This window comes from Carassius carassius, chromosome 11 (assembly GCF_963082965.1).
Source record: "Carassius carassius chromosome 11, fCarCar2.1, whole genome shotgun sequence".
Taxonomy (NCBI): domain Eukaryota; kingdom Metazoa; phylum Chordata; class Actinopteri; order Cypriniformes; family Cyprinidae; genus Carassius; species Carassius carassius.
In genome coordinates this window covers 21,190,478-21,334,656 of record NC_081765.1, presented here as the reverse complement: position 1 = coordinate 21,334,656, position 144,179 = coordinate 21,190,478, and the positions used below count along the sequence as shown (strand labels likewise).

Below are 144,179 nucleotides of genomic sequence, written 5' to 3'. Positions count from 1 at the left end.
CAAAAGCTTAAGAAAAGTTAAACAATATTTTTCAGTTTGACAAGGTGTATGAAAAGCCCAACTAGTAAAATACGCATTGGTTTATGTAAAAATAACGTTAACTAATGTAGGAGGAATAAATGACATAAATTATCTTCTCTGCTGAATAAAGCTGTGTCAGATCGCGCTGTTCTTCTGAGGTACTCATAGCTCTTAGCAGGACTTGAAAAATGATGAAAATTAGACAAATCTTGTCTAAATTATTACTGTGTTATTTTATTTTCTAATTTTTAGATGGTGTGTTTGTGCACAGGTGACTGATGAGCCCAGATACGGGAAAGACTGTACCTCTCTTACAGTTTACATAATCAGAGAATATTTTTGTTTTCGATTTAAATTCATTCAAACTGTCGGTTCTACTTTTTGAGCATAGGCGTGAAAATGACATTTCCAACTTAATCTGTTATAAATATTGAATGCTTTGGTCCACAGACTTAAGGTTGGTCTCTTTTTAAAACAGACACTTTGCAGATTTTTTTACAAGAGAGTTCTAAAAGTTAAAAGGATAATATAACAAAAAAAGTTTACTACAAAATGCTAGAAAATCGTCTCTAGGTTACGAATGTAACCCTAGTTCCTCGAAGGAATTAGACGCTGCATCAAGCGCTTTGGGGAAACGCCTTTGGCAAGATAAACTCTGAATATTGTGTGCAATCTGTTCAATGGAAGGGTGTGACGTAACGGGCGGGGTGACGTAGCGACCAGGAAGCTATAAAGGCACCTGCCATGCAGCTGACTTCAGCTTCGAGTAGGGAAGCAAGCGCCGGCAAGGGTGCCAGGAGTATGGCTCTGCGATGCAGCGTCTTGTTCCTTCGAGGAACTAGGGTTACATTCGTAACCTAGAGACGTTCCTCTTCAGGAACTCGAGCTGCGTCAAGCGATTTGAGGAACGATCTGCCAACGCTGCCAGATTACCAATCCCCTGCCTAGTGTGTATCCGAAGAGCACAGCTAAGGCAAGAGGACAGAAGAGCCAGGAGCGGCTCGCATATCGAGATTGTAAAATCTGGCAAATGTAGAGGGCGTGGACCATCCCGCAGCGTTGCAGATGTCCAAGAGGGACAGACCTGCTAGAAAGGCTTTAGAGGCAGCCATACCCCAAGTAGAGTGAGCCTTGGCTCCCAATGGAAGGGGAAGACCAGAGGACTCATAGGAGACGTTGATAGCCTCAACTATCCAATGACTAAGGGTCTGCTTAGAGGCAGGGGAACCCTTTTTAGGAGGACCGTAGCAAACAAGCAATTTGGTCAGATTTTCTCCACAGGGCAGCTCTGTGGACGTATGCGTCTAGTGCTCGCACTGGACACATACAATTTAGCTTCTCCTGGTCTGGCTCCCGAAAGGGAGGAGGGCAGAAGGCCTGCAGTACTATAGGCTGTGGCGTAACAGAAGGAACTTTAGGAATATAACCCGCTCAAGGGTATAAGAATGCTTTGGCCATACCAGGGGCAAAGTCTAAGTAGTTAGGGGCCACCTAGGGGGACATTGTGATGGGGAATGTCCCATAGGGGAAACATAGGGGACATTGTGATGTCTCTTGAGTTGCAAAGAGGTCCAAAAACTCTCCATATCTACTTCACCACCTCGGGGTGAAGCCCCCCGGGCCTCGGCCCCTGTCTCAACAGTATGTCTGCTCCTACAGTCAATCTCCCAAGAATATACACAGCTCTGAATGAGAGGAGTTTGTCCTGGGACCACAGAAGGATCTGGTGTGCCAGCTTGTACAAAGGTCGCGAATGCAGATCTCTCTGGTGACTGATAAAAGAGATCGCCAATGTGTTGTCGGTGCGCACCAACACATGGTGACCTCTCAGGTCTGGGAGGAAATATTTCAATGCTCGATGCACAGCTAGCATCTCTTGACAACTGGTATGTCATGTCAGATGCCGACCGCTCCACAGACCGCGGGCAGGGTGGCCACTCATGACCGCACCCCAACCGTTGAGGGACGCGTCTGTCGCTAGCGTTACACGGCGACCAAGAGCTCCCAGCACCAGGCCCCGATTCAAGAACCAAGGTTTCTTCCACATGTCTAAGGCACGAAGGCATCGCCGAGTGACCTTGATAGTTCGTAATGGATTCCCCCTCTGGGAAAATCCCTTGGTCTTGAGCCACCACTGTAGGGGTCTCATGTGCAGGAGGCCAAAAGGTATCACGTTGGACACAGCTACCATAAACCCTAACAGTCTCTGAAACTGCTTGACAGTGAGTGAATGGCCTTCTCTGACTCTCTTGACTGAGGTAAGGATTGACTTGATCTGAGCAGGAGACATACGTGCCTGCATCGTGGTCGAATCCCACACTACGCCTAGATAGGTGGTTCTCTGAATTGGAGAAAGTACACTCTTCTTAGCGTTCAGTCTCAAACCCAGCTCCCCCATATGTGCGAGAATGACATCTCAATGTCGAACCGCCATCTGCTCTGATTGAGCTAAAATCAACCAATCGTCGATATAGTTCAGAATGCGGATGCCCTGAGTATGCAGGGGAACCAGAGCCGCATCTACACATTTCATGAACGTGCGGGGTGAGAGTACAAGGCCGAAGGGAAGTACTCGATATTGGTGGGCTTTGCCCCCGAAAGCGAACCTCAGAAACTTCCTGTGTTGTGGAAGGATGGATATATGGAAGTATGCGTCTCTGTTTGTACGCGGAGGGGGCTGCTCCCGCCCAGCAGTCCCTCCAGTATATCTAACTTCACGAGTTAAATAACTGTCATTATATTGCTCAGAATTTAATGCAATCCAACAATCAGACAAGTAAACACGGTCTAGATTGTGATAAAGTACACAGTGAAGTGATATATTGACTTCTCAAAGTCATTATATTCCTCAGAATTTAAAGCAATCAAACAATCAGACAAGTAAACACGGTCTGGATTGTGAACAATACACATTGAAGTGATATATTAACTTCTCAAAGTCATTAAATTTCTCAGAATTTAATGTAGTCAAACAATCAGACAAGTAAACACGGTCTAGATTGTGATAAAGTACACATTGAAGTGCTAGAACTAACTCCTCCTTATTAATAATAGCTTAGTCACACAAACAATATTAATCCCCTTGGAGATTAAATAGCTGCTCATTAACGTTGCCCGTAGAATGTTAGGCATAATACTGTTTGTTGTATACTGGTGCTTATGCAACTTTATGTTTGTGCAACTACAAGCTCGCCGACGCCCTCCATGTCAATCTCCTCGGAGAAAGAAAGGCAGAGCGTCAAGCCAGATGCTCGGGGGGAAGAACCGAAGCTCAGGCTTCCGAACCCAGGAATCGGGCAGATCTGATGGGTAAGGTAGGAGATAAGGACGTGCCCGTCTCCATTCCCTTTATCAGATCGATCTGCGAACCCAACGAATGTCGGCGCCGCTCCGCCTTGGCGAAAGCGGGACTGGTATCGCGGTTTTACTACTCTAACCGATACTGCTTAACAGTCCGGTATTTTAACTGTATTTTTATCGGTACTTTGTGTTGTGTTACTTTGTATTGTGTTAGGCAGTCGAAAACTTTGCATTTCTCTGTCTGCACATAATGCACTTTTGAAAGATGCTTTGACAGATTGCTTGTGTTTCGGCATCTTGGCTGAGCTTTCAACGTTGTTACGGAAAAGGTGAGGAAGTTACATGACCCGCGGTGCGCTTGTGGCATTCTGAAAAGTTGAGATGTTTTTAACTCGATGCGCTGCGGACGCAACCGCGTCGCTTCCATTATGAGCGCGCATACCGCGTGCCTACATTTGAAATAACGAACTTGAGCGCGCAAAAGACGCGATATGTGAACGGCCCCTTATGCGTTTGTGCGTGCCGCGCTCGTTCTTGTTGTGTGTGTGTGTGTGTGTGTGTGTGACTGACAGACAGCCTCCGCGGCACGCATGAGAGATCTCGCAGATATCACAGACAAACGTCTTAATGATATCGGTAATTAGAAATGTTTGGTAAGATAAAATGTGGACGATAACATTATTAAGCAAATCTCTTCGCCATCATCACTCTTTATTATTAAGCGGGAGTTTTCGTACTGTGTGCGTGCCCCGCACTCGTTGTGGTGTGTGTGTGTGACTGACAGACAGCCTCCGCGGCGCACATGAGAGATCTCGCAGATCTCTAATATGATCACACATTAGAAATGTTTGGTGAGATAAAATGTGCACGATAACATTATTAAGCAAAAATACATAGTACATTATTTTTTTTTCCTGCAGTACCGAAAGCAGAACCGATACTGTCAGATCTTAATGATACTACGGTCTTTCAGAATTTAGCCCCGGGGCCAGTTTAACACTGGGTTTCGGTACCCATCCCTAATCCCCACCCGTGTCTTTGCTTTGCTCTTTGGCATTATGTTGTTTATTGGGACAGACAACAATAAATAAGACTCACAAGACAGACTTTCGACATGCACACACAGAGCGCTTGCTGAAAGACGCGAAGCTGAAGTCAGCTGCGTGGCAGGTGCCTTTATAGCTTCCTGGTCGCTACGTCACCCCGCCCGTGATGTCACGCCCTTCCATTGAACAGATTGCACACAATATTCAGAGTTGATCTTGCCAAAGGCATTTCCCCAAAGCGTTTGACGCAGCTCGAGTTCCTGAAGAGGAACAAATTATGTTCCGAATTTGAGGTTGTTATCTCAAAAGAATTAGCTTTCAGTGAGATTTTGTTTGGGCGTAGTACCAAGCTTTTCCACCAGATGACCATCAATCCCCATTAGTAACCATTTATGGGCGACTTCATTACCATAAATGGTTTGAGTGACCTGAAACATGTTTTTCCAGTATTAAGGGTCAGTTTGGCAGTATTTGATTTCAATTCAACCTCAAAAAAACACATAAAAGAAATGCTATGAGAACCCTGGACGTTATAGTTCACAATGCATCAAAAAAGATAATCTATTGTTTTTTTTTCGATATATTCAAAACACTTTTAGACCTTTTTAGACCACAATGGCTGTTATCTTTTGAACACTCTCCATGAAAATAAAAGATTTTTACAGATTTTCTACTATTTCAAAGTAAAGGTCTGAACGCACTCTCTGACTCTGATGAGTACTCTTCTTGCATATTAATAAATTACAGTTACTCTTTAAAATATTTCAAAAATCGGTGACCAAATATCAAAACTACAGTCTTTATGCTTTCCAATGATATATAGTTTGTCAACATGACATTTAACAGGTTAAAAGTGGACGCTTCAAGCTTTTAGATGCAGGAAAGACTGTAGGCTACCTCGCTGTAGTTTCATACGGATAACATAATCAGATAATCGTTTTCGATTTTAATTCATTCATTTAAAATTAGACACTTTAAGCTTTCAGATGCGGCAAAGACTGTGCCTCACTTTAGTTTCATATGGATTACATAATCAGAGAATATTTGTTTTCGATTTGAATTCGTTCATTTAAAAGTAGACACAAGCTTTCTATAGACATATTCCTCATGTCTCTGTGTCAAATATTCGCTTTGTGTTTGTGACGTGTAGAAAGTTGATGAGGGAGACCTAGATGGCAGAAAGTGCACCCTTTGATTTGTTTATTTTGCAGAAGCACAATGTTTTGTTGTTATTGTCAGTGTTCACTAATAAAAGTAGTCCCCTTTTAGATTCGATTGATTTTAGTCATATTTAAGGTTTCTCTGTGAATCAGGAAAAACTGAAAGTGAACGCGAGGGTTAAAGATGCTGCATTCAGTTTCCTTTTTAGATAGTAAATTTAGATTTCAAATTCAATACTGATTTTAGAACTGTTGAAATTATTTACTGTATGTAATGCAAATACTTAAGTAACTGTAATTAAATTACCTTAAAATGAGCAGTAATCCCATACTTTACTTTTTCAGTGGATAAAAATCCAAATTTTATTATAGTAACATGCCCAACACTGATTTTATTTTATGTCATCTACACTGAGGCAGTGTTTAATAATGACTATATGTATATGACCTGTTTACTAATATTTATCTCCTAATATTACAGGAACGTACAAACCCATGAAAATAATTTCCATACTTCCATACAAGTCTATAAAAAAATGAGATTAAATCATTATTTTGGTGTTCCTTCTCTAGAACTATGATATTCACTTCTCTTAGAATCTATAATAGGCCTACTATGTATGGCATTCATTAATGATTTGGAGGAAAAGTGAGGCATGTTGGGAGTCTAATTTGCATTGCCAAGACAATATAGATTAATTTGTTTTGCCCAAGCTCTAAGTGATACAAGTAAACTAATAATGGAACTTAATAAAAAATAAGAGAATATTTGCAATATAAATCATTTGCATATTATTTAAATTATGGTTGTTTATAGGACCACCCTACCTTCCCCTTTTTCTAATATGGAGGAACTGAAAAAAAAAGACTACGTGCACTCAGAGACCAAGCAGATGTTCCTCATTTTACAGTTCATTTCTCTATACTTTTACAAGAATCTCACCAAAAACAAAAAATCCCCAGGTTTCTACCACAGATCTGTAAGAGAATGATGTTTGTGTGTCAGTTATCCACATATGGGTAAATTAAAATTATAGTGACTTCCTGATGTGGGCGACTGTTGAAGAGAGGAAATGTCAGACAATGTTTAAGAGGGTGAATGAATCAGTCGATGTACAGTGTAGGTGTCGTGTCACACTGGCATGACTATTAGAGCTAATAGTTCACAATGGAACACAATAATGGAGAATATGAATGTACTACATATATTACAGAGTTTTAGTGTTGATGTTTTTAAAGTACCTTCTTTCTTCCGGCTGAACTGTGGCTGCTGGAACACTCCACTCGTGTGGGTTTTGTTACCACAGTAAGTCACAGAACAACAACAGCATTAATTAAAGGGACAGTTCACCCCAAAATCATCATTTACTCACATTCCAAAGATATCATGACAAAATATGATAGTTTGTGTTCCTCAGAGGACAGAAAGTAATACAGGTTTGGATTGGAATGACATAAATGTAAGCAAATGGTGACAGAATTTATATGTACATACATAAAGCTATGAGCACATGGAGAGAGAGAGAGAGAGAGAGATACAGAGACAGAGAGAGATAGAGAGAGAGATGTGGCATAGACAACAATCACAGGTAATCTTACTTTTCAGATAGTAAGTTGACCACAGATTGTTGTGTCTAAACGTGGTTGATCAGGCTTTTTCTTTTTGCACTGTTCATTACAAAGATCTCATTTCCTGTTTACACACCACAAACCTCAGCATCCTGTGTTTAATTAAAACTCTTCAACACCAGATGCCTTCTGTTGCCACCTGCTATGAGCTGTTCCCAAGAGAGCTAATGCTATGTGACAAACTCTATTTTCCCAATCAATAACCAGCACCCAAACCTGTCACATTTTTACTTTTCCACTGCTCTCAGACTGCATATGACATAGAGTTTGCTATTGAGATATATTCTCCACTAGTACATGCATTACAGGAAGTGAAGGGGCTTCACAGAAACCAAAAGAAAATTTCTAATCTAAATAAAGACAAAAGCATAACTTCCTCTGTTAGATCGAAGCTCGGCAGCAAGGGCACATTATAGTCATCAACCGTACAGCCCTCAGAACAAATACGATGCCAACAACATGGATCTCTGAGGTTTGTACCTTTCAATTTTTTACTTTGTAATCTTGAACAAAATTTGGCCATTGAAAACCCATAGGTGTTACCAACAGCCAACATTATCACAATGTTGTAGATCAAACATGGTTTCTATAGTAAGTAGACAATTCATTAACATTATATATTCAAAAACTTACGTAGAGTGATTTTTTTAAGGTGCAGGGTGACTGTTGATGAATATAAATTAATTCTGCACAGATTTTTGACAATGACAAGTCAAAACAATAAATAACAAAGAACTTCTTTTTATGATGTACTTGTATACTGACTGATATTCAACATTTTGGTAGTTTTTTGTTTTTTTTGTACCTTAACACTCATATCTGAGAATGGTTGTCTTTCAGTTTTTTGAAAACCTTTTTGGTTTCTTAAAATTTTTTACTAAAATGTAAAAAGTGGCATGTCATAAAAAGATGGTTCACCCAAAATTACAATTCTGTTCCGTACTTACCTCATGTAGTTTTAAGACTCTTTTTTGTTCTACAGACAAAAGAAAGACATATTTATGTTCTGTTACTATTCTATTTAGTGTAAGTAAAAAAACAACAACAACCTTGCATCACACATGCAAGAAACTACAAAAAGTACAAGAGTTATTAAAAATAAAGTTGCAGCTGTAAGATGTGTACATTTTCAATAGACATTACTCAGAGTAGGGGTCATATTGAATTTTCTTCAGTCTTTACAGTGGCACACAATGTATAAAGTTCCTAGACCTTTTAAATTTCAAAACTACTATTTTGTCTACTTTGAAAGGATGAACAATCGGCACAATCAAGTGAACAAGCTGTATTTCTATTACATCCTCATTTTAATTCCCATCAAAAATGAAATATAATGCTACTCTGACTAAGGTCTATAACCATTTCAATACTCTGCAACAGGCTTCCATAGTTTTAATTAATTAACTACTGTCTTAAATTAGTTTCTCTTTCTTTTGTGGTCAAATCAGGCAAACCATCATGGACTATAACACATCGCCTGTCATCAACGAGGGCCACGTCCCCCAAGTGTACCGGATTGCTAGCATAGTGTTTTACAGCATTATCTTCGTCATAGGCACAGTGGTCAACCTGACCGCCCTCTGGGTCTTTGCCTTGACCACTAAAAGAAGGAACTCCATCACTATTTACATGATCAATGTCGCTTTAGTGGACTTGGTATTTATCTTACTGCTGCCTTTCCGAATGGTCTACTACAGTCAAGACTACTGGCCCTTTGGAGATGTGTTCTGCAGGATTAATGCGGCACTGACGGTGCTCTATCCCTGCCTGGCCTTGTGGCTCTTCGCACTCATTAGCACAGATCGTTATGTGGCCATAGTGCAGCCACGACACACCCGAGAACTAAAAAGCGTCCATAAAGCCTTGCTGTCCTGTGCGGGAGTCTGGATCATGACCCTGGGCAGCACAGCTCCGCTTGTTCTCCTGGAAGAAGACCCTGACCTCAACACAAACTATACCACTTGCATCAAGATGCACGACATCATCTACTTGCGCCGTGACAATCCTGTCCACTTCGCACGTATTGTCTTCTTCTTCTTGGTGCCGGTGTGCATTATGGTGGGCTGTTATATGGTCATCGTAGACAACCTTATCCATGGACGCACGTCCAAACTGAAGCCCAAAGTCAAGCAGAAGTCCATCCGGATCATCATCACACTGATCGTTCAGCTTCTGGTGTGTTTTGTGCCTTACCACATCTGTTTTGTTTCCATGCTGTTGGCCAGCAGTGAGAGGGGTTACAACACCTGGGGGGCCTTCACCACCTTCCTGATGAATGCGAGCACAGTGCTGGACATCATACTCTTCTACATTGTGTCAAAGCAGTTTCAGGACCGTGTGATCAGCGTGATCTTGTATAGAAACTATCTGAGGAGCGTTCGGAGGAAGAGCCTTCACACCAACAGCGTTCGATCGCTCAGCAACCTGACCAGTGCCATGATCTGAGGAATAATACAGCTGACAGAAGCAATGTAAACTGAATGCAAACGTACATTTTTGCAATTAAATTACAGAATCAGATTTAAATTGCAGAAAATAAAAATGATGATCATACTAATTAGTGAAACTGTTCGCAGTAAGTATGCAGTGAACTTACGAGATGGATCACATGTGCTCCAGTGTCTTCATTGGAAGTTGCTGCATTGCATCACTGCTCATTTGCATAAGGTTCAACTTTAATCAGTTTTGCCACACACTGCATTTAGGGGGAAGTCGTGGCCTAATGGTTAGAGAGTCGAACTCCCAATCGAAAGGTTGTGAGTTCGAGTCCCGGGCCGGCAGGAATTGTGGGTGGGGGGAGTGCATGTGCAGTTCTCTCTCCACCTTCAATACCACGACTTAGGTGCCCTTGAGCAAGGCATCGAACCCCCAACTGCTCCCCGGGCGCCGCAGCATAAAAATGGCTGCCCACTGCTCCGGGTGTGTGCTCACAGTGTGTGTGTGTGTGTGTGTGTGTTCACTGCTCTGTGTGTGTGCATTTTGGATGGGTTAAATGCAGAGCACAAATTCTGAGTATGGGTCACCATACTTGGCTGAATGTCACTTCACTTCACTTTCACTTTCATAATTACATATGCTGTAAATAACTTTATGTGTGAATACACCCTAAGAGAAACTGTTTGTTTTTCAGTTGTTTTGTTTCATGCTGCAAGTATGTGTGTTGTTTTAAAAATTTAGAGTTTTAAAGATTGAGAAAGATTCAAATTCTAAATTGGGAGGCTATGTTAGAGCCACATATAATGTAGTATTAATAAAAGGTTTAGTTTTCTCGTATACATATAAAAAATAGGCCAGTGTGGGGCTGCACTGTAAACCCTTCTCTAAATAATGAATTGGTTTGAGTAGCGCAAACTTAAATTAAACAAATTTCTTTAAACAAATTTACTTTTATGAGTATTTCCAACTTTCTTTTTCTTTTGAGTTCATGAAACGGACATCTTTTAAGTAATCTGAATTGTTTAATTGTTTTTAGTTTAATGAACTTGTTGATCTTTTTATTCAGACAAACTAAATTTGAGCTAAAACTGAGTTGAGATTTCTATTTCCCAGCATGCTTTGCCATGGCACTTGGAATGAAGAGTAAATGCTAAAATTGTGTAATGGGAGATTTAGTGGCAATGAGCTTGGTTTATGTTGAATGATCTTTATTGCTTTACTCATTCAGCAATATACCAATCAAAGCTAAATTATTTTTATTTTATTTTTTATTTTTTACAGGGTTTAAAGTGTGTTGTTACATTATCACTGCAAGATGTTTGAAATCCATTACATTGAACTGCAACACTTTCTTCAGTCTCTGCAGAACATGCTAGATTTTTCAAAGAATGCTTATAGCGAGTGTGATTTCATCAAATACAACATGTTCCTGGATCAACATCCTTGTTGATCCTGGAACAACATTCCAATCAACCAATCAGAATTCAGATATACATTTTCAGGAAATATCTGTTTTAGGCTTCAAATCAGGGTTAAGTGCTTCTGTAGCTACTCTTGTTAATCAGCTAAAATTTCCCACGGATTTTAGGAATAAATTATGGGTAAGGTTAGGTTTAGGTGTAGGGTTTGGGTTAAATATCTATTTTTAACTATAATGTTGATCCAGGAAAATGTGGTACTTGGCAAAATCACGGCGACTGTGTGCTTATATATATATATATATATATATATATATATATATATATATATATATATATATATATAAGCACACAGTGCTAATATATTTTAACTAATTAAATTATTTTCCCCATTTTGTTTAATACAAGCTGATCAGCTGATCACAATTAAAACTCAATGTAAACTGAGATTTTAAGAAGCCTGCAGATGGCGCTACTGACCAGGGCTCATTTATTCTACTCGTAAAGTGCTTTGTCCCAATATCACCATCAGGTGGTGTCATGTAATGTTAACAAATTACTTGAAAGAGGCATTATATCTGTTCATGGTTTTAAATTGTTTTCATTGAAAAATTTATCTTGGTTTTCTTTAACTTTCCATAAAATATGTGACTGATGGACTGATTTCTTCTTTGGGAAGCTGACACATCCTATGGCTATATCTAAGTGTTTCTTTACTCATTCTGTTACTCTTCAAGGTTTGCAGCTATTGTGAACTAATGATTACTGGGAGACTGTATGTAAAATTAGCAATTTTTTAATTTATGCCACACTGCAGGACCATTTATATGAAAACCTGAAGGAACAAAAAATTGACACATTGTGAAATTTTGAATAGTGGTGACTGGTTATATAAGACCTTATACATCAATATCAACTTTAAACTTAAACAATTACGATGTACAAAAAAAAAAAAAAAAAGCCCTTCCATGAATCTGTTATACATCAAACACCCAATGTATACCCTGCACTTTACTTGATTAAGCTTAATTAAAATTGATATATTTCTTCAAAACTGTCTCCAGTCCAAGTTTACTGTCCTCAAGCAAGCAGTTACTGTTCCTAAAGAGTGTAAACACTGTGGTGCTTTTAAAACATTGCTTCTTGAGCAGTGTAGCAAGGCAACTTGATGGTAAGGAAGTGTTTAAAAATCTAGCCCCACTCTCTATTTTTTCCCTTTCATTATTCCATTTCACTTGGTAATATTTCACAATACTGAAGTAAATTCAGTAGCACCTTTTGTTTCAGTCTTTAATATGAATACACCAGATGGGAACTAAAAATGACCTTGAGACCTTTTAAAAAACAGAAAAACTGAAGTTAATTCTGAGGAAACTAACATAAATTCTTGGACTTAAATGTCCAAACACATTTTGGCGCCACTGTATACATACACTCAGCAAAATTATGCTTCAGTTTGAAAATTTGCCCAAACAGTATTAAGCTATTGTAAGTTGTGCATTGCAAATGTTAACGCACACACACTTCAGCCACCCCACCTGATACACATCACAGCAAATTAATGGAGACAGACACTCTCTGAGCAACCGCAGTCTTCTGTCCGACGCATATGATGAATTATCTGGAAGCTTTTTCACTAATTTAGAATCTTCATAACAAGTGCTTTTGCCACAGGAAAAATTAATGGAAACAAGATTGTCTTTCATTCGAGTTGATTTAGCCGCCTCGGCAGCCAGATGTCTCTCTCTGGGAATAAAACAGTCGGTGCTTAAACAAAGCCAAGCAAATACTACCTTTTTTTTCAGCCGCTCATGTTACAAACAAATCAGTCATCGCACAATGGCCATCTGTTTGTTATTTGATATGTGTGAATACATGTTGTAATGACTTTGTTTGTGAATCAGTCAGTGCACTGGAACACATGAGAGCTCTCCAAGTGGCGGAGTGTTCGGAGCTAATCATATAATTGGACACAATAGTCAATGACAAATGGAGTTGCACGGAGCCAGCCAGCTGGGAAGTGAATATGTAATCATTGTAAAATCATATCATTTTGCATATTTGAAGACAGCTTAATAGAGTTTGCCTGTCAGCACACTATCAAGTGATGATCAGAGTGGGCCTGCGGTATCTGTTTGGTTCAATATTGCTCTGCACCGTCTCAGGTGACTTCAGTGGAGTTGGTATGGTGTTGTTTTTATGCCTCAGCTGTTGCAGTTTTATATTGTGATATGGGAATTATAATGGGATTCTAGTGTTCGTGAGCACTTATACCAGAGCCAAATTCACAAATCATATAAAAAACATGACTGGAACTGCTAGTGTCTGACTGGCTACCTCAGACCATTTAAGGGGAATGTTATTCATGTTAACAGCTTTACAGTTAGCATGTCTTACTTAGGACATGCGTTTGAACTCTAGATGTGTACTACAGATTCCACAAAAAAAATATTACCACAGAGCTCTTAAAGTTTTAAACATAGACACCATTTCATCAGACGTCTTAGGGTTGTTTGCACAGAAGTTCATAATAATAGAAGAACTAATGTGCGGCTTATAGACTGGAATATAATTAATGTGACTAAAAGACATAAATTCGAAATACTTGAAAGTCTGCGATATAATGGAAGTAGCAACAGATCTTTCCTGCCATATTGTGATTTACATCCGAATGAAACACATTATCAACACATTATTAAGCTTGCAGCTGACTGTAAGAAAGGGGCGGGGTTTACAGGAACACAGCGATTGGACATCAAATGTCACCAATGAGAAGTTATTTCACTGGGAGATCCAGTTATGACATTTTGATTAAACAAATAAATAATTTAAATAAACACATATTTTAAAACATATGGATGTATGGTAATGTTTTAATTTTAATATCATATTATATTTTTCTTTTACCATTTTCCTAAATTCTGTCAATCAGTACTCAATAATAATACGGTAATAATCTACATAATAATACATGATCATAAACCCATTGTTAGTCCGATTGTACCCCTAATATTCAAAACAAACATACTTTCTTTCACACATAGTCGACAAAGATAAAGATTTGCCATTGCAGATTAGTCTCATAAGAACTTCTGTTGGGTCATCTCCAGTTGCACCATGTGGTAAAGCATGCAAGAATCTGGTCTGGAAATTCCAGGCATCCCCAAGCGGAGAAGTATCTTATACAAAACCATGCCTAAAGTGGCATATTGGCCTAATAAACTGAGGTGGATAATGGTGTTTGAAAACGATTGGATAGTGCCCTTCATTATCTCTATAGCCACAGAAATCACTCTGTTCCCGGCGGTGCCTGTATTAACCCTCGCTGACTTATGCATTAGGATCTTATCTGGTCAGAGGTGAGGAGAAAGACCTTGCCATCTTTAATCTATATCATAAGGTGTGATCTCCCTGAAAGGATGCTCTCAATGCAAAGACAAGTCCATTGACCTGTCAGTTAGAGGAAGAGAGGCGAGGAAAACATATGGCTTTGATTACAGCGGCGGCTATTTTAGCGGACGAGCCCATTGCTGATTCACACACAGAGAATAGCAGCACCATTAGGGGGCATAAATAATGTACAGTCCTTTTTCTTCACTACTCAGCTAAGTGCCTTGAAACCTTGGGCTCCACTTGTCAGGTTTTCAATAGATTAGGACAAGATTTATTTTAAGTCTGTAAAGTAGCATGTTCCTGACAGCGTTCAGCGGGGATCGAGTGTTGCACATGCAAGCATGGCACCCTGGTTTAATTGTAGCACTGTGGAGCAGACAGGCCTTGTGTCGGATCGGTTAAATATTTAATTCAGTCTCTCTTAAACTTCCCCATGATCCATCGTATCACACCAGCGGAAAATGCAAGGTGGAATTACAACAGGGATAAGAGACATGAAAGTTGTAATTCCAAACATGGTCCTAGTTACAGCTTACAAAGAGAGATTTGTGTTAAGAAACAGATCAGAGACTTTTTCTGTCTGTCTCCCTCGCTTGTTGAATTCATCTTTCTCCCACCCACTTCTCGCAATCCATTCCCTCTTTCTTCCTCTTTCAATCCATCCCCCTCTGTCTCTGTTATCCGACTGAAGTTACAACCGAGAAAACAATTAAATCCTATTTAAAATTCGACTACATGTCTGTGTCATGCCTCATTATGGGAAGGTTTTTGGTATTCAAAATAATTGAAACCTGACACGTTAAGTGCGCAGGCGGACTCCCACTGCAGGGCCCAGGGAGCCGCAGACAGAAGAATGATTGTGAGAGAGAGAAAAGGAGACCACTTCAGTGTGACAGCGCAGGGCATCCGCGTGTAGGGATCTGACAGCGGGAAGGGGTTCTTGTGTGTGCGTGTCACGTAGCAGCCTCCGAGAGCTCAATTACAAGATTGATACTCAGAGAGGAAACTTCATTTTGCTTTACAGATGTCGACACCGCCAGAGAAAAGTGAGGTTGTTGTTTAACATAAGACGGGTTTGTGCGATGAGAATAAGCCCATGTGAAACAAAGAGGTCTTTCATTTTCCTCAAATATCAGAATTAAGTCTTTAAGGTCAATTTAGTCTCACAAAGCCAGACTTTCGACTGATAACATAAAGTCTGGACTTCACTGCAGCTTAATCTGGCCAAGAAGAGACTGTCTACCTGATATTCAAAGTGACCTAACCACAGCTCATTCTGTTTTTATGTGGCACCAAGGGCAGCATTACCTGAAATAAATAATACAACAATAACAGACTGGCATGGAAAAATGTTAAATAATAAACACAACAGAAAAGAATGTAAAATGTGTTAAAACCTGAGAATTTCTAATAGATTTCAGGCAAATAATATTTGAAAAAAGTCATTATGATGACATATGCTCAGACCATTAAATCATTATCATATATATTAACTTGACATTGACCATATGTTGTCATGTACAAATATATACTATAGCAAATATATACTATAGAAATAACTAAGCCAAAATTTTCCACAGGCATTTGCTGCAGAGCTGCTTTTCACAATCTTTCATGGAAAAATGTCATAATGTGAGTATCATAAACAATTATGATTCCTCACTGGTATTAAGTTCCTCACTGGAAAATATGACAACACTTGGTTGTTAAGGTCCACATAGCTCATAATTACGATATTTCTGACTCTACTTGAAGGCTACACAAGGTCTACTGAAGTAGATTATGACGTTCAGAAGAAAGCAGTGCCAGTCCGCATTTGCGTTTGAGCATGGGCCAACACTTGATGAAGTTCTGAGAACATCTCTGTTTCATTTCAAAAGACCAAAGGGCCATCTCTATATTTTCATCTTAATTTGATTACGCGCCATCCTGTCTCCGTGAATGATCTGTTTTGCCTCAAGGGGATCTTTTAATCACTTTTTCTCTCATAGCGTTGTTCCAAACGTGCTGCAACTGTCTTGGACCATTCCCAACTACGCTTGATTGAAAGGTAAAAAGACATTTGGGAGAAACTCTGTGTGTGTATGTGTTCGTGTCTGCGGCTGGCTTGTGCATCGTCAAAAGAACTGACAATTAGTTTATACTGGCGCTACAGAAATGCTCACCGCCTGCCTGGTGGCGGAGATGCTTTTGTCTCCTGTCCCACATTAAGAGAGCCATAAAGGTAGAGAGAACAGATGGCTGCTGGCCTGCTCTGTCCTGAATCTCCCCGCAACTGCCACCAATCCTTTGCGTCCATTAATCTTCTCCTCTGTATTCCTGCGACACAACTATATTAAAGAACTCAGGAAAGAGAAAAAGAAAAAAGAAATAGGGGAGAGAGCCAAATAAGCCAACATAGTTGTCAGGAAGCCAAGAGTGAACCATCAGTCCACAAAACCCTCTCTAAACACTTCTGTAAAGCAGTGCGAAGAAAATAATTCTGCCTTGAACCTGACCCTTTAAAAGTGGTATCCATGGCCAGCGAAACAATAAATGCTCATTAAAAGGCAGCTGCCAGAGCTGTTGAGGACTTCATAGGTCTGACTGGAAAACACAAGCACATCTGATTCCAATTGTAATTGAAGAAGACAACTGTTTCCACCTAGGCTGAAGCTGGGGAAATTTACAGTGTTGATGGCAGGGCTTGTTAGAGGCTGGACTACACAGTAGCTAAAGCCTGTTAAACACACAAGTTTGGCCAGTGTGTGTCTGTGATTCTTTATTTCTCTTTTAGTTAGATTAAGTTCAGATTTATTTGTTTTTACTGCAAGGAGATTTAAGAACTCAAGTACAAATATACAAATGCTATCTATTCTCTCTCACTTTTACATTTGTGCATTTGGTTTTTTCAAAAGAACATGTGCCAGAAACAGATTCTACATAAGTACATGAAACAGCTAGATCCTGGGAAAATACCACTATGCTCCAGTAAAATATGATTGATAAACCTCTATACATCAATGGAGATATACCGCATACCAACTTCAGAATATTTGTTTCTGAATATATTTCACATGTTTAGAATTAGAACTAGTGATGCCAGATTTGCTAAATAATGACTCTTTTTATTGGTCAAATGGGTTTGTAAAAAGGTTTGAAATAGTTCTTGATTCAGTTTGATTTATCAGGACAGATCATTCCTAATGTATTAACGATCGCTCTGGATCATTTGCAGTGGTTTCTCACACCAGTAACGGGATATTTTATAAAACAGAAAACAAAAAAAGTGCTTTTGCATATGGTGGATATTTGCCAACAATCCATTGAAGGAAACAAAACTAGCAAATGTCTTCTTTTGTCAACAACAATGTAGATTTTTATTGCATGTGCAACTTGTGAACAACCCTCTACTGCAGATAAAGACAATTTCTATCCATTAGTTTTTTTTTTTCTTTGCTGGTGGGTTCCCCTAACATGAATGCTACACTTAAGCAATTTCAGGGTCTATGGCATTGTTCAAATATTGTATGCATCGTCTTCTACAGCCAGATTCTCAGAGTCTTATGTTCTCCCAGTTGTTTTTATTTTATCTTACTGAATTAAAGCAAATTAATTCTGAGATCAAGTTCATCACCCAAGACACAAATGTGAACAATTTAACATAAGGATACTTTAAATAAAATGTATAAAATAATTTTTGATGCTTTTCTCTTACTGTGATGAAATCTGTAGTAGGGCTCATCACCTGAAGTGACAAAATGTGAAATATTTAACATAGGAATATGATTAGAATAACGTGTATGAAATCATTATACAGGAGTTGATTTATTTATTTATTTTGTTTATTCAGTAGTTTTAAAAGATTTGTCAAAAAGCAGGGGTTTGTCATTTTCCTTGAGATATAAGTCCTAAAGTGTTCATTTTAAGTAGCAGGCACTGCAAAACAAAACTATTACAATTTTGGGGCGTAAACTAAAAATGGAGAAAACATCTTTCTATTGAGAATTAAAACATTTGTGACAATTGTACCTTTAATGTGAGCCAAAATACATATATGATTCCCACACGTGAACAGACAGTGGGGGACTGGCCTCAAGGTTTCAACACCTCTGATCAACATATTACACTCATGATCACTACTTATCAATTGAGTCAGACTATTTACATGTGCACAATGTAACAGCTGCCTTTGCCTTACAAGAAAAATAAACCCAATCAGACTATACCAGGAAAAAAAACCAGTTCAGTGCTCTGCAGCGTGAGGTAGGTGGCCAGTCTTGATGGGCTTTCTCTCCATCAGCATGCTGAGCTAAAAATCTATTGTCTGCTGCAGTGGTGTGCAAAACACATTAATGCGTTCGAGGCCACCGTCACTTTATGAGGGACAAATATTTCAGAACGCAGCTCTATTTGGCCCCCTCTGCTGCATGTCCAGAGCAGTCAGTGGCTAAATTGAAAAATCAATTCCAATTTAAATGATTGGAATAAAGAACTCCTGGAGTCAGAGATAAAAAGGCTGTCTTCTCCTAGATCCCCTTTAATTGGAAAGTCATTTCTTCAGGGTATTCTAATGGTTCTGAGGGAAGATTGCAAAAGCAAAGTTGATGAGCTGGAGGAGGGTTAATAGCTTCTGAATGTGTTTCTGTGTGTCTGCATGTTCGGAGGGTTTGCGTTTTGTCCTCATGCACCCGAGCCTTCCTTTTGACAAACGGACAAAATGAGGAAAAATCCCTGGATCAAGACACTTGATTCTGGCTTTGCTCTTGTTGTAGAGGTGTTGTTCACAGAGATCTCATTGGAACAACATTTTCATTCGTTTCCAGTAGATCAGATCAGATCAGAATAAATATGCCTATTGAAATCTTTTTAATATGAATAACATGGCATTTGTTATCTAACCTGCCTATGCATATAGATAAAGGCTCTTCAATGTCATTTATAACTGTATAGCAATTTTCTTAGCATACTATTGTGTCCTCTTTGGCCAATAGTATATCTTTAAAATATTGATAAATGAAATTTACATTCATTTACATTTATGAACTTATTTACTATTAAATGTAATTAATAAAACATGAGGCTACACTATAAGCAATTATGTTGCAAGTTTAGAAATGGTAAAAACTGTAATGAAAAATAAATAATCTCAAACATTTCTTTAAGTAAGCTTACGTTGTTCTGTTATTTTCTGTATATGCTGAATAAACATATACATATTGCTTATATATTGCTTACAAAAGCAAAACAATAAATAAAAAACCTTAAAATGACTCTTACAATGGCTCTTACAATATCCCAAAATAAATGAATAAATAAAGAGTGATACGGCTTTGACTGGACTGGAGTAATATGAAAGGAGTGGTTTGCCCAAAAGAATTGCTGTCATGTACTCAAGCTTTTTATTGATCCAAACTAGGAATTATTTTTTTTTCTAAATAAAACTTTCGCACAAGTTTGTTTACCTGCAGGAAATAGGGCGAAGAAAAATAAAGCACACAAAAATCTCATTGGTGCTCACATCTGTCATTAATGCAGTATATTTGAATTCAGATCCTTCTCGAAAAACTTGCACTGAGAATCTGTATCAGGTTACTTGAGTTTACTACTATGTATGGTTCTTTTGTGATTAAAAATGTCTTTAGAAGTTATACAGATAACTTTTGAAAAAATAGTTTTCTAAAAAACAGAATAAAAATTAAACCTTTTTGTTCAACTGTCACTTTGCTAAACCACACCTTAACAACATTACTGACTAATCCTACTTTAGCAACTGGTGGTGTTTTTCCCAATGAAACTTATGCTCTTTTATAATATATATGTTGTGGTCTGCAAACACTGCTTACCCCTGGTGGAGTTTATGATTATTAAGTGCCGGATGTTCTATTTGCTGAGGGAATATTCAGCCATACTGCTCGTTGCTGTTTACATTTCTCCCAGCTACAACAACAACAACAACAGGAACAATGCACTAAATGAACTGTACCAGCACATCAGTGAGCAGCAGACAGCCCACCCTGATGCTTTGCTCATCATAGTTGGGGATTTCAACCATGAAGACTTAAAGAGTGTGTTCCCAAAAATACACCAACACATTAAATTTCCAACACGAGGTAAAAACATTTTGGATTTTGTTTACACCACCTAGAAAGGAGCTTACAAATCCCTTCCCCTCACCCACCTCGGTGCCTCAGACCACATCACTGTCATGCTAATGCCTGCATACAGACTGCTCATTAAAGTCACCAAACAGATACAAGTGTGGCCAGAAGGGTCGTCAGAGGCTCTTGTTTTTACACCACTGACTGGAATATGTTTAAGGAGGCTGCCATCAGAGCTGGAGATGAGGTGGGCCTGAGGACAGCCAGGGCCAATCTATCCCGCGGCATCAGAGAGGCTAAGAGACAGTACTCCAGGAGGATAGCCCATCAATTCAGCGACAGCAGAGACACCTGGAGCCTGTGGCAGGGGATATAGACCATTACGGACTACATGCACCCACCGTGGACCTGTGACAGCACCATCTCCTTGCTGAATGAGCTGAACACCTTCTATGCTGGCTTTGAAGCACAAAACAGCACCGCTGCACAGAAGAGTCCATCTCCTCCCGGCGACCAGGTGATGACACTATCCCCGGAGGATATCCCTCAGCAGGAATAATGCACGCAAAGCTCCGGGTCCTGACAACATCCCTGGGCATGTACTGAAAGACTGTGCAGCAGAACTCACTTATGTCAATAAGTGAATATCCAAATGAATACTTCTCAATACTTCGCTGTGCAACTGGCTGTTAGACTTTCTGACTGGAAGACTTCAGGCAGTATGGGTCAGCAGCAACACATCCAGCATCATCACACTGAACACTGGGACCACCCAAGGATGTGTGCTGAGCCCCCTCCTCTTTACTCTGCTGACCCACAACTGCACACCGTCACACAACTCCAACCTCTTTATTAAGTTTGCGATGAGATCGCTCACCTTTGGTTTAAAAATGTAGATTTTGATGGCTTTAGCACACTTCAAAGAAGTTGGCACAGACGCAAAATAAAAGTGAAAAGGTTATAGAATATCCAAATGAAACTGTTTAAGTAGGCTAAACAGGTTTTTGCGCTGCGATTAAGGCGAGATGAGGCAGATCCAATTTATTATTTATATATTCATTTACAAAACAAGAAAACAAACATGGGTATATGACAAAGGAACACTGAGAAGGAGCAGGAATGAATCCAGATAAACAAAACCAGGCATCAATGGGGGAACAACGACTGACAAAGACTAATTGAAACCCTATTTATACACTGAGACACTAACAGGATAACAAGGTAACAAGGCACAGCTCGAAAAGCAATCAAGACGAAACAATAGGACTACAAGTTGACTACAAATGGCACTCTAGACAGGAATTAACATTAAAGTCCAAACACTAGACAGGGGACTATGGGCAAGATCATGACACAGGTATATTGGTAGGTGAGGGTATCATGTCTGAGTATAAAGGGAGCATCTCAGTCTTTGCAAGCAGATGTTGATCATGGCTCACCACTTCATGCCAAATTTCATGAGAGAAGTGTCAAACAAATCAAAAATCTAATTTCTCAATGCAAAATCGCAAAGAATTTAGATATTTCATCATATCCCATAAATAATGTTGTGAAAAGATTAATGGAATCCAGAGAAATCTCAATCTGTGTAGGGCAAGGCAGGAAATCTCAGTTGCATGTGCATGAGTCATGACCTTTGGACCCTCAGATGGCACTGCCTAAGAAACCGTCATGCTGGAGTGTTAAATATAGCCACATGGCCTCAGGAGTACTTCAGTAAATTGCTGTCACTAAACACACTCTGGTGCTGCAAAAATAAATGCACCTTGAATCTCTGTTACGTTATAAGAAAGCTATACTTCAGTTCTATGCAGTGATGCAGTGGGTTCTAGGCCCAAGCTCATCTCAGAAAGACAGTGGAAATGTGTGCTGTGGTCAGATGAGTCCACATTTCAACTGGTTTCTGGAAAAAGTGGACGTAGAGATCTCCTTCCTAAAGACCAAAGGGACCATTCAGACATTCATCAGTGACAGATGAAAAAGCAGACGTCTGTCATGGTGGATGCAGCAGAGCAAACAGCATAGGTGACTGGCATATGTGCGAATGTACCATTGACATGGATGCATATATTGAAATTGTACAGAGACATATAATGCCATCAAGATCACGACTTCGTGGGAAGTCCATGTTTCTTAGATCAAGTTAATGCCAGGTCTCGTTCTGCGTGTGCTACAACAGTGTGTTTTTTTATTATGATGCAGAGAGCATGTGCTAGACTGGCCTGCCTGCAGTCCAGATCTGTCTCCTATTGAAAATGTCATGAAAAGAAGAATCAGACAATGACGATCACAGACTGCTGATCAAGCGAGATTGGACATATATTTTGCTTGCAAAACTTTAATTCCCAATCAATTAAACATTGTAATTAAAAGGAAAGTTTTTTTGGAGTGTGTTACAGCCATCAAAATTTGTTCATATTTGTAAAATAAAATTAAGTTGGCCAATGAAAACATTGGACTTTTTTATTTGTACTTTTGTCAATTAAATTAAGGTTAAAGAGAATGAAAAAAAAAAAACTAACAAAAAAAAAAAACCTTTTACTTGATTTTATGGCATTTCACACTTTTCTGGAAAAGTGTTATAATTACTTTCAGAAATTCAAAAAATTTTACTTTTAAAGCACAGCCTTTACAAAATCAGAATTGCTTTGAGATCAGGTTAAATACAGGTTTAAAATAATATCAAGAAATAGTTTAATAACTATGATACTGTTTTTGAAATGAAATCTTTGCATAGTTATGACAGGAAACACTGGAATTTAACAATGCTTTGGAAAAAAAAAAACAGTTAATCTTAAAAAATTAATCATCCCAAACCCCAAAAGTAAATAAAACAGTTATTGAATAAGCATGTGTCCTATTCTCTGTCCTGAACTCCTGAAATATTGGTGTCGCATATTTTAGATCAGTCACTACAATTTATGAAAGAAATCAATTAAATCTGTGCGTGTGAAAAAAAAACTTGTTTAATTAGACATTTTTTCTAAGTAAATATAACTGATTACAATTACATTTATTTTGTAATTAAATTACGTAATTCTGTTACATGTAACTAGTTACCCCCCAACACTTGTGTCATCAGTTGGTAAAGCACAAAGTGCTAAAAGGCAGTTGTTATTAAAGAAGAAATAATAGTAATTGAAGCAGGGCTCTATAAAGTAGATTACAGCGGTAGACAGGATATTTACAGATACTGCAGAGGTCAAGAGCTTGTCTGTCTGTGCTGGAGAGATGTGTGTTGGTTGGCTGTGCAGGGGGAGGTGGTTCACAGAGGAAAAACACACAAGAACTCTGGTTGGTTTCATTTCCTGGGAAGAAAGGAAAAGTTAAAAGGTGGCCCTTGAACAAATGAAACTCAATTTCACGGCACATTATCCTTCCCTGGCTTTCATTTTCATTAAGACCACAGACAAGCATAAATTAATAATTACTGCCCGAATGTCTAAATGCAGGCCGCTCTCCTGTAGCCTTTCATTTTCAACTGTGGCCTTGCATGTTCATGCTTGCAAAATGTTAATTTAGATAATGTGGCCTGCCCCTTGTCAGATAATTCTGTTTGGTGGTTCCACTAATACATAATGGTCTTTCTGATTAGATGACATTAAGTCTATCTTGTGTTCAATCAAGCCTGTGTGATTTCCTTCCTCGCAGACTAAAAGATGAGCAGATGAAGAACAGAGTCACATGGCCGGTGAGTCTTTGATACCTTTTTACTCTATGAACTATGCTGAATGTCAACTGAGGGTGAGTAATTATGTCTGACCAACAAAATGAATATTGCATTTTAGTATGCCTCTGGAATAGGCATTATGCTGTATTACAGACATGCATAGAAAAAGAACGTCAACAATAAAATAAAAATAAAAAAATCAACAAACTCAGAACTTATAACTGATTTTACAGACTGACTGATGTTATCATCTTGGTTATGGTGATATTAGCAATGAAAAGATTGTGTGAAATAATAACCTGAATGATGTCTTAAATATGCACACTTGACAAAAGAAAAGCACATACTCCAAAGTGATGACATTGACACGCTCCATGTTTGGAATGAGCAACGCTTGTAATAAATGTGCTCGACACGGGACACGATTACAGCACCGTGGATATTTTGGTCTTTGTGCCTCAAAGTCATGTTCTAACTAAAATGAATTTATTACAATATGTGCTGTGATATGAAACATCTAGCTGGAGGGGTGAATCTTGCTTAAATAGCTGGGGCAGAACAAGACATCAAACAGCTCATAACTACTGTATATTTCTGTCTGAGGGAGAGGAAATACATTATATTCTCAGCCAAAAACAGTCTTGATCCACCGATGGGGCTTCAATATTGATTTATGTCTACTAAAATACACTAAAGAAAGCAGGCAGAAAAGAAGAAAAAAAAATCAACAATTTGATAGACAGCACATTTGTGGCTTCTTAGCTGCCAACTTTCAGTTCAACTTTCACCAGTGAGTGACGGAAACATTTTATTTTCACGAAAGGGCCAAACTTGAATTATAGTCACCATTGATTGCCACTTTATATGTAGTTTTTTCAAGGTTGATACAAACTTTAACGTCATTTTCAATAAAGAAGAAAAACATGAAACGTTCCAGAACTTGAATTTTTACAATGCGGTGATGAATTATGTAGCGATCAGTCAATTATTCATCTCGAAACCTCCTTGTTACAGCCATGCTTTCAAAAGCATGCAAAATGGACCTGTGCACGGCCGTGCAGTGTCAACACATTTCCATCAGAATTGCTTATGACAGGAAATTGTCATTCAGTGTCAATTCTGCCTAAGCTTTTATAAATTTGAAATAACAGTAATATCAATTAGTTGCATTGCTTCGAAGAGAGTTTCCTGAACCAAACAGTTAGGTGCTCCCATGGGTCATTTCTGTTATGCATTACCTTTTCAGCTCTGCAACTTGTAGACTTATTGTGTGTCCCATAAAAAAGTCTTTCAATAAAAATGTGTATTCAACTTTTTTTAGACACTTCTTAATTATGACTTGATTAGTTTAAATAATGACAAAAAAATAAACAGGACAATTAACAATGGAAATAAGGAGCCATTGCTCTTTAGGGGATTGAGAGAGAGCTTATGTAAGGTTGTCAGCTTGAAGGTCAAATCAAATCACCTTTATTTCTTTAGCGATTTATGGTTTCAAAGCAGCTTCACAGTAATAGACAGGAAAAGAGCAGAACCAATCATGGAAATTCATTTATGGAGACAATTTAGATTTTGCTCCAAAGCAACTCTAGAAAAACAATAGTTTCATTATTTAGCTCAAGTCAGTTCAATGTTAGTTCACTTTAGCTCAAAAACAGTGTTAAGTGCATCAATTTTACAACAAGCAATAAGCAGCTCTACAGAAGGTAATCTTTTTTTTTTTTTACTTATATATTGATAATATATTGGCATTCTGGTCATGATTGAATGTTTTAAAGCGAGACAAACATACAATTAGGACAGGATTTATCAAATCCATCAATTCTTCCTAAAGGATGAAGAGCGCTTTTTCTTTTTTTAAACCACAAAGAGGGCAAACCATTTATACAATGATTACTAATTAAAACAATATAACCAAGAACATATTTTCATCAGATAAAGTACAAATTAATGAACCCTTTTATTTATTTTTTAATTAAGAGGATTTTATCTAAATCACAACCATAAAATAAATAAATGCATAATTAAATGAATAAAAGAAAAACCCACACCCATGTATGAACTGTGATTTTATTTATCCAGTATATATGATGGAAGCATGAAAATGAACTGCATAACATGAAGGACTCTGATTTGGTTGGCTCAATCCTAACATATTATCAATAAGTAATTAACTGAAATGGAGAAAAGTTTCTTCTTGTTTCCGTCTTTCTTCAGACACATTTTGAATATGTGGCTTTTCCGTGGAATATTGTGCTCATTCAGCTGGAATGAATGAAACATATTATTTCTCAGTCATGTGTTGTGTAGAGCCGTGTGCTCACTGTACTAAGCATGAGTGGTTTTATTCTGCTAGATATTGTCATTGCTCAGTAACACATGTTTTACAACTCAACCATGAACAATTTTGATTGCCCTTCAGATCAAAATATAAGCAAGCTGCTTATGTAATATCATACGTGATGTTTGTTTTGCGGCTGAAAGTTTGCAGTCTCTTTATTATGATACACTCGCTGGATTCGTTTTGGATGAACCATGGTAAAATTACACAGTTTCAAGAGTTCAGCTGCATTAAACACTGATATGTGATGATAGAGTCAACACCCATAAACTCTCTCAAGTTGTTTATAATGACAGTGATTCATTCGCAAAAGAGCTTAGTCTGATAATCTGTGATTCACAAATATTTTATTACCATAAATGACACCATAGAATAGAAAACAGACACACTCAGCAACTCCAGATATACTTCTGTGCATGTGTGCATAAACACACTCACTCACACACACACACACACACACACACACACACACACACACACACACACATGCACGCACGCACGCACACACACTCACACACACACACTCAATCTTACATAATGTGTCATTAAAGGAGAAAGGATCCGAAAAGAAGGAAAAACACTTTAAAACAAGACATTCTTTCAATATTTAGACGTTTTCTTTACTGCCATAGAAAGAAATAAGGAACAATATGTCCATAAATCTTGCTACAGTGTTTACATCACATAAAAAGAAACTTAAAAGCAAGTCCTCGTTGACGAGGTAAAAGATACTTTAACATGTAGTTTAACACAATAGACAATTGAATTGTTACAGACTGAGGACAAATGTGTGACAAAATAATGTCTATGATTATAGTATAAATAGCTGCCCCGTAACATCAGATACATCCATCTAATAAAGGATCCTTTCAACACATATTTTTCTTGATTATCCAATAAGTGCCTCATCACCATCATCATCATCTACTTGGTACAATAAAAGCCTGTAATCTATTATTTAATATATTCAATATAACCATTAATTAGCACTGTGTAATTTAACTCATCCGGCTAAATTGTTTCACTCTTTATTTAAATGTGAGAGTTTGGTATTGCCATGATTACTGGATTTTAGCTTTTATAAAGAAAAAAAATGTTGTGTATGTGAAGGACTGGAGTAGATGCTTGCAATCTTCGCTGGCAATTATTAAAAGTTCTGTCAAATAACTGAAGAATCTTCTTAATTTTTTTTTTAATAATCAAAAGAAGAAGAAGAATTAGAAAAAGAAGAATTCATGTATTTGTTGCCAACAATGTGTTGCCAACAATCCATTTAAAAAATGCATTCTTTATTTTTATTTTGGTAATTTGGTGAAAAATTACAAATGAAAAAGATAAATTAAATACACTTTTTTAATCAAATATCATCCACATGGGGAAATTATGAAAAATTATTTTAAAGTTATCTTTTATTTTTATTTCAGATTAAAAAATGGTCTAACACTATTTTGTCTGCAACTTTCCAACAGGAACCTGTTGCATGTATTGACCAGAATAATGAATAATTATAATATGATACATTAAATACTTATTATTTAAAAGGGCCTGAAAGTAATACACTGAATTGAGTGTAATGATGGTAGATAAGATTTGGGGATCTGTACAACTTTTCCATAAATTTGAGAATCAATCCAAACAAGAATTAGATTCATGTCACTGCAAATTGAAAATATACCTGTCAAAAAGATAGTGTTTATCAACTTTAAATGGGTGTGAGTGAAGAAACCCTAAGTACATTTGCTCAGCACAGTTAAGTATTTATTGAATAACATGAATTCAGGACAACACATTTACATGCCTGCATGCTTCCTCACCATAGTGGCAGCGGACTGAAAGAACGATGGCTCAGAAACAAACCAAATCTATAAATTCAATATAAACATTGGTATTGTTCTCCTAATAGATCTACTGTATACACAATACCAACTTTTAACATTATATACAAATACCAAAGTGAGTGAGTTAACCTATCTTCTGTTCTTTTATATACAATAATGATAGAAATGAAACTTGATTGTTTTTTCTTCTAGTTTAGAAAACATTAAAAGCAAATATTAGTCTTTTATGTTGATCAACATATATTCAAATTCACATTTTCAGAGGCTCTTCTCCAAGTTTGAATCTTTAACATCTTGGCAAATAGTAATGACATTAAGGATTTATGTTTTTTTCCCCTTTTTTTTAATACAAAACCAAACTTCTGAATCAGATTTAATTTTCAAAGCTTTCTCGCTGGTTTAAATACAGTATAAAAAATCTTCAGTGCTGTGAATTTGTTGTAAATATTATCACCAGGTGTACCGAATGGTACATTTTACTGTGCTCAAATTGTTGCCTTAGCCAGCTTATCATATCCAATTCCACATCTGGCATAAAGTAACGTTTATATCAGTGAGAAAAAGAGTCCTAATACTACATTCGGACACAATCCATCTTCCACATCAGTCCAAGCATAAACCCTTGATGCACCTCTATGAGTGATTGACCTGTTTCTGTAACTAAATTACCCTGCAAAGGGACTCTGGAGAATCTTCATAAGATACACGCCGCCAATCTTCAACGCCATGGTGTTAGTACATCACTGTGGTTTTCAGAAAAAGTCTTCCATCTGCTGACAATAAAATAAAAAGGGAGAGAAAAATAATAAGAATACTGAACAAAATGGAGCTATAAAGTAAGGATAAGTAACAGTGATGCAATGCAAATGCACAAGCTACATATTGTAAACCCTGTATCAATGCATCTCACATTCTAAGAACATAACATTGCACTTATGATGCGAAGCACATCACAAATGACACTTTCAATGGCTAAATGGCATTAAGTGCAAAAAAAGCAGCCGTTACTGTGCAATGCCTTCTCCGACATGTGCGATCTAATGATCTTTGTCTATTTCCAGAGAATCTTCATTGGCAAGTGCATGCTTGAATGAGCGGCAGCTCTCTGTGCTCTGTGTAAAAGCATCTGTTAGGCATGGCTCAGGAGCTTGTTTGACGTTTATTACCAAAACATTTCCTCTGTGTCCGGAAATGCTGCATCACTGCATTTAAGCGGTGTTTCCTCTCTGTGGCAGGGCAACTAAATAAATTTAATTCTGATGAGCTCTGTGTTAAAATTGGCTTAAACAAGATCTTGAGTCTGACTTTTTTTTTATTGCTTAGCAAAACCACATATATGAAATCATTTTGACTGTGTGATCCATTGATTTTGAGTAAAAAGTCTTTTTTCTTCTATTGTTAGTTATACATTGCTAAATATGTGCATTGTAATTTTATTTCACTCTGAAATATATACATACTGATTCATATGAAACTAGTAATTTAACAGACATTGATTAATTGTGGCATGTGCATAGAGCTGCAATACACCTTCTTGTTTTCTCTAATGTTACTTATCACTCACTGGCCTCTTATATAAACATAAATATTTGAAATATGACCAAATATATGGCTCTAAGCTCACAGGGCATGTAAAAAAAAATCTATCCACAGCATCAACCCCATTACATAAATGGTATGTACATATTTATTCAGATCACGATAAATGCATTTGATATTGAGTGCCTTCATTTGTCAGAATGCAGCCTATTTAGTGCTGGAGATGTTTAGTATGGTTGATACAGTATTTTGATATCAAACAACAATTAAGCAAATCAAACTCAAACTCTAAATTTGTTATACTAAACAATGGTGAAAATATACAATTAAACTATAAAAATACACAGTTAAATATAAACAACCTGAGAACAACGATAACAAAAACAAGCAGAGAGCTAATCTTAAATGTAAAAATTAGCATATTAATTCTGGGTCAAATGGAGTGTAGCTAAACTAGCTCGTGCAAACAGTGCCAGTAATGTTTCTTCAGTGGGAAAAATCGAATGACTGCCATGTTGTTTTATGAAAGAACCCCCCTCATTAAAATATGTTAAAACTTTGGCATTTTTATATTCAAATCAAGATGAAAAGTTCATTAAAGAGGATCAATATTTCATTAGATGATAAATAAAACAAAGGAATTTTTGGCTTCTCTCAGCATAAAATTCCTTTGAAAGATTAATTAATACATGTAAATTATGCAAATTGTGCCCATGCAAATACTTTATGAAGACAATTAAGGGAACCATTAATTACAGCCTTTTTTGCTTCAGTGACATTTGTTCATTTAATTTTAATTTCACTTTAACTGTTTTGATGTTTAATCTTGCAACAAAGAACTTTATCTCCCCTCACAGGGTCATGTAAACTTGCAGAAAACACCGAGAGGTGAGCACTGAGCATCGGGAAGAGATACTGGGGAGAAATTATATTCGGTATTGCAAGGAATTAGTGGTGAGATGTACTCCCAGAAGCACGGAGCAAGGAAAAACAGTCAAGCTTATTCTTGGAATGGATTCAAAACACTGGAAAAGCAATTAATAAACACAGACTGTGTTAATATAGCAGAATTACAGAGTGTGACAAAAGACAAATAGAAATAATTAGTTCTCTGAAATTATGCTCTCATAATTTTTTTTCCCCCAACAGCCAAGTGCTGAAATTATAGCACGTCTCTTTGTTTTTTTATTTTTTTATTTTTTTTTTGTGTACGGATTGGAATATAATTTTTCCTCCTCATGCAGTGTAATTTATCGGCATCTTTTTTTATGTTTTTGCAATTTGAGAGTAATTATGCCACACTGGTTGTAGGCCACAACAACCATGACATGAACACACACACACACACACACAAAATGTTGTTAAAACTTAACACGCACAAAATATTTTTATACACACTTCCTGTGGCCTTTTTTTTTTTTTTGGTAAATCTTTTAAGGCCACTGACTGAAAAACCTATGAAAGGATTCGTTGTCAGTGACAACATACTTAAAAGGAAAAAAATTATAAAAAAAATTTTACAGTTCAAATTACCTCAGTGCCTCTTATTCTACTATATCTGCTCAAAAAAGTACTGACAAAAGCAATTTGAATAATGAACTATCTTCTCTTTGTGCTTATGCTAACTTTCTGGATCTAGCAATTAACACTGAAAAATTATTAATCTTTAGACATAAGAACCATCATACCATCATAATGCTAATGACATCATATGCTCCGGAAAAAAAAATAATTTCCTACTCATCAAGTCAATGTCATTTGATTTATTCGGGTAAAACCTTGTACTCCTTGTACTGGATCTCCATTTATTTTTACTAAAAACTTCCTTCACACACAGACACACACACACACACACACACACACACACACACACACACACACACACACACAAAAATTAACTAGGCTAATCAAACTGGGTTACAGGGCTTTTACTTGCGATGGGGTATTAATGCCATTAAAATGCCATTTACCACTTTTCATAGCAATTTCCACACACTATTTTCAAAGGGAAATTGAGACCACTCAAGACAGGTTTTTTTTTTTTTTTTTTGCATCATGTGCTGCTGGGTACAATTAAAATAGACATCAGAGCGGCGAGCGACTTAACACTTAAGGTGTAGTTAAAAGAGTGTGACTGAAACATCTGCAAATGGGCAAGTGGTTTTCTGTGAAACAATACCAGACTAAACCAGTTCCATAAATACCCATACACCCATAAAGTTCATGTGTATTTATTTGAGTGGGCGTGTTGTGCTACTCCACTGTGTAACTCCACTGTGGGTCATCTTCAGATAATGAAACTTCTTATTATGCTCATTAAATTACATTGGTCTCTGAGGTACACAACATAGCCAGGGTCTTACTGTCAAGGGGATTTATCTTTAACATGGTTCTCTGTCTTATGTCCAAAGAATCCTATCTTTGAACTTCACCTATTAAGCTGAACACCATCTTTACTGTGGTACATACAGAATATATACTTCAGGTTTACACTTAGCATTAGCATTAATATTTATACAGACACACACACACACACACACACACACACACATATATAGGTTAATTATCTGAATGTGATCCTCCTGAACTTTGCAAATAAAACACCATATAAAATAAGAATATTTCAAATGTTTTTGTCCATACAGTCAAAGTTAATGGGCTCAAAAAAAAAAAAAACATTTAGCAAAATATCTATTTTTGTGTTCTGCAGGAGAAATGAAGTCAATAGGTTGGAATGACATGAGGGTGAACAAATTATGACAGAACATTTATTTTTGGGTGAACTTTCCCATTTACCAGTAATAATATTTTAATATAGCCCTGCTGGTAAAAACTACAAAACAAAAGAACAGTTTTCATTGACTCGGTGGGCTTGTTTAATGTTTAATCTTCTTCTTGCTCCTCATTTAATATCCCATCAAATCCCCTCACACACTCACAAGGAATCAACTCTCCAACTTAGCAGACCGTGCCATTGTCATAACGCACATTTGTGTGATTTTCCCTGTCTGGAAATGTTCTCCTGACAGATCCCACCGACATTGACCTTCCTCTTGAACTGTAGGACCTGCAGCCAAGATGGCAGGCTGCATGCATGAACAGCAGGCTGAGTTAAAGTGAGGCTCATATACTGGAGCTGAGCTGAGATTTATAGTCTCCTCAAAAACACGTACCTTGTATTGTCCTCTCAGCATCTGTTCTGCCACTGCTGCGGTCAGTCTCTATCTCCTGGGTCAATGAGTCTGGCAAAATGAAAAGATAATGACAATTAAACATCCATGACATCTGTGCTTAATTAGGAAAGTTTTCCTAGCCTCATCTTTGGTGATGGGCGGAGGGTGGATGTGCTCGGGTCGGGGCGAAACTTTGACCAATCAATGAGCGGTTTTACGATAACTAAACAGAGCATTTCTCCACATGTTAGCCTGATATTATGGATCTTGCTAAGCTCAGTTAACCTTATTTTTGTTATTTCTATTTCTATTAAGATTTATTTTTTCTTAGTTTTAGAAATTATAGTACTTCAATTTAATTCAGTTGCCAGGGCAACATCTCTAATATTCTAAACTTATTCATCATATTTTTCAGCATTATGTAAATATATTTCTAATAGATTTCATTGACAATAACATCAATGGTCCATTGTATCCAGTACACACATGAAAAACCTGTGGGCCTTTTCCGAATGAAAGAAAATGTTTGTTTTTATGCAGACTACATTATATTGTGATCGCCCTTCATTATTATGCACGGATTCTCTCATATTATTTGAGCTTATTATAAATCTCTACAAAATACTTGATTCTGATTGGTAAATAGTGACATTATTCCTGGCATTTTTTTTTCTCTAACACATTTTAATTTGTATCATTTCATGTATCATTTTCTTTACAATCTCATGGCCATTTATATAAATATTTAGTCATTCAATGTATATTAAATGGTGCAGTTACCTTGTAATTGTAACAAATAAAAAAAAAACGTTTTTATGATGAAGACATGAAGATTCTTTCTTTTTGTGTTAAGGACCTGCTAACTGTATTCTCTCAAACATACTGAAGCATATGTCATCACATTATTCTCAGAAAGTAACTACACACACACACACACACACACACACACAAAAGATATTTAACATGGATCGTACTTCATCAATACTGCAAATTCCTTATCCTCGACACATCTCATAAGACCTTAAAATGGAATAGAAAAATATATAATTTCTATATCCTTTTAATAAAGTATGTCAGTGTTCTGGTAAGGTGTCGTACCATTGAGTGATCTGAGACTTTCTGTGGGTGATGTCTGTTTCAGGGATTGCTCCGCCTGCTCTCGCCGTTTTGACTCATACTCCAGCGCCTCCTGCAATTTCCTCTTCGCTTTCTTCTCCTTCTTCAATCGCTTCTGAATGATCGCTGTATTAAAAGAAAACAGAAAGGCAGCAGTCAAGGACCCCGGTCATATGCAGCGGTATCTAGGATATTAAGGACTACAAGAAGGGGATGTGAGTTTTCAAACTCTTGTCATTGAGGAAATATTCATAGAAAAGTTGCAAGTGAAAAAAAAGTGTCATTAGCGAAATAATTGAGCCAGCGATAACCTGGATTAACCTAAAGTAGGTTAAAATGCCAATGAGACGAGGTTAAAGGAAACTTTCTGTAAAGAAAGAGAGAGGCATGCTGAATACTAAACAGAAGACAGCTGGAGGGCTGTAGGCACATTTATAAGGATCCTTCTGTAAAACTGGTTAAATAAGCTCAATTTGATTCATTATGTAAGATAAATACAAAGTGAGACTATTAAGTCGCATTTAGCAATACTTTTGTGCAGAAAAATCTAAATCATTTAAATTGTAGATTTATAATTATATTTTCATGCAATAATAGAGTACAATAGAGTATGTCACTAGAGGACATCTGTAATGCACATATCACTTTTAATCTCAAAGAGAGTTGAAAATGATTAACTAAACTAACATCAATCTGTAGTCCAATCATGGCCTTCCCTCGAGAAATGTTGTGGCTAATTTAGAAACATTTACCATCTAAATTACTTATTCATATTTTTTATGAGTTTAACCATATTCACTTGAATGAGGAGTTTTTATTTCTTTCTAATGCACCCTGTGCATTTAGACTTTTTCTATGTATGTAGTTACAGTAATATACTGTTTTCCCACAAGCACTTCTGCACACATAATCAATATGTGCTCATGTATTGATCGTAATGTGAATATGCCTCATTTTGCTCAATTTATGACCTTGTCTCTATCACTTTGGCAGTATGTTTTACGTGTGCTTGTAATTAACAACTGAGCTTGTAACATGGCTTTTCAGGTCATTTTATTGCAATTTTACACTAAATGCTATACAGTATGTTTTGATAATGATGCATTAAAGGTCATTTGTTGGTGAGATTGTTGCATTTTCTGAAGAAAATGTGAGTGGTACTTGCCTATGCAAAACTCACCAAAAAGATGCTATGATTATTGTGGTTGTTTAATTATAGGTCCAATATCTTTATGATATTTTTATGAAAATTTGTCCCTAGAATTTTCAGCAGCCATTACTTTAGTATCACACGATCCTTCAGAAATAATTGTAATGTGCTGATTTGTTGCTCAAGTAGCATTTCTTAATATGATCACAGCCGAAAACAGTTAACCATGATACATTTTGTTTTTCATGATGATGATCATGAATAGGAAGTCCAAAAGAACAGCATTTACTTAAAATAGATTTTTTTTGTAACAATGTAAAAGTGTCACTTTTTATCAATTTAATGTATCCATTCTAAATAATTAAAAGTAAAAAAAACTTCACTCCAACCTAAACTTTTGAATGCAAGATTTTTTTTTGTCATTGTCCTTATTATTGTTTGCTAGTCATCAATCAAAAGTAAAAATTGTGATTTGAGTTACCATGTTCATGTTCGTAGCACAAACAAGCTATGCACAAATTTAAAAACAAGAGGACCACAAACATACATAATAATTGATTCTGAATTGATTGGCATTTACCTTATTATTATCTGATATATTTCTATTGAAATGTTGTATTCTAGGCCTAATTATGGTGCTTGCTTTAACATCGTTTCTCATGAATATTATTCTACAAAAACTTACCCAGGATACCTTTAATAACCGCCTAGCAATGCCGTTGTGATCACCGACAACATCTTAGAATCTGTCTACCAACACTACACAACCACACAAAATGACTTGTAAGCAACACTCTCATTTTACTCAGAAAAAGTCTAGTTAATACATTTTATCAGACAAAACAATAATGGTTAAATTTTATAGTTAATAAATACTCAACCTAATTAGTCACACTGAGAATATATGTTAATGAGCTGATTAAATATAAGTAATTGACATGACACGTAGTATATTTTTTTATATGGCGAGAAAACAAATATGTCCTCATAAATACGATTCACAGGGGAAAATATAGCCCCTTAATGGAAACGTTAATTTCTGAAATTGGTGTGTACAGTGAAATGCATTGCCTTTATTCATGAAATGCCTCTAGAAATAGACAATAGAAGATTTAATAAATCATGTGTACTGTAGAGTATGAGTGTTTGAGTAATACACACCTCTGTTCTTCTGCTCAACAGCCAGTTGTTTCTCCAGTGTTTCTCTGAGCTCACGCTCTCTAAACAGCTCCATCTTCAGCTCCGTCTTCTCCAGCTGCACTTGTTTCTCCTGAGCACGGGCGTTATCAATTGCCACCTTCAGCAAACCCTGCAGCAGAAGACAAACTCACCTTATACAAAGTCCACACACACGTCCTCAAGAATCAATGAACTGTATGAAGAATTTACTTTATGCTAGAGCAGTAGCACTTAAACTTAGGAAAGTATTTTAAAGTAAACAAACACTCAATAGTAACTCTTGTTGTACAGAGCCCCAAGCATCATATAATATAATAGAAAATCTGATTTGGAAGGATAAGAGTGTGAGTAAACGAAGACAAAACTTTACATTTTGGATAAACTGTCCTTTCAAGTTTGAGAACTACATAAATTCTTTAAATGAATTTATGAAAGCAACACAGACATAATAAAATCCTCAGTGAACCTATACAATATCTTCCGTTTGTCAGTTTGTGAAGCAGCAGGTTGTATAAGAATGATCAAATCTTGAGCTAAACAGCTGCTTTTCTCAAAACAACACTTCAACTGATATTTGCCATGCAACACCGTGGTGACCATATTAAAACAACTGTTCCCTGTACGCATGCAATTAAGCCAAATGCAATGGGCTATATCATACTAATTGTTTCTTCTTATGACCTCAATTTAGACTAAGTTGCTTTATCGCAATTTTCTGCTTGGGTTCGTTTTGTTGATTTCTGTGTGAATGTTCAATCAAAACATTACCCTGAAATCATGATTAAATATGACTGACTGAACTAAGTCCTGCTAATTAACAATGGGGCCGAAAGCAGTGCGATAGATCCGATGGCCAATCACAAGAGCAACGAGCAAACCTTTCACTCCCCATACTGTACCCACATCATTAGTCTCAGAGGCGGTGTTAATCAACTACATTAATCTTTCTGACTGGGTCTTACTTGCATGACAACTGCAGTGATGATCAAGGAAGTCATGGTGAATATACAGTACACCACTACGCATTTGTTTTGATGGGAAAAACTTCACAGCTGGAGGAGGACCCAGAAAAGTACTATATTAACTTTTGCCACACCTGACACAGGCAACTGGACCCTTAATATAAAGATACTTCTTATTACAATTAAAAATAAGTGTTTTATATTATATATATATATATAATATAATTATTATTTAAAATGACTGATCCATTAAAATATATTTCTAGATGTTATTTGTTCCTGTGATGGGAAAGCTGATTTTTTTAGCAGCCATTAAACTAGTTATCAGTGTCACATGATCCTTCAGAAGTCATTCTAATATCTAATTCCTAAGAGATCATTTTTTCTTCTTTTGCAAGTTGCTTTAGATAAAAGTGTCTACTAATGATTAGATGTAAAAACATAAATATTTCTTATTGTGTGAACGTTTGACTTAAATTCAAGCATGATGTTTATATCACTGCATATCCACTGTTTATTGTGTTATGACACATGATGTGATAAGATCATGACACGTGTCAGCTGGCCAGTCCATAGTGGGTTAAAATAAAACGTTACTATGGCAACCTGCTAAAATTCCAGAGGCAACTTCTCTGATGATGATCTTTTTATTGGAAACACCATATAATTGAATTATGACTGATTTTCCACATATAATTTATAGCTAAAACTAGATAGTCCAAAATTGATTTATCAATTTGGTTCATTTGAATGATTGTTTAGAAATGTGGTTTATTAAGACATAATTTTTGGATGTTGTTTGATAGTTTCTTTGTAGGTTTCACATTAAACAGTTAAAAAGTAAAAAAAAATTACACCAGGGTTTTTTTATGCTCTCAGCTGGATTAAGATGAACTCCCAACAGATCTCTCGTAACATATATTCAACATAAATTTACTCTAAAACAAACTTCTCACTTGCCTTCCAGAACTGTTGTTATACACACTGAATATGTATGGCTGAATTTACCAATTCACTAATTAGTAGTTAGTAGACCATCTGAATCAACCATAGAGAACTGTATCAAGTAAAACTATTCATAGTGTGTTTCACTTTCTGCTAAAGATCTTCTGACAAAGAGGTCTCTTACCTGGATGTTAGTCAGAAGGGTCTCTATAGATGACAGGCCTTCAGGGAATAGGAAGGGTGAGGGGAATCCTGGAGGTAAAGTCTGACCCGCCATCGAGAGCCTCTCATAACAGTCTCTTGCTGTTGGCGTGCACATGGGGGTTTCTTCTGGTGGCAAACAGAGAGACATACACACTCAGCACAACAGATGACATGTAGTACTGTGCTGTAAAATAAATCATTATTTTCCCGAATTGGTGTTTATACACCCAGATTGTTTCTGAGATGTAAAATTAACATCTATACAAGCATGCCCAATCAAGCACATATGATTGATAGCCCATTCTGTCAGTGTCACACAGCACTCTATTATTGATGCTTCTGTGTTTATAGCTGCTATAAATGCTTGAGAGATTTTACATACAGATAGAATGAGAGATTTAAAAAAAAAATGGGAATTAGCATTTTTGGAAAGTATGGATATGTTGGGGGACAAAGCCCACCCTTTCCATATGGCATGAAAGCTCTCTGATAAGAAATGACTACACTCAAGCAGATGCATATGGCAAGTAGAGATTATCAAGTGCCCTGGCTTTAACAAAGGCCATATGGCACAAGGTGGTGAACCCTCACTGACCATGTTTCAACACTACTGCCCCCTCAGTGGAGGGGCAATGCCATTTTGGGCAAACAAATTAAATTCCTCAAAGGAATCGGTGCATTAAAAAAAAATCAATATGATTGGATGAGATTAGAGAGGCACTGGTAGAACAAAACAGAGGAGTAAAATAAATATCATTTATTCTCTCTCAGTCGATGGATGACACTGTGCAGGTGTAAAAAGTCACAGGTGGGGCTGCAGTTAAAACCCTCTGGAAATAAAAGAAAAAGGATTTTATGTCTTCCAGACAAATAAAAACAGGGGCTGACACATTAAAGTGTATATATTTTATCACCTAGTCCACTGGGACTTCCTGCTGAATGTCATAAGGAGAGAAAACGTTGGGATGAGCACTCTAAAGTAAGAAGCATGTCTTTACAAAGAGCTTTCCGAGATTAATTACTATGTCAACTTGTTAAACATTATGCATTATATAAACATTATAATTTTCTTTATAGTGTAGCAAATGGTTGTGTTACAATAAACATGCACTGCATTTACACTTTAATCCAAAAAAATTTCAATACATGCTAAATATTTTAAACGGTATGCATTTTCTACGAATTGAAACTTGGTTTTGCTTATCCTGTGCTCAACAATAAGCTACAGGAACATGTGTACTGCAATAAAAATAATTCAAAATTCATTATTTAATAATTCCATGAATTCAATTTCATAACCTATAGTCTGCTCAAAATCATTCAGTCTGAATTCAGTGTCTAATGCTATTATGACAATGTTTTAACTTTAAATATTTGTCTATATGCAAATTTTTATTGAATCTTTTACATTAACACGATTTCAGTTAATTTGCCCTTATATTACATTGGATGATGTATCATCAGCTGTGACCTAATGGTTAAAGTCTTGGACTAGTTACCCGAAGGTCGCCGGTTTGAGTCTCGGTGCTGGCAGGAGTGAATGAACAGCACTCTCTTCCACCCTCAATACCCATGGCTGAAGTGCCCTTGAGCAAGGCACTGAACTCCCAGTTGCTCCCTGGGCACTGGATATATAGCTGCCCACTGCTCTGGGTTTGTGGCTACTTGTCACTGCTGTGTGTGTGTGTGTGTGTGTGTGTGTGTGTGTGTGTGTGTGTGTGTGCACTTGGATGGGTTAAATGCAGAGCACCAATTCTGAGTTTGGGTTACCATACTTGGCAAATGTCATGACTTTCATTCTAAATGTTTGCCAGTATCTTGTAAATAATTGTGATACTAGTTGATGTTTGACCCTACATTTTTTTCAGTTACAGGCCAGATCTTTAACAACTACTACCTACCTAAATAAAAAAAAGAGTATGTGAGCATCATCTGAAAGAGAATAACGTGAGCGTGGACACTGAGCAGATGTCTGGTGAGGCTGAAATGTAAAGCAGATTCCTGCTCACTTCCTGTAAGCAGCCACCAGTGCCTGTCAGTGCCCTGATGACATCATCTGCCATTCATCAGTTCCGTTAGGGCAGACCTCTGCCATCTGCTGCACTGGCCATCATAACTCTACATCTATCTCCACACATGCACCCACTTACACACAGGCCATCAAAACTCCACATTTATTTTAACAGCCACAGCCTTATAGAGGCTATCATAGGTGTGCATCCATCACTACACACACAAACGTACATGTCTCATAACTCCCTGAATCCATCTCCACATGCACAAACATGTACTGTACACACAGACTATCATAACTCACTTTAAACAGTGAGCCTTGCGCTGACACTATCTTCACGCTGTCATAGCATGCTGCCAATCACAGCAGAAGTCTCAGACAACATTCTGCCTGCTACAAAACAAGACATCACCCAGGCCATGTCACCAACTACCAGAACACAACCAAATGATTCAAACTGTGTAAAAGCCAAGCTACTCATCTCTGTTGTGTATGAGGCTGATGATGGTAGTGTCATCTGCAAATTTCAGGAGTTTGACAGAGGAGTCTTTTTCAGTGCATTTGTTCGTATACAGGGAGAAGAGCAGTGAAGAGACTACACATCCCTGAGGGGTGCCAGTGCTGATGGGGAGAGTCTTGGATGTGAGTTTATCCAGCCTCACTAGCTCCTGCCAGTCTTTCAGGAAGCTGGTGGTCCTCTGATGGATTGGGGAGGGCACAGAGAGCTGGGTCAGTTCCACTGTGAGAAGAACAGGCATGATGGTATTGATGGTCAAACTGAAGTCCACAGACAAGATCCTAAGTCCCAGGTCTATTGAAATGTTGTAGAATACTCTGCAGTCCCATGTTGACTGCATCATCCACAGACCTGTTTGCTTTGTAGGCAAGTGATGATCTGTACCATGTTGTTCATGCTCATTTCCTCCATTTTTACATTTAGATATTTTTTTCTGTCATCTTTTTTTCACACTCACTTAAAGTTAATCTTTAAAATACTCACTAATAATTTAACAATGTAAAATTTCATTTCATACTTTATATTATAATGTTGTGGTGCCTAAATATACTTGTATTTGAAATTATTGATTTTCGAGTTTTATTTGCAATTAAGACAAAATATTCCAAAAAGTATACATTTTAGTATTAGTAATTTATCTAATTTATTATAGAATTATAAATAATGTTTTATGCAAATAATATAGATATTTAATTATATGTTTAATTACACTTTTTAAATTAAATATTGTGGCGAGTGGGGCGGGGCCGAGGGACGTGGGAACAAGGAGGGAGGCCGGCAATGATTGGGAAATCAGTGGCACCTGCGACCCACTGCCGGTCTCGAGTCCCACGTAGGAGATGGAAGGATATAAAACTGGAGCGACGACAGTGAAGGACGAGAGAGGACCAGTCCTGGGCTTTTAGTTGTATTTTGGTTTTATTTTGTGCGCATCAGTCGTCCGTGAGGGGCTGGTGCGCTGTTTTGTGTTTGTTTTGTAATTAAAGTTTCATTTTGATTGTCCGCCGGTTCCCGCCTCCTTCTTCCCGACGATTACAAAGGTTTTATCATTACAGTGGTGCCGAAGCCCGAGAGAAGGAGGGACACGCTGCTGAAGATCCCTCGCCGCTGTGGTGAATCCGCGGTGCCACAGAGCTGGTGAGGAGGATGCCGCCATGGACGCTCGAGACGGTGGACTGGAGCGAGTTGCCGGGGACGGGCGTGAAGGTATCCGGAGGAGCAGGGAACGGGGGACTCCTGCCGGCTGCCCAAAACCGGAGGAGCCGTCGCCGTCCACTGGGCGGCGGAGGGGTGTCATGCCGTCCGCCGAGGGCCGTCCAGTGCCACCGCCAGGCACCGCGGAGGAGATCGCCCAGCCGGTGGAGGGCCGAGCAGCAGTGCGTCTGGGAACCGGATTTTTTTTTTTCTCTCTCCCCTCTCTCGTCTCTGTCGCTCCTCCTTCCATCTCCTTTTCTCTCGCCTCGTCTGTCCTACCCCCAGGTTCCCGCAGGTCCCCGTGAGCGGTCCCCCCCCGGAGGGAGGGGGGGGGGGGGGGGGAGTAGAGCGCAGTCTCGAGGGTACCCCCCGGCCTACGAGGGGCGATGGGGGTATGTGGCGAGTGGGGCGGGGCCGAGGGACGTGTGAACAAGGAGGGAGGCCGGCAATGATTGGGAAATCAGTGGCACCTGCGACCCACTGCCGGTTTCGAGTCCCACGTAGGAGATGGAAGGATATAAAACTGGAGCGACGACAGTGAAGGACGAGAGAGGACCAGGCCTGGGCTTTTAGTTGTATTTTTGTTTTATTTTGTGCGCATCAGTCGTCCGTGAGGGGCTGGTGCGCTGTTTTGTGTTTGTTTTGTAATTAAAGTTTCATTTTGATTGTCCGCCGGTTCCCGCCTCCTTCTTCCCGACGATTACAAAGGTTATATCATTACAAATATATTTAATTTAACATATAATTTGTATTTATTTATTTATTCCTCTATAGCAATAATGGTGTGGAATAAACTACACATTATGGTTTATTAATTTAGGTTAGGTGTTTGATCAATATTTTATTATGTATTCTATTCTATTCTATTCTATTTTCACAATAACACAACCTATCATGAAGTGTATTATAACGCATAAAAAATGCCTTTTTAATTCATAATATACAACAGTAAATTATAAGCCCACAGTTGTATTTTTCAGGCATTTTAGTTTAAGTACCAAACCCCAGAATCAGGCTCTCGTACAGAATTAATATGTGTTTATATGACTCCCTAAATCATGCACAAAAATGGAACGATTTGAGAAGCCCCCCTTCTGCCATCAGTATTCACCAAAGCCAGCCAAGGCTTGGTAACAGCTGGTCCTACATTAATTAGTTTAAAGTATTTATTTCAACCATCTCAGCAGCAGATTGCAGCAAAACATAAGAGATTATTCCGAGCATCTGCAAATGCCCTGGAAACATCCAGCCAACCAACAGTTGAATATCAGCCACCACTATTAAGACTTTACGATTCAAAATTTTTGGATGGAGGAAAGGCAAAGAGGAGTGATGGGAATCCGTGGAGGGTTTCCTACAATCATTCCCCAATTTAACTAACATTTTACTACAGTTCATTACTGACAATGGGTGACCTGACTAATGAACTAATGGATGTGTGTTTGCTTGCAATCAAATGAAACGGGGGGGGAAAAAAAACATAAGAAAATCTCTTTTTAATGCTGTTGGATGACATCGCTTTGTGCCGTAATAAACCGATCATGTAAACAGAGTGAATTATGTGAATTTTATGCAATTACTACATCTTTGTCAAATTCATGGCTCTGGTTCTTTAGATGCCAAACATGTATTGAATCAGAAAATGAGAAACAATAGAGGAGAACTGGATGTCAGAAGCCTGAATTTGGTTTACAGCCACCGTAGTCCTGGATTTAGCGTTGGCATTAATAATACATCATTGCTTAAACCAACTTCTGCTTTAGACTCAGCAGGACCTCGCCACAAACATAATACTGGATCACAGGGTGGTTCATATTGCTGTGTTACTAGGAAACAATCTGTCATGCATTAGAAAACAAACAGCACATTTCATCTCAAATGACCAATTCAGCTCTCAAATAACCAAAATATGCCATTATTTGGTCTGTCTCCATTAACATTAACCACACTTGAGTGCGATTGTGTCTGTGAGCATTCTCTTGTTTTTAAGCACTCCATTTTGGCCTAGCTTTAGCTGTTTATTTTCTGCCACTGGTCCAGAATCATTGACTTGGACTTAATTACAGTGCCAGACGCCAGCATGATGAAGAGAGCGAAGGAGAGAGCTGTGCTTTCCAGGTGATATTTCTCCACGGGGCTGCCAGCAGCAGCTGCGACAGGTCCGTTTGCAGCTTTCTGCCTCAAAATAATCTTTATGAAATCCTTTTAGGTCAGTCGTGTCACAAATAACATTTCATGTGCAACTGTTTTGCTGGATAATAGGAGCCGCAAATAAAAATGGGACGCTGTAAATATGAGGCAGTTGGAATGAAATGCCATAATTTAAAACAACGCACATACTCACAATCACACGTAAACATGCGCGCACACTCACGCACCGTCCATTCCTCCCGTGGCAGCAGTGGGAGTCCTTGACAGTGTGGTAGCAATGATAAATCACCTTTCCTGTTAATTCTCTCAGTCCTTAAGTGTTGTTCTGCTAAAACAGGGGTTCAGAAATCGACTTGACAAACTATGAATGTAAAAAAAAATATCACTTGGAGGGATCTGGACTTATCTCCAATTTACATGTTATTAGATTTGTATTGTGAGCTGTGTTTGGACAAGGCTGCTCTGAGGAAAAGGACAGAGAGAAAAAATTATGTTTGCGATAAGAGAAGATAAAGTGTCTCGATGTCTTTGATATCTTCGATGGAAAGTCACGACAAGGATGCCGTAAACCACTCAACAGATTTTTAATATGATAGACAAGGCACTCTGAGATGAATTGAGTGGAAACCTTGGGAAATTTAGCAACATTCTCTCAATAAATAGCTTTAATTGACCTTGGGAGCCCAAAATGTGCCATATGTTGCAAGTTGCAGTGTTTGAATTGAGGTCCCAGTGGACCTTTCAGCTGATTTCTCCAATGAAGGCACTGAGTCGGAGGAGGGAGAAAGGGAGAGAGATAGAGAGAGAGAGGGGGAGAGAGAGGAAAAAGCATTGCGGCATTTGGCTAGCCAGTCATTGTGATATATTGACAGGTGAAGCCTGTGTCCTTGCAAACCTGTGTTCCTAGCAGCAGGAGAATTGAATGTTTAAAACGTGGAGGATGTCAGTTCCCCTCTCCGCAAAGGCTGCCGCTGCCTACAGCAGACAATTACATTTTATTTGACCTGTCAATGGGGCTGAAGAAGTTGCCTCCTTCCAAGGGAGTGGTTATGACCTTTCAGTCTCATAAATGGAGAAAACAGCGCATTACACAGAGGCTAATCTTTAAAACTGCTTCATCTTCTTTCTCTTCTGCATTCCTTTAAATAGTTCAACAGCAAACTGTTTTTATTGACCTAAACCAAAGCTTATATAGGCTATGTTTAAAGTGTCTGTGTCAGACTGCCACCAATTTCCGTAACTGATCCGTTTAAAGAAGCTCTTTTAAAAAATGCAAAAGCATCACTTGAATGAGTACTGAACATAAGAGCACCAATCATATTTTTAGGTAAAAGTTAAGTAAGCTAGGTTGGAGTATGTAATTACTTACGACCCTGTTCGCCTCTCTTTCTCCTAATGCTTTCTGTCTACTCTTGCACTATCCTGAAAATGAAAGGCAAACAAATAGGCAAACCAAACATTTTAAGAATGTAAAAAAAACTAACAATGAATAAATAAATAAAATAATAAATAAATGTATGAATGAATAAATAATATTAAAAATGTTAGAGAAATGGATACTAGATGGATAAAGAAGGTTAAGAAAGAAAAAGACCAATCACTTCTTAGTATGCAAATATTATAAGGAACTTAAACTGAATTTGAATTGAGGTGTCAAACGGAATGTAGAATTGCAATTCAAATTTGAATGCAAGAAAAAAGAATTCAAATAATTTGAAATTCAATGAAAATGTATGTAACTAATTTTAAATAGAAAAATCTGATTTTTAAAAATGTTTTAAAAGCCTTAAATATAGGCTTTATAGGCAGAATGTCAGAGAGATAGTTTGATGGAATGACAGAACAATCAAAATAATAATAGAATGATTGATCCTTAGTGGGCAAATTCCTTTAGAATGACTTAAAAGTGCATATGTTGTGCACATGGGCATGGTTAACACAGACACTACGGCATATGTGTTACGGAAACACAGCTATCTACCACAGAACCGCTAACCCTGCTAACACCCACTTGGCTTTGCTCTTTTCTGCTCTTTAATTCCAAGATGAAAATTAGCCATAACCAAATTCCTGCTGAGAGTCAAAGTCAAGTGCTGGAGTTGGTCGGCCCTGGATTAACAGGTAACATTTGGCTTGGAAAGCCTTATCTCTGAGAAATGCACAATGGTGCTTCTCTCTCTCCACTAATGTTCCCTACACTTAGAGATTAAATCGCTTGCTGCACAAACCCATTTGAGAGCACAAGGAAGGTGAGGGGGATAATCAGCACAGGCACTGGGCCGTGTTTCCTCAATGCGCTCCCAAACATTACTGTGCACGGGCATAAAATTAGCGTCGGGACCTTAAAACGCTGACATTTCGCATGACTTTTGGGAAAGTGACACCATCATATTTTCTTGTAGGATATCATTAAATTTCAACTGCCCTGTGGCAGAGACTTTCCATTAATTTCCAATTCTGTGTGTCACTTCGCACCCCTCTTCTGAAATAATGAGTCCTTTGGTTTGGCTTAATAAATTGAAACATATTCTCAAGGCCACGCTGAAGACAGCCGCACAGATGGGCAGACAAAGGGGAGGAAATCTTCATAAATCCTTAACTGTCACACATGGTCAGGGATAAAAACAAAAGCATGCTTTATGGTGAGCAGGTAAAAAAAGGCCTTGTGTGGTTGCAGCTAACTGTAGCAACCATTTTTAAGACACATTCACAGTGCACAAAATGAATCTTAGATCAAATAAATAATGAAAAAGAGATCTCTCTAAAGATCTAACAACTTATCTGAGATCAACTTATCAGCTTTTCTATCATTATACTTTTCTATCATTATACTATCATTATACATATATACTCCAATAATCATAACAAGAGAGCCAGATTAATGTTTTTTTTTTTTGTTTTTTTTTTTTATGAAAAGTTTAAATAGACCTGTGGTTTTGTGTTTCAAAACCATTTGCATTGTTCTCAATATGACATGCTACTGCTACATCATTAGACTGCATTTTTATGCATTATTTACACAGTTGCTGATATTGTCAAAATCTACATTTTGTAGCTTATCGATTAAATTTTTACTTTTTGACAAAACAATATTGGATCCTATTGACTTTCATTGTATATATAAATAAAAATAAAAATAAAAAAAATAAAAAAAACATTTGAAAAAAACATTGAACACGTGATTCCATGTTCAGTATTGTCACAAACATCTTGTTTTCAGGTGGTGGGCCATACAGCAGCGACAATGCAAAGTTTCTGATGCAAACCTCAGCAGAAGAAGATATCTTGTCTTTTTATATGGCCCTTGTCATATTTATTGCAAAAGGTCAGAGTGTTCATTTGTTCAAAGTCAGCGTTTTTCCATGCTCTTCCAAGTAATAAATGCAGAGGGGATGTCATTATTGGACCACTGAGGATTAAAGGCTTGACTGCCTGTGATGACTGTATTAAAAAGCACCCTACACTTCTTTTGGTCCTTTAAGTGAGCATCCTACAGGAAGACTGAACTCTCCATACAATGACAACCATTGTCACAAACAGATACCCCTCAAAGGTTGATGAGTATTGGTGAGAGAGGATTGCATAACCCAATTAATAAAGGTAAAGAAGTTTGAGTAACTAATACTCTCAAATGCCTTTGAATTAAATGCATTTGGAAAGCAAATATATTCAAGGACACATATGTAGTGGATTGTATTGTTTACAGTCTATTTTGGGGGTGACAATCATTATTAGCATGCATTACAGGAGGAATCAGGCCAGATTTACTGATCATTGAATGCTTACTGGTGCACAGCTGAAAGCTAGGTTACTACAATCACACTCAAGCCTCCTGTACAATTTAGTGCTAATCATCTCTAGGGATGAGTATGTGGGGATGGCTTTATTTATTTTTGTTAACTGGAATTGTCCTCAGCTCACATCTGGTTGAATTTGCTACATCTTTCAAGAATGCAATCATCGGGGTTCTTACATGGAAACAAATGTGTTTTGGTGCCAATATGTAAATGCCTTCCACATTTTACACACAATGACATTAGAAATTCAAACAAGGAGTAAAAAAACAGACATAATCAAAACGCTTTGATAGAACAAGCACTCGAACACTGAGAAATGGAAGATAGTCTGCAGTCTGATCACAGTGGAGTGGGTTCCATCGAATACAGGCGGACATATTAATGTGATTCGCAGCAATCCTACAGGGAATGAGGATGTTTGGGGCGACAATTGACTCTGGCACTAATCCAAGCTCTATGTTCTGAGCCGCTTTAGGAGAACGAAGATGAAAGACAAAAAGAAATGTAAATGGAAACTTTTTAAAAAGCAGAGCTTAGGAGCCCCCCGTCTGACGCCCTCTCTCTCTGTCTCTCATGCCCTCATGAGCAGAAGAAAATGGATGCAAATCCATATGCATCTGGTTCACAGCTATATAAAAATACTTAGGATTTTTAAAAGCGGGTGATGTGTTAAACGTGTGGAAATCTGTTTTGATAACATTATTCATAACACTGGCTTTGCGCAGCTTGAATTAATAACACTCCATTTACAGATGGAAGAAAGCTGGCATGGTATTTCCAGTTAAAGAGATTAATTTTTAAACACCTAATTGACAGGCCGGGGTTAGGCGGGAAAAGCAACAGCAACTCCGGGTCTGTGGCTGCCAAGTCAAGGTGACTGGAACACTTAAGTGAGCTTTCAAATGTGAGAGAGAAGAGAATTAGTCTTCCCACCGTTTTTCACTGCCAATTCTCTTTTATTAGGAGCGATTTTGTCCACAGTCAAAGGATATAACAGCCCTAAGTATCCGTTGATAATTACGGAACAGTGAAATTTTAACATTTGTCACACTTTGCCCTAAACTCAGCAGCTTAATAAGAGAGCAACTCTACGGTGTGAGAACTCCAATGTGACATTAAAGTTCACCTAAAAATGAATTTATAACACTCTTGTGTCATTCCAAATCTGCATGAGAAGAAGTTTTGAAAGTGAGTGGGCTCCAAACAACAAAACTGAATTTTCATTTTGGGATGAATTATCCAATTCAAAGGGGTTTTGATTAAACTACAAAGTGGAATCTGTGTTTTTAAGTCAGCAAAACATCCGTTTTAATTGTTACGTCTGGTATATCAGCCTCAAAACATGCTGTTTACAAAACAAAACTGTGCACAGAAAACAATGATCTCTGAGGTATTTAATTGTTATGTCTAGGATGTCTGGGTCATAAGAAGTCAGTTTTTCCTTAACACAACATTTGTTCTTAAGCTTTTCGCATTTTGAATCACAAATTAGCAGAAACGACATTGCTAATTGTTAAATTTAATTTGTCCAAGGGCAAACAAATTATACATTTGTTCACAGCAGTGTGCATATCGTTAAGGGCAGATGCTCTGATATGTACTTAGAATTCACAAAGAGACTGTATGTGCTGCATATGGAACCACGTTCATTGTAATTGCCCTTCTAGAGCAAAACAAAAAGAAAGTCCCTTGCAAACTGAGAGAATGGAAAACAGTGGAACTAGTCAAAAAACAAAGCCCTTACCCTCTTGGCCAAGAGCTGCATCTTTTTATTTTTCTCAGAGCAGGTGCAGCACATTTCTCCCTTTGAAATGAAGGGTAACATAAAACGGCCCTGGCATGTTGTGATGGACAAGGAGATTTCACCTTCTCTAGTGAATAATAATACATTATTAAATTTGCCTCTCTGTTCGTGAGATACTCTTAGCTGACCACAGCATATTTATGTCTCTATCTGAGCCTTACATCCTGGCAGGAGAAAGCATTCTGTCACTTTTAAGGTATTTCAAAGATTAGAAAGAACCTCTTGCTTTTCAACATTCCTAAAAGCACTGTCTTTCTTGTGGAATGTGATTAGCAGTCCATGGTATCACGTAATGGAACATTCATGAGGGAGAACAAATATCCAAATGAAGCGCCGTGTCCTGGAGGGACGGCCCACATTTGCATCATCAGCACTATTTGTTTCGCTGTTCGCAAACTTGATTGATCCTCTATTGAATTTTTTCTTTCTTTCTTTTTCCACCCCTTCATTTCGACGGAACACACTGACAAGTTGTTTGATCATACACCATGAGTGTCTGCCAAATCACATTTCAGATCCCCATGGCTAATGATCCAGCCTTTTGTCTTAAGAAAAGTCGGTCAAGTCAGCACAAGCCTCAGTCCGTTTCACTTTTGAAGCCAGAACCACAAAGACACTTAAAAAGGTGATAGAAAACATGCTTGGAAAACAAGTATGTCTGATGAAAGGAAAGTTTGCAAGTTTACTGTGATCTGACATGAGGTTAGAGAACCAGAGGTGTGTTATAAGTAACACGTTTGCTAAGCAAAAAAACAATGTCTCAATAACGATGCAAGATGGTGGTGATAAAACTGCCAGAATGGCAACCGTATTCCTCGCTCAATAGTTTTGACTTCTGGTTTCTGCTTTCTGGTTTCAGACACCTGCATGTATTAACAAAAATCAGTGTAATACATTACAAATAATGATTGTTATGCAGTCAATCAAAAGTGAATTAGGAAGTAATTTGTAATACTACCTTTTAAATTCCTACCTTTTAAATAACCTTTTAAAGTTAATGTTCCTGCCACAGAACATAATAAAAAAAATCAATAAAAAGAACACTTTGAATTTATTTCTTGTAACTATGACTTTACATCTCCCTCCTGTATCAAATCTAACAATTCAACTTTATTCCTTACTTTAAAATTTCTGTATTTACAGTCAAATATAGTGGGGAACATCTCCCTTTTCCATAATCATGCCTTTTAACATGTTATTTGATACAGTATTAATCAAGCATCATGTTTACTTTGCTTAAAAGGTCCACAGGATTTGTAAAATTTCCTGCAGTACGCTAAGTGAAATTAGCCAGATTATTTCTCAAGTGTTACGCTCTCGGTGAAATAAAGCCTCTTTCCTTGGGGTTTGTGAAGAAGACAATTACATCAGCAAAGCAATCTAATGAATTTCCATTCTTGCACTGCAAGAACAATATCTAGTTCTGCCAGAAAAAAAAAAAAAAAAAACGCACAATTTGCCACTCTCTTCACATCTATTAAATTTAATGTCAGGAAACTTGAAAAATCTTATAATGTTAGTACATCTGCAAGTTACAATACACAAATGCAATGTTACATGCAATTAGACTAACTATAAAAGAATGAAAACATGGTTTTTATACACCACAATGTTGTTTAATTATTCCCTTTTTCTCTTTGATATGAGTTTTTAAAAGCAAAGAACTTTTATTTTCATGTCTTTTGATGTTTTTGGGGATGAGGTAGATTATGATGAAGTCATATAATGGCTAACACATGCTTTGCCATTCACTGACCAGCTGGCAAATTATTGGAGTGATACTGCGGCTGCCATGCTCCATTATTCATTTGACTGCATCCCTGCACTTGTCTGTTTGGCCAAATCAGATCTGTTTATTCCACGAACATTGAATGCTGAATTCAGAGGAGGGGGTGTATGCATCAATCACTCGCATAACCAAAGTCATGATGTACTGTCAATAGGGAGACTCGGTTATGGTAGGGTGTTATTTCAAAGTTTCACAATATGCCTGTGATGAGGACGCGGTCATTTAGGAATTTGAATAACATGGTAACTACAAAAAGGGGAAAGGGTAATCATATATACACTCATCAAGATTATTTGTAGCAATACTCAACAAGAAGTGATGCTTTATGTCGACTTCATAGAAACAAAAAGAAAAGAAAAAAATATTTTGTGATCAGCCAAAGTAGATTTTTCCTTTTTTGTAAGCACAATTTGAATCATTATTACAAAATGTGTTACAATAAAGTACACAAATCAAATTTTGCATAACTAAATACATGCCATGGTGCATCAACATCACATCGCCAATCATCAGTGTCATCAAATGTGACTCATCTGTGATGATCAATAATACAAGAATAATTTATGTGAGCAGCTCTCATTTGGTAAAAATAAGTCTACCATTCCTTTGGGCAACAGAAACTGTTTGCAGTTATTATCCCATAAATTACTTTTCTAGTGTTGTTATTGTGCGAAGCTAAGCTACAGCTCCCCCCCATATGTGGATATATTCACGAGCGGCTCCCCCAAGGAGAGGAACCATGTTAAATGTTTGATGTCCAAAATGAGTTTAGTGCCAAAGGCTTTAGAGCCTTTCAAATTTCCTTGTTTGTCAACTACCTGCTGTTTCACAAGAGCGAGGCCTGTCAAAAACAATTCTGACAGATTCCTTTTGTGTTGTAATTCAATTAGTCCAGACTTTATAATAAATGTGAGCGAACCGTTCGCCTTTTTGCTTCACTTCAAGGTGAGGTGCCACTTAAATCTGTCTACTTCTACTGACAGAGAAATGCTGGCAAAAAAGAACAGAAATAAAGAACACCATATTGTTACAAACGTGCTGGTATGTAGATAATCGCACGAGGAAGAATAAAGAGTTATTTTAATGATCCACAGAAGAACAGGGGCACAACCAAACACAGATCATCTTCAAACATTAAACGATCAAACATAACGTAGAATAATAGCAGACAAACTGGATTAAACACAAGGAAAGTAATGAGAGGAATGGAAACAGGTGGGGAGTAATCAATTAACTAAATAAGGAACGGAAACTGACCAAATAAGGAATACTAAAATGAACGGAAGTCCATGACTGTACAGCAATGATGTATTATTTTATAGAATTTTTTTTTTATTAACCCAGAGTGATAGCATCGTGGTATTATAACATTGAAAAATGTCTTTCTTAATAAGTCAAATCATTCAACTTAACCGCTACTTTGAAAAACACTGATTAATTCAGTCTAAGAGTGCGTTATTGAATCATTCACTAAATTGATTTGTTCAAACACACAGACATATATTAACAAAACAAATGAGCAAGTCAATCATTTACTCAGTATTGCTTCATCCATAGCAACAAACAAAACAATTGTGTGAGTCATTGAATCATTTACTCAATATTGCACAGAGTACAACTATATTGTGTCTAAAAATAAAGCTACTTTATATTGATTTTTGTTAACTGTTGTTGTCATTTATTCATGTACTGAAACAGATTTATTCATTTCTGATTGATTTAGAAACATAACATCAGTACTGTGCATTGCCTAAATACAAGCATCAATTCAGTTTTGATTTTGTTTGGAACTATTTTCCATTGGCAAAACAAAAATACATAAGTAAAAGTCAATATTGTGTCTAAAATGTAAGCTACTTAACATGAATGTCTTGTATACTGAACTTTTGCATTAAAGAAATATCACAACAGTACTCTTTCAAAAAGTGAAATGATTATCTAAATGGACAAGACACAAAGACTGTCCCGAACTCATCTACTACCATTAGCCTGCTTGGATACAGGTGACGTCGACACCTCAAACGTAATATTTTGCACTGAAGTGAAAGTGCACGCCGTGGCATTAATTTAACACTCTGCCACGACCGTAAAGACCAAACAAGTGGAGAAATATCATTAAACCATTGGAATGTAATCTCATTTGTCTTAACAAACTGATCCAATGAACAACCCTAATTAAAAAGGGTGCCATAAACAAAAGCAGGCCAAGCCAGACGAGCCCCTCCTCTTTAACCATTGAGCACATTTATTTTATTAATCTAATGCATCATGTATCATATCATTACAGTTCAATATATCTATCATTAATTTTATTCCCTTCACTTAAAGCTTTTATTGGGATTACTTTGGTTATTAGTTGGTCTAATGTATTGGTTACCTCCAGATCCGGCACCACGATCTCTCTCATCTCGCGGCATAAACCTGTGCATGTTATTCAAATTGCCTCATTTATTATGATAGCTTCCTCATGTAAATTGTGCTGACTGCTCGCCCTTGCACAGTCCTCATTAGACTAATGAAAACCTTCAAACGAAAAAACTAAACAACCTGCCAAATAAAGGTCTGAGGTTATTATGAAAATTACAACTCTGGGAGCCAGGAGAAGCTCTGTTCATTAATTCATGCTCAGCAAATTGGTAACTAATTTAGTTGCACTCCTCTGCATTAATGGATTATTTTATAAAAATGTTTTCCACAGCCCGAGACCTTTGCTGCACACATTAGAGAGCTTTGGATTCTAATCAAGAGGAGTGACATATTAAGCATGCCAATCGTCTGAATGATAATGCAGCGGCGATGTAGATAGACAATGTGGATTTTCACTCAGTCTGAGGAAGTCAGGACCAATCTAGCTCAATTGATATCTAAAGGGTATGGTGAAACCATGGCGTGCTGGGGGATTAGACAGATTCATCCCCACATCACTATTGGGGAACAACAAGAAAAAAATGTTCTGCAGAAACACAAGTGTTTTGATAATGTTATCACGAACAGACCAAGATATCAGTGGCGTCAATCCAGACATACTGTACAGCACACAATCAGTCACTAAAAACATTAGATTGAGACTGAACAAAACATGTTGACATCACACATCAATCCCCCAAAGACCCACACGAACACCTCATCTCCACCCCCCCGCCCATCACACCTAAGGTCTGACCTGTAAATTCATATAATCATGCTAATTACTTTGATTCACAGGCTTGCTTGGTCTATGAGATAGACCTACACAGCGCCTCCTCTCCGGGCAGATCCAGCAGGAGATGTGCAGCCCAGTAATTTCCACCGTGGTTTTAATGTCATTATCACCTTCTCTTACACTTCCCCAGACCTGCCTTCTGCCTGGAGAGAATTCTCATATCTATTATTTGCTTCAATTTGTGTTTAATGGAAAGGGTATGAAAGGACAGATTTTTTATTTTTTTTTGCCAGACCAAAGTAAATAGTTAAAAGTATATACTACATTTGTCAAATGCTAAGCTTTCTTCAACTTTCTATTCAAAAGCTGGATAGATTTGTTTGGATGAATTTTAGTAAAAAGGCATCTGATAATTATAATCAATGTTTAAATTGTACATATTTTTAAAAGGACGCTCCACACATTTATTCATTTATTTCTGTTCATACCTTTGTGAGATTGTTCAGTAATATTGTGAAATATTATTAATTGTAGCATTAATTGTTCAGTAATATTGTGAAATAGTATTACATAAAAAAAAAGTATTTGAATATATTTTAAAAATAATTTATTCCTGCGATGGCAAAGCTGAACATCAGTGTTAAAAACAATTGTGCAGCTTAATATTTTTGTGGAAATGGGAATAATGTTTTTTCAGGATTCATTGATGAAAAGAAAGTTCAAAAGAACAATTTGTTTTAAATAGCGAAGACATTTACAATGTTACAAAAGATTTATGTTACTTTTGGATATTTCTATGCATCCTTGCCTGTATTAATTAAAGTATTCATTTATTTCCTTAAAAAAAAAAAAAACATCACGTTACCATATGGCGGTACCAGGGAGAGATTGTTTTGAGTATCACAGAAACATGATTTCATGCACAGCAGTGTCACACTCAAAAGTATTTCTCAAACATTTTTTTGTAATGTACTGAACTCTGACCTTTCTCCAGGTGCATTCTCTTGGCCTCGTGGCTGATGTCATGAGTAGCCAGATCGCCCTCTTTAGGCCCAGGTAAGATGCTGGGAGACAGGCCCAGTAACGCCTGGTTCATTGACAGTCCATTCTGATGCACAGCTTTGAGAGAACACAGAGACACATTATTCCCATCTCCACACACTCTCAATCGTCAACACAAAACACCTTGAGTGATAAATAATGATTTCAGTTGAAAAGAGCCCTCGTCATCCAGTGGCTAGAGAAGGTGAATACGTCCTTGGCTCTCAACTGTTTGTGACTTGTGGTGTACCTCATCTCCAAATCAATGCACCAGGCAATCAAAATCACATTTGCCACTCTGTCTGGCGCGTGCAAATTCTCAGTGCAATTCTCTATAACATCTGAGATGAGAAAAAAAAAACTGTGTTTATAAATAAATGCCACTTTACAAAAAAATGTGATCGTCTGAACCCCCTACTAAAAGTATTTTTTAATAAAATGTCTTCACTACAAATTATATTATTAGCATTATTCAAAACAAAAAAGCAAAAAAGTAAAGAGTTCTCTTACTAATTAAACAATGGGGTTTGCTTCAATGACAGTAGTACTGGAAACGCATAAACTTTAATTTAATTTAAATTTGACTTGTGGCTTAGAAATTGAGCATAGTCTTATTAATATGCATAAAAGTTTTATTTATTTTGCATCATAAATATTAAATTTCTTTAATTCTAATTTCTAGGTACAAATCCCATATTTTCAATGCAGTTTTTAGACCTCAAATGAGTTTTGAATTAAAACAAAGAGTTACTTGTTAAGATACTGCTCCCAGAATAACATCATACAAAATAGTAGCATATTTCAGAGATGACGAGAAACATACATGCAGGCTCTCTCAAGTGATTAAATACATTGTTTTTATTTTATGACATTGCAAATGATGAAGACATTTGAGGTCTGTCTTTGCACATCATGAACCAGATCGAAACTTAAGATTAAAAAAGACAACTAATATCTTTTTTTGCCATCTGTTGAAAACAACAGAAAGCGGGGAGGGACGCACATTAACAAGAGGCATTTTTAGTGTGGTATTTAGTAGCTCTTGAACACGCTTGCGCCAGTGTGTGGAGACACTGGAAGAGATGAGGGAGAGAAATTGAGAGACAAAGAGAGTGGGAGAGAGATTTATGAGGTGAACATACGCATTCTGTCGGAGGAGCTCTCCGTGTGTGCGGGAGAGCTGGAGACGCTGCTGCTGCGCTGGGATGAGGGACGGCTCCCCGGCCTCCTGCCGTCTTCCAGAGAGGGAACAGGGGAGGGACTGTCGGGGACCCGTTCCTGCACAGCCAACAGGAAAAACAGACACAGCCAGGGTGGCCATTACATTACACACTCTTTTCAGCAACACACTTCCACGTACACACAAGCGGCAGTGATTTTTTGTTTTGTTTTTTTGAGACACTGCCTCCCCCACCCCTTCTGCATCCTTTCCTTGCTTTCTTTCCCAGGCTATTGTCTGACTGACTGCTCCCTGCAATGCCGTATGAAAGCACGGATCACGCACCACCCAGCCCCCTCCACCTCCCCTCAATGGCTGATGAGAGATGTGCACGACACAATGAGAGAACGGCGCCGTGTGTTACCTTAATCACTGATGTCACCATTCGGGATGGGGCACTCTGTCCCTGTGCTGCGGCGGCCATATTGGCGATGGTGCTGAGGTGGTTCATCTGACTCATTGCCATGGTGACGGATGCGGGAGGCAGGCTGACAGGGATCAGGGGGTGGGGCATCATCATAAACGGCAGTTCCAAGCCTGTAGATGAGAGAGGAGAGCAGCTGATTAATTAATCATTTCTGGCATTAAGTTGTGTGCAAAAGAAGACGTGTGTGTGACAGAAAAGAAAGCATACTGCTGAAGAAGGGAGGAGGATTTAAAAGAGAAACGCTATGAATTATTCACATGTGACTTATTGTGCAAGCACTGTGTCTTGCAGAGTAAATATTCATTAAATAATAATCATTACATTAGATACTGTAATATATTAAAGCTAGCATTTTCAAGCCATTATGGTCATTAGAAACATAAATATTCACTTTCGTTGTTAATAATACATATCGGTGTTAATAATATATAGCATTACACTCATAATAGACTAATAATTGTGAAATTTAAACTAATCTTTATTATGTTGGGAAAGGGAAAAATTATGGAAATATTTTACCATTAATAGTAAATGCATTCAAAATATCTGCGGAAAAATAAGGCAAACATGAAAGGCATTAGTAAAAATGAGCAAAAACGAGCCAATTACAACTAAGTGTGTATCATGATGCTTGCAAGGTAATTACAAGTACTTGTGCCAGAAACTTCATTACTTGTATAAGAGTGCATTTATAGTGTCATTTATTTTCAAGTCCTTGATAGCTACATGGGATTTAAATAATTAAGACATATAAAGTATTTTGATGAGAAAACCCAGATCCTGCAGGAGAAAATGTGAACGTACTGCTAAACTCATATATATATATATATATATATATATATATAAATAACTATAAGGGCGAACTGTGCTACATTCTTAGACAGTGATTAAATGAGTAGAAAGGAAGCTGTCCTGCATTTTCAAAGGACATATGCACACAAATAAGGTCACAGACTGGTGTGTGTCCCTGAACTAAAGACCCACTCACTCCCACTCCTGACTTTGAACTAAAGGATCAAAAGTAACTAAGAGAAATTTTGGTCTCAGGCGGTCAAAGGCATGACTCGAGTGCTTGAAAGACAACTTGAGTGTTCGAAGTGGATCCGATTGAGCGAGTGGGCGGCCCCTGCTCTGTCCCACACTTCCCCTTTATTGCCTGGCTCAAGGTAACAGGAGACACAAAGGGATAATCCAGCGAGCTGTTTTTGTGCAACATATCAGTGGCCAAGGGCTGTGAGACAGTCTACTTTAGAAAAATATAACGAAAAAGAAAAAAAAGGGGGATGATGGGGAAGGGGGCTTCAGTGTGACACCGTTCCTCAGAGAAGCATTGTACATTTCCATAAGAAAGATGACCAGCAGATGCACAGGGAAAACACATTCCCCAACATTAAAAAGGAGGCGGAGATTAAAGAACGATAGGCCAAGCAGCACCTTGTAAAGGCGTCTCTCCTCAAGTGCCGAGTCTGAATCAATTACCGCTCGCAGGACCGGACTCAATTAAAACCTGCCACGGTGTCAGCGTGTGATTGCAGGATACTTACTGCGCCACATCGCAACAAATTGAGAGAGGCATTCATGCACGTATCTACCTTTCAGATCTTTCGAAAGCCGGTTGAGTGCCGGCATGCCTTTGTGATTCGCTCAAGAAGATCTGACTGGATTTCAGGAAATCAACATTTACAAGAGAGAGGAGAAACGTATTAAAGTCTGAAATGACTTTGCTTTTGTCATTTAAATGGGCATCCTTTATCAACCCAGTGGTGAATGTCTGTTGTGTTGACCGACTTCCACAAAGCAGAACTCTGCATGTGTGAATGACTGCAGGCTTACAGTAGCAGACTGCTCTCAGGGGCCTAATCTCTCTCTCCCTCTCTCCCCCCGTCCCACCTCCTTTCATGTTCCGCCATACTTAAGTGATGTTTCAGCCATAATGGCCTATTGAAAAGCATAAGAAAACATGATACAAACAAAAAGAGGTCCACTAAGGCTTTTCAGACAGACTGGAAGGCGATGAACTGTGGATGTCTAGAATCCAGATGTATGATGAAACAGTTGCATTGCTCATCAACTGATTTTTTCCCTCTTTTGTTGGAGGGAAAGAAAAACTCAAGACATTATCAAGGCCATTTTACTATATTAATTAATTTAACTTCTTAATAAAGCTTTTTATTTTATAAAGACACCTTTATTTTGTTGTTTTGCATATTATTGATTTAATTTCAAAAGGACAAAATCAATGAAATTCTAAGACACCTGAGCAACTAATTTATCCTTATTTCAAGACGTAAAGATTCAGATGATTTGTGTTAGTTCAAGCTTACAGTAGAGTCCTGAGAATACATTAGAAATTAGAGAAATATAAATGTCATACTCTCTGAAGGGTGAAGGCAAATAATTATTTTAATAGAGGTGTAACCATCAACCAAAAATTACTGTTACTATGAATACCAGACAGACAAACAGACAGATGGACAGATGGACAGACGGACTGACGGACAGATAGATAGATAGATAGATAGATAGATAGATAGATAGATAGATAGATAGATAGATAGATAGATAGATAGATAGATAGATAGATAGATAGATAGATAGATAGATAGATAGATAGATAGATAATTCCATTGATCGTTAAAAAGAGACAGTATGAAGTAGCCATTGTCTTGTGAAAGCTGGCTTTCTAAGCACTAGCAGCCTGCACTATCCTGTGAGGGAGGAAGCTTTCCCTTGACAAAAATTAAACCAGCTCCTACTTGGCACTTTATTATCTCTTCAACTGAGTGATTTATTGTTTGTGGAATGAAAGCAAAAGAGGAGGAAAATTACATTTTCAGCAGAGCCTGGGCCCATTCTGCCTCTATTCCTCTGTCCTGGAAGAGCTCACAACAAACAATAATGTCAGCTGTAATTGATCTGAGGTCGCTGGTTAGCCCTCCAGTAAAAGCCCACTATTTAAGTGACAATCCGCCCTGCCTGCTCCACAGATGCTGTCTAATGAAGCTGTCCATCTTTGCTATTTACCTTCTCTTAAATGGAAGAAGATAGATGTACTGTATGAAGCCGAGCCAGGGAAGATTTGCTTTCTTCCTGTGAAATAGGACCTGCAGATGCCGTTGGAATGTGTAATAGGCTGCTGGAGTTGGAGACGGGGGTTCCAGCGCTAATTAAATGACTTGTTTCTGGCCTATCCATCTTTGTTTGCAAGCACAATCCTAGACAGCAAGCAGTTTTGGCCCAGATCTGGCTCACATTTGGCCCGCATTGATTTCACGCGGACCAGATGTGGGCCAGTTCTGAGCCGAAACTGCTTGCTGTCTGGGACAGAGAAGTATGTTGTAAATGCTCTTATCTAAACAGACATTCTTTTGCTCGTCCCTTTGATTTGAGAGCCAAAATCTTCCACCTTTTGAGGCAGCTGTTGAATGGGAATAACAATTTAACAGTTTTTCATGTGCCATTTCAGAATGGCAGATTGTTATTTTTTACTATGCCCATTGTTATAAAAAGGTCTCACCGGTTGCCAAAAACAATAATCAATTTTTAAACAACTGGCAAGGCTTTTCGACAAAGATTTCTTATTCAAAAAACAAATCATACTACATTTTAATTGCAAACATGATACAGGCCACTCATAAATGCATTCTGGCTATAACAAAGGACCTTCAACCATAAAAAGGAAGCGCTCCACCTGTGTAGAGAAAGTGTTATTGACATAAAAGCATAGGTCCCTCATAAACAGACACGAGACTGCTTCACTAGTACAGGTATAGATTGTTTTCTTTTTCCCAGATGGCATAGCGAGTCAAGGCTCTTAAACGCTGTGATTCATTAAGGCCCGTTAAAGAAAGGTATTTCCCTTTGAAGTAGCCACCCACGGTCTTTCTGTGTCATTGAGAAAAACTTTAAAGTCTTTTCTTCCTGTTTATAATCTTAATGCTAATCATAAAAATAACATCTTGAATTTGTTAATATCCATCGAAAATTAAAATAAAAAAGAAACAGACCTGTACACTATCACCAACAATCATGCAGCACTAAAAAAAAAAACACCCCCAGACGCTTGAGTATTTGTTACAGGCGATATTTGAAGCCACAAGAACATAGAAACTGCATCCTTGTGTGAAATAGGCATTTGCTATGCTCACTCTGAAGTGAGAGTGCTTAATAAGAAACAGAGGCTAAAGAAAAACATCTATTACACAGTTATGAGTGTAAAAAATAATGGCAAAAATATCTCTGGTTTGATGAGGAAGCATAATAAAGCAGACCTGCATCACCCCCAAGGCCCCCCCCCCCCCCCCACCAACAACCATCAAAGCAAACATGTGGTAGGGATTATGGAGGAGACAGACAGCATTGTTTTATTATTTATTTATTATTCTTCCTCTAGGAGGATAAAGGCCCAGCAGCAGTTCTTGGCATATGGGGGAGTGCTTTTGGTCCAGCATTTTTTTTTTTTTTTGGTGAGCGCCACATTTTGGTCTCAGATACTGTAACTTGAGCTGGTTAACACAATTACCTTCATGGTTCGAGATGCCCAGACACAGGCTTCAGCGCATTACTAAAGCAAACTCAATTTCAAATTGAATTGTTTTCAGCTTAAATGTGTCCCTTATCATTCTCCATAAACTACTGCTGGTTTAAGGAAAGTAGAAGAGAGCGGACATTACCAGCAGATGTTTCCACTGAGGGTATAATATATTCAAGTCTAATCAATAACCCCCTGGGACTGTGAAACCCAGGCAGAGCAGAGGGAGGGGGGATTCATCTCCATCAGATACTGAGTAAAGGGTCCCGTTTAAGAAGATTGCTTTTGTTCAATGGCAGGCAGTTGTCATTTTGACTAGGACTCTAAAATGAAAAGTATCGAACGGCGTTATCAATCACAACGTGTATGAGTCCATGGGAATGATTTCCAGTGGATAAGACAGACTCTTGCATCATCTGTTCTAATTACAAAATTAGCATCACGTTGCAGAGGCTGCTTCTTTGTGTGATTCTGAAATTCCTTGTGAAGGGAGCTTTGTTATGTTTGTCATACCACTTTGGTCTTATTGAATGTGCTTAAAGGGGTAGTTCACCTAAAAAAGGAAATTATGTCATTATTTACTCACCCTCATGTTTTTCAAACCTGTATGGCTTCTTTTTTTCTTCTATGAAAAGTGTGTGTGTGTGTGTGTGTGTGTGTGTGTGTGTGTGTGTGTGTGTGTGTGTGTGTGTGTGTGTGTGTGTGTGTGTGTGTGCGTGTGTGTGTGTGTGTGTGTGTGTAAAAATCAGTAGGGCCCAGTTTTGTTTTGGAACCAACTGATTATATGGACAAAACAGATTAAAAAATCTTATAATCTTTTGTGCTTGACAGAAGTCAGTCAAACAGGTTTAGATCAGGGTTATTATACACTGAGCCACAGGTACACTACATACTATATACATATACATATGAGAGAATTGAATTTAAAAGAAAAAATCAGTAAAATATTTTTTTTCAGGTCCCCATATAGAAAATAAAAATCATGGTTAAGATCTATTTAAATGATCTTATTTGATATCCACATTACTTTTTCTAGCTCTTTATTGTCTCAGTAATGTCTTTTCCATTTCTTCTAAAGACACTCAGTAGAAACATCTGAAACAAACTAAACATAACAGAACTATTAAGCTTTAAAACAGCGACTTTTGAACACTGGGTTACTAAGAAGATTCAGTTGCACAGATTCCTTTTTTACATACATATACTAACATACATATATACATATACTATGGGCTAAATGCAGGCTACTTTCTGTACTTTCTGGAGGTGATGGGATGATTTGTTCTGGCATAAAGCCTGACCCAGAGCAGGATTGCTTGTCTGGTTTGGGTTAATAGGGCTCCAGGCGTGAATGATACCCATGAATGATAATGGCCGTGCCTTATTTTTTCATGTTCTAATTGCAGCACTGTTATTATCATTGCAATAATCATGGCAATATTCCGATTGCACCACATCCTCTCTGTCATCAAAAGGCACAACGGTTGCGCGTCAAGCACTGGTTTGTTTCTCTCCTGTAATTGAGTGCAGTGAGGTGACCTATCAGAGGAATATTCTAAGCAGTCAAAGTGCATGCATCTTTCACATTATGAACCGAAGAGGCTTATCATGTGTGAAAGGTTGAATATCATTTATTACATGCATTGCATTTACACCATGTGACATTGTATTTTCAAATTGCGCAGATCTCTTCATTCCTATCTTTGCCTCAAAAGGTCATTCAATTCCACTTATAAATGCAACCTGACAGATTAGTAAAGAGGGACAGGCAACGCACCACGTCTCACAGCTGATTCAAATGACTCCAAATTAATACATCCAATTAATGAAGAACGAGTTTTAATGTTGATGAGGCTCAACAAGTAAACCGGTTACTTATTTATTTCATTTACTCTGCAGCCACACAAATATCTGCATGAACATGTATCATGTTGGTGCCGGCTATGCTCACTGCAGAAACGTGGAGCTGTGCTGCTTTTCAGAGATGATAGAGCATGATACGGATCATTACAGAAATAATGTTTAATCAATTCCCATTTTGTAATTTGTTTCTGCAGTTGTAGGCATTTGTGTACACCAGCGCTTTGCACATTTTTACACCCAACTCTCCCTCTTCCAAAATCATGCATATTAAATTTTATGCTGATGCTTAACTGTTGATGCAACCGGAATTAAAACAAGCAATTCAACTTCATTAAAAAGTAAGTGATTATCGAGTTATCTTTTTGAAATTCTATTAAAATGTGTGGCGCTCTCCACTTATCTGTTGCTTGCTTCCCAGGAGCACAACACACTAATAGAGGCATTCAGAAAAACGAATGCCCAGGAGAGGCCACGTGTCTCTCTAAACTCAGCCCTGGTTCTCATCGTGGTCTCAGAGCTATTACTAATGCTTCCTGTCTTCCTGTGAAGAGCCCTGCTGATGTTTGAGGTGAGACAAAACAGCATTCAACAATGTAAACTGATACAGGTAAGGGTGGTTTTGAAGAAACTGGCTATCTGTGATGCTAAATACCTACAGCGGGACTCAGTCAGCGAGTAATAGGGAATGAATCATTGCCCTGATTTCTGCTGGTGCGACTCAGATGTGGCTAGGAAGTGAACAATGTTTTTACCGTTTAGCTGCAGGCTGGTTTTTCACTCAGCAGACTTCTGGGCAATATATCACATTTTCATACTATATTTGTGGTGATTTAGTTTAAGTTTATAATGAACATGATGATGATTTTATTGCACTTTAATTTTCCCAGGAAAGTTTCCAGAAGAGAATGTCTATGAAGTGGATCTACGTTAACTAAGTAACTGTTCAATTCGATTCATTTATTAAAAACTCAAAACATGTAAGTAGTTTAAATTAATCGCCATTCATATTCATATTATTAAAACAGCTACATGTTTTCTTTACATTTAGTTCTATTAAAGCATTTGAATATATGACAAATTCCACATGGCCTTCGTTTGAGTGATGATTGTTGAGATTCATGTGCATCATCGCTCAGATGTCAAAAGTCCATGTAGCATTACTTCATATATATTATTTTTTAGATACTTTACTAAAAAAACTAACTTGTATGTTGTTCAATTGCTTTACTAAAAATAAATATATAATTTATTGTATACATGGAAATATTGATTTTTATTATGTAAAATGAAAATTGAATATAAATTAAATATATTATGTGTTCATTCATTGTAAAACAGTGTGGCACTATATTTTAGTTGTTGGATTAAACACTTTCAAAACAACTGTTCTTTTGGGAAACTCAATCAATCATAGGAAACCTTTAAAACAAATCTAAATCACAGGAAACATTATTAATTTAGGCTGAATTAAGAATTATTTGACCAAATTTCATCCATAAAAGAGATTAGCTATAGCTATATCAACCTGACTTGATGAAGGCATGCGAAAAGAGGAAGAAAAAGTGAAAGTCAGACACACACGATTAAACCGAAAACTTTCTTCTGTTAGCTGTTGCTGTGCCATGTTTAGCAGTGCGAGGCCGCCAGATTGAAAAACAAAGCACAACCCTTGTTGGATTTGTCCTTCCACAGTGTGGGATTTATTAATAGAAAGGACATAAACAGACTAATTAAATCACAGCAGTCGAGGCTGAGATGACAGCTGGTGCTGTGTGTGACCAAACAGATCCCTATCAAAGAGCAGGAGGCAAGGCTCACTCAATCCGTCCTCTATGGGGAGCTATTTTAAGAGGCCCGGCATTGAGCATGAACACTTTCTGCTAAATGAGGGCTCGATGTACAATCTGGCTGATTATAAAGACGCGACGCAGCCCCGATGCATGATGGATGTGCTTGCTATAAAGACAATGGGCTCAGGGTCTCTGTTTTCTGATAGGTGTTGAGGAAATGTGACAGCACTCATCAGACAGATATCGCACCGCTCCCGACTTCCTCAGTGTCAGTTAAAAGCATTGTCGAGCGTTTGACGCAGTGATGCATTGAATTTGTGACAAGATCGCTCTTGACAGTGTAACAAGTACAATAAGAGGCATGAGTCTTACAGTTATTAATGTGTTTGCAAGAATACCCAAATGGTTAAGTATATAATAAGAGAGCTTTTGACTGCTTCAAAGACTGTAAGTTCCCCTGATTCTTCAACTCATGCGTCAAAAAAGGGTAACTCTGCCACAAATGAATATATTTTGAGTAATTATAACAAGATTTGAAACACCACTGGTTGATTGGCTGCACATTTGAAACCACCGATGAGAAGAAAATATGGTTTTAACAAGTCAATAATGGCAAGCGCAATGAAAACAACTTAATCAATGGCACTGCAATGTTTGCAAACAACAGCTTGAATTATAACACCAATAATTGATTCCCCACCGCCATGCTGTTTTTTCTTTCCCTCCAGTGATGTCATTTCCAATCGATTCCTTCCTGTGTACAAAGATGAGAGTTAGATATTGTTTTTTTTTTTTTTTGCCCCGACTCTTTACCCTCGCTCCACCAATGGAAATTTGCAAGCTGCACCAGCAGCTTAACCAAAAAGGATTAACTCCCATATCCAACTGAGAACACAGATAATGCTCAGTAATTGGTAAAAAATGAAGATGAATGGGACAGCAAGATAAGGACCAATTAGCTCCTCCACGCTTACAGCTGCGGTCTCTCTACAGATCCATCTCTTGAGTACTGGCCTCCTCTGCCAGAAGAAGCCTGGCAGAATTAGCGGCCTGACCTCATCGATGGTGGGAAGCCCACCCATCATCTTCCCCCCTTCACTTTTAATTCTGTCCCTAACTTATACACCTGTCACCAGCACTGATGTGACAGGCTCACACTCCCCACTTCCCCAAAATGCTAAACGCCAGGTCTGGGCCAGGTCTGAGCACGCTAACTTGCTAAATCGGAGAAACCCACTCAAACATGTGCGCACATACATGCCTGAAAGTTAGTCGCTTATTTCATTATGGCAGCATCATCTGGTTGGAGATACACACAATTCCCCCATCTAATTACGGAGAGGATTTAAGGTCCATTAAAGTTGCCGTGGCAAGGAATCAGATGCAAAATGGCACCCGGTGGCCACCAAGAGAGAGATTCTTTTCACCTCCTTCCATTTCTTAACCCGAAAGCTGCAAATGCATGAGTCACAAGAAAGGAAAGAAAGAAAATAAAAATGAATAAATAAACGAACAATTCATCTTGCTGAAAGGGGCAGGTGTTGGTTTTGGTTCAGGTCAATTCAATGCAAGGGAATGGATTGCTGTTTGTGTGTCTTCCAGGCACATGTTTTGCTTGGTTTGTGATCTGTAATTGTGCCGTTTCCTGTGAGTCAATGGAACAATCCACATTCTAAGAGAAGGGAACCCCCACCTCCTTGGAAAAAAAGCTGGGGAAGAATCAAAAGGGAAGCGAGCACTGAGCTTAATCACGTTCACCTCCTCCTCCCTCACTCAGGGTGTTTGGCTATTTGGTTCCAACTTAAGCTGGCTGACTGTTTTTCTCTCTGTTTTTGTAATTAATAATAGTGTTGTGAGCCGGTGAGAGCGACTGAGTTGAATATTTAATGCAGAAGAAACATTAGCCCATTCAATTTCCATCGACACCAACAAGTCCAGAGGAAAGTACAATGTCCTTCACACACTTACTATCAACACTTCAGACTATACTGCAAATCTCCATCAGAATATATATCAGTGGTGGAATAAAAAATTCATATTTGGGGGGGGGGGGGGGGGGCGTAGCAACCATACTCAACACATTACAGTGAAAAGAAAATGGTGCAGGATTTATCTTTAAACATTTAAACTCAGAAATCGCTGGTACTTTTCACAAATAGTTTCAAATACAACTAACATTTAACTAAACATGATATATTCAAACAGAATTAATAAAATAGTTTTTTCTTGTAAAATGTACTCACTAATATATGAATATATAGTATTTTTTACAGTTTAGAAACCCTTTTAGAAACCCCCGAATGCCCTTTCAACCATTCACAGCAAACTCAATAATAATAATAATAATTATAATAATGTATTAATTTATTATTATTATTATTATTTGTGTGTGTGTGTGTGTTCTGTGTTAACCCCCTATAAATGACATAAAAAAAGAGAAAAAAAGAAAACACTTGCAGTGTCTCTAAATAAATTATCACATCATATGGATCTGTTTTAATATAGCCCCGGCTCACTTCCTGCTCATGACATTGCCCACACCTGTCTGGAGAGTTTAGCTGAGTTCCTCTTTTCTAAAGTCATCACTATATCTGTCAAATGATTTCAGACTCTGGATTCCAGCTGCAGAAAAGGCCAGGACATAATAGGCATTCACAGTCCAAAACCATTAGAGTCCATCATGGTGCTCCGAAAAGCAGAAGTCAGTAAAGCACCGCAGCTAAGAGTTTATTTTCACAGTTGTGTGTTTTCTCTGGCACTCTTTTAAAACACCCAGATGTGATATCTCTCTCGGTTCTCTAGCGAAATGACCTTTCCGTTTTAATGCCGTAATGATCCAGAGCAGTGAGGGAATTTGCTGGGAGACGGGAATGGAAAACACTGTCTATTTCACTTAAAAACCTAATTTATGTTGCAATTAAAGGCTGAAAGGAGCTTGTTTCTCCCCTCTGGCTGGCTGCATAGAAGCAGCTATATTTTTTCGCCCTCTTATCATACGGGTGACTCCTATTGGCCATCCCGTCACAGGAGAGTGCTTGATATAAACAAGAGATTGCACTGACATCCAGTAATCAATATTAGGATGGCTTCAGTACCAAACATCTTTTGTCTCAGCCTCCATTCTTTTGACCAAACGAAGCATTAATTTAAATCATAAATCTGGGAGTGATTTAAATCCCAGAATGATTTATTTTCTACATTTCTGCGAGCGAGAGATTTGTCCATACGTGGTGACAGGTCACCTTCAAACGCCAGAGGTAGACTCTTCATCACCATGCAGACTAGCATCTCATCGCTGCGAGTAAATATTAAAGTAAAAGAATCCAATTGATTGTGGATGGGCCGGAGAGGCGTTGCGGCCATATATTTCATTCAAAGCTTATAATGCCTCTCTAGTTCGGCTCCTTTGCTCACGGCTGGGCCTGGAATTATTATTCTTCAGGGAGTCTGCATGCTCAAGGTTACAATTTAAATTGTAAAAAGATAAAAACTGTTTCTTATTAGCCCCATTGCCGCAGCATCGTCTATTCTGATTCGCATTTATCTTTATTTCGGTGACCTCGCAGCCCCCTGCCGCCGTTCGCTGTTGGATGAACTCAGCTCCACGTGGCTTCTTTCGATAAATCTGCTTAGTGTTTTGCCAAAACTCTTAGTGTCAAATTCAGCTGGGAAATCCTCGATGCAGGGTGGATATTCACAATGGAAATCACACGCGCACAGTTCAGCTCGGGGCTTATGGTAACTGAATCATTTGTAATGGATTTGTGGTTTAATATAACAGTGTAATTTCCACAAAAATGGCTTTAAGTAATGTTGCAAAGAGAGAGAAAAAATCAGAATGTATCTGAGAAACGATTAATTGGAGCGGGGGACATTCAAAACCAATTTTCTTCACCAAATTGAATTAGAGGCTCGCTTAATAGCTATTAGCTTTGGGATAAAGAGCTTATGGATGCATTTGATGTGTAGCTACTTTAAAAGTGCATTACCTGCTAATGATGAATTTGGATTCAACCAAACAAACTGACTGCTCAAAAGAAGATTACACAAAGCTTTCGAGTTTCCTTATAGATTTGGACATTTGCAGTTTAAACTGCATTTATGTGAGTTAAAGAACATTAAGTGTTTTGCCTAGGTAAATAGCAGGAATTATTGTTCCAAAACCGAATTAAAGTTTAAAACCCGACTTTCTTTTGTGAATGACAGAATTGTCATTTTTGGGTGAAGTCCCTCTAAGTGTAGTTTGAAACCCTGTCAACTCTAGCATATGAGTGCTTCTGGTCAGATTCTGGTCATCTGACTGGACAGTGCTACGTACGGGTGTAAATGGGATTCAAAATGATTTGTGAATGCTTAAACTATATGGGAAGTGGACATATGATGGTATCTCTTTTTTCATGCAAATGCTAATCTGACCTGATGAGTCCAATCTACTCATGTGCCATGTGCTAAAACGTACTTGGTTACTAAACGTAACCTCGGTTCTCTCTAGAAGAGCGAACGAGTACTGTGTCTTAGCTAAGACGCTACGGGAAAAGTCTCTTTTCACGAAATACTGAAGCAAAAAATTATCATTAATTTTGTATTTTTGTAAAGCGCATTTGCAGCAGTACACAGCCATAGGCGAGACGGCTCATTCGCTCATTGGCTTGTTCTGCGGCAACTGCACAGCCTATCGAGCGCGGGCTGATGCAAGATCAGACCAAGGGCTTCGCGCCCTTCTTGCCACTTCCCGCCGAAACGGGTGTGGCCCAACCTATAAAAGGAGCTCGAAAAGGCTGACTCACCTGATTTATTTCATCGCCGAAGCGAACCAGAGTGAATCATACGCACGGCAGAGAACGCAGTACTCATTCGCTCTTCTAAAGAGAACCGAGGTTACGTTTAGTAACCGAGTACGTTCTCTTACGAGAGCTCTCTCATACTGCGTCTTAGCTAAGATGCTACGGGAACCCAATGCAAACACCGTGCGCGCAGGGATCACACACCAATAAACCTGAAGCAACGCCCAGGATTTACAGTGCACAGTCACCTGAGGGACTCACAGAGAGTCCAGGACAGAAAAGGGGGGAGCCCTCCGTCCCATATCTAGCAGCCTCTTGTGGAGTGTGCTCTGACGCCCAACGGGCACTGATGGCCCCTGGAAGCATAAGCTAACGCTATGGCGTCAACTATCCATCTGGATAGAGTCTGTCTCGAAACAGCCATTCCCTTGGAACGTCCACCGAACGAGACAAACAGCTGCTCCGTCTGCCAAAAGGCAGCAGTGCGAGACACATAAGCTCTTAAAACCCTGACAGGGCAAAGAAGACTCGAGTCTCTATCCTCTCCTTACACCGGCAGGGCTGACAGGGCAATAACCTGAGCCCGAAACGGCGTGTTGAGGGATTTCGGCACATAACCGTGCCTAGGTTTGAGTATGACCCTTGAATCATTAGGCCCAAACTCCAAGCACGACTGGCTCACCGAGAGCGCGTGCAAATCACCCACACGCTTCACCGAAGCGAGAGCCAACAAGAATACTGTCTTGAACGACAGATGCTGAAGGCTAACCGATTGGATAGGCTCAAAAGGGGGACCCTTCAAGGCCTCCAAAAACCGCCGCGAGGTCCCACATAGGGACTGACGGTGGTCTGGGAGGATTCAGCCTCCTAGCTCCTCTGAGGAACCGGATGACTAAATCGTTCCTTCCTATTGACTGACCGGACATCGTTTCAGAAAACGCCGCGATGGCCGCCACATAAACTTTGAGCGTGGATGGGGCTCTGCCCTTATCCAACAGCTCCTGTAGGAGGAGAGGACCTCTGTCACCTCACAACTAAGGGGTGAATAACCTCGAGCTGTGCACCAGCTGGAGTACACCGACCACTTCGAGGCATACAGACGTCGTGTCGACGGAGCTCTAGCCTGAGTGATGGTATTTAGCACTCCCACTGCGAGATCAGCGGGTAACCGTTGAGCGCCCAAACATGGAGGGACCACAACTCCGGTTGAGGGTGCCAAATCGAGCCCCTGGCCTGCGAGAGGAGGTCCCTCCTCAACGGTACCGGCCACGGGGCGACATTTGCTAACTGCATCAAATCTGGGAACCATGGTTGGTTCTTCCAAAGAGGTGCTACAAGCAGTATTGAACATCTCGTTTCTCTCACCCGTTCCATCACCTGCGGAAGGAGGGAGACGGGAGGGAACGCATAAAGCGGGCAGCACGGCCATCTCCGTGACAGCGCACTTTTGTTCTTGGAAAAGAACGCGGGGCAGTGAGCATTTTCGTGGGACGCAAAGAGGTCCACCTCCGCCATGCCAAATCTCTCCCACAACAGCCGGACTGTTTGCGGGTGTAGAGACCATTAGCCTGTAGGAACATTGCCTCTGGACAGCCTGTCTGGACCCAGATTCTGCAGTCCAGGCACATGCACTGCTCTCAGCGAGCGCACGTTGCGCTGAGCACAAACCAGGAGGCGTTCCGTCAGCCTGCACAGGTTTCGGGACCCGAAACCGCCCTGGCGATTTATGTAGGACACCACGGACATGTTGTCCGAATGGACTACGACGTGGTGATCCTTGATATGGGGACAAAAGCGCGTCAGCGCGTTCTCCACTGCCAGCATTTCCAGGCAGTTGATATGATGGAGCTTTTCTCTTGTTCTGACCATAGGCCAAAGGACGGTCTGCCTTCGAGCAGCGCTCCCCATCCCGAAGTGGAGGCGTCCGTCGACACCATTTTCACACTCGGGGAAGTCCCCAGGCTTACACCTGATTGGTACCAGCCGTTCGCTGTCCAAGGTGCTAGAGCCGCAACACAGCTCTGATCGTCATGGAACACGAGTTCAGAACTATACCCAGAAACAGGATCGTCTGACTGTGGTTCAGCGAACTCTTCGCCCAATTGACACTGAGGCCGAGCTTCTCGAGGTGATCGAGTAAAACGGCCCTGTGGTCCACGAGCTCTGCTCGTGATCGGGCCAGAACCAGCCAGTCGTCCAAATAATTCAGCACTCGTATGCCTCAGTGTCTGAGTCTGAGAGGAGCGAGCGCTGCATCCATGCACCTCGTAAACGTACGAGGAGCTACGGACAAGCCGAATGGCAGGACTGTAAACTGGTATGCCTGGCCCTCGAAGGCGAATCTCAAATATCGCCTGTGGTTTGACGCTATCTGTATTTGAAAATACGCGTCCTTCAGATCTATTGACATGAACCAGTCCCCTCTGCGAATCTGCGTGAGGAGTTTCCTGGTCGTAAGCATTTTGAAACTGCATTTCATCAATGCCTTGTTCAGCTGTCTTAGATCCAGTATGGGCCTGAGACCCCCGCCCCTCTTGGGCACCAGAAAGTATCTGCTGTACAGCCCCCCCCCCCCCTCGCTTTGAGCTTGAGACACAGGCTCTACAGCCCCTTAGCTCAACAGTTTTGATATTTCGGCCCAAAGTATGTGTGCTACTTCTGTTTTGACCGTAGTTTCGACGCGCGCTGAATAGCGCGGAGGGCGTCGAAAAAACTGTAGCGAGTAGCCTCTCTTTATAATGCCTAGCACCCAATCCGAAACCCCTGGAAGCGCTGACCATGCATCTGCATGAATGGCTAAGGGCTGGATGCGAAGCGCGCTCTGTTGACCGGGCAACGGCGGCGCTCGGGTGTGCTGCGCATTTGAGGCAGGGAGCGCGCTGATCACAGCGGGCAGATCGCACTTCCTCGACCCCGTCCTGGTGCTTAACCGACTGGGGGAAGGCTGAGCAGGTCCCGTGGGACTCGATATGTCTGCGAGTAACTGTGGGCTGCATATGTGCACATTTACCACTTTCAACTCGCTGTCTGCCTGTGCAGAGCGTACGTGCACGGGCCTCGTTTTTAAAGAAGCCACGCGCCGTATGTGACATAGTGTATGTGGGCACTGGGGAGTGGGCACGTTTACTATGCGGCGCGCTCGACCGATCTGTGTCGATCTTATGTGCGCGAGCCCTGTATGAAGGGCTGTGCTTACATGTGGAGATGGGCACTGAGGAGTGGGCATCGTCACTGCATTTATAGCACCATCGGCCGTGGCCGGATGATCATGCACGGGTTTTGTTTTTACAGAAACCACATGACGCGTGTGACATAGTAATTGTATGCAGTGTGCGCGATCGACTTGAGTCGCTTTTATGGGTGCAGACCATACAGGCTTGCGCATTGCAAAAAACGCTAAAAAAAAGTCACAATCTCTGGAACTGAAACAGCAGCGCGCTTAGGTGAGAGCCCGGCCACAGCGGAACTAGTACACCGGCGCTTCGATGAAGCAGCCATCGTGTGTAGTGCCGACGCAGCGTCATGCAGCTTTCCTAGGATGGCTTCGGGGCTCCCGGCCTCACCGTAATCCTCTGCCGCGGTCCCCGCGGCGCGGGGCGACGGCCAGTAGAGCGAGAACGGGGGTCTCGAGCTGCGTTGCTGAAGCTGTTGTGATAATGGCTTTTGTGTGCAGGCAAGCGGGCAACTGTGCAGGCTTGCGCATTGCAGAAAACGCTGAGACAGTCACAATTCCTGGAACTGAAACAGCGGCGCGCTTGGGTGAGAGCTCGGCCACAGCGGAACTCGTACACCTGCGCTTCGATGAAGCAGCCATCGTTAGTAATGCCGACGCAGCGTCACACAGCAGACTTTAGATGGCAACACCGCTTTTGCCGCCGTCCAGCAGAGGGCGGACAAAGGTGCGTCGCTATCGCCTGTTCCACCGGCGGAAGTGAGTGGTAGTTCCTGTTTTTAGCATCATCAGTGTGGAGAATGCTAGTGAGACAGACGAACGAGTTCGCGCTGAATATGGAGCGTTCCAAGCCTTCGCCACCTCTTCGTGAAGCTCAGGAAGAAATGAGGCGGGCTTTGAGAAGTACGCTCATCCGAAAGGGAAATACCATCCAGCCCGGGAACGAGAGGGGGGGCGCTGGTGCAAACCACTCGCGGCCGAGACTCATCGCGGCCAACACGAGCATTCGCCCCGGCTCCTTCTCGATGTCAGCTCGTCTGCTGGGCTTCTGAGCAGAAGGCGCGAGATCCTCGGAGCTCGCCCAGCCCTCACTGCCCGAAGCTAGCAGAGAGCGCGTGTCCTCTTCCCCCGACGCGGCCCTGAGATCGACTTCCTCGGACGACGCGCCGGCAAACAGCGGGCGCTGCCCACCGGGAAGCGATGCAGGGGGGGGGGGGGGGGCGGTGAAGCAGGGCGAACCGGCGAGCTCGGTTGAGCTGAAGACGGTTCCGGAATCCGCTGGAAGCGATGCTTTTATGGCGCCTCAGCGCAGCGGAGAATGCAGGCTCAGAGAAAAAGGCCAGGCGAGTCCTCAGAGTCACCATGGCAACAGCTCGCAGTGGGGCATGTTCTTCAGCCAGGCAGGAGACACAGATGACGTACCGGTCTCCCTCGCTGAGTGGGGCTCTGACGAGCCGCAGGAAGGCATCTTAAAAAAGACGCGAGCTCTTTTATGAGTGCGTGTCGCAGGGTGAACACACACACACATAAAGAACAGTGGATATAACAGAATTGAAAGGATATAGGCGCCGGACAGCGCAGCTGGAACGGCAGTGGAAGGCGGCGAAGGCCAGCAGCTTCAGAATGGCTCGTCCCGCTGATATGCCTCTCAGACGGCGCTTGCTTCCTCCGTGATCCAGCGATGCGTGAGCTTCGCTGAAGAGATGAAAAATCAGGTGAGTCAGCCTTTTCGAGCTCCTTTTATAGGTTGGGCCACACCCGTTTCGGCGGGAAGTGGCAAGAAGGGCGCGAAGCGCCCTTATTGGTCTGATGTTGCATCAGCCCGCGCTCGATAGGCTGTGCAGTTGCCGCAGAACAAGCCAATGAGCGAATGAGCCGTCTCGTCTATGGCTGTGTACTGCTGCAAATGCGCTTTACAAAAATACAAAATTAAGGATAATTTTTTGCTTCAGTATTTCATGAAAAGAGACTTTTCCCGTAGCGTCTTAGTTAAGACGCAGCACGAGAGAGCTCTCGTAAGAGAACAAGGGGTTTAAGCATTGTATCTATGCGTGTCCTTAACAGAAAAAAAAAACTGCAGTGACAGATCACATAAAGCTGAAACATCTGAAATTCTGGAAAAAAAAGGAAATTGCATAAATAGGACAAAATGTGCTAATAATAATAATAATAATAAAAAATATTTTCTTTGCTTTATTCTTTTCTTTTATCAACATTTAGTCATGAAACCAAATACCCTCCCCTCAAAATCTGATCCTTAGCAGTCACAAAAGACACATTTGAGAAGCATGTTATTTCCAGGTGTAAACAGTGATGTGTCTTGCCTGACCACTTGAGACGTGTGCTAGTGCCAGACCTGCATCCAGTGTGAGTCACGCTGCTGGTGGATGGTGACTCACCCACACTGGAGCTGAGGTCTCCGTTCTCTGGGTCTGCCCCGTGCTGGGTGTTGCTTCCGTGGTAGCTGCTCATCACTTCCAGCTTGATCTTCTTTACCTTCATGGCCTCTGCGATGGCAGCATTGGTGGCAGCCGCAGCTGCTGCAGCGGCCGCTGTGAGGCCTAGAGCAGGAGGACATAAAGATGAAGTCACTGCACCATAAATATTAAACCAAAATGGGCATAAAGCAATGGTTTGGTCAGTAAATGCTTTTAGATTTTTTTTTCTAGTCAGAAGAAGAGACCGTAACCAAAGAGTATAGAAGCCCAAGAGGCGAAACTCAATAGAACGCTACATAGCAACAGTTGCCCCATGACGTGACGGCGCGGCCGCCATTATGGACTGAAAACTGAAGAAAAATGCAGAGAAATAATGGGAGTCAATGGCACTGAAAAACTTAACATAACAAAAACTTAACAGAACTTAATTTTTTCTGGCCGTCATATCTAAATATGAAAACAATTTAAAATACATTAATGAGGATGACCGACATTAAATGACGTTAAATGACAGAAAATATACGTCTATGTGTTGGTTATGCATACATAACATACTTAACATAACATACTTCTGTGATGTTCTGTAATACCTCTATAATATTTTAAAGCTGCTATAGTATTTCTATAGTAGTCTTATCGTACTTCTGTAGTATGTCCCAGATTACTATAGGCCTAGTATTCCTATAAGATTACTATAATATTTTGATTCCTATATAATATAAGATTCCTATAGCACTTTTTTGTAAGGGTATGTCCCCCACCGAATCGGCTTCATTAGCCTACCACTTACGGTTTGCAAAGATACAATTATAAAATTATTGCAAACCTTTAATCTATCAATATTTATGTTCTATTATGCATTTTCCTTGTTATATGAATAACAGAAATTCATGAAATAATATATATAGGCAGACACACAGTAATAAGATTTTTTCAAATGTTGATTTTGACATTAGTGAATATCACCATCACCATATATATGATTTGGAAAAATAAATAAATAAATAAATAAATAAAATTATAAATGAGCATTTCTAAAGACAGTTCACCTTTAACAAGAATATCACAAAAATATTAACAACTTGTTTTTCAACATCTTCAGTGAAAGTGCACACAGTGAACGTTTCAATGGCAAGAACAAAAACAATCTGTGAATGTCCTATTACAGGCGGAAAAGTACAAAAAAAAAGATGTGCAATCTAGCAAGTGCACACATGAACTATAAACAGTACTAAAATGGAAGTGGTGCCATAAGATCTCAGTAATTAATCAGACACCACCATCTATTGTGTGTGCTTTGTGTATGAGAAGTTTGTTTGTATTTTTTTTCTTTTTGTGAGAGAAGAGGCATTGACATAGAATGGAAGCATTAGTCAAAAAGGTGTATAATCTAGCAAATGCACACATGAACAAAAAAGAACTCTGACCATCTTTCGGAAACTAATGTACTACTAGCCAGCTACTTGCTAGCCAGCTACTAGCCAGTTCAAGTTTTGTATAGATTTCTAAAAACGAAACAGCAAAACCGCCTCTTGGGCTTTTATACTCTTTGCTGTAACATAAGAACAAAGAAAATCAATTTTTGGGGAAAACTAGATCCTTGTTATAGGATGCTTTGGATGCAGTTGGTGACAATAAAGACATTAATAATGTTACAAAATATTTATATTTCAAATAAATAATGTTCTTTTGATATTTCTATTTATCAAAGAATGCTGAAAAAATGTTTCCAGAAAGAAATATTACAAATATAACACTGATAAAAAATAATATTTCTTGAGCACCAAATCAGCATATTCGAATGATTTCTGAAGGATCATGTGACTCTAAAGAATTAAGTAATGGTTGCTAAAAAATCAGCTTCGCCATCGCAAGGAATAAATAACATGTTATACGAAAACAGAAAAGTTATTTTATATTGAAATACATTTCACAATAAAGCATCCTTGCAGGGAAAAGCATTAATTAAATAAATAAATAAAAATAAATTACTGACCCCGAACTTTTTGACTGTTGTATTATTGTATATTATTGTCTAAACATTTTAAATAAACAAATAAATAAAACCAAAAGCTAAATGGATCGTTTAAAATGCTATAATTTGAATAACTTCAGATCTGCTAAAGAAAAAAAAAAATAATAATGGTCCCCAGTTGTTTTAGTATTCAATAGTATCCAATATTAATATATTTATTTATGTAATCAATTTAATAATTTTGAACAATTGTAATCAATAAACTATTTTAAACTCATGTTTTTGAGTTCGTATATTACTTTGAATAGGGCTTTAACTCAGGAAGGAGAGGGAAAACTGTTTCCTGCTCTTTTCTCCCATCACTAGCCTAACTCAGTCTAGCACCGCATCTGAACTAGAGCAGATCATTTGCATCCCATCACCAACGGTAGCTTTGCTGTTTTTGATTACAAAGCTGGCCCCATTGGACTGATGCAATGTTTTCAGCTGGAAGCCTCACTGTTGTGTATGTCTTCTCTGATTTCAGTCTTTTTTTCTCTCTAAATGCAAAGATGACAGCGTTAAGCTTTGATAGTGACAGATGGAGTCAGGAGAACATATCAGGAATGACATGTTGCCATGGTTTCTGTTTGTAAATAAATGGGTGGGAATGTACGACAAAGTGAAAACAAACAGTCTTAAACGGTGGGAAACCAAAGACACACAAATGTGTGAAAGATCTAAAACATACGCACTTTAAATGCACTCATCTGACTTCAATCTATTGTCATTACCTCTGAATGAACAGGAATGCTGCAATTGAAAGTCTTCTGGCTCTAGTGGCAATCACAATCTTTTCCCCATTGTTTGATTTGTTTAAAAAGAGGACAGTGGAGATGGGGAGATTGGAAAAAGATCCGACACACTGTCATTTACTCTTTTTCAATGACAAAACACCTGAAAGACTCACAAGAAGTAAAGGAGGATCCTTGAAGAGACCTTGAATACATGAATGAAGATTGATGAAATGATCAATGGATGAATGGATGAATCAATGCTTCAGATGAATCAGAGCCTTTTTTTCCCAGCACTGTTCAATGAATCCTGTGATCTCATTTTATATGTACAGTGTATTCAAAGTGGTTACAGTACAATAAGTGTCATGTACGAGATTAGAAGGCAAAGTAGATACTTAGATAAGGGCTGAGCAACTTCATAAAAATGTCATAACCGAATGCATTTTTTTTAATGTTACATTTAAACAGATCTGCATTCTGTATATTTATTATCCTGTTAATTAGTGTTAATTTCGTCAGACGAGACGAGACGAAATATGTTCGTCAACAACCTTTTTTTTCATGACTAAGACGAGACGATGACAAGACTGCACCACTGTCCAAAAACACTGACTAAGACTAAATTAACATGCATTATTGTTGACGAAAAAAGACTAGACGAAAATGTTTTGCAGAAAATAAAAACTAAGATAAAATCTCTCTTCATTTTCGTCTACAATCGTCTCTGCTTTTTCATCAACTGTTACGTTAAACTGTTAAAAATTCAGAACGAGTTTGCGGCTTCCCGCTGTTGCTCAAGTTACAGGTCTCATACTCCTGTTGCTGCCAGCCTGTGGCTGCAACACGAAACTGCTGAACACACAACACCTGAAGCGAACAAGAGTGACGAGCGCCGACGACATGCTATGTCGAAGGAAGAGGCTCGATATTTGTGTGTTATAGTTAGCAGCGGTCTGTTATCAAGAAATAAAATAGTGTGTGCGTAAAAAGAATTTGTCCACACGCCGCTCAAAAAATACAAAATAAAAAAAAATTCCTGAGTGCAAGTCCACCGTCTAGGCAGGCTTTTTGTGTTAAATGATATTTCCTGTTGCTGCACAGGCTCTTTTATTGTATATGACAGCTTATGTCCCGATGACCGGTCTTTGCATTACGATTAAAAGCAGTATCAATAAAGTAAAAAAATGTGATCAGGTTAATCATTTGTGAATGTGTCTCCTAAATCAGAATTTGAAAACCAGACACATTTAACATTTGCATCCAACAAAAATCATTCAACAAGTGTATTTTGTCAGGTAATTATGACATTTAACCAATGTTTGAGATATGTGAAACACTTTTTTTTACTGAAATGTTTATCAGTAATAATGTGTTATTTTAAAAAAACACAAAAAAATTTTGACTAAAACTAGACTAAAATTAAAAGACTTTTAAGCGACTAAGATACCTTGAGTTTTCTTTTGACTAAAACTAGACTAAAATGACGAGACTTTTAGTCGACTAAAACTTGACTGACAAAAAAAGATATGTGAATGACTAAATATGACTAAAACTAACAAGGACATTTGGCACAAGACTAAGACTAAGACTAAATTAAAAATAGGTGACGAAATTAACACTACTGTTAATCAATTAAAAATAAATCTAATTAATTACAAGATATGTCAATTAATTAAAGGCATATTTAATATTAAAGAAAAGCACCCCAAAATTGTTTACACATTATTGTAGCAAATAAATAAACCACTGAATATATTTGATAAAACATTACATTAGTCAGTCAGTTGTATTGTGTTATTTCCACATAATTACACATCTGTCATTTGTTGCTAAATTGAGAGATATCATATGTATCGGTTTTTAGTTTATTAAAAAGATGCAGTCAGTAATTAACATTTTTCCAAGAAAACAGCCCTTTAAATCCCCAAATCCTCTACTATACCATTAATCAGTGATACGCTCATGGCCCATTTGACTTTTGTCCCCCACACGTGAGGGAAGCCAATTGGTAAATTCATCATCACTAAACTGTCACATTCATTGACATAATTCAGCTGTGGCCATTTGGCCACTGTCTCCTCTCCTGAGTGTGAAGAGAAAGGGAAAAAGAAAGATATCGAACATGTGGCATTAATACGCCACCTTGCCTCTCCAACAGCAGATGGTGTGGGCAAAATTGCATGCCACCGGCTTTCTGGGCTTGTTTGCATTTTAAAGTACACCAGTACCATATTGATGAATCGTATACACGGTGTTGGAGTAGCCACTCTCGTTTGCTGTTGTATATTCATGCCCTACAGCTGCGGAGGGAATCTACCCCCCCCCCCACTCATAATAAATATGGCCTCTAGTCGCACTGAAGGACAATCTTCATTTGCATCTAATGGGACAGAGTCAACTGTTTTCTAAATGAGATGTATGTGTAGCAGAGACCTGTGGATAAAGAAAATAATAAAATCACCTTCCGACCGCTTGCGTGAAAAAGTCGGACACAATAATATTGTTCAAAGGTATGATAGCAAAAAAATTAAAATAAATAAAAAGCTAACTTATTAAAGGCTAAGGTTTTACTTGTTTAAAATTGTCAAAATTTAGGACAAACTGAATCTTCAACCACTGAAAAACAAACAAACAAATAAATGTTGCTTTTTCAACAACACTACAAAAGGGAAAAAAAGTAGATACAATCCAGACAAGAATAAATATATATTCCTATAGGATAAACATAGTTTGTGACATGTTTTTAGACAACATATTACTAGATATAATAAAATTATAAATACTGATTATGAAATATACCATAGTAAGTAAATAAATAAACAAAATTTGACCTTTTTTCAACCCCACAACGAAGATTGATTAAATATTAGTTCATTTAGGAAAAACATGGTTTGTGACACATTTTTGAGACAATATATAAGTAGATATCATACAATTATAAATCCTAATTGTGACGAGTGGGGCGGGGCCGAGAGCCATGGGAACGGAGCGAGGCCGGTGGAGTGATTTGGAAATGAGCGACACCTGCTCCACTCGTCGGTCTCGCGTCCCACCGAGGACATCGGAAGGATACAAAAGAGAAGCGACGACAGTGAAGGATGAGAGAGGACCAGGCCTGGGCTTTATTTTGTGTTTGGCTTTTGTTTGTGCGTGACAGTCGTCCATGAGGGGCTGCCGCGCTGTTTTGTGTTTATTTTGGTTATTAAAGTTTTATTTGATTGTCCGCCGGTTCCCGCCTCCTTCTTCACGTGATTGTGGAGTTTGAATATTGTTACACTGGTGCTGAAACCCGGGAGGAAGGAGGGACATGCTGCCGAAGATCCTTCGCTGCTGGGGTGAACCAGCGGTGCCATCGAGCAGGCGTAGCAGTCTGGCGCCGTGGACGCTCGAGGTGGTGGGCTGGAGTGAGTTGCCTGGGATGGACAAGCTCACTGCCGGCCGGCCGCGATGTGGAGGGGTGGCTGCCGTCCACGAGGGAGCGGAGGAGTCGGCATCATTCACCAGGGAATGGGAGACCAGGGAATGGGAGACTCCTGCTGGCTGCCCAAAACAGGAGGAGCCGTCGCCATCCACCGGGCGGCAGAGGAGTGTCGTGCCGTCCACCGAGGGCCGTCCAGTGCCACCACCAGGCACCGCGAAAGAGTTCACCCAGCTGGTGGAGAGCCGAGCAGCAGCGTGTCTGGGAACCGTACTTTTTTTTTCTCCTCTCTCCCCTCTGTCGCTCCTCATCCCTCCATCTCCTGCTCTCTCACCTCGTCTGTCCTACCCTCCGGTTCCCTCAGGTCACCGTGTGCGTTCCCCCTGGAGGGGGGGGGGGGGGGGGGTATAGCGCAGTCTTGGGAGTACCCCCCGGCCTGCGAGGGGCAATGGGGGTATGTGACGAGTGGGCCAAGAGCCGTGGGAACAGAGGCCAGTGGAGTGATTTGGAAATGAGTGACACCTGCTCAACTCACCGGTCTCGAGTCCCACAGAGGAGATTGGAAGGACACAAAAGAGGAGTGACGACAGTGAATGACGAGAGATGACCAGGCCTGGGCTTTATTTTGTGTTTGTTTTTTATTTGTGTGCGACAGTCGTCCGTGAGGGGCTGTATTAAAGTTTGGTATTAAAGTTTGATTTGAATGTCCGCCGGTTCCCGCCTCCTTCTTCCCGAGATTATGAAGTTTGTAAATTGTTACACTAATTATGAAATTAATATATTGTATAAAATAAATAAACTGAAGTAAAACCAGTTGAGAAGCACTGCAACAAGCTACAAACTACAAGCATGTGAGACCCAGTTGTATTCATATTTATGGATCCTCCTTTACATTATCATTCAATATTGTTCCAGAGAGATCATTAGATCACAAATAACATCCATCGTATGCTACAAGAGAGTTTCACTGTAACTTCTAGATCAGAGTGCTCATCCACAAACTACTCTTCACATCAGCAACAAGTCCACTCGTAGTGCCCCTGTATGTCTGAACATCACAAAGAGCAACCCACTCCTTCCTCAATTAGCATTCATTAGTATGCAAAGCACCAACAGCAGATCGCAATGTTTCAACTTTTGAAAGTCACCTTTAAATTCAGACACTCGTGTCTGTTTTCTCACAGACACAAGGATCTCTTCAGCCATATATAAACAGCTGAGCCTGAGAGAGAACGAGCGAGCAGACGGGTGCAAGACAGTAGCATGGGGAGGGGACTTTGACAAATAAAGAATAGCATGGTACTGTCATACTGAGCAAAAAACAACAAATAATATAGACGGGGTCTGATTGTAACCCTTGGAGCAGCTGTCATATTAAATAATAATGAAGGATATATTAATATGCAAAGGAACTAGCAGCAGACTGGCTTAATGCTGTCATGCCTCTGAATATTGTCAGAATCTTCATTACTAATTAACATGCGGGCTGCCCCATACCTGCTCAATGTCAGAACATTCCTATAACAAATAAGGAATGTATGTGCCTCCTTCCACTAGTAGTGTAATTAAATTAAGATCAGATTAACTTCACATCAGTACACAAAGAGTGACTTAACCATGCTTAAGATAAGCAAGTGCTTATCTACTGACTTAATGTTGCGGGCCCCAATAGAGACCGAGGCCAAATTTCTCTCTATTTACCCAGTATATTTGCAGAAATGAGCTCTGTTTCAATGACTATCAAGAACCAATTGCGTACTCAAAGCTGAGGTTGTGCCAGTGAGGACTGGATGAATTAAAGCTTCTGAATTGTTCCATCTGCATTAGAGCCAAATACCGCACATCAATTATAAGCTGCCGACACTGGGTGTGAGGAGAGTCACATTAAAGTTGACTGATCTGTTTATGACACTGTAATCTTGCATCTGCGTGAAGGGCTACATGTTTCATTAACCTCTTTTTGTGTCGATTCTCTCAGTCTTGCTGCATGTCTAGCTGTCTCCACCTGATGACAGACTGATGGAATGATGCTCTGATGTCTTTTCTTGCAATAGCTGTGAGACATTATTATTGTCAAGTGTGTGTGTGTCTGTGTCTCTTTCTGTCTGTCTATTTATTTATCTACACATACATAGACACACACTGTGTGTGTGTGTGTGTGTGCTCTTGTTTTTGTGACATATCAGGACACAACTCTGTATAATGACATGGGTATGACACAGGTATTACAAGGAGAGGGTGAGTTATGAGGACATAACCCATGTCCCCATTTTTCAAAACGCTTATAAATGATACAGAATGAGTTTTTTTGAGAAAGTAAAAAAGTTTTCTGTGAGGATTAGGTGTAGGGTTGGTGTAGGGCCATAGAATATACAGTTTGTACAGTATAAAAACCATTACGCCTATGGGATGTCCCGACTTTTCACAAAAACAAATGTGTGTGTGTGTGTGTGTTCAAAAGTCTGGGGTTGGTCATTTTTTTTTTAATTTTTAAAAGAAGTCTCTAATGCTCAAATATCTCTAATTCATTTGATTTATAATACAATTATTAGAGATATTGTTACAATGACATAATATCTGTTTGTGTACAGTATATATTAGAAAAATATTTATTATTCCTGTGATGACAAAGCATTTTAGCAGCTCCAGGCTTCAATGTAACATGATCCTTCAGAAATCAATCTAATATGCTGAATTTAGGGCTCAAAAAACATTTATTATATTCAATGCTTAAAAATGTCGAGCTGCTCCATATGTTTTTGTGGAAACTGTTAATTTTTATTTTCTTCAAGATTCGAAAAAATCTATTTCTTGATCTCTGTCAAACCCAAAGATATGACATGTAAGATTTATGCTACACATTTAGGGATATTTTTGGTGCACGATATTTGTAAACTAAGTCACCTGCTCAGTATAACAGGAATCAACAGAGAGCTGGAAAGAGAGCTAGCAGTGAAAGTATGGAGTTAAATGACATGCTATATGGAGGAAAAACATCTCTCAAGTGCTGCTTTAACACAGTGTTGTGCACAAAGGTCCTGAACATTCGCCAACATAACAATTACACCCCTTTATGATGAAGTTACATTAACAAAATAACTAAGACCCCTTCAAGCTGTTTTTAACTGTTGTTTACATCTGCTCTCCAAATCCTAGTGCTGTCCAAGATACCCAGGATCTGTGAAAGCCGAATGCGAACACATCTCACAGCATCTACTCATTGCATGCCGCTTTGTCAACCAAACCTTACAAACTTGATTGTATAAAATGTTTCTTTTCTTTAGAAGTTGCAACCAAAATGTCAAGATCAGAGCCTCTCTCATGGTTTAAAGGCCTGGATATCAAAGGGTTTTTGTTGTGGTTGCTGAGGACTAAATAAGAGTAGACTCTCATCCTGGGCTCTCATCCTGTAGCACATGGCCTTTGAGTTCCTGTTTTTAAACAAGACACTGATAGGCGGACCTCACTCAAATATGGAGGGGCAGCTGGACACATTTTCCCAAGCCCAATGGTTCACTAATTCCTTAGCAACATTGTTCAAGATTACCAGTTCTGTTGCCAAGCTGGAATTTCAATAGTTTCCCCTCAATTTCGAGTTTAGAGAGAGAATTCTGTACTTATATAGCAAAGAACATAAGAAAAGGAATTCGGCAATTAATACATCTTATTAGTTTCATGCTTAAATTTAAACTATTTTTGATTAGTGCTGAATTCAAAGAGAGCGTTTACATTCACATTTTAAGTATTTGGGAGACACTTTTATCCAAAGTAACACTGCATTCGGTGTAAACTCCACCCATGACCTTGGTATTGCTACCGCCGTGCTCTATTGTTTAAACTACAGTCTGAAAATGATTAAAACAGTGTTGTGTGAAAGATATTCTAGGCTGGTGGAGATATGGGGAAAACTGGCCAAATAACAAGACTACAAATTATTATTAAATGGGATACAGCCTCACTACCATTGTGACATACTGACATATACTGGTAAATTCAAATAAATAACAAAGTTCACAAAGAATTAAAGATTTAAGAATTAAAGTCACATCATAATAACTTTTTAAGTAAATTTTATTATTACACATTTTTATTACCACATAATTATTCAAAACAGTTGATCAGCATTGATAATAATGTGCCAAGATCTTAATTTCAATTTCCAGGGAACACGCATACTGATAAAATGTATAGCCAAGTCTCTGCCAAAATGTATGCATTTAAATGTAAAGTCATTATGAAGTGCTGTTTGTATGAAGACTCTGAGGTAGCTTGTTTTGTGACAGCAAGATAATTTCTCCTATAGGACAGAAAACATCATACTTTGCAACGAAAAGAGAACAAAATAGATATAGATAACGCTATTGTGGCTGCATTGTGTCACATGACAAGCATGACACGTCACCATGGAAGCAATAAGACTAAACATTCTAAAATAACGGTTGCCTAAAAAAAACTCAGCTAGAATATTTAAAACTCATGTGCGAAAGGTTTAACAAGGAGTTAACCATAACCTAATGACTGTGTGTTATTAAAAGATGGCTGAACAAACAAGAGCACAATATGGAAATCAGGACCCTTTCTGAACTGATAGACTTCAAAGCCGCTACAATAAAAACCAGCTGTAAATAGAACAAAAGCATAAGACTTGCTCCAGGCAAACTGAAGCCACAAACGGTTGATTCTTGTGGCGATAAGCTTACTTTAACATCACATCGGCCTATGTACAAATAGCAATGAAGTGGATTTAATCGTGCTAATTAAAATCCACTCAAGGCAGAATGTAGCATCCGCTGTAATAATCTGGAAGAGAACAACTCTCCACTCCAATTTATTCTGAAGCTGTGGTTGCATGGGGGGGCTTGCTGGGAAGGGAGGGGGGTCGGTCGGGACAGTCAATGGTTCTGGCTGGTAGTTTGGATGAGGGCTGTCAGATTTTGCAGCGTGCCATTTAACGGATGGGCAGCAGGCTGCTGTAAAAAGGGCTGGGGCGCGGGAGGAGGTACGTGTGTGTTACCTGTGGGGGGAATGATTCCCGGCGACATAAGGCCCGGCACAGAATGCGGCATGATGTGAGGGTTCTCCAGTGATGTTACACTCTGGGTTCGTTTTGGAGGCCTCCCGGGTCTTGAGCTAAAACAGAAGTGAAGTGGTGGAAAGGGGGAGGTTGAGGGAAGTGGAGAAAGAAGGGGAGGGGTGCGAGACAGAGGTTGCCGTTAACATTTGGACCAGAATGCAATTCCATTCTGAAGAGCTAACATGTACTGTAAATAAATTCCTTTTCAAGGACAGTTGCTTTCTGCTGCTCAACATAATAGACTTCCATAACTAATTAGATTACACAGTGAATTCATTTTCTTTTATTGAAGATCAACCACTTTTTGATGCATAATTCATAGCCCGTACCTCGTTACCTGCCCTTCTGTATTAATAACCCAACACTATTTGAATTACCTCGTTTGCATATGCTAAAATCCAGCCATGCGGCTTTCAGCCTGAAAATTACATGTTAACTTGTTATAATTTTTGCAGTCAGGCCACTATTGATTTATGAGACTTTAAAAAAAAACAAATATGTGTAGTTCTGGTAATGAATGATATTCTAAGGTTCTTCAGGAAATTAAAAGGCAATGGCTGCCTTAGGAAACGTTCTGCTTGCTTGATTTAATAGAAGTCATAGCTGGAAGCTGATGTAACTGAGTGACTCAGACCTGTAGTGCGTTTATGATGGAAACTTTTATTACTTGAAACGAGTGACCAAGATCACACAATGATTAATGACTCAACAAGCACAAGTCTGACAAAAATAAAATAATAATTATAAAACTCCCCTCTGAGCTGATTGTCTGATTTTTTTCACATATTCTATGCTATTCATCCTTGCTTTACCCCCCTCAAATTTACAAACACACAATATTAAAATTGCTTTTAAGGAAATATTGTTTTCTTAGAGAGTGTCCCAAATAAATCAGTATTGTTGTTACCAAGGGCGCTGCAGCCACTAGGGACATCTCCCCTGTTTTTTACCAAAAAGTTGATTCCATCCCCAGTATTTCTTTCAAACTAATTACATACTGGAAGCATTCTAAATATGACGTGTTGCTCAACTGATACACACACACTTATTATAGAGAGCTGTTTCAATTACAACCAAGCTAGTCACTGGTTACTGGTTACAGTTATATCAAACTTTGTAAGAATAAAGACAAGAACAATTAAACAAACAAACTGAATTTAAAATATGAAATTAACAGAAAGGATCATAACAAAAAATACATATAAATAAATAAACACATAAATCTATATATTATTTTATTAAATCTATATAATATTTTAGAATTAACAATTAAATGATAAATAATTGTTCCTGCTTTTGGTTGTTACCAGAGAAAAGCTCATTTTCAGGGCATTGTCTATATTTCACAGCAATTGCGTTACAATGTCATATCAGGACGTGATTGAAAGAGGCCTTCATTAACTCAAGGTTTTGTTCCGTGCTTTTCCAGTGACTAAACAGGGCCTCATTTTCATGGCCAAAAGGAAAGCAGAAGTGTGCATTCACTATGACCCAAGGCCTTTTTAAAAGCTCACTTATTCATGTAGCACCAAAGTCTGTCATGTGCATCAGTTTAGTCCATTTACAGATTGGGCAGATGAGCTGCGTTTCTTTGCTTTTTATCATGTTTTATCTCTGACAGGCATGAAATTGAAACGGAAATTCCTTACTTCACACACTTAAAAAAAGAAGAGGCTATAAACTCCATGCTCAGAGTGTTAGCCATGAGAAAGAGCAGCACTCGATACAATCAGGCCTGGGGCATTTCAAACTGTAAGGAGTTTGAACCATATCAGCCTGTTCATATGTGACAGAATCATTTCTATATCGCATCATGCAATGGAAATAGAGACATAATTTACTTCATACTTCATATAAATGTTCCAGTAAGGGATCTCACTGTTTTATTGTAGATTCCTCTTTAGGAATCTTTGATATTCATTTTTAGCGCCCCCTCTGTTCATAACTGGCATTGGCAATTTTCAGTTTGATGTATTCAAGAGTCTTTTCAGGCATGTGGCAGGTCCTACTGTATATGAACGTTAGTCCTCTAAAGACAATAATTCACTCAAAAATGATTCTGTCACCATAATTTTCTTTCACCCATAGAACATACAGTAAAAGGTTACTTTAAGCAGAATGTTCAAGCTCTTTTTTCTTACAGTTAAAGTGAATAGGCACGGGGCCAGTGGGTAAAAACATGCCGTATTTGAAAATATTGCCGCGTTTCCACCGCAGGAACTTTACCCAGGAACCAGGGACTTTCGGTTAAAAACATGCCCCTCAGAAAGTCCCTGCTGGCAAGGTAGTACTTTTTCAAAGTTCCGGAACTTTCGGGGGCGGGACTTGGGCACTAAATATCCAGATTGGTTGAGTTCACGCAGCATTGGTTGGAGTTCAATTACCATTTATTCGGATCATTTTCAAAATATTACTGTTACTGTGTCATGAAATATAATTTTAAAAGTATTTCAGGCGAGAATGTAGTTGTTTAAAACTCAAATCTGTGGTTTATTTATAAAGACAGCGCCTAATAAAAAAAAAAAAAAATGCCAGTCTCGGAGACGGTGAGCTCCACGCAATCAGCGGGAGCTCAGTAATCATGTATCCGCTGAGAGCATCCTCACCTCGGCTAGACCTTCTGATATGTGCCACTGGCTCTGATGTCTGCTTGGTGGTTAAACATAAAATATAATTAGTTTTAGGGAAAATCTAACAAGTTTCTTTGGTCTATATTCAGTTTATCTAAATGTTAAAATTAAAATAAAAACGGCAAATTTATATAATATTTTGTTTCATTGTAATGACTGTATATATACACATTTCCCTGAACTACATACATTTCTGCAGCTGTTATTATGTTTAAATGAAAACGAAAGGAGGCAGTGGTATTCGATATCCTATTTTGTTTTATTGTAAATGTACAGTGAGGAAAATTGCAGTAGCCATGGTCAGCTGACTGAAGTTATCAAGTACGCTGTGGTTTGCAGATTTACCAGTTTGCGTCATCGCGGACATCACACTCCCAAGTCGAATGCACAAAGTCTGAACTACCGAGGATGCACGTCCAAAATCAGCGTACTTGAGAAACGCGCGCAGACCTACGTCACAAGTCTATTTGCCTAATCTTTCCAGTACTTTACACCGCAGTGGAATTGCAGAAAGCAACAGGTCTGGGGGGAAAAAAGTTCCTGGGAAAAAAAGTTCCTGGTACAAATGTTCCGGGTAATTTCGGTGGAAACACGGTATTTGTGAATGCAACGATTAAATAACCATATTTTCCTTACACAAATCTGTGACTTTAGCTATTAAAGCTTTGAGATTGCATGACAGTTTTGCTATCATCACTTTCAATGTACTGAGCTAAAATTATTTATGAAAGACCTCAATAGACAGCATGTGATGGTAAAAGCATTCTTCCCTTCTCCCTCAACAATCCCAAAATCTGAAAAAAGTTGAAATGTCACATCAACTTTAGCTCCAGGAACAGCAGGGGACTGTATACAAAGCAGATGTTTAGCCTCCGAGCTGTGGTGTTTACAGGGTGTTTATATCGTATCATATAGAGTGGAATAGGAGACTGAGAATGGCTTTTTTTATAAGGCTGTAGCAACAATATTTCAATTTAACATTAGATATTTAATAAGACAGTTCACCCAAAAATGTCATTGAATGAATTCTGTCATTGTCTACTCACCGTCATGGCATTCCAAACCATATGTCCTTCAAAGTTTGATCTGATAAAAACTGCTATCTAATGACTGATTTCAATGAACTATTTCAATGAACTGTTAGATCCAATTCACAAAAACAGTCTGAAAGATTAATTCATGAGTTAAACTAAACTGTATTCGGTTCACTCATAGAACTATAGCACACAAGTCATATACATACAGTCGGCATCTAGTCATAGTTGGGGGCGTGGTGAGGGCAGAGTCGGCGTGGGGGAAAATACAGCGAACATCGTGTGTATTTGAATGACAAAAATGCACATATTGAATGCTAATTCCCAGAGACGTGTAGAACAATTGTAGTCTCTTTTAACTTTAATATTCATATACACTAGTCCATATCGATATTTGATTCATTGTACAGCCCTACTGTAGATGTATTCATTCAAAAAATAGCCAAATTCCGTGACGTTCTGCTCTAGTTCAATTTTTTGACTGGATTCCGCGATTTTATCCGTGTCCTTTCGCAAACACAGATGGGGTGAATTTATGAATGAAAGTGTAAAAGTTCAGACACAAAACTAAGTTGTTACGTATCCTCACGCTTTTATAAGTGGGTATACGGAAATCCTTAGCCTTTTCTAGTGGGAATACGGCGTATCACGTAGACTACACCTCTTTGCAGATGCGTTTTTATGCGAGTTAAAGTTCCACACTAGGCTAACGTTATATAGTTTTGCTTCAGGTAGAATGATAAGGCTAATTATATATGCTTGCCACTTTCTGAAACAATCTTACACAGTTTTGATAGCGTTAATAATGAACACAATGTTAACGTAGCCTACTGTGATGAAATGCCGACTGCACACATACACATGCTTAGCCTTGGGATTCCACAACCTCCCTTGATCATCCTCACAATTTATTGCTTGTAGCCATTTTGTACTCCTTTCCAGTTCTGTATGTTTATTAGGAAGGATGTAGAACTTCAACTCATAATTTGTTAGTTTATTGGAGGTACAGAAAACAACACAACAACTCTTAGGCATGATTGTCCCGTGTATTTCAATTGGCACCATGGCAATGTTTTCCCCCACGGGCTAAATTCACATCACGTGACGGGGCGTTCCCGGGGGCGTTCCCAGACCAACCGTCTGTATCTATAGGATAAGTTAATGTTAAATCTATGAAGGTTTTGCCTCCTTTTGAAACTTGAAAGCTCTGGTTCCCATTCATTATACATATACAGAAAAGTATATTCTTCTGTGTTACAAATCAAGAAAAAATAAAGTCATACAGGTGATGACCATTTTAATTTTTGGCTGATCTGTCCCTTTAAGTAATACAGTACATATTAAATGTTTGTTTGCTGTTGTTGTTTTATTAAGCATTGTAAATAACAATAACTTTTAACTATACTTTTACATAACATTTACATTACATTATTACAAGAAAAGTTTTTTCTTCCATCTTTTTTTTGTTGTTGTTTGTTTGTTTGTTTCTGTTTTTTTATGAAAGCACGATGATGTTCTGAAAACAAAGCTGAGTAACTTCAAGTGTATGAAACTGAAATCCCCATCATGTGAAAGCACAGAAGGTTTTCACTTAAAACAGGATGGCCTGTGCTCATATGTTCAAGAGGACACTGCAGTCGTTTAGCTGAGATATACATGAGTATTCTCTACTGTTGTCGCTTCAGTAAACAGTGATTACGAGGCCACTGAGGACAAAGGGAGAACAAGAGCTGGACCTTCACCAAAGAATGAGTACAATTTGTCATGTGCTGTATGCTGAGTCCTTAAATAGCCCGGCACAAAAAGTCCTCAAAACTAGGCTATTAGAACACAACAATGGTTCATGAGATCCACTTGTGTCTGAGATATGCCCTGTCCACTCCACTACTGATGTCACCACTACCAAACATAGTTACATCCTTTTTCATTTCCTTTTTTGCTTCTTTTTTGTAACTTTAAATTTTACTTCCACACAATGGGAGAAGCAAGGCTATCAGTGATGTTTTGCTGAGCACAATGCTGACAAATTCAAATAAACAAATTTTCACCCCTAGAGGGAGAATACAATGTTTGCTTGCATTTCTTTATTAGATAAAGCTGAGTGGTTTGTATTACTCAGAAGGTAAACATTTGAAATTAGCTGCAAAGTGCAATGCAGATACAGCCAACCAGTTATTAAGAAAGTGGGTTACAGCCAGGGTGCAAATTATAAGGGGGGTTTTATAAGGGGGTTTGACCCCCCCCCCCAATTAAGGTTTAACCCTTTAGCCTCAAAAAAGTGGAGTAAAAAGTTTAGAACACACTGGTTACAGTATTGAAGTTACAGAAGAAACACAGTGTTCTTGGAACTGAACTCTTATCTTCTAAGAGACAAAGGAAGAGTGAATGATGGTCAACATGGAAAATTCTGCTCCATTGCATTTGCTTTTTTTAACACAACAACCAAATAATCACCCAGCATTCTCTCTGTATTGTTGATTCCATAATTAATAACAGATCCCATCCCCCAACTTAGGAACTTTTATAGACAGTGCTTGCCTGAGGCCAAAATGTGGCAAATTTGTAACAAATGTAGGAATTCTCCTTTTGTTTTGCATTCATGGCGAAAAGAAAATGAGAGTGAACTTTCCCTGAACCATGCTTCCTTTAATGGACTTGGTCCATGTTGACCCAGGAGTTCACACTGGAACATGATCTCCTCCGTCCCACCACACTAAAAAAGCAATCAGATTAAACACACAAAATATATGGCCATCTCACTTCCACAGTACAAAAGTCAGCTAAAAACTGAATTCATCCTTCCTTGTGAAAGAGTATTTCTGTGTTTAATACCAATATCCTGATATAACAAATAAAAACCTCTAAAAAATCCTTAAATACTGAATTAAATCTACTACCACACACACACACACACAAATATATATATATATATATATATATATATATATATATATATATATATATATATATAAAATCGCAATAATTTCTCTCACATCAAAAGACTAGTTTACATAATTTAATCTAATTAATAATCTAATTTTGTGCACATAACATGCATCATGAAATACAGTTTTAAAGGAAATCAGTGGCCAATATAATTTCTCCAATATTTACATTGTAGTTTGTAATATTGTGTACTAACATCTATTAAACTATTCTACAGTCAGTTTGAGTTTCTTATCACAAGCTTAAAATCCAGTATTTCATTATACATTTATAATATTTTTTAAACACAGATTTGAGAAGTACAAAGAATATATTTGATCAGTATTTTTCAGACAGGTTTGTGGACGTCTGGGCCTAATGGAGACACATTTCTGTGGCCGCTGATTAAACGTTATCCTGGAGTCAATACATGTCTCGCTCAGGTTTATGGAAAGAACATTCCGTTTTGATTCGTCTCAAATGGTGCAATTAACCTTTCCCATCTTCTTCTTGTTTGTCACTGGGTAAGGTAAAGATTAAGATATTTATTCCATTTACTCGCAGTCAACCAAAACAAGCGAACGAATCACAGCATCTCTGCTTCTGTAAATACAGACTCTTCCAGAAGCCCGCCAATCAGGCCTTATAAAATATTAACCCAATGTCATTGCCCTTTTCAAATCTCTAGCCAAGAATTCCCTAATTGTTCCCTTTCTTTATCTCACTGAAGCAAAGTGTAAATAAATTAACAAAATAGCTTTTATCAGCCTGAATAACCATTTAACTGAAGGATTATCACTGGTTTATTTTTCATTTCTTTTGGTGCGATAGCAGCACATGCCTCATTGATTACTTTGCTGAGGTGGTGGCCAGCAGAGAAAACAAGGGGCTGATAACAAACCAAGGTATCTCTACTAACAATAACACACTATGCTCAGATTAGGCCTCCTGACTTTGCAGCTTTACTCGGCTTAGTTAGATGGAATGCTGGCAGGTAAAGCTCCTCCATTTTACTATACAATCTTTGTGTGGACTGACTGTCAGATCGGGGCATATAACTCTGGCCGATTGATCATAATTAGAAAGATACTCCATTTAAAAATGCTGTATACTGAAAGAACACACTTGAAACTGAAACAAGAAACTGGGCCAATACATTAGACTGAATAATCTGAAATGACGGAATCCAAAGATAGTGAAATTGTTGCAAATGTTTGTTTGAAAGATTTTTAAGGGATAGTTCTCTCAAACACAAACATTCTATTATTTTCTTGTTAAGCTCAAAACAATACAAAACCAAACCAAAACAAATACGAACCAAACTAAAAACGGAAAAACTAACTAAAACAAAAAATCCAAACCAAACAAAAAAACAAAAACAAACAAAAGCCACACCAAACAAAAACAAAAAATACACAAACCAAGCAAAGGTAGAACAAATCATTCTTTTAAGCCAGTTCTTTTCTTTGAAATGGTTGATCAGATTGGCAAATTAGACTCATCCAGTTCTTCAATTCAACACACTGATTGAACAATTCTCAAGTCAACAGTAAAGCTAAGATTTACAGTGAAATTTACTAACTTTTGGTCTTATTAGCAGACAAAGATATCAAATGGCTTCAGAACACATTAAGGGGATTGGTTTTATGGTGTTCTTTTTTAATGTTTTGTACTTTATGAACTTGACAGTCACTACAAACTTATATATACATTATCTACGGAAAAGAGGACCATGAATGATCTCCTTTTATTTGAACAATCCTTTCAATGCTCAAAGACTTATACTGTTTTAAAAAAGTCCAAGACCACCATGGAGATGCTGTTGCCATTTTACAAATAAGGAACACTAACATTCTCGCCTTTGCAGACAACTTAACATATCTCTTTTATTCTGTATACAGACCACCAGCATCTACTTCAACTTCTCTAGAGGTTTTCAACAAGGGTCGAAGAGAAGCAAAGTATTGGAATCTGCAATGAAACAGAAAATATACTGTAGCAACTAGAGTGGCTGTCTCAGTCATTTACACCAGCACATGAATGGAACACTAACAGAAGAGGTCAGCCCTGCACTGCCTCATCAGCACTGCCTCAGATCTCTCTTTTATCTCTCTCTTTATTTGCATTGAACTGTTGTGGGTTTATCGCCACCAGCCCTCTCTCTCCCTCTTGCACCTGTCACCCTCAGCCAGGTAGACGCCTTATCAGATCAACATAGATGTATTATGCGCGAGCACTTCATATAAAGCGTTTTAAAAGCAGGAACAGCTGCTTCCGCTAGTAAATGGTGAACTTTTGTGATGAACAATATATTGGGAGCAGTTACCCTCAGCGGACTACAAACAGTGGTCCTCTCCTCCCCAGGTGTGTTTTTGCTGCCCAGTCCTTTAACAGTCCCGCGCTGGGCGTAACAATTTTAATTAATTTATTTATTTTTAAATATGCCCAAAACATCTTTCTTGACCAGCTGTTCACACTATGTCAGGGTATGTACAATTTCTATAATTAAAAAAAAAAATCTGCAAGTTCTGCCTGTGTATTTTTCAGGTGTGTAAGGGTTGTTTTTTATATTGCTGTATATATAAATCATTATATTGTATAACTGTTACATTATATTGTAAAAAAAAAAAAAAAAAAAAAAAAAAAAAAAAACCTTTTATGACCAGTTTATCCAAGTAGATTCAAATTTGACTCCCTGGATTTTCTTTCCACTGTAATATTCATGCATTTTTCCTGCAAATAACCCCCTTTTTTGGCTGTACGTAGATTGCAACTGGAAATATAACATAGTTTGAGATAACTTTATATTGGAGGGAGATCTTAGAGGGAAAAAAAGATCTGAAAGCAAGATAAACTGCTGATTATTTTAATGCATCATTAATGACAAAAAGCAGAATTCTTAATTGCATACTATAATTGTGAAGCTTAAAATTGTTTTGTATCAGTACTATTAGCACTAATAAGGAGCAGCAGGCCTGTACATCCTGGGAACTGATGTAGGATGCCTAATTGGTTGACTTTTCCGTGCCTAATGGACGATTCTCTTAATTAAAAAGACACTGCAGAAAATGTTATAGATCAGATACGGCAGAGAGAGGGAGAACTGAATGTAGTTAAACAAATGTATTAAAAAGAACAGTTCCAGGAAAGTTAAAATGAGATGGCTAGATATAATTTCCATCGCAATATTTATTAATTTCATTCCCTTTGGTTAACAAAACAGAGCTGCGCTTATCTTAAAAACGGTGATGAAATGCTATCAGTGACCTCACTTTACCATGCAGAACTGCGACGCATATGAAACAAGTCATCAAAACAAGGCTTTAAAAACTTACTAGTCAGGGTGCCTTTGAGGATATTTAATTAAAATCTAATCCTGCATTCATTAAGGCTCACATAAATTAAGCTGTCATTCATAAGATTTATGGATTCTCATTTGCATATTGCATACAATTCATCAATTACTCAAGTATGAAAGGGGCACATTTCCCTTGGAGCTGCCTGCTGCCCTGCCAGCATTTGAAATGAGAGAAAGAGCGATACTGTCAGGCATTCGAAACAAACTTTCCCCACAATGTCTGCCTCTTGATTAATCTAATTTCCAAGGCATCCTTTTACAAGATCATACACAGTTTAGCTGCAGTTTTCAATTATATGTCCTGCCCTCACCACTAACTTGAATAGGAGATAGATGTAATGCAGGGCAAGTATCCAACCCCGGTCTCCTCTGCATCGCATGCCTGTTTATGCCAATCTTCGTAAATTAAAAAAAAGAGAGAGAAAGAGGTGTTTTAGAGGCAGATGGAGTTGGGATGGAGGGAGGGAGGGTGGGAGAAGGGGGAAATGCTCTAATTTTATTTGGTGGGTTGTCAGACGAAAAAACTCGGGGTGTAATAATAGCATATTTCCTGTCACATTTACATCCATCGTGCTTTCTGAAAGAGGGAGGTTTCATCAAACACATTAAACAACTCCCTCTTCGAAGAGGCGCTCAGCCACTGTGGGAGAACGCCAGCGTGGAGGAAGTGCTTAAACCAAGCCAAGTGTAAATACTTCTAAGATAAAAGGTCAGGCGAAAACAAACAGATGACTTGCAAGGATGAATAGAATTAATTGAGTCATTAATATGCATGGATAATAAAGCTCAAAAAAAGTCTACGTGGAGAACGAAATCATTGTCGACTATTCTCTCTTAATGGCCCATATTTTCAGCTCGAAGGGATCTAGGACGTGTATGTATCGATCTCGGAGAGGAGGAGGAGGGGGTTGTTTGACGAACAGTTTGGGATAACTTCAGCGCCAATTGTTGAAGTCAGACATAGCAAACAAAGAGCACTTCTTCTACTGAGGATATTAATTCCCCATTAATCCCAAACTCTGGCAGAGGAACAGACCAGTGCAGCAAGTGAAAGTCATCTTGAAGGGTACTTAATTGGATCCCAATAGTAAAAGAGCTTGATAACAGAGATCAAGCTGCAGTTTATTAATCCTTCCCATTGTCTTATGAAATTATCATTGAAAGTTACTTCAGATAGAGCCAATAGTTAAGCCTTTAATGTGCTTTTAATATTAACAAAAGGAAGCAATTAAGAGGCCACAAAACAATAGCACTCAGACCGATGCATATTAATTTGGCAAATATGATTTCAGAATCAATACGATTAAGGCAGCATGCCACACGAACATGCCCGCCTATACTCACAAACACACACTTACAAATCCTTTAACAGCAAACATTTGTCCCACATTACATTATGTTTCATAAACATCCATGTTTTGCATTGCATGCATTTTAATCAGCAAATGACATTGCAAACGCAGTATTTCTGTTCAGTCTTTGACATTTCCGTCACCCCCTGACTTTCCATAGTCATTAATTCAGTCGCTGCAACTAAAACAGACCATGATGATAATTATAACATGAGCAAATATCTGATATTGAGCAAGACGTAGGATGTGAGGTCTGTATCCTCTCAGGGACAAACAAACTTAACGACAGGACTAAACAATTAATTGGACTCTGGAATCCCGTGTGAAACATAAAAAAAAAAAAATATATATATATATATATATATACTCTTTCTGCTTTTTTAATAATTAATGAAATGTAAATATTCCAGGGAGTCCAGAAGTGATCTGTGGTGGGAGAGGAAGAGCAATGTTTACACAACGGCACAGCAAGTCTTTGTGGCAGAGATGGGGGTTGCGATCCGCCCCATCCTCCTCCTCCTCCTCCTTGTGTGCTTTTAGATACTGTTTATGCAGAACATATAATCCTCTGTGACTCTCAGATCCTGATCAAATGCATTTGAATGCAGTTTACTGTGAAAACACAACAATCAACCCCACATAAAAGGTTCCTGCTAAAAGAATCCCTTGATTTGTCCCTGCTAAAAAGAAATCAAGGACCGACTGCTAATTGCATGTCAGCCGCATCCGTCAGCATCTCTTTGATCCTTCAGGACGAATCACTGACTGTGTGTGGGGAGCAAACAACCAGAACCTTTTAAGACAGTTGGAGGAAAAGTGCCCCACCCAGTCAGGAGACAAATCAAATGTGGCACGTACAAGTTTACTTTCATCCTCTCTGTCTGATTGCCATCAACTGCCAAATGTGGCGTAATGGCAGCAAGGCAAGGTCCGTGTCGTTAAACCCACAGAATGGCAATTACTTCAGACAAGCTTTATCAGGGCCCATGACCCAGCCTCCACAATGCTGACTAAATCCCTCGCTCTATTCCTCGAAGCTTGCGATTCCATTAAAAAGCTTCATGAGGAGGTAAGAAAAGTCCATTTAGGCTCAGTGTGAGAGCAAATAGTCCGACTCAGCACATCTTGCAAAGTCTTCACACCAATTGATGATGTAATTCTTAATGCATGGCCCTGGCCCACATAAATCTTAAGCGAGACATCACCTGAGATTTTTCCGTCCCACTCTGCTATCTCTCTCGGTTTTATGATGAATTGTTTGCAACATCTCTGCGACTAAAGCCTTCAACCTCTTCAAACCGCTGCCTCTAATAACTCGACGCTACAAGGGGGCGGGGGCTGGGGGGGCAGCATGACAGAATGATGAATATCACTACAGACAGCTCCAATATGGTACATTTTTAGCAGATCAATATCATACTGCAATATAAGAAAAAGCTGCAGATATTAGTCTACAGTGTATTACAGATGAGGAACGTCTATACTCTCTCCTTTCGTGCCAGGTCCTCACAGATATTCCACGCACGTCACATATTATGCTGCACCTCACATATTCACGGACATCCGTGGAAACTAATCACTCTGTGGGTCGAACAGGCATCTGCTTAGAATTAAGTGACTACTGTGGACAAGGTTACTTAAACAGAAATAAACTATGTGGAGGTGCTAGGGTCCAATTATTCACAAGAGCATAAGTCACTCTCACAGGCTGATAATGGCTTTAAAGAATAATGTTGTACTGTTGCATTACTACAGAGAAGACTACGAAGGTCGATGGAGGTTTTTGAGGATGAGGCCCATGTCTTTTGAATGGATGCACAGCCTTTGATGTCAATAACCCTATTTATTTTTCTAATGGTATCCAAGGTCGTGCACCATTGCTCATTTGAGTAAACAGGATGCACAATCACAATAAAAAAAAAGAACATAAGGATGTAGAATTAAAATGAACTGAAATTCATAGAAATGTAATTAACGGATGGATGGATGGATAGATTCTGATTTTAACATACTTGTATTTTATAGTTAACATTAAGTTATAGTTAACATTTTCCCACTGCTGTCAGATATGACCCAACAGTTTTTCAGAGGTGATCTACAGTCAATAATTAGGAGCTAATCTATAATTAGTGTTTAAACGCCAAACAATTTTACTCTGAAGTAAAAACTCTGTTAAGCTAGAACAGTTAAAACTCTTTCTTGTTCACTTTAGAAAATAAAAAAATAAAATAAAAAAATAAACAAGAGAGAAAAAAGAACAAACTGAAGATATCATGCAAATAAAAAAAAAGACAAATTATTTCCTCCCTCGTTATTCATCTCAGCACCGCATATGAGGATTTTTAAAATTCACAACAGCATGGGTTCTATTCTAACTAGACATCGCTGACCACATTGCAATGGACTGTCTCGATCTCACTCCCATCAGCAAGACAAGTAAGATGGTCTGGGGGCAAAGAGGGGGATTGCAAATGTTCATAATGCATAATATCTTCTGTCAACGGGGAGCAGCTGAGGGGCCTCTTAGCTGTCACCGACAATAGGGCCCAGCCATTGTGAGAGCTCAAGGTTCGTTAAATACTATTAATGAAACACAGTATCCATTGTGCGCCGAAACTTGTCAGAATTTCATTAGCGACTGATAAACATATAATAGAGAAGTGTCAGTCCCAGAGTGGAGCGTGTGACAGGCCGGCGGGGGAGGATTTGGAGGATTTCACTGCTGCGATCATTCATTCCCATGATCCACTGCTGACTGACAGATTGATCTCAGACAGCCCGGGACATTACTGAGAGGAACGAGACCTAGACTGTCTGAATTGGGGCTCAAACTACAAATACAAATTTGTCCATCAGACATTCTGTCATATTCCCTTTGTTATAGCATCCGGGTTATCAGAGGGAATACTGAACTTAATTTGTGGTCCAGCTGGATTTGAATAAAACAGCTTTGGGTTTGTGGGTTCAAATGGAGTGAATATGGCTAATCATTTGATTATAATGTGTGTGATTTAAAATAATTTATTTAACCTCTAAAGTGTACAGCTATTTTATAAAATTAGAAAAAATTAAATACTTTGTAAAAAAAAAAAAAAAAAAAAAAAAAATGATTTAGTATTATTTTGAAATATTCTATATAGAATTGTATTTTGAATATTTTACAAAACTATACACCCTACTTACAACACAATTTGCAAGCTCATCAAATTGCTCTAAGATCACTGTTTTACCACAAATTGAGTTGTAAAACGTGGGACTTTTGTAGCTTCTGCTAATGTTTAACACAGAACAAGACACTTGAGCCTTTTTCACCATCAGCAATCGGTCACCAACATTGTTAATCAGTTAATCTATTCGTTTTCCCCGTCTTGCAAGAAATATGTAAAGAAAGATAATTAAAAACGTGTTAGGTGAAAGTCCAGCAGCCTCGCTCTGAGTGTATGTTCTCACAATGCACGCTTTGTTCGTCTTATTAACCTTCTCGCTACTCAGCGTGCCTATAAATGAAATCTTTAGCCCTTTACATGTGAAATTAAAACTGCAGTCCCCTGAGCACTTTTAATTATTCCTCTCCTGAAAAACTTCCACTTTTGTCAGCCTGCTTTATTAGCAAAGCAGCTGAATCCCACTCTCTCTCTCTCTCTCAACCCCCCCATCCCCAAGTCTGTCATGGTTCACTCCTTTGAATCTCTCCTTTTTTCCCTCTTTTCTTCCAGCAGGCCTGTTAAATTCTCACCTTGCACTGCCCTTGTCATCAACTCGATGAAGCACAAAGCTAGGCAGCAAGGGAGTGTTTACTCATTTCCCCAGCACATTATCTATCACATTAATCACAGGCCCGGACCTTCTGGACACAGCGGTCTCCTGCTCTGCCCTGGACTCTCATCAAATCTGACCATCCCTCTCAGTGCACTACACACAGCAAACAGTACTGAACGCCAGTAAGAGTGACTGTCTCTTTATACAGCAGATCAACATGTTAAGAAGATAGATAAGAGTCAAATGCCCATGTTTCTCCTTATTGGTTAATAATCAGGGAAAAACACAATCTGCTTGACATAAATATGCATGATAAATGAAGTCACTGTATCCAATTAACTAAAATTAATTGCATATAAATTGCATCTGTAAATTTTCCTTTTTTAAAAAAGAAAAGAAAAGCACACTTCGCTTATGTTTGGCAACTGTTTTTCGCAGCATCTTTGCATATGGTCAGGGCCGCTGCTGGCCTAATGGGTGCCCTAAGCGGGATTGTATTGTTGTGCCCCTCTTCCTCAAATATGATGATGGAAAAAAACACCTACTATAGGAGTGAAAATATAATTTTAATCAAATAAAAAGTAAATGAATAAATTGTATTATTCACAAATTACAATTGTAGCTCTCACATTTAACTATGGCTATAACTTTATTATGACTCTAATTTATTTTATAGTCTTAAGCATTCAGAAATCATGCAAAAGGAAGTTAAGCAGTTTTACTATGATAAAACCATGGTTTATTTTTGTAAGGGTTGTGATATGCACGATTTTTGTTGAAGAAATTATAAAGGCTGTGTCATCTATAGCAAAAAGCTGGCCTAAAATGAAAGATTAAGTGAATATTTGAATTAAATGTTTGGTCAGTAGCCTAAACAAGGATTTGATTGTCCTGTAAGTGTAATAGCAGCAATTACATGGCATTTGGCTCCCTTTGCAGGCATTTGTAATAACATGTACATAAATTGTTTATTTTGTATTTGCCTACATTATGTATTTTAACAGTGTTATTATTAACCAATCATTATTGCCAAATTGTTTTTTTATATAATACATTTTAAGTCATTTTAAAGGCTATTTATGGCTTAAGTCTGTTTTTATAGCAACAACAACAACAACAAAATATTACAGTACATTAATACTTATTTGTAAATTATTATTTGAAGTAACAAAACCATGGTTAATTTGCAGTTACCATGGCTACAAGAATGATGATTTGTGGTGTTATTGTTAAAACCATGGGTAATTTTCGTAAGGGAACCTGAAAAAAATAAATAAATAAACTTTCACAGGAATGTGCCTGAGAGTGATAAACGGGCCTCGTTTTTACCTAAATGATTTATAATTTATTTTAATATATATATTAAAAATGGATAAGGTGTGCATTGTAGCTGACACCTAAATGAACACATTACAATTGTTTTATGACTGCAAGTCTTTCTCCTCAAATGCTATTGAGCTTCAAAATTGCGTTTGAGCTAGGGGTGTAACGATTCACTCGTTTTCTCGATGCATCGATTACAAACCCTGACGATTCATATGCATCGATCTTGAAACATGATTTTTGAATCGTGAATCACCGATCTTGGACAGGAATCGATTCAAAATGCTAAGAATCGAATGAATCGCGATTTCTATAGCGATTCAATGCTTTCAAAATGTATACACATTAAATTACTACAAGCACGAATTAATGGAGACCTTGAAGAGTGTTCGTGAATCGTGCCTCTTATCTGTCCTTCACGCGCTCCACTGTTTACCGACTGAGACTGTCACAGGATTGCGCTCGCGCTCCGTTCGTCTCTGACGCAGCTGACGTGTGATCTATAGGACTCGTGGCCAGTAATGCTAACGTGAAGTACTTTTACTTTTCTGTAGTTTGTCAATGGCTCTCTGCATCTTACCGACGGAGTTACCGGAGCCGTCGACAGCTGTGTTTATTGCATGGACGGAGCAGAAATGTAAGTGTCTAAATCATACGCACAGATCCATTGAATGATAAATGTTTTTAAACAATGCGGATGAACCGAAAATACGAAGGAAACTTTTAAAATTAACCACAGCATTAACAACGACCTTGAAATAAGAGCGCGAGATTTATCTGATAATCAGATGCATGAAAGTAGCGTTTGTTTCATTAGCAAACAGACATCTGGCGCGTTTTCTCTCAGAATCATTCGCTGATGGAGAGAAAAAGTTAAATAGAGATGAAGACGTTTTCACACTGAAAGAGAAGCGACCTCGCTCTCATAGACGTGCCAGGCTTTATCTGCAGCTAAACTGAATAAAAGCAGAATGAACTCATGAAACTAAAAAAAACCCACAAACAATTTATGAATGATGCAGTACTAATTGACATTTATTACAGTACAGAAACTATAAAGTATATTTTCTACCTTATTCTTTGCAGAAAATTTAAATAATTGCTAATTAAATGTAGCCTAGTATATAAAACAATCATAAAATTGCCATTAGGAAAAATATATTGATTACAAATGATTGATTATTGTCCAGCAGTGTATTTGATTTATTACAGCTAATTAAAAGTAATTAAAAAAGAAGATAATTCCTTGTAAAAAATAATAATAATAATAATTATTATTATTATAATATAGGCTACATACATAAAATGATTTTATTTGACATTTCTGTCACTTCTGAAATTATGGCTACGCCCCTGGTGTGACAAAATGTTAGCTTATACATAATACTCTTCAAGCTCTTTTTTTTAAAACTTGGCTTACATACATTTTTACGTATGCCATGTCGCATCATTAAACTAGCATTTAACAATGGACAAAAGTTTTTTTTTTTTTTTTTTTACCTATGGTTCTCTAACCATAAATGCTACTGTAATTTGCCCCTTAATAAGCATTTAAAGAATTTAGTAGAAGCATTTAAATTATCCCGTGAATGCACTTAAAGAATGCAGAATCGAATCGTTATAATCGAATCGAATCAAATTTAATTGTGAATCGAATCGTTCTAAATTTGCAAAAATCATTCTTGAATCGAATCGAGAACCTATGAATCGTAATCGAATCGAATCGCTGCCTTGCCAAAGATTCACAGCCCTAGTTTGAGCCCATGTGAAAAAGTAGCATTATTTACATACGATTTCTCGAACGTCCAACATCACGCCAACTTTATGCCTGTGTTTTGTTTTTTGTTTTTCTCTGCGCCGGATTGCTGATGTCCTTTACCCGGGCATAGATGCCCATCCATAAATTATGAACATTCAGCCACAAACATGAGGTGCGAGCGGTCGCGAGCGCGGATAGGAGAATTGCGCATGTTTTTTTTTTTTTTTTTGAGCAACTGTGATGGTGCCCCCTCTGGGAGTTGGTGACCTATGCAGACTGCGTACTCTGCATATAGGGAGTGGCGGTACTGCATATGGTTGAACGTTTATTAAGGGATAGGTTACTCAAAAATGTAAATTCTGTTACTCACCTTCATGTGGAGCACAAAATAATAATTTTGAAAAATATCACGGAAAGTCAATGGAGTCCTATCAAAGCTGTTTTGGACCCCACGACTTTCATTGTATGGACAAGATTCAAAATATGTTTATTTCCACATAAGAAAGAAGGTCATACAGGTCTGAAACTATGTGAGGGTGAATAAGTGATGACAGAATTCTGTGCAAACCATTTAAAGACTAAAAGTTATAATCTGCATCTGTGTCCAAAAGAACAATATGCTTTTCTTGTGGATGCAGACAAGTCTGGCAGCGGTGCTGTCCAAACAGAAAAACAAATCTGCCCTCTTATTGAACTGCTCCGATTTGAACATTTCCTTTAAAACTGATGTGTTCCAGGCTCTTTTAATAATGGCTGCGGAGACAGAGTGTTAGGCCCTGAAACAAGAGCTCTTTAAAGAAAGGAAGAGGATGTTTTAAGACACGGCTAGCCACAGGCAAGTTGTCAGCCAGGAACTTGTTTGTGAAATACATGCCATTGCAGGTTCTAATGAGGTTATGGTCATAAGCAACAGTATTATAAATGATCCAGGTTTTACTCTCAAGTCCTTGTGCAATTAATGTTTTCAACCGGCTCAAAGCCAAAGGCCTGGCTACATCTGAAATTCAAATAAATGAGCAATGTAAATAGTTTAGAGAGCGAGTTTACCCACTGAACAATGGCCTGTTATGAGACACAAATGACCAGAGAAATAGGGGCACACTGGTGTGGGGATGGAAACAGTAGGGGGTGAGATGAGCCAACACAATGTGGCCCTTCTCCTAAAGCAACTTGTTATCAGGCAGAACGCAGAGGCTCTTTCAATCTGCATTTAAATACATTTCATTCCAGCCACTCATTTGCATTAATTTCTCCCATTATATTTGGAAATGGCCAAATGTCTAGCTGACACAATGTGGGAGCCCATCACCACAGAGAGAAGCCCCACACCTGATGCCAATTTAGGTCTCCTGGATCTTTTCAGTGCTCTGGCTCGGTCTGACAACTCCGGTTCTTTGCAGTCCAGGGGACTTTTCAATTGGATTTGCTTGCAGTGACAAAACTGTTTCGCGCTCATCTGAGAGTTTTTTTCCCCCCTTTCACTCCCCCTCTCGCGCTCCTTCTCTCCATGAGACCGGGCGTCTATTTGGGTGCCATGGGAAAACGGGTGCCGAATGATTCTCAGTGGCTTCTGATTTCCCCTATTTGTTCAGCATTAGGGCCACTTATCTCTCAAAGAAAAAGCAACATGTGGAGAGAGAGAGTGACAGAGCGAAATACAGCCTCGCTAACAGGACCATTGTGCGCTAAAGATCAGCATTCAAACACGAGGGCCCCCGTTCTCACTCGTGCTCTCTCGGTCGCTTTCACACAGACTCGGTTTTTGCTGCAGTCAATTACCACTGCTAATCCTACCCGCAATAGAGAGTAAATATTTCATTACTTTTTCAAATAAACACTCAGTGTGCACCGCTGAAGTGTCATCCATGAAGTGGAGAGAGACAACTGACGGCCACTTCTATTCGGTGGAATGGTGTCTGAGTGGGCTTTTTGTTTCTAGAGCAACAAAACAGAGGAGAAACGAGCGACACTCAACTCTGAAACATTTTGGTTAATAAAAAAGAGAATTTTTCAAGCAAGTTTTTCATCGGGACTGAGTGCCTTCGACTGTTTTCTTTTCCGCGCTAAACCAAACAGTAAGAGAGGGGTTCAATCAAAAAACCTTCATAGACACTGTGTCATTCCCATCGGCCAATAAAGCCTAAGCTGTCTTGGAGGAATTAGCGGCCTGACTAAAAACACAAGGGGGGAAATGACAGAGGGATCCTGGCGCTTGGTGCTCATTAATCACTGCAGCGTCTTTGACCTTTCATTTGCCAAGGGCGCTGAGGGAAGAGGAGGCGGGTGGCCTGGGCAGAGAAGGGAGAGAGACTGAAAGAAAGAGACAGAAAAAAATAGAGAATGACAATAGTGTAAAAGATGGCACAACACATTTTTAATGAAGAGTGAAATTAATCAGCTTCAGGGGCTGCTAAAAGAATCAGACAGCCTCTCGGTAAAGACATATAGGGGACACAAGTATCTTAGCTGTAGGAAAGATCATGGGATTCTATATATGGTTCTAAAAGACAAAGAAATTAATGAAAATCGAAGAGAAAAGTGGCCAAGGGATAGCAACGGGAATAATGATGAGATGAGATGAACATAACAACAGAACCCAACAGAGGCACAGGGCCCGGGACCGCTGCACCGTCGGGCCGGGGGTGGGAGGTACATGTTAAAGAGTGCAAGATAAAGAGACATACGGGCAGACATGAGATGCAACTGGAGTGACAGCGAGTGCATTGCTCCAGAAGTAAATATTTTCAGTTAAACTAACATGTGTTGGGATCCACTACCAAAAGCCTTTTTACCTAAGTGTGTAAAAGCCTGTGAGCACAAGCATTCCATTAGTGTCACAGTCAAAGGCCAAGCCGTCCCGCGAAAACTCATTTATATAAAGGCTGAGGTCATTCTCTCCATATAAGAGGGAGTCGGACGGGCCATATGGCTGACACTCAATCAAAGAAGCTACTTAGTGTGGGTACATGTTAGTGTTCATAAACACTGAACTAATGAAAGCAACTAAAGTTATCACTTTAAAACCGAAACGACTGCTGTAATTAAAACTCTCAGAGTATTAGACTAGCCACATTGGATTAATTTATTTGCTTGTGACAAATACATATATAGCTTTATTTTTTAACTCTAATTGCAGTTCAAGGTTAATTTAATCAGCCCATTTCTACCTCTGAAGTGCTTGCTCCAATTTAATTGCTTATTTTTATTGCTTCAGCAAGGTTTTAATTGAAACCAATAGGGATCTAACAACAACTGTGACATGTTGGTGTCTAGGGGAAAGCTATAAATATGTGAGAAAAATATATGCATTATTAATGTGATTCCTTAATGTATTGTTGCAGAAAGCTGGGTAGGATTTCTTTACTTTTATAGTCAGGCAAACAAATTATAATTAGTCGCCACTTTAAATGCAAACTTAATGAGAAAGTACAACTAAACATGGTTTAATGACACGTCGCAATGCCACACCTGATCAGCTGAACGGCAAACCTCAAGTGTTATTGGCAGGGGTGATTTATTGGGTTATTCTTGCATGCACTGAAGGAATCAATTGTAATGGCACTGTGTCAGAGTCTTTCTTAACAATGAAAGGCATCATGTATTCAAAAATGAATAAAGGCCTTGCATGGCTATTGACCCAGCAGTGAACGTCATCACAAGTCCTTGGTATCAAATTCTACATAGCAGCTCTGACAATTGACAATATTGATTTGCCGCATGGTAAGCATTATTGTTGGATCTCGAGCTGTAGCGTGATGAGGAGCACTTTGTATTCCAGCAAACCCAATAGATATTTACATAAATCAGTTGTTATATAGTTAAGTCTAAAACTAACCTTGAGCTGAAATCGGCATAAAAATAAGCTTTTGAACTATGCCATCTTTCAACACCAAACAAGGATTCTTGTTTGAGGACCAGAACTGGGTGATCTATACCATTAAATTACAGCGCCTTTTCTACGTTTTACAGAGAAAAGAATAATTTAATAAAAATAAAAGTTTACAGTGCAAAGGATCCAGGCCCTATAGATAAAACACCAGCAAAAAAAAAAAACACCAGCAACTCAAGCATGACATCTGTATAAAAACTAAAATAATCTGCAGTCAGCAGAATGTTCAATGACTTCTATCAGGCCGGTGCCGTGAAAGTATAGGATTCAGTGGATCGGAAAGCATGCTAATTACCATCAAAAATGTGTCGCAGCCTCATATCTTCACCAGGAACATGAGAAAAGTTTCCCTCAAAACCACAGATTAATAAAGTCTGTCAGAAGGCATAATGCCGTGTCAACAAAAACACACACGTTTCATTACACAGGTCATGGGAGGTTGTGATTTAATGTCACAGTAAATTTCTTAGTCTCTAATTTTCTCTAGAAATTTCTAATTTCTAAGTATTTCTTAGTCAATCGAGAAAGGCTGAAAAAAATTATTTTACTTGCAGTACACCTAAAATGAGGGCTTGTGTTACAGTGAAAATACACACAGCACATTGTCTGTGGTTGTCACTTTAATCTGGACTGTCTTCAGTCTTCCCCTTTAAATAATTGATATTTTCTGATTAAAGATGGCAGTTCATAGATAATGAATTCTTTATGGCGGTGCCTTGAGCTACTCCACTGCCCCTGCTTCTACAGACAGCTTTATGGAACGTGCTGCCCAAATTTTGAAAGTTTAACCGATGTAGATCAATGTGCTTCCTTAAAAGAGTTCAATAAATTAAAGTGCACAGAGCCTTTTTTTCCTCTGTGAGCAGAAAAAAGCTGATGAGACAGGTTTAGTTTAATCTCAGGCAATAGAAGTCATTAACCATTCTCCTAGGAATTAAAATATAGCTTGCCCTTTTCTTCTCTCACTTATCATTAGCATCACTTTAATCTCCTAGCATTTCACACTGCTATTTTAATCATTACTTACTGACTTTTGACAACTGAAGAACATGCCTCACTCTCGCTCAGACAATATCCCCGTTTTAGCTGACAAAATGTTGGACAACGTGTAAAAATATAAATTTTTTCTCTCCCTTCCCTTCCAATTACGTTCAATATATCAGAGTCCTTGGGGAAAAAAAAAAGTCAAGTGTGTTTGTATCAAAAACAGCAGGGTGACAAAAGAAAGGAAACAAAAGGGAAATGAGAGATTTGAGTGTAATGGCGCAGGGTTTAGGGGCGATGTGACAGGATTTCCATTTATCATTGTTTAAGTAGATCATGAATTTCATGTATTCTGTTATGTGGGTCATTTGGTGAGCTGGGGCCATCCATTTCTTTGTCCTTGGCTCAATGAGAAAGACAGAAAAATTGTGTATTTTTTTTTTCCCTGGACGAATATAAATCAAGAGTTATGCACTGTCTTTTAATGTCTTTGACAGATATAGGCCATGTACTCTAACTTTGTTTCAGCTTTTTTTTTTTTACAAAGTTGAGGTTGTAATTTTCAAGGGGGTGTGGGGGTGGGTGGGTCTGACAATTATGAATATGCAGATCTTACATCTTTTCAAGAGATGAGCATTTAGACCAGAGAACTACTCAAATAAATGGAATGAAATAATAATTAAAACTTGGGTGTACACTGTATAGTGTAAAAATGCTTTTTTATATATAATGTTGTTGCACCTTGGCATTGGTCTTCTTATAGCTTTTAAACTATATGGACCGGCACTGGAATAATGCCAGTTGTTTTCCCACATTCACACACAAATGTAAGGAAAAACTCTCTCTTAGGATAGAGTTTATCACCTCTATCGGACCTATTCTGAGTCTTTAAGGTAAAAAACAATAACAGCACATGAAATAAACCCTTTTGCCATAAAAAATAATTATAATAATAATAATGTATTACATGAATGCAATCTGACATCATTAACACAATAACAATATTAGGATAGCCACATGAAACTGACTTTCTATGGAACATAAAATAAGATTCTTTGAGAAATGTAAGCCATACAATGGAACTCAATTTGTTCAGTGAAGTTTGGTTTCCAACATTCTTTAAAATATCTTCTTTCGTGGTTCTCAGAAGAGACAAAGTCACAAAGGTTAAGAATTTGGGTGAGTAAATGATCAGAATTTTGGGATGGACTATCCTTTTATTAATGCACTATCCAACAACAGGAAACTAATTTGAGATTCAGCCTTTCTACACATATACTTGGCTTTTAAAGGCTCTCAGATTTTTGAAAAGAAACCCCAAATTCCTTAGATTAGTGGAAAATGACTTTTAGCATTTAAATTTAAAAATAAAAAAAAAACCTTTGTAAAGATTTAAAATGTGTTTTGATCAAATGCCTGAAGAGGAGTATCTCTCCCCTCATCCCCTTTGAAAATCAACACCAAACCGGAAACAGTTTATGATCATTTCAACAATCAAATCTTTCCTTTTACATCTAATAGGAGCCCAATTCATTTCTGATCTCTATCCAAGTTCAAAGGCAAATTTAAAGTGATACTTCAAAGAAGCGTGTAATCAAAGATGCACAGCTGTTAAAACAATCTTTTGTGAGTTCATTGTCTTCAAACCAGACTCTTCACAAATCCATAAATTAAGGGAAACATAATCAAATAAGTAACGCTCAATCTCTGTTAAGTGGGAAGCTTTGGTGTCTGGCTGAACAATATTTCTTACCAGAGATTTATGTCTATTTACAGCAGTGTGAAATAGTACAATAAACAAAGTGCAGGCTTGCAGTTCGGTGGAAATTAAGAGGTTCAAGCTGAGCCTTTTTGACAGATAAAGCTCTCTGAGGGGGGGCTGCGCTTTCATACGTGTACCAGCCTGCAATATGAACCCATCTGAGATATGATCAGATTCATTTTGACAGGTAAAGCCCAGTGTTCTGCAGATAATTCCCCTGCACACAAGTCATATAACATTTGTATGCTTTATTCAATGAAGGATGACATTTTCTTCTCGTCTTTTTCCTTTTAACAATACTCCTGTATATTTAGTCATTCAGTTTTCTTCAAAAGAGCTGCGAGACCTAGTGCTATAGTGCTTATAAAATTGGACTTTAGAGGAATTTTAATACTGTCTGTGGGGGAAAATGAGCGAAAAGAAAGGAAACCGACTTACTTTTTTAATACACTTTAACACCTTGCTTTAATCTGACGCTAATGTCCATTGTCAAGGGTTACGGGTGAGATATCGCGAGCAGCTGTCTATCAAGAGCTTGGTCAAATTAAAGCACAGTTCCATTAAGTTAGAATGGAACCTGGAGGACCGCTGTGAATCAGTCATATCCCAGCCACTGTTATGGTTATTACATCCAAACATTAGTCTGACCTTATTAGAGCTTCTGTATTTAGATAATACAGGGTTGCCTACAGTCATGCCACTTAGATGTGTTATGGCCAATATGTGTTTTATCATTTTAATTTAAGTTGAAACGTCCTACTTTGTGTTTCAACTTTGAAATTATGCTTAATTTGTCTCTGTGGACAGAAAAGATTTATACATAATGGATACCATGACAAAATACTGAACATCACTAACCTTTGGGAGTTGGGTGTGTCGTCACACAGGGATGCCCAAGATACCATGCAAGGAAGAAAGAGAAAAAAGGGAGAGTTAGTGGAAACATAATAAAGCAGTGTCCTGTTAAAACACAGAATAAAGCCTAATTATCTCAGAGTCTCTTTTGTTTTTCCATGCGTGTTGCTGCAAGAATCTCACCACAAAGGTAAAACATCTCCCAAGTGGACATACAGAAATGAGGTGGCAGCATCTCTTTTTGAATGCTGATTTCGGCACCTTTCTAGGGAGTCATGTGAAAGAATAATTCATAATAGCAAAGTAGAGCTCATTGAGGTGAGCATTTGGAAATAAAATTTGCAACAAATTAGAAAATTAGATAAATAAAAAGCATAAACAACCATTCCAAAGTTTAGGGTTAGTAATTTTTTGTTTGTTTGTTTTAAAAGGGTCATGTGATGTTACTAAAAAGAACATTATTTTGTGTATTTGGTGTAATGAAATGTGATTATGTGGTTTAAAGGTTAAAAAAAAGAAAACCTTATTTTCCACATACTGTACTTTATTGTTTCTCCTTAATGCCCTTCCTTTCTGAAATACGTTGTTTTTTTACAAAGCTCATCGGTCTGAAAAGCGAGGTGTGCTTTGATTGGCCAGCTATCCAATGCACTGTGATTGGCCGAATGCCTCATGCATATGATGGAAATGTTACGCCCCTTGGCATACTGTGATGTGTGTCCCAGTCAGAACACCAGCGTGACAAGAAAATAACAATAAAACCCATTACAAACGAGGCATTTGTTGCATAAAGTGGGGACATAATTGCATATTATAATGACTTATACTGTGTTTTTACTGTGATTGTGCAGTCTAACACACTGCTTTGTTTTAAAAAAAAAAACACATTATTTGTCACATAATTTATCTCTATTCCACATCACTCTGTTCCCTTCTCTCACAAATTCCTCAATTATTTCCTGTTTTTATGAAGCCCATCCCTCAGAAATACACAATGGGCTGAGATTAGTTAGCTGGCTCAGTGTGTTGTGATTCGCTAAACCGCAGATTGTGTGTCTGAACTTCCCGCCCCTCACCTCAGTGGCATATGCTCCAGTTTTATTGTAAACAATGGCGTCATTTATATTACTTATTAATGTGAGTCCAAATGAGACGCAGAGGATATTAGTAAAGGGGATCGCGCAGAACCTGTGCAAGCATGGCTATTAATGGTATGTTTGTTTGTTGTTGTCTCATACTTTTAGATACACTGTTGTTTGTAATTGCTACTGCTTTTTAGCTTTTAATATACAGTTTTATTCTGATTAAAGCTTTAATACAGCACAGCAAAAACATGCGCGTCCATATATAATGCTTCTCACTGCTTTGTGAAAATAAGTATATAATTGAAAATGTTTGTTGGAGCTGATCTGATGATCTGAATGAGAGAGAGATGAAGAGCATGAGCAGAGTGTCGCAAGGAACAGTATTAAGAGCTTCTGCTTTAGAATATTGATTTGTGAATCCATTAGAATCGTTAGACGATAGAATCGTGATTTATATATGAATAGATTTTTACGTGCACCCCAATTTCTTTCTTCCTTTTCTCTAAAGCAGCACAGCAAGGCCTCGCCTCCTTCGTGACATGTTCCCTGGGGTGGGGTTTATCTGGGTCTGTGACGTATCGGACCCGGAAAGTAACTCATTGTAGTCCCTTACCAGCCATTTTTTGAAGCCATTAAACTATCAGAATATTAAAAGACTTTGCAGATACTGTTTATGCTCAAACATTGCACACTAACGTTAAAAAAGTGAAATCGCAATCAACCACCCCTTTAAATTCATGTATCGCACACTTCAATACACTTTGAATGGAACATATACGTTTGCTTCGAACTGGAATCATGGTGGCATATTCTGTGATGTTCACCTCACAGAGCTCTTACGTTCGAATAGAACAAACGTCTAAAGCCATAAATTTTTCTTCCTTTGGAATTCTCTGCCTCCTGATCTTAGGGAAGCACAGGGCTATGACATTTTTAAAGGTAGACTTAAGACTTATTTTTTTAAATTAGCATTTGATTGTTGATGTTACTTTTATTGTTTGAGCTTTGTATTGCTTGTTTGTATACAGCACTTTGAGAAGTTGCCTTTAAAGGCGCTTTATAAAATAAAGTTTATTATTATTATTATTAAACGAAACATACAAAATGTGCAGAGCAGGGGGGCGCAAGGACTGGAATTGAGAACCGATGCTCTACACTGCTCAAAACTCGCGTTTGTATCATCAGTGGCAAAATCCTTCACATATCTTACAGACTATGAGTCAGAACAGCCAGCATTGTAGTCTTCTCTACCAAGATCAGGAAACAGTCGTCCATAAATTGTGCTGCACACATCTGAATATTTAGGTTAAGCTGTTCTGGAAAAGTGTTGTAAATACAACTTAACCACTGATTTCTAGTTGTGTCCTCTTTTGGAAGGCCAAACAAAGCAGTTTCACTTTCAAAACGTAAAAGTATCTCCACGACATGGCGCAGGCGGCAACAGCAAGAATAAAAGGTTACGCCTTCTTTCTTTGCGTGAACATTTGGGTGACATTATGCAAATCTTCTTACTTTGTGACATAGACATGTGGGGCGTGTTAGAATGAGCCGTTTTAGGAGGGCGTGGACTATTCTTAACTTTTATAAAAAATATCTCTTTGGGTTTGAGACTTCAGTCTTTGCAACTTCACAATTTTATTTATACACCAGGAGCTTGTAACACTCCAAAAAAGAAAGGAAAACTTGAAATTGCATCATATGTCCCCTTTAAGAAAAAAAAAAATTATTCATCAAGGATGCATTATATCAATTAAAAGTGACAGTAAAGAGTTTGTAAAGACATTGCTATAAAATATTTCAATTTCAAATAAATGCTGTTCCATTCATCAAAGAATCCTGAAATGAATGTATCGTGGTTTCCACAAAAATTCACAGCACAATTGTTTTGATAATAATAAGAAATACACCAAATCAGAATTTTAAAATGATATATGAATGATCATATGACACTTAAGACTGCAGTAAGGGATGCTGAAAATTCAGTTTTGCCATCACAGTAATAAGATATATTTTGAAATATATTAAAACAGATATATAATAATTTCAAGTATTGAAATGATTATATATAATAGTATATAATACAGTATTACTGTTTTTACTATATTTTGTGATCAAATAAATTCAGCCTTGTGAGCATAAGAGACTTCTTTCAACCCCAAACTTTCGAACTATAGTGTAAATAGGTACTGAACTGACCTAGATTCAGAAAATTTTTCACAACAAATGCATCTTGCGTGTCATGTTCTGACTTTCCTAGCACAAAATACTAGACCAATGTCTACTATTTTCATACACTTTGTGAGTAGCTATTAGCACTTTAAAGTATGTGTAACATGTTGATGATAGCTCAAGATTGTGAATGTAATCAACCAGTGAGGTAAATTACTGTGGTTGAAGCTTAAAGTCAACATGAAATCCAAGCCGTCATCACTTGGATTGAATAATAGATAGCCATGCACTGTTATAGCAAACTTGCTAAAATGTTGTAGCAAAATGCCTTCTGAGCTGCAATTCACATTGATTTTAATAGATGGAAAGTATTTCTAAAAGTCTTTTAATAACTGTCTCTTAAATTTCCCTTTATATTATTTCCCTGAATGTTTGGGTACCATAAATTAAGTCCTGGTTAAGTGCATGCCATTAAGCTGTTAAATTATTTCACAGCAGTGCACCTTGACTGTGAAATTCACATTGAATCCTGTCAGCAGCGCATAATGTTGCAAACAAGCAAAGTAACTTCATATGGAATACAGTGTGACATTGGCCTAAGGATAGAGCACTCCTCGTCGTGTTAGGATGTGACCACCACATAAAATCAGAGAGATGGGAGCTTTCAGGGACAAGCTGTCCCACCTGTTAAAACAAAGTGCTTAACACATTCTCACTGATATAGTGTATATATTTCAAGAAGTAAGATATTGAGAAACATGACACAATCATTTCACCCTTTACCAAACGCTAAAGGTGTTCCTCTGTGTGTGTGTGTGTGTGTGTGTGTGTGTGTGTGTGTGTGTGTGTGTGTGTGTGTGTGTGTGTGTGTGTGTGTGTGTGTGTGTGTCCATGCGCTTGTTTGCTAGCATCTCTTTCTGGCTTGCTCCATTTGGAAGATTCAAGAACTCTGCGGCTGTCACACAATAGGGAGACCAAAGCCTGCTGAAGGATAACAAATGACTTCATGGCAAAACAGCTATTGAAATTCTTTCAGTATGTGGCATTAAAAACAACTGAACAAATAGAGATAAGGAGGTTAGTAGGATTTGAAATGAGATTTCTCTCTCTCTCTTTCTCTCCCTCAGCCCCCTGTTAAAGAGCTAAACAAAACAAATGGAGCTTATTACTACAGATTACCTTACACTGGACAGATTCACGGTGTGGGGCCAACTGTAAACAATGTCTTTCTCTCTACTTACAAAGTATGTGCCATTTATAAGACTGAGCAATCATAGCACTGCGTGGCTAGATAAAAGAAAATGTATGCAGGGCCTGCCATTTGAAAACACAATCACTTAAGACTGTTACCATGTGTGTTACCATAGCAAACACTGATAAACTAATTATTCCCTGCTATACAGCTTATATTATTGCTGTTTAAATAGTGCCCGAGGGATTGGGAGGGATTTCAGCATGCAGGCAAGTGGTGGAAGGGATTTCAAATCAGCAGAAGGTCACAAATTAAAGTGATAGTTCACTCAAAAATGAAAACTGAAATCATTTACTCACCCTCAAGCCTTTTCAAAAACTGTATGACTAACTTTCTTTTCTAACACAATCTTTTTTTTTTTTAAACAATGAAAGGGATCAGTATTGTATTGGACCTCATTGACTTTTATATGGACAAAAACAGTTCTTCAACATTCTTCAGAATCAGAGACCAGAGAAGAAATAATTTTGGGGTGAATTACTCCTTTAACAAAGCATAAAAGTCAATATGGAAAGCTAACAAATGGTGTGTTAATGGCTACAAGTACTGTACATCATCTTTTTAGATACATTCTGAGGCAAATGCGAACGACTCTGTGGTCGTTAATCACACCACAGGACGTTCCTTCGCCCCACACCTCTCTCGATTCAATAAGAAACTTTCTGCCAACTTCCAGTGGTCTTCAGCAGTAGCAGCCAGGGGAAGATAAATAGCGTTGGACATATATTCTGTTCATTTGCCACTCTCTTTCCTGTCAACAGCCAGCAAAAGCTCTCTCATGCAATCGGATTTATGATTTATATGCGGCGCCGAGGTGCAACAGGCTCCGAGCATGGGTAAAGCTGCAGTCTCTAGATTTATCATCGGCCCAGTACATCTAACAATCAGGCGTTAAACAGAACAAAAACCCATTTCAAATAAATTCCCACTGTATTTGTGTGCCGATTTGATTTACCGGTCTTTGGGGAGGCACCATTTGGTAACGGCGAGAAGTAGGTGGTGCCGGAGAGAGAAAAGGGGGAAGGATGGGGGGACGCATGTGCCAGAAGTGTTTATTGTGTCAGGTTGATTTATTGAGTGAGCAACATTTCACTGAATGTTCTCAGATATTTATTTCCCTAAAGGCCCCACAAAGATATGAACAAGCCCGCATCCACATATGTCATCATTGCCCATTTTACAGAGTCAGGAGATTTCTTTCGAAGAAAGGGGGGCGAACACCAGGGCACCTTTCCATCTGTGTCTCACTGGCGATGCAACTTAAAAAGATAATTTTAAAGCAATGCAAATTCAGTTCTTAAACTACACATATACAGTCATCTTTTTTTCACAGGGCACTCAAATGTCACTGAACTTCACCTTATCCTCACAGATCAAAACATTAAAAAACAACTGCACCAAAAGAAATGACTTAAAAAATTCCACATCATTCATGCTGACAAAACAAGAGGGCACTTAAATCCTGTAGAAGATATAAACAAAGATCCCATTTTGATGGCTGGTCGGATGGGAAATGTGAGAAAGTAAAGCAGATAGCGCTGGCCTTTGATTTTCCAGATGGCTGTCCTGACTGGTGAGCTCAGTGACATCGAGTCCTCTCATTGACATGCTGCCTCCGCATCCGCAGGTCTCTCTCTCTCTCATCTTTCAGACGTTCCGCCCAGGCACCATTCTGGCTTCAGTCTGCTGCTGTTTATTCGATATCGGTAATGAGACACAATTGTACATGGCATCTTTTATTTAAAAAAGCAAAAGCTATTACTATTGTGAGGCCCAGCTGCAGCTAATTAGAAGACTTAATATAATGTTAATATTAGAGGTAAAAACACCTAGTGCATAACATAGAGCACTATTTGCTGTTTTGCATGGGAATAATTAACACTGACTGCTAGTCATTTTTTTACGACTCTATACATTTAGACGTCTGTGTTTATTAGCAAGCAAATAAGTCTTATGCTGCTGACACAGACAAACGGTCTGTCAATCTGCACCCTATGATTAGCTTCCAGTGGAAAAAAATTAATAAAATATGATCCTTCGCCCTTATCTGTAAATAAATCTCCATTTTAGCAGATGAGAATTGGAATATTAAACAGTGGCAGGCTAATTTTAAATTGGACCGGGGAGGAGAATTAAATGCAGGGCCTATTCCATGACCTCGCAAGTACTGTACCTTGTATTTCTTTAGGGTCATATCATCATTACCAAAGTGCAGGCTCAGAAAAGACAACTCAAAACTCCCTAATTACTGTGTGTTTACTGGGGGCCACAGGCCTGCGCACAGTTAATGAAACATCACAGTGCAAGCCTCTAGGGCCCAGGGGATCCAGGCCCTCCATTGTAACACTCACCATTCTGCTTTTCTACTCTGTAGACAATTAATTGATTCAGGAGCCATATTTTATAAGGCATTCGAGGACAATCTGGAAGCGCATCAAAATCTCCTCAGCAAAACAAAATTTTGTTCTTTAATACAACAAAGCGATCTGAGCAAAATAAAAACACAGCGTGAAGTACCATAAGGTGTTTAAACCCACTAATGACTATGTACTGTGATAAAAACACAGGCACACCTGATTATTCCTAATTGGGGTAAATATATTTAAATAAACCAGCTAGATTATGATAAACCATTTGCTTAGAAGAGCATTAGGTCTCATTCACTAACTGTGTATACACATGTATTTGTGTGTAAAACCTGAAACCTTGATGCCTTTGAAATTATTTACACACAATAATCATGTAAATGTTAACAATGGAAATGTCAAAGCTGAGAAAAACTCATTTATATATATATATATATATATATCGCATCACATGTATGATATTTAGTAAATAAGGTCAGAATATTTAGTAAGGTCAGAAAAAAATATCTGAAAGTGGCTGGAATGGAAGTTTTGTAAATTTTCATATTTGTAATTATTATTATTTTTATTTTAATAAAATTATTAAAAAAATATATAATATAAAAACATATAATATGAAATTACAGTAAATATAAAGAAAATCTATAAATATATGGTAAAATAAAATAATTATAAATGATACAATTATATACAATTATTATTTAGAATAAATGTATAAATATTATATACACACATACACACACAATTGTATGTAGAACAGGTTCATGCAAAAACCTCCACATATATACACATGCATGTACAGTATATTTATATATATACTTTTTTTTTACATATATTCTGACAATTGTATATACTGAGGACATTTTACATGAACCTGTCCTGAGCACACAAGTTAGCAACAATTAGTGAATGAGCCCCACTGACATTTTGTTGCATTGTAACTTAAAGACATTACAAGAACTAAAGTGCTTATCACTCACAAAATCAGTATCATGCTGTGTTTACACACTGACTAGCTCATGAGTCGACTGCTGTACCATATCCGTCTCTGGCCTGGCTGTTATCCTCACAGTGCAGGCCAATGCAAGTGATTCCCAATTGTTGTGATGTCATGTATGAGACTAGGGCAGACTATAGATACTATTAAAAACATGTTGCAGGGGCTAGCATGTGGCAGATTGCTTTCTCCAAGCCAGTTTTAGATCAGTATAAGTACAGACAGGGGTCATGGTCTTTACACTGGAGACTGGAATGAGAAATAAGCATTTCCGGCTATATTCAGCTGGCAACCGAAACAATTTGCCGTGGAGAAAATGGGATAAGTGTACTTCGCTAGCAGATAGCAGGCTAAAAAAGGACTAATCTGAAATCTTTTACAGAATTAGGCCAGTTGAAAAGCCGAATTATCCCAAAATAGAAAGCTGTGTGTCACTCAGGTTTACAGCCATGAGACAACAGATGAAGACATAGTCAGGACAAATTGCAGAAATTTAATATTAGCTGCCAGTTAAAAGTATCATCTTGCTCATCACTATTTCAGGCATCTTAACAGCAATGCCTAACTATGCTACCTGGACAGCAGGATTATTATCTCAAAATGTCAGGGTTCCAGAGAACTGCTTGGAATGTGTGTTGACATCAGGATCTCAACAGAGTGCCCCTGTGTTTCAGCCATACATAACTAGAGGTTGAGATACAGCATCTATATTAGAGCAGTTAAGATAGGGAGGTGTCACGTGGACATGCTTTGGTGTGCACAGCATGAAGATATTAGAACAGGTGCAATACACCAGCATGTATGAATCTGATGACAACGATCATTGCTAACAAGTCAATTACTATAAAATCTCCTTCATCCTCTCATGCAGGTAAGATGTGGTTTAAAGGTATACTTTGTAATTTATATTATATTATTATATATAATTCAATATATACAATTTTGCTAATGTTTAAAAACATGGACACTCCAATAAGATTAGAAGACTAATCATATCTGTGGCCTAATAAAATCTGTATTATTTAATTGAATTAATATGGAGTAGATAAGACCATATGACTAATTCTCACCACATAGAGATTCTTTCAGCTAGATATCAGACTATAGAGACTGTGTCTGTTCCCCGAACTAGAAAATAGAAAAAAACGCCCAAACCAAGTTAAGATTAACAATTTAATTGAGGTTCAACAAATAAAAAACAGATGCAATACGGATAAACAAATGAAAAAGCTTGGCTTATTGAATTTCAGATCCCTTTCTACGAAAACACTTTTTGTAAATAATATGATCAATGATCATAATCTAGATGTGCTCTGTTTGACAGAAACCTGGCTAAAACCTGATGATTACATTATTTTAAATGAGTCCACCCCCCCCAAGATTACTGTTATAAACATGAGCAGCATCTAAAAGGCAAAGGGGGAGGTGTTGCTTCAATTTATAACAACGTTTGCAGGATTTCTCAGAGGGCAGGCTTCAAGTATAACTCGTTTGAAGTAATGGTGCTTTATATAACATTATCCAGAGAAACAAATCTTAATGATAAATCCCCTGTTATGTTTGTACTAGCTACTGTATACAGGCCACCAGGGCACCATACAGACTTTATTAAAGAGTTTGGTGATTTTACATCCGAGTTAGTTCTGGCTGCAGATAAAGTTTTAATAGTTGGTGATTTTAATATCCATGTTGATAATGAAAAAGATGCATTGGGATCAGCATTTATAGACATTCTGAACTCTATTGGGGTAAGACAACACGTTTCAGGACCTACTCATTGTCGAAATCATACTCTAAATTTAATACTGTCACATGGAATTGATGTTGATAGTGTTGTAATTATGCCGCCAAGTGATGATATCTCAGATCATTATTTAGTTTTGTGCAAACTTCATATAGCCAAAATTGTAAATTCTACTTCTTGTTACAAGTAAGGAAGAGCCATCACTTCTACCACAAAAGACTGCTTTTTAAGTTATCTTCCTGATGTATCCAAATTCCTTAGCATATCCAAAACCTCAGAACAACTTGATGATGTAACAGAAACTATGGACTCTCTCTTTTCTAGCATTTTAAATACAGTTGCTCCTTTACGCTTAAGGAAGGTTAAGGAAACCAGTATGACACCATGGTATCATGAGCATACTCGCACCCTAAAGAGAGCAGCCCGAAAAATGGAGCGCAGCTGGAGGAAAACAAAACTAGTGATATTTCGTATTGCTTGGCGGGAAAGTAACCTATCCTACAGAAAAGCATTAAAAACTGCTAGATCCGATTACTTTTCTTCTCTTTTAGAAGAAAACAAACATAACCCAAGGTTATAACCCACAGCAGTAATGACTTTATGAACTACTTTACTTCTAAAATCGATACTATTAGAGATAAAATTGTAACCATTCAGCCGTCAGCTACAGTATCGCATCAGACAGTGCACTATAGACCCCCTGAGGAACAGTTCCACTCATTCTCTACTATAGGAGAGGAAGAATTGTATAAACTTGTTAAATCATCTAAACCAACAACATGTATGTTAGACCCTATACCATCTAAGCCCCTAAAAGAGGTGCTTCCAGAAGTCATAGATCCTCTTCTGACTATTATTAATTCCTCATTGTCATTAGGATATGTCCCCAAAACCTTCAAACTGGCTGTTATTAATCCTCTCATCAAAAAACCACAACTTGACCCCAAAGAACTAGTTAATTATAGAACGATCTCGAATCTCCCTTTTCTGTCCAAGATACTAGAAAAGGTGGTATCCTCACAATTATATTCCTTCTTAGAGAAAAATGGTATATGTGAGGATTTCCAGTCAGGATTTAGACCGTATCATAGTACTGAGACTGCTCTCCTTAGAGTTACAAATGACCTGCTCTTATCATCTGATCGTGGTTGTATCTCTCTATTAGTTTTATTGGATCTTAGTGCTGCATTTGACACAATTGACCACAACATTCTTTTGCATAGACTTGAACACTTTGTTGGCATTAATGGAAGTGCATTAGCATGGTTAAAATCGTATTTATATGACCGCTATCAGTTCGTAGCAGTGAATGAAGATGTATCATATCGATCACAAGTGCAGTATGGAGTACCTCAAGGCTCAGTACTAGGGCCGCTTCTCTTCACGCTTTATATGTTACCCTTGGGATATATCATCAGGAAACACGGTGTTAGCTTTCACTGTTATGCTGATGATACTCAGCTCTATATTTATTCGTGGCCCGGTGAAACACACCAATTAGAAAAACTAATGGAATGCATAGTCGATATAAAAAACTGGATGACGAGTAATTTCTTACTGCTAAATTCTGAAAAAAAGGTTAGATTATTGTAATGCTTTATTGGGTGGTTGTTCTGCACGCTTAGTAAACAAACTACAGCTAGTCCAAAATGCAGCAGCAAGAGTTCTTACTAGAGCCAGGAAGTATGACCATATTAGCCCGGTCCTGTCAACACTGCACTGGCCCTCTATCAAACATCGTATAGATTTTAAAATATTGCTTATTATATATTAAAATATTGCTTATAAAGCCCTGAATGGTTTAGCACCTCAGTATTTGAATGAGCTCCTTTTACATTATAATCCTCTACGCCCGCTACGTTCTCAAAACTCAGGCAATTTGATAATACCTAGAATATCAAAATCAACTGCGGGGGCCAAGAGACGTGGGAACAGGAGCGAGGCCGGTGGAGTGATTGGGAATGAGCGACACCTGCTCTACCCACCGGTCTCGCGTCCCACGGAGGAGATGGAGGGATATAAAACCAGAGCGACGACAGTGACGGACGAGAGAGGACCAGGCCAGGGTTTTAGTTTATGTTTTGATTTTTATTTGTGCGCGTCAGTCGTCCGTGAGGGGCTGACACGCTGTTTTGTGTTTATTTTGATAATTAAAATATAATTTGATTGTCCGCCGGTTCCCGCCTCCTTCTTCCCGATGATTATGAAGGTTTTTATTGTTACAATTATCAAGGCAATAAAAATGTGACAGATTTAGCCAAGATTATTATTGAATTTTATTTTTATTATAATGCAGGAGAGAAAAAAAACAACAACAAACATTACAAAACAAATCAAAATGATCAATGAAAAATCTAAATATAAAAAAAAGTTAATCATGGTTGATCGCAAATAAAGAATTTCTAAAAAGGCACTGATAACGAAAAACTACTACTGTTCCATTATGCTGCCACTAGGTGTCAGAAACTATAAAACAAAGACAACCATGATAAAACATGAAAAAAAAAAATTATTTTTGATTATTATTATTATTTATTTTTTTATTTTTTTTGAGAAAGTCACATTATGCTCAAAATAACCTCACCTTAATTATCAAGTATTCTCTGTTATAAAAGTTTTCGCATCAATGCATGTAAAGGAATGCAGTCTCTTTGAGAACGTCGCCAATGTAGCCAGCAAATACAAAGCAATAAGAGTCGGGCTTGATCTTGGTACGAGCTACAAGAGGCTGTTTTCTCCACTTGATCAGAGCTGATTGGAGGTGAAGGATTCACAACGCTGAGGCTGATTTCCATAAGAAGGGGAGGATGGGATCTTAATGGGGGTCAGTGACAGGGCCTGAGTCTGAATTGGCAGGGGTGCATCAATTAGTGCGCGAGCAAAGCTCAGGCTAACGATAAGGTGAGTGGATGGTAGAAGAGGGGTAATCTTCATTAGAAGCCATGAAAAATATTACAGGCTCACAAAGAGGAGGCAAATGAGAGTGTGGCAAAGGGCATGATAGAATCATTCTCTCTCCTCACAAGCTCATTCCAGCACATTACTAGCACTGTGGTTAAGGTTTTAGTGTCCAAGACTTCGGAAGGGACTTTTAATTAGGTAGGACTTTTGCTTTATACAGTCAGGCATCATTTTTACAAAGAAATGTTAAATCTTTCAAAATGGAAATATGATTCTGTGGAGGCTTTGGTTCAAGATAGTTAAACATTAGCATGACTAACTAGGTGGAAAATCTCAAGCACGCTACAAGCTATTAATGAACATCCAGAAGAATATTAACACAAGCTTTTACAGAGAAAAAACATGTAACCGACAGTTGTATTTTTGTCTATGAGGCATTCTGGATGAATTCTCTGCAGAAAACGACACAATTAAAGGGGTCATATGACGTTGCTAAAAAATAACATTATTTTGTGTACTCAGTGTAATGAAATGTTTATGTGGTTTAAGTTTAAAAAACACCTTATTTTCCACATACTGTACATTATTGTTTCTCCCCTATGCCCCACTTTTCTGAAACACGTCAATTTTTACAAAGCTAACCTTTCTGTAAAGGGAGGTGTATGCTAATTGGCAAGCTATCCAGTGCGTTGTGATTGGCCTAATACCTCAAGCATGGTATGGAAATGTTACGCCCCTGACCATATTGTGATTCCGTGTCCCAGCATGACAAGACAAAAACAATAAAACCCATTACAAACTTGCCATTGGTGGCATCCATTGGGGATATAATTACTGATTATAATGACTTGTACTACGCGTTGCATTTCATCACGCTGCGTAAACATAAAACCATGTCTGCATTTGTGATCGAATGTGACAAACATCAAACGCTACTCTACACTGCTCAAAACTCACGTTTGAATCATCAGTGGCAAATCCTTTAAATATGAAAATGTACTTACAGACTGTGAGTCAGCATTATTTGTCAGAAGACCGGCATTGTAGACTACTCTCCCAGGAAACAGTCCTTGTCCTCCGTAAAAATTGTTCTGGAACAGTGTTGTAAATTCAACTTAACCAATGATTTCTAGTTGTGTCCTCTTTTGGAAGGCAAAACAAGTAGTTTAGCTTTTACAAAATTTTAGAAGAAAACTTAATCAAACAAAACTGTCATCAGCTTGTTTTGATAATGCTGATAAAAGAAAAGCACACTGTTTACTGTGCCCACGGCACTTTCGATATTCAACGGCTCCGACTTAATAAGGCAAGACATTAGTGTAGACATGTAAAGCGTATTCATAAATGTGTGAGAGGAGAGGTGAGCTCAGAAGCAGAAAAGAATTTGATTACACTGTGTCCACCTATCCAAATGAACCCCATCATGTGTATATTTTGTTCAACTAAGCAGACAAGCAGCTCCAGAGACCATCCAGGCAGCTGTATATCATTTATCATTTAAAAAAAAAAACAATCTGCCCTATTGAACATTTTCATCCCCATAGGGCAAACTACCATGGATCATTCTCCAGGAGTTATCTCCTGTTTAGAGGACGTGGAGAAAAAAAAACATCACATTTCATGAGCCCATAAACCTGTAAACAAAATCTTTGGAGCAGATAAATTTGAAACGCCACAATGCAATTAAAGCCCAATTCGATTTGAGCATGCACTATCCATCTGTCAAAGGGAAACTGAAGTGGAGGAGATCCGTTATTAGTAAATTCCTGCTTACTTTTCCTGAAGTCTGTACAGCAATACAATTATCCGCCATGCTAAGGTGCTGTTTCCTGTGCAAAACACTAGCTTCGTCAAGTATGTCATCATTCCAAAAAGTTATTTGTGCAAACTTTTCCCATTAATTATTACATCTTTGGAGATTTGATTCTTCATGCTCTGGGGAATCATTGCTATGTTCTTGGTTTAGCTGAAATATAAATGTCTCTTATAATCCTATTTGTCCACTTTAGAATCGGGAAGATAAAAATCTTTATTATCTAGGGGGAGGGTTCAAGGGACCCCAGCTCAGTGCTTTCAGCTTGAAATGCTATCATCTTCAAAGGTAGAAGAGGATGTGGATTTAAAATCAGAAATGTATCAGGGATCTCTATGCTCCTTAAAGTACAGTACATCTCCGCTGATTAAAATACATCAAAGCCTCGTCATTCGTTCCTCAGAGCAATAATGGTGGATTTTAATTGCAAAATGTTAAACCTCACAATTAAAGGCTTTGTGCTTCTTAAAGCTAGCCCAAACAGACACCGAGAGAGCAGCATACAAATGAGCCGGTGAGAGGGAGAGAGGAGAATTAAATGATAGCAGTAAAAGCAGCCTGTTAAATGATAACGCTGTAGAAGACCAATCACGGCACACACCGATAATACTGCAGTGAAATATGTCAACAGATTGCACTTTCACAAGCTATAATTTTTCCCTTAAATTAAAGCCGTTTCTTTAAAGGAAAATCCATGCTCAAATGGCTAAAACAGGTTTGTGTTTGCGAGAACACTAGTGTGCCTGCCAATGATAAGGAGCTCGACATTACGCGATAATGTATAAAATCCTGCTATAAAACAGTTAACACTCTGCCAATGCAAACAGTTACTCGATTTACATCCTACAGTCATGAAAAAGTGCTATAAAGTTGTTACCGGATTGCTGCCATCAGATTATAGGTGCACAATGCAAAACTTGCCTATCTACGAATTCCCCACAAACAGATCATGCAGCATTAATTAAAATCCAATAATAGACACGGCATGCTTCTAACAGACCTATCAACAATGAAATTAGGATTTGCTGGCAAAAGAGCATTCCAGGGTCCCTCGGAAGGACTAATGAAAAACACTTGCATGGCTAACCCGTCAAAATTGCTAGACTGGAGGAGAACGGAGCAGCATAGAGCTCCAGCAGCAGGATGTCCTGTGAGGGTCTGGAACGTGCGACCTCTCATTTCATCCTTTAATAAAGTCGCACCCAGGTGGCCATGGTGCCTTACAGTTGCCTGGGGCTCCCAAGTGCTAAACAGGAGCTTGGGTCAATGTCATTACCCTACATCGCTCTCTTCCCTGTTTTCCGGCATTAAAACCTGCATGCTTTGTTTTCCATTCCATGTCAAGTGAAAAATATGAAAGTCTCTTTTCAAAATCAAAACAAATCTCAGTAGGTGAAACTTGTTCCATTGCCTCACTGATTGACTTGCAATGCACTCTAACGTCAGTTGTGAAATGATGAGGTAAGGAAATAACTCAACTAAGACCAAGCCTGTGGGATCAGTTTGAGGTTAAAGCATTGGGGAAGTCTAGGGTAAGATGACTTGGTTGGAATGTTGAAATCCTTGCCTGCTTAACATGAACACAAACCTTAAATCAAAATCAACAACAACAAATAAGTTCCTAAAAGGGCCTTGGTACTTAAATGCTACATACTTGCAGCTGACAGACTGCAAATGAAATTAGCCTAGAGGTGGTCATTTTTCAACTTGCTCTGCTAATTCAAACACAAACACTGAAAGAGGCCTGAGATTTCATTGTGCAAATGATCTGCGTGTAATACTTTGATAACTTCCTGTGAGAAAGGAGCCTGTTGGCCAAGAAGCCAGAAAAACTTTCAGGTTATCAGAATGTTGGACGTTTCTTTAATTAGTGCCCACAATTTTCATTCACATAATGTCGTGGAAGGATAATGGAAAGTTAAATAAAGTTCTCCTCAGGCTCAGCACCGTTCCATTAGATAGAATAAGTGCTTATATTGACAGATGAAAAGATACCTGTCTTATTTACTGCTCATTCTGACAGTAACTTAACACCAGCACACACCCACACATCTGTCAAATTGAGGCTTTATGCTGTAATTGCAGAAGGAAACTGCATTTTTCAAACAGTTCTAACAGACGGCAAATTGCGTTTATTTCGCAACATGGATGCAGCTTCAACAGTTTCCTGTCTTTGATTTATGTGTCCAGATCTTTCATAACTTTCAAATTCATCAAGGTGGTTTTCATTCGGAAACCGAGTGAAAACACTTTCTAAAACTTGGCCCTCGTAATTAGAATTATTGTAACTCTGAAAAACTCTGGACAGAGACGCCACTTAACTGCCTTGTCAGGCCCTGGACTCAGCCTGAATACAGATTCTCTACCTGTCCGCCTTTCTGTATTGTTCAAACCTTTCCACCATACACCTATTTCCCCAGTGGGAAGCAGGTGGTGTGTGGAGGTGTTTACGGAGAGAGTCTAACTGACAGCTGGCGGGAGGAGACTCAAACAGCTGCAGACGAGTGGGGAAAAAAAAGTGCGAGAGAGAGAGAAGGCAAACAGCTCTAATACCCTCAGGGTTGTCAACTCCAATCCCCCAACCAACAATGCTTTTAACCAAGCAAACAGAGGAAAAACTGTTGCCGTCTCAAGACATCAGTCTTAAACCGAACTCCCCCGATCTTGGAGCGATTTGGCAGGCTTGAAATGGGATGATAAGAGCAGCTCAAAAGAGAGAGAGACTTCTTTTAAGCTTCATTTAAGTGTTGTAATAACCTAAAATCCTAACTTTAGGAGGTTATTAACAATGATTTCTAAGGACATTATTTTCAGGAATTCAGATCCGTCTTATGTTTTGTCTTAAGAAGCATTGTTAAGAAAAGTTTTTGGGAATACAAAATGCTATGACCTTTCATTTAAAACAATAAGAAGAAAAACAGCACTTCTGTGAATCCGAATCCTTGTACAGATATTCTTTTCTAAAAATAAGTAGAGGTAACTGGCCAAGTACAGTTTGTTTGGGATGCACGATAGCATAGCTTCTTCAGAAACAAAAGGCAAGCAAAAGCTAAGAAGAAAAGTACTACAGTACATCAGGCACTAAACACTGCGCTATTCACAGATACCACTTCAAAAAGTAACATATCACTTTTATGGGCCATGTTCTCCTACCATTAATGGCTAGTGAAAAAGATGAGGCCATATGAGTACAACCTTGAAATGAAATGCCTGCCATGGTTAATTATATTTGGTTGTAAATTAGCTTTAATAATACATCGGCTAACACATTTTCAATACACAACACTTTAAATACTTAGCATGATGCAGCCATTGCTTACAAGTGCAGGGCTGAAAAAGAGATGCAAACCAGTTTAATCAAATAGGGCTGAGACTGGGTCAGTATATTCCCTAATAGATTTGGATAGAGGGTCAGAGACACTTTTAGGTGTCCGCTAGTGGATTTGCATGAATGTAAATTTATTCTTCTGGGTCGCAGGGTAGTATAAATAGCCCCAAGTTCCTCAAGCCGTCTCTATTCTAAACAGCAGTTATTCAGAACAACTGCTGCAATGGTGAAATTAAAGGGGAATGGCAGGGGGAAGGTTCCTCTTGCCACAACAAAGGAAGGAAATCCCACTTAGATTTGTACTTCTCCCTTTCTTCTACCTTTAGCGGGTGTATCAGAGAACAAACAGTGCCTGAAGCTGGTAGCCACCTGCAATGTATTCCCTCACCCCCATTAAAGTCCTTCACAGAAATCAGAATTTAATAAATCACCCTGGAGTCTGACAGAGTTTATCTCAAGGGGTCGTTTCGACTCGGGAGGAGCCACTAGACAGACAAAGCCTAGGCCGATAAGATGTGAAATTAAATACAGTTAGCAGTTGGAAACAAAGGACGGAATGTGTCACAAGCCACTACGTATAACCACCAAAAAGCTTATTGCCAAAGAAATGGCAGAGACAGGAGGTGATTCATTTCAGTTTGCACACATTTAACCTCATTTGCATGCTAACTGTCAAAATATCTTTCTGTAGCAGATTCGTTCAAGAGCTTTCATTAAGGCCTGAAGTTGACATCCTTTTTATTGAGGCATGGCATATAAATCATCGCCGTCGCACACCCGCACATCTGGATTGGAGATCTTGCTCTATCATGTTATGCTTCGTTTTAAACACATGACAGGCGTGACACCAGTCATCGCTTAAGGTAAGGAGAGAGTTATGGGAGTGTGGTTTATCTCTGCATGAACAAATATCCTCACTTAACGTGTACAGATTATTTACCGCAACAAATACTCCACTTTTGTAGAGACCCTGTTAAAAGTGAAGTGAGGATGTCATTTTGCATAACTAGCAACACCAAATAGAATTGCAACAAAATTTACTCTTTTCAAACAGGTTTCCTAAACACTTCCATTGGTTGGAAAACTGTTATTCCCACCCTCAAACTCACCATGTCGGCTAGTCAGGATGTTCAAAACAAAAAGAGCAACGTTTTTTCAAAAGTGCCAGAGTCACAAAGTTTACACTTTTTGGCATCTCGTATTAGGGAAATGGTGCAGAATTAATTCAATGTCATATATAAGTTTTTGTACAATCTGCCTAAACTGCACTAAGGATTATGTTTTACATTTCCTAAACATTTCGCGAATGAATCAAACTGTACTAATTCATATGAAGACACCAACTAATTATGTTGTCATGTGATCAGGGTTTTTTTTATTTTTTATTATTATTATGACATGGCATGATGACATATAACAATTATTATGAACCTAATATGACAAAGCATATAATTAGAAACAGCACACCTAGATTTGAAACTTGGATTTAAAGTTGCTCTGTTGTGTGGATCTCAGATCTTCACATGTTCAGTATTGGCTAACCAAGCTGTCCCTTAAGCTGGGATATAAAAATGTTTACATAAAAATGGCATGTCTCACCTTTAAGTTACATAGGTTAAAAAAAGGGAAAAAGAAACTACCAACAAGACAACTCTAGGGCACATTACACGTCAGCTAGTGTCCACTGCTAGCATACTAATGGTGTGTAGATGTGCTAGTAACATATGCCAGCTCTAATGAAAAGAGGTGAGATAGAAATTTTAAATGAGCACTTTGGCCCTGTCTTTTATTAATAACAGTCCAGGGTCCAGGAGGGTGCGAGGCAAAATGGTGGGAACAGGCTGACCTAATGGTGCGGGCTGCACCTAATCTGTCCCGATTCGGTCTGCGTCACCGACGACCTCGCTCACTATCTGTTTCTCAAACTGATGCCTTCCTGCTGGGACGGCGTGGCTGGAGAGCTGTCAGCGTGCTGGCCTTTCTGGGATGCTGCACTATCTCTGTCTGAACCAGTCCGCTGTGGCCTGTTGAAAAGAGCTGTCATAGCCTCGCAAGTCTCTGACATTCCTATTGGCTTGACCCTGACCCTTTGAGAAGCACACCTTTAATTATCCTGTCTCAAATCTCCTTCCATGGCAAAATGAATATATATATATATATATATATATATATATATGAGCATGTGAGGTATTCTTTTAAAGTACACATTTGAGGTACCCACTCAAAGCTGTGTGACTCTTGGAATAATTTTAGACTATTTGGAATGTGACTGTGAAACTAGCAAGAGACACATCTGCAGAAGAGCTCTCTTTATCTTTATCCAGGAGGGAAAATTACATAATGCCCCAACAACTATGAGCTTTGAGTTTCCAGCACTCCACTACAATACTTCAAGTATAAAAACAGCACAGAGGATATAAATATGATGTATCGTTTTAGCTGCCCTACCCAATATCCTCCCATTAAACATCTCTGTTACTGATAGGAGTGTAAAGACACATTTGATCCTTGTAATCAGATCCCTGGGCTTGCTTTTGTCTCACATTCCTTTTCTGACATTTGAAAGGTCAAGAGTGTGAGGACATTTGATAACTGCAAAATCCTCATACTCCTTTTTACAACCCTTAATCTGCCATCTCTGGATTGGTAACATATCATTTTATCTTTGGGAGGAGGGCTGGAGAGACTAGGAAACTAAGTCTGTTCGCATTTGTTCACCATAAGGTGAAGCTTTAGGAATTTGCTGCAGTGAAGGCAAAAACTGATAACGCTCTGACCGCAATAAAAGGTTAAGTTGCTACACTGAAATACATGCTTGCTAAAAGAGCCAAACTACTGTACCATAAATAATGAGTAAGGGAAACTGTGTTTTTTTTTTTCTCTCTTTTTTTTTGACTTCAGGAAAAGGTGCATTGTCGACACTGAACATGTAGCGTGGGTTTAACCCAAATATTTACACAGTATCATACATATCAAGAGTGCCGTTATTTCCAAATGCAGATTTAAAAAAAAATCCCTATCACTAATACGCAGACTGACAGTTTGTCAGGAACAGAGAGAAAATATAATTTTAGATAAGTACCTATTTTATTTATATATTTTATTTATTTATCATCAGAGTGATCAGAGTGATAATAAGAAGAACTTACAACAAAGGAAATGACAGTCTTTATCTGTTGTTCCTGTTGTTGTTGTTTTGTCAAGGCTTTGCTGTCCTCTGTACAGCACACAAGGCTATCCGCTGTGCTCCCAGCACCGTGTTCCCTTCTCCCTCCTCTGCAGGACAGTCTTTCCCATTAAATAAGTCCTATTCCACTTCATGGCAACCTTGGGAGACCTGTAATGCTTGAAAGCACCAGCTCTTAACACTTTGTAGTCACAGAAAAGTATTTTTATTTTTTTTTTATCTGCTCATGTCATTTAATCATCTGTATTCTACCGACCTACTCAGAAACAATTTTGCAGGATATTAACTTCTGGCTAAACCCTGCTTGTGCCATTTGTGGTTCCACTCAACCAACAGTCCCAAGGGGGCCAGAGCCCTCCTCACAGCTGTAATGAGCTTTACTGAGCTGAATAAAACAGTTAATAGAAATGTAAGATCAAAAATGCATGAATCATGAAATATTAGCCAGATCCCAATGAAAACGGCTCTGGTTAAGTAGAAGTAGATGACTGTATCATTTTTGGGTGACTTCAGTAGTGCAAGAGACAGTTTAACAGCTTTTTGAATGGATATACCATACCTCCTCCATGTATAAAGTTACTTAAGTGCTCGCCTGCAGGGAGAACCATGTCAAATCTCATTGAAAATACCTTTGAGGAGCAAATTGAATGTATTAGCTTAAAGGGAGGTAATGTCTATGGGGACCGCTGACACTTAATACTGAATTATCCCAGACAAAATACAAAGTGAAGTGATTCACTGTTCTGTCAACCCCCACCCCATCCCCAAAAAAGATACAAAAAAAGACTATTTTCTGTTGGTGAGAAAACCTACTTATTACTTGGTTGGCATCCACAGAATACACAAACAGGCAGTGCCGTCCCATGAAAACCATTTTTGTTCCATTACAAAAAACTAGGTCATCCTCTCATAATTGTCAATCATGCAATAAATCTTTCTGTGCCGCAAATGAATACGGCACTGGGATTGAAACAAAGCTTACTGGCATGCAGTGTCAGCTTGACTTAATTCATTCTCCTTTTCAGCCGAGCCTATTCATATGTGAAGTTTACGGATATCACACTGCCTGTTCCAGAGCGGGATAATGGATGTGGACAGACACATTATGCTGGGAATGTTGTATAAGCACAGCATAAGCTGTCTGAATGGAGACACAGCTCACAACAGAGTTTAAATGTGAGACCAGATCCACAACTAGAATAAATTATTCTTCTTTTAGACTCTTTGGAAGAATATTCCCTTCCGAGCACATGAATGTAAATGTGTAAATGTATGTACAGCCATGAACCTCTTCTTCAACGTCTATGAAAGGAAAACAACAAGCAGAACTTTCAAGGGAGTCGTTTTCTCTGAATCATCTGTTAGTGACGTCATGTCTTAAAATAAATCCACACTCAAAATCATTAGTAACGTAATCCTTTCTGGTGCAGTAGGAGCATGGGTTGGAAAAGACTTGAGCATGTCGTAAAATTAATAGTGGTAACGCAAAGGCAACAATGGGTAACATGGGAAAGAAAAATCACAAAAGAGAGCTCTTAAATGTCTCAAAAGTTTCTAATTTTTCTCCTGGGAAAAATACCCCCTTCATCCCAAAGTATCTCCTCTTGAGTTTTAGAATAAATGTTCAATTTCAATATCAATAATTCAATATCAAGATTTCAATACAAAGTCCCCCATCAGATTAAGTATCCCCCATCAGTATGTGAACTATGCATTCATATTAATTTCTCAGTGACAAATATTTTTTTTTTTTATTAAATATATTTTTTTAATTACTCGTAGGACAAAAAATCTCATACAAAGTTGAGAGAAAGTTTCCTGAGCTATGAAAGAGCCGCTTTTGAGAAACAAGATTTTTGATATGATCTGTTTAAAATAATTTTATGATCAAAATAATTTGTAAGTTGTGTAATTTGTAAGAGACAATGAAAAACATACAGTACAACAAAAACAACCCTAACTAAGCGTAACTAGGGTTATGTATATGTATATATATATATATATATATATATATATATATATATATATATATATATATATATATATATATATATATATATATATTTATTTATTTATTTATTTATTTATTGAGATTCACTATGGCCTTCATCTGGTATTCTATGATCAGGAAACTGTTTGTTTGCTTTCATAAAAAGGCTACAGCAGCAATTAATAATGTTTCATATATATTTGCAAAAATATGCTTCCTCAAAATGCTGCAAGAGTGAGATACAAACACACAAACAACTGCATCAAAATTGGCAACAAATGGGATCCTCAGAGGGAACGAGCACCGAAATTTGGCTTTTCTATTATAATTAAATTGTGTTAAATTGACTTGATTGGCTTCTGTGCAGCTCGTGAGGATTCCAGCTTCATAAGAGAGGCCTGGCGTCTCAGCTTTGTCAAAAGCCCATCATGCTTTGAGCTCTGATAGAGTTCCACTCTATTCTCAAGTGTCATTAGCTGTGGGCCAGGTAAAGATTAGATAACAATCAGAACTTTATGAGATACCTTTAGAGGTGTTAGAAGTCTTTTGTTACACTGCTAAGAGAGGAATGTGAATAAAAAAAAAGAAAGAAACGTATTATTTCCTCTTTTCTTTCATTCCTTTGAATTATCAGAGTGAGGACTCTTCAGATGTTTTGGCAGTACAGAAAAAAAATGTAAATGTATTTCTAAGCAGCAAAGAAAATCTGTTAAGATGCCTTGTTAAGCATATTTCATGGAGTATTCATAAATTACTAAATATATAATTCATGGCAGAATTCTGAAAGCAGTTATATCAAAGGTACTTTAATAATATAATTCGATTTTGCAGGAGAGCTTGAAGTGAATTGAATTGAGAACGCTATTTATTTGGTCCTAGGAAAAGAGTCTCCAGCACTCCAGAGCTCTTTGTTTTTCTTTAATGGAGTCATGGTGCTCTCAATGCGCTGTAAAGTGGTGCTTGATCTGACCTAAATGAAAACAGCCTCAAGATCTCAGCGGTCACCTGTCCTTCACAGCAGTCCTGCCAAAACCTGCTGACGGCATCTCCGAGCTTCCCACACCTAGTTGATGCTGTTTATGACTGCAGTTGAAACGTAAATATTCAGCTTTTGCAGTCTTCTTTCAAAACCGCAGAGCTCATAAAACATCCCTCATGACTTTCCTCCATTGTATAACAGCGTAAATATCACTAGTACAGGGTAGTTTTCCCATCATTTTCTTTTATCACAGTAGAGTGGGACAAGAAGAGGCCATTTAGTTCAAACAACGCAGATATTTCCGTGATAACATGAAAAAGTTTATATAGGAGGAGATTCATCATTTGATAAGATCTTTAAGAAGAGGGGGGGGGGGGGGGGGGGGGGGTTTGGAATCCCATTTGAGATTGCTTCCCAGAAGTATTCTTCTCCTTTTTCTTTCCTGTCAGTTTCAACATGAAAATGAAGCCAGGGAAAATTAACTCCTGATACGGCTACGCTGAATTAGACAAAAAAAAAAAACACTTTTTAAGGATTCCGGCCTTGTCATTTTCAATTTTCTGCTCTTTGGACATGGTTGTATTCAGATTCCCGAACATCTACTCAGCATATCAATCCTAATTAGACAGTCTGAGTCTGCGAAAGGATGAGGGCTGAGTTATTTGCATAATTTAATCATAAATACTCAGTGATACATATTTCCGAATGCATTTGTACAATCATCTTTCTAACCTTAGGGCAAAAATATTAATACGATTAGGCTATAATTCTTTAAAAAAGGAGGAAAATAGGAAACCAGAAAGTGCACTCTCTTTTTAAACTCCAGCTTTGGGCTATATGAAAAATTAATTAATTTCTGGGGAAAATCAATTTCTTTATGTGACCATATTAGACAGAGCCGAGCAAAGACCCGGAATTGCTCTCCAATCAAGAAATCTCATCTGTTCCCTCTAACTTGTGTCAGTAGTGGTTAGTGTCCCTGCGCGAGCCTCAGTGATCTGCACGCTGCTTCCTAAATATGCTGTAATGTGGGAGGGATGGTGGCTAAAGACATGCCAGGGCTTGGAGTCAAACAGCTCGTGATGCATTGCTTTTTCCACCGGCAATCGGTCTCAAGTGTGACTATGGAGGCTAGTTTCAATGTCCTGTCTCATTTTATAAAGCTGGTGGTCAGAAAAAAAGAAACCTGCAGGTGATTCGACAGGGTAACTCTTACTTGTTTGATTTGAGACTGATTGATGACTCACACCATCAACACAAACTGTACTAAGACTCATGAACGTCTGCTATTTGCACAATTAATGACCAGTCATATTTTTAATTTAAAACATAGTTCATTATCAAAAAAAAGAAAAAGAGAAAGAAATTATGGGTATCAAGTTGCTATTACCAGTGTCATGTTCATAACAAACTGCTCTTTTACCATCTCCTCTTGCACTGACAAATGATGGCAAGTGCACAGTTAATTTGAACACACTTTGCTAATCCTATCAAGGAGAGCTCCAGTGATTCACGGCAACGAAAAAAAAAAGAAACGGACTGTTTATCTGCTTCATTTTCGATCTATCAGCACCGATCGCGAGTGAGGAATATGGAATCATACATATGATTTGTAAGAAAGTGCTACAATGAATCTGTGATTTTAACAAGCCTTTTAACATGCACCCCCCCCCCCACCACACACACACACACACTCCAACCCTTTCATCCTAATCAGCATCTGTCTCTCTGTTTTTTGAAGTTATTATCGCCTCAGCTCCCTCTTGGATGTGGTTGCTGGGTGACGGGTATCTTAGCACCCACTCTGACTGGGAATGATTTGAATTCGATCCAAAGATTTCCCATGAGTACCTGTAAACACATCCGTGCCTTGTCGAAAACAAATATATCAGAAGAGCCCTGCAAAGAGAGCGAGAGAGGGGGAAAAAAAGAGCGATAAAATCTGCCACTGTGTTAAGACGCACCCCTGAGTGCTAAACAAAATAATGGCGCTCCTCTGTAAATATGCCAGTCTGTGTTGTACACAAACAAAAATATTTTGTCAAATGTGATCCACTTGTGACTGAAGGATAAATCCTTTAAGTAAAATATAAATGTAATAAAATAGAAATGTGAAACATAATTAATTAAATAAAAAGAAACACAAGACATCTTCATTCAATTAAATTTAATTATAATAAAAAAATCTAAAATATGCAAGTGCATTCATATGCATCTATTTAACCTGACATCATCTGTCAATTAAGTGCCTGGTCCGTACCCAGCCTAACAAACCCTTCGACTTAACAGCTGGCTCAACACTCACCTCCCTTCCTCAGAGTTAAAAATGTCACCAGGCGTCAAGAACTGCACCGTCCCACACAGACAAAATGGAAAGGAAAACAAGTAGCTGAAGTATTTCTTCTCACGGGGCAGACTCATAACTCCTATGAAAGCAGAGAGATTACAGCCCTGTATCTGTTCGGCAGCAGAAGGTGCATATTAATCTGGGCCGAGGGTCCCTGGGAGAACAAGTGGGGGGAGCCGGAGGAACACGTCCTTATGCGGAAGGTAGAACGGGGCGAGTCTGACTCGGCTTCACGGGGAATTCTTTTAGCGTGAGCAGACAAAGATGTAAGGCCGCTGTTATCCAAGTAGCAAAGAGGATTATTAGCAGTTCTTCAGCACTCTGGAAGTCAAGCAGTGTGCTGGAAAAGTGAGACCGCAGGCGATTATGCATTTTTTTATTATTATTATTATTATAATCTCTAGTTTTTGTGTCTTTATTTGCAAGACAACACAACCCAAGCCAGACTCAAACTTTACCACTTATGCTGTTAACGTGTGCACGACACAATGCACCACACCTGATGATATCATTAATTCCTCCTGTACATATCACTTCAAAAAAACTAAACCCAGAATGTGTATCATAAAAATGTACACTGCTTTAGATAAACTAAATGATCCAGCCTTAAAATTCAACATCTAAGCATGTAACGGCATCCCAAGTCACGTCCACACAAGAGTTATGACTTAGTGTGCTGACCTTCCCTGTATGGAGAACCAAAACAGATGTAGATACATTAAATCCACACTGTAAATAAGAGCCAGTGTGTTTGTGTTCCATCCAAGCAGATACCTTTGTCCATACAAATGATGTAATCCTCCAAATGGGAAGCAGACATGGAGGAGGTGATTGATTTCAGCATATCACCGGCAGTACCAGGTGCTTTCAGAGACAATTACAGGCCTCTCTATGCAGCAGTAATAGGCCAGCACTTTAGCGTCATTAAAGCAATGTGTAGCACTGCATTATCCTTTAACCCCATCACTGACCACTCTCCTTCCCAGTCCTGGAGTTCAAACCACACACTCCATCACCTCAGGACCCTGGGATGGGCCGCACGAGGAGGAGGGGAGCCGGACTGAATGCAAGCTTAGGCCCAGAAGGTGCTCAGCACAGATAGACGGCATGGGAAAGACTGAGAGCAGACTGCTCCATTAGCACCGCTGCTGGACAAACACACATCGCACTTGTCATAAAACTAGAGGGGAATATTTACAATGCACATTTTCATACAAAAATATATAATAAATACGCTGCTTTAAATCAAGTGTACAATGAACTGCATTGATAAAAAAGCAATGTATTTGCTGCTATTCTGCAGCTGTCAATGACTAGCCTTAAGAAATCCAAAATATGAGTTTCACAAGAAAGAGAATATATATATATATATATATATATATATATATATATATATATATATATATATATTAGTCAACAAAGCATATTATAGTTATAGATTTTGTAAAAATATGTTCTCTTCTTTCATATTTATGCTGTTTTTTTAGAGTTTTAATAAAACTGAAAATAAAATACACTGAATAAAAGTGGCATTTGTCCAAAACAGAAAATCATATTATGAGTGTGAGTGTTATTCTGTTATTCTATTATTTTAATTAATAGTACTGTGTGAAAAAAAATAATAAAAATTATATGATGGAAAATAGTTCCTGTCAGTTCCAAAAAGACTGTCATCAATATTATGTGCAATTTGTCACAATATTCTCATAAACCACTTATTATTTAATTTTACGTTTTTACAGCATTGAAATTCTTCATTAAAAAATATATATTATATATATAATATAATATATTATATATAAAAAATATATAAAACTGCACAACACTCGGGCTCGAATTGCTGCATGCAAGGAGTTTTCATTTCAGACGAGCTGTCAACACTCTGACATTTTTAAATTAGCTTACTTTTTCTAGTAATTATTGGACCCATTCACTTGATCACTAATGGGTGACATTAAAGTTTCAGGGCGAATTATTCACCGATGTTACAAGCAGTAATTGTTTCCTGTGTGATTTTGTACCTTCAAGCACTGTATCACTCCTGCCATTAAGTATACAAGCACTTATTGACCATGATTTGATTTTTCCCCAGAGGACGAAGAGCAGAAAGAAATGTCTGCATATAAATACAACTAATACATAGGAAAGACCATTTATTGTAATAATTCTGACAAGCAAGATTATTTAAATCTCCTCAAATAACAGAAAAACATTTCAAATAAAATTTTCCTCATATATGCTCAATGTGAGTTCATCAAAATCTGTTAGTAGCAAAAATACATAACAAGAAAAAAAAACTCTCATGCTCTATACATAAACCTTGATGATTTTCACAAAATAAATTTGAGCCAACTGTCCTTTATGAATTATAAATTATCCTAAATATTTGAAAAAAGAACACCCTGTATTTTAAACGCTCTATTACAACAATTTAATAAAATGTTTTAATTTGATTATATTCAACTTTACACCATTGCAAAAGCTTGAGTTAGTCGCTTTATAGTATTCTAGAATCGGTTGCAATTTTTTCTTTATATTTATTAAAAAAAATTTAATTATAGAAGAACAAGATGTGTTTCTTCAGTGGTTCTTTGAACACCTTATGTTCAGTAGAAATCCCTCTACTTTTCTCTCTGTGTAGAGTTCTTTAGATCAAAGTTGCTGATGTCACATAAGTAAAGAATTTCTTTATTTATTCATTTATTTATTTTTTTATTAAAAAGGTTCTCCTGTGACATAACATGGTAAAATCCTTTTGGACTGTAATTGGATTTTTTTAAGTGCAAACGCAGATCTGAAAGTACTTTCCACATATTATTAAAATAATTAGCGTAACGCATAATGTAGCCACATTACGGTTTTACTAACCGTACTTTCTAATGAAAGGTTCACTTCACTTCTTATCTAACTTTTCTATTGACTATTTGTTTTGCAGTACTAAAAGAGTGTTCTAACCTGGCATTAGTGCAGTCGTTGTAGAGGGTCTCGAAGTCTTTTCTGCAGATGAGTTTGCAGCGGTTGACCCCGGGCTGGATGGCCCCCAGTCCGCGCAGGACGCGGACCTGCTCAACGTTACACACCACCGGCGTGATCTCCAGCCGCTTGAGTTTGGTGTAGACGGTGTGCAGACCCCCGACCAGGTGTTTGAGAAACAGGTCAAACGCCTGGGGTAGGCAGATGAGCTCCTGTCCGTCCACCGTGAAAGAGGCCACCTTGGCGCCCCTGAGCTCCACCATCCGACACTCATTATTCTGCGGGGTGTTTTCAACAGGGGACGGGGTAGAATACACGGGCTTGCCGGCCAGTGGGATGCTGCTGGTGTTGGTGCTGATCAGATCCGCGCGGAACAGATTCTGGGTCGCTGACTGAGAAGGAGACGCAGAAGTGGCCGAAGGCGAGGATGATGATGCTGCGGTCGCGGAGCATGATGATGATGATGCTGATGATGCTGACGAAGAAGTTGAGATCGGACACGAATGAAGCAGAGACGATGGGGGAATCAGAGCTGCCGATACGGCCATGGTGTTCTGCACCTATCAAATAAGTTCAGACGGGAAGGAGAGCCAGTATGCAAAAGTAGCGCAAAGAAGCAGAAATCCACCACGAGTGCGCTCCGCCGACGCGCGAATGGATCTGAAGAGGTGCGGTGCCGAAATTAGGGCTCTGAGAAAGATTGAGAGAGAATGACAGGAAGAAAATGAGGAGAAAAGTGTGCCTCTGCTCTGTGGATGAGTTGTTGTTGTCACAAGGTACATAGAGGGAGGAGCCACTATCAGCCCTTTGAAACGGAGACATGCACAATCTAATGCGACCCTTAGCGGAACAGCGCGCGGAACAAAACCTGCGCTTTTTTTAGGAATGTTCTCTGAAACTCAACTTAATACGCCGAGCTCCTGTGCTACATGTCTAGACGCATCTCTCCTATTATTGTTCATTATCTGAAAGAACGCTTGAAGTTCACACTTTTTGAGTGAGACAATAAGCAGATAAAACTTTTATAATGTCATTAATGTTGTAGGCTATACATTTAAGCAAAATACATGAAGAGCATTTTAGCTATGTATATATTGATGTTTTAATATTAATGAAAGTTATCACTAATACAAAAAAAAAGTATAGATGCAGAAAGTACTGTGAATTGTATCAGTATACAGAACTTTAGGTGAGTTACTGGAGAGGAGACCAGGGAGAGTTGTAACACTATCACTTACCATGAGAAAATTACTTCAAACATGAGGATTTACAGGACAAAAATATATATATATATATATAGAGAGAGAGAGAGAGAGAGAGAGAGAGAGAGAGAGAGAGAGAGAGATTTTTTTTTTTTTGTCCTGTAAATCCTCATGTATATGAAAGTAACGTTTCAGGTCTGGTGTATTTGATTTGCCATGGTTAATGTAAGCCAATGTTACATGACAGAACAAGTATCATCTGAATCTGCTCTCTTGTTTAATTGGACATATGACATTCACACAAGTTTTCAAGTAAAAATATTGAATATCATGTATAAGCAAACAAGAAGGGTTATAACACTTTCCAGGTCCTTCACTGAATCTACAAAGATGCATAAAATAGGTCAGTGTAGGCCACATTACACACAATTGTGAAAGTGCACACACACATAAGATGTTACAGCCTATGCATTTTTATATTTCTTTACAATTTTAATTTAAATGTTTTTTTACATTTTAATTTAATTTTGATTTAAACAGCACAATTTATTTCTAACAGACATGGAAACATTGTTTCTCTAAATTTTATCCAGAGAAAAAACATAAAAAGTACAGATGTTGAAGCAAAAAGTGTTACCACACATCCTTTTTTTTTTTTTTTTTTTTGATATATATAAAGCCCACCAAAGTTTATAATACT

General features: G+C 38.4%; 2 protein-coding genes across 11 annotated transcripts; one reads left to right on the top strand and one right to left on the bottom strand.

The window, feature by feature from the left end:
- The first annotated feature begins 7,094 nt into the window (after nt 1-7,094).
- On the top strand, nt 7,095-9,829 carry LOC132152472 (N-arachidonyl glycine receptor-like). The gene is made up of 2 exons (XM_059561231.1): nt 7,095-7,628; nt 8,605-9,829. Exon 2 carries the CDS (start codon nt 8,615-8,617, stop codon nt 9,599-9,601), a length of 987 nt encoding a protein of 328 aa, XP_059417214.1. The 5' UTR covers nt 7,095-7,628; nt 8,605-8,614; the 3' UTR covers nt 9,602-9,829.
- Nucleotides 9,830-28,230: 18,401 nt separating this feature from the next.
- On the bottom strand, nt 28,231-143,066 carry LOC132153008 (dachshund homolog 1-like). Of its 10 annotated transcripts, none has more exons than XM_059562095.1 (12): nt 142,260-143,063; nt 87,457-87,572; nt 76,160-76,396; nt 57,633-57,805; nt 57,192-57,327; nt 55,993-56,127; nt 38,581-38,726; nt 36,472-36,619; nt 34,143-34,286; nt 34,019-34,064; nt 33,045-33,113; nt 28,231-29,105 (listed from the first exon to the last, which is right to left on the bottom strand). In XM_059562095.1, the coding sequence occupies exons 1-11, from the start codon at nt 142,823-142,825 to the stop codon at nt 33,086-33,088; spliced, it is 1,875 nt and encodes a 624-aa protein (XP_059418078.1). In that variant the 5' UTR covers nt 142,826-143,063; the 3' UTR covers nt 28,231-29,105; nt 33,045-33,085. The 10 variants fall into 10 exon arrangements, with proteins under 10 accessions (XP_059418078.1, XP_059418079.1, XP_059418077.1 ...); XM_059562096.1 differs by having other exon boundaries at nt 28,231-29,102; XM_059562097.1 differs by lacking the exon at nt 28,231-29,105 and adding an exon at nt 32,838-32,957 and having other exon boundaries at nt 142,260-143,064.
- Nucleotides 143,067-144,179: the final 1,113 nt, after the last annotated feature.

Bases quoted from the DNA above. Each gene is read 5' to 3' on its own strand.
- LOC132152472 (XM_059561231.1), top strand. From the start codon at position 8,615: ATGGACTATAACACATCGCCTGTCATCAACGAGGGCCACGTCCCCCAA.
- LOC132153008 (XM_059562089.1), bottom strand. From the start codon at position 142,825: ATGGCCGTATCGGCAGCTCTGATTCCCCCATCGTCTCTGCTTCATTCG. The intron at 87,573-142,259 runs GTTAGAACACTC...CTTCTGTTTTAG, and splicing joins AACGACTGCACTAATGCCAG to CTCAAGACCCGGGAGGCCTC. The intron at 32,958-33,044 runs GTACGTGTTTTT...TCATGCATGCAG, and splicing joins TGCTGAGAGGACAATACAAG to CCTGCCATCTTGGCTGCAGG.